The sequence below is a fragment of the Calliphora vicina genome, chromosome 5 (assembly GCF_958450345.1).
Source record: "Calliphora vicina chromosome 5, idCalVici1.1, whole genome shotgun sequence".
Taxonomy (NCBI): Eukaryota; Metazoa; Arthropoda; class Insecta; order Diptera; family Calliphoridae; genus Calliphora; species Calliphora vicina.
The window spans coordinates 69,045,199-69,189,377 of NC_088784.1; the positions used below are offsets into that span (position 1 = coordinate 69,045,199).

General features: G+C 30.8%; 5 protein-coding genes across 7 annotated transcripts; 4 read left to right on the forward strand and 1 right to left on the reverse strand.

The window, feature by feature from the left end:
* Nucleotides 1-337: 337 nt before the first annotated feature.
* Nucleotides 338-57,013, reverse strand: metro (membrane palmitoylated protein 7-like protein metro). 3 transcript variants are annotated; one of them, XM_065513828.1, is made up of 12 exons: nt 56,878-57,013; nt 50,698-50,866; nt 17,229-17,355; nt 16,974-17,155; nt 16,782-16,877; nt 16,572-16,703; nt 8,393-8,560; nt 8,150-8,332; nt 7,939-8,077; nt 5,513-5,689; nt 5,106-5,449; nt 338-1,752 (listed from the first exon to the last, which is right to left on the reverse strand). In XM_065513828.1, exons 3-12 carry the CDS (start codon nt 17,272-17,274, stop codon nt 1,576-1,578), a joined length of 1,644 nt encoding a protein of 547 aa, XP_065369900.1. In that variant the 5' UTR covers nt 17,275-17,355; nt 50,698-50,866; nt 56,878-57,013; the 3' UTR covers nt 338-1,575. The 3 variants fall into 3 exon arrangements, with proteins under 3 accessions (XP_065369900.1, XP_065369898.1, XP_065369899.1); XM_065513826.1 differs by having other exon boundaries at nt 5,513-5,806; XM_065513827.1 differs by lacking the exon at nt 50,698-50,866 and having other exon boundaries at nt 5,513-5,806; nt 56,878-57,009.
* A 9,801-nt stretch (nt 57,014-66,814) lies between these two features.
* LOC135961345 (uncharacterized) lies at nt 66,815-69,525 on the forward strand. The gene is made up of 2 exons (XM_065512842.1): nt 66,815-67,138; nt 68,524-69,525. Exons 1-2 carry the CDS (start codon nt 66,815-66,817, stop codon nt 69,523-69,525), a joined length of 1,326 nt encoding a protein of 441 aa, XP_065368914.1.
* A 4,545-nt stretch (nt 69,526-74,070) lies between these two features.
* Nucleotides 74,071-75,467, forward strand: LOC135961346 (uncharacterized). Its single transcript, XM_065512843.1, has 2 exons — nt 74,071-74,409; nt 74,472-75,467. Exons 1-2 carry the CDS (start codon nt 74,071-74,073, stop codon nt 75,465-75,467), a joined length of 1,335 nt encoding a protein of 444 aa, XP_065368915.1.
* Nucleotides 75,468-127,001: 51,534 nt separating this feature from the next.
* LOC135961347 (uncharacterized) lies at nt 127,002-130,788 on the forward strand. Its single transcript, XM_065512844.1, has 3 exons — nt 127,002-127,421; nt 127,503-128,354; nt 130,774-130,788. Exons 1-3 carry the CDS (start codon nt 127,002-127,004, stop codon nt 130,786-130,788), a joined length of 1,287 nt encoding a protein of 428 aa, XP_065368916.1.
* Nucleotides 130,789-132,503: 1,715 nt separating this feature from the next.
* On the forward strand, nt 132,504-133,095 carry LOC135962261 (shematrin-like protein 2). Its single transcript, XM_065514102.1, has one exon. It carries the CDS (start codon nt 132,539-132,541, stop codon nt 133,040-133,042), a length of 504 nt encoding a protein of 167 aa, XP_065370174.1. The 5' UTR covers nt 132,504-132,538; the 3' UTR covers nt 133,043-133,095.
* Nucleotides 133,096-144,179: the final 11,084 nt, after the last annotated feature.

Sequence of the window (144,179 nt, forward strand, 5' to 3'; positions counted from 1 at the left end):
TAAACAATTTTATTCACCTAATTTTAAAGATAATATATTTGGCTTTAAAATGGAGTCAAAAATTATGCTGGTCTTTGAGTAGTTTCAAAGTTATGGGCAATTATGTGTATATAATTTTAGACAATTTTTCAATTTTCAAATCGTCACTGATATGAGGTAAATTTCATTAAAATCGGAGATGGTAAATCCGTCTGCTGTCCGCTTTCACATGGATCCTCCCCAATGTTGTTCGATATAAAAAATGTCTGACATTATATAATTCGTTACACAGAGCTTTGCCGTATGTCGATTCTGCCCAACTGTGCACTTTAAATCCTTAAAATAAAACCTTGTGGAATTTGTTTTTCATAATAATTTTATTTTATTTGAAATTTATACATTTCTTATTATTTGTTTTGTTGTTGGTTTAATTAATTTTTTTTTGTTCATGATAAATAACAATTACACACAATATTTTTTCTTTGGTTTCTTATTTTCAACATTAAACATTTTTAATAAATTCTTTAATTATGGATTTGTTTTGTTTTTTTGCTTTGGATTTCAATTTTATCATTTTATTTATTTATTGTTTCTTTAAGATACATGTACATAAATAAATAGTCATCATAATGTAAAGTTAAATTTTCATTTCAATAATGGACATTTTTCATTAAATTTTCTTAATTTTGTCAATAAGTAGTAAAATAGATCAATATTATTTTCTCTCCATTCATTTTAACAATTTATGTATTAATTACAGGTTTTGTTTTTTATTATTGTATTGTTTTCATTGTTTATCTGTATTTTAAATTTGTTTATTTATACAATTTCATTTTGTTGCTTATTGTTGGTTTTATTTTTATTATTATTATTTTTTTAATTTAATTAAACATTTAGCAAGGTACATTCAAAAATTTGTTTAAAATTATTGAATTTAAAAAAAAATATGTCACTTTAATAGTAATTGTCTGTATATTAAAAAAAAGAGTTGGCAACGGTTATTTTCTATTTTGGTTTTGAAATTTTAACAGTTGTTGTTAAATTGAGTCAATTAATCTTTTAATTAATACTTATTTTGAAAATGTTTATATGCATGTTTAAATGTATTTATTTATAATTATGTGTGTGTGTTTGTTTGTTTGAATGTAATTTATTTTCAATAAAGAGCAGGAATTCAATAACAATTTTCATTAAATAACGAGTGAATTTTTTTGTTTTGTTTTATTCATAATTCTTAAGTATTGAACTGAATATATTTTGTATGCATCTTATGAGTCTGGTTTTCTACTTAAAAATAGATAATTGTTTAATGTTTCATTTGGTTTCTTCTAAATAAGTGAATTTGGTGTTTTTCTGGTATGATTTTCTTTTTTAGTTTTTGGTTTTGAAATTTGTTTTCATTTTCATAATTTTAGTTTTAATATTTTTGTTTATTTGGCATTTTTTTGTAGCAGTGTTTTGTCTTTTGTGTATTTTTGTTGTTGTTGTCAGTTTTCCATTATATATTCCTTCATTTCATTTCTACCAAGCTACCCACAGATTTTAGCTGCCTTTTCTATTTTGCCATTTCAAAAAAAAAAAAAAAGAAAAACTGATTTATTGGACCCACGATGATGGAGCCCATAATGGCTCATTCTCAAGTCTTTGTACAGTGTTGACGAGTTTTTCAAATGCTGCTACTAAATCAGCATTGAGTATTTCATCATCGAAAAAGTGGCCATAAAGGAAGTCAATACGTTCCGCAGATTTAAGCATGTCATTGAATTCATCATCCTAAAAAATAAAAGAAAATAACAAATGTTTTAATAGTATGTAATAGTAAAAATTAAGATGGCAACATTTGTAAAAGCTTTTATAGCTTTTCAAAAGCTTTTAAAACAGTGGTGTGCAATATTAAATAAGATAAGTGCCACAATATTTAAACAGAAACTAACTATTAGGGTTAGCATTTATTCGACTTTTATTTAATTCGAATAAAAGTTCTTAATTTTTTTATTCAAGTAATCGTATAATTTTTAAGTTTTCTCTATTATACAAGTAAAAATATAATTCGAATAGTTTAATAAAATATATTTAAAACCAGAGATTTTCAAATAATTTGTTAACAATAAAATTGAATTGTATATGCCCTTCACCAAATTATACTTCAAAATACAAATTTTAAATATTTTTAGGCAAACAAAATTTATTTTTTTAATTTTTTGGAAAAAGTGTTATTTAATTTTTTTTTAAATTTATTTTTTTTTAAATATTTAATTTTTTTAAATTTAAAAAAAAAGTTAAAAAGTTTTTTTTTGTTTTTAAAATTTTTTTTTGGTGAAAAAAAAAATTGAGATAAAAAATATTTTTTCCGATTTTGACCCATTGTAGGTCCAACTTACTATGGACTTATATACGTTGTTGACAGAGGATAGAATTAGGACTCTTTTGTCTCTTAGCAGGAATTCGATTAGGCTTGTTACAGGTATAATTACTGGACACTGTATGATTGGACATATGTCGGAACGTATGGGCTACCCACGTTATAGATATTGTAGAAGTTGTTTAGATGAAGAGGAGGAGGAATCGGTACAGCACCTTCTATGTGAATGCCCAGCCTTACAAGAGCATACACGCAGAGACAAAATAAAATTGGGCATGGTTACTGTAACCATTTAAATAGTGTTACAAGATTTTTAACAATATTATAGTCACAGTAACCATTTACATGATTGTGGTAACTACAATATGGTTAATTTACGATTCACATGATTATATCAACCATATATATGGTTACAGTAAACAAATATATGTTTGTGGCAACCATATTTATGATGAATAATTTTATCATAATATGTTGTTCTCAGATTATGATAAGCCGAGAGCAACATAATATGATAAGTCCTTCATCATATGAATGGTTGTCACAAACATATATTTCTTTACTGTAACCATATATATGGTTGATACAATCATGTGAATCGTAAATTAACCATATTATGGTTACCACAATCATGTAAATGGTTACTGTGACTATAATATAGTTAAAAAACTTGTAACAATATTGAAATGGTTACAGTAACAATGCCCAACTATATTTTTTCTCTGCGTGTAGACTACTACATCATGGTAGAGCTCTTTTCCATGATCTGGACTGTCTCAGAGATGTGTCACTAGTAAATATGATCAGATTTATTAGAAGTACCGGTTGGTTCCCACGGGGACCACAGGAATCACATGGTCAACGAAATTAGGGAGGGAAACTATTCTCACTTTATGTACGAAATTTCAGCATAAGGGTATAGTATTTCTAAGGGTACCACAATGGGCCACAGGGCCTCCGAGTGAACTCGCTAAATTGCGAGCAACCCACGTAACCTAACCTATATACGTTGTTGCAAATGTCAAAAATCTAGGTTGCCCTGGTTTTTTCCTCATTTCTCAGCCATTTGTGGACCGATTTTGCTGATTTTAAATAGGAAACTTCTCGAAAGCATGTCTGACAGAATTATTGAAGATTTGGATTCCGAAGATATTTGGGTTCTTCAGAAAATTGATTTCAACAGACAGACGGATATGGCTTAATCTACTCCGCTATCTATAAGGATCGTGAAGGTCAAAGGTAAAATTTTTCAATATTTGGAATTTCTAATGGAAAGATAGCGAAATGTTATATATTTTTGGACTGATTTTGATGAAACTTAAGAAAAATATAACATGAAGTCTAGTATTTACAATAACAGTACAACAATGGAAATTAACCCTTAATAGCACTTGGGGTCCAAATGACCCTGAACTTTTAAAATCACGAAAAACACAGTCATTTTGACCCCAAGTGCTCTTAATCGTTAATTTCCATTTTTGTGCTTCATTTTATATTTTTCTTAAGTTTCATCAAAATCGGCCCAAAAATATATAACATTTATCTTTCCATTAGAAATTCCAAATATTGAAAAAATTTACCTTTGTCCTTCACGATTTAAGGGTTAACGTTTTCCGATTTAAGAAAATTTTCAGACTATATTTAAAATTACCTGACCTATAATATTCTGAACAGTTTTTAATTAAAATTAATAACAGTAAGGGAATTGGGCTCATTCGCCAAAATATGGCCAAAAAATAAGTTTTTCTCGAAATATGGCCAAAATATGGCCAAAAAATAAGTTTTTCTCGAAAATCTAAAAATTTATATCGCAGGTACGGAAAACTATAGGAGGTATTGACATACTTTTTTACATTTATATTTCCTATTATGTTGTAAATAAATCCTCATGTGATGACCAAAAAATTCTGAAATTTGTTTAACAAAATTTTTTAAAATTTGAAATTGCAGTTTTGAAACTGCCGTTAAAAGATATATTTTTTTGGTTATACCTGCGTATACGTTAACTGTATCCTATGAAGATAAAAACTCATTTACATAAAAGTAAATATGGATATATTTTAAGTAAGAATAAACTTTTGTTTTAATATTTCTCAAAATATGTTAATTTCGTTCCTACATTTCTTGTTCTAGTGGCCTGAGACACGTTAATGGCCTGGCGATTTTTAAATAACTTTAACATTTTTTAACCAATTTTTGTCTTTTATATCTTATTAGAACGACAATTACGTACATATTTCGATTCTTTTTAATTAAATTACAAAAGTAATTATTTAGTGGCAAAAATTTAAAAAAAACTGAAAAAAATTAATTTTTTCCCCTTGTAAATGTACCTCACGGGTTGCCATTCTTAGAACAAGCTAAACATTTTTTTGGTGGTATTTTAGGTCATTACGAAAGTTTTTAGCGGGTATGGTTTCAACATTTCAAAAAATTTAATTCTAAGGGACACTCTAATGTTAGATCTTTGATAGGAAAGTTTCCGCTCTATGTGTATTTCTCTATGATTAATAAAATATAAATGTAAATATTTAATTTTTGTCGAACATTATTATGAAATATTAATATTAAGAGGGTGGGTCAAAATGTCACACAGGTATTTGAATAAAAAAATAGTTTATTTTGAGCTCTATGCACTTTGTCCAACGTTTCTCCAATTTTTTTTATCCCTTCCAAAAAATAATATTTGTCGAGATCATCAAAATAGGTATTTTTTGTGAGATGAAAAATATTATCTACAATATATGGGATTCCTTAAACTTACCGTAAAACCTCGGGCATTTGATTCATCAAATGTCGATTTAGCTCTTGAATCAGTACGAGTCTTTTTAAGTTCATCAAATTCCGGTGGTTTAATATGAATGAGAAACGGTTTCAGTTGAACAGTTCTCAAAGCTTTAATCGCCTGATAGTGAGGACTCAATAGGCAAACACAACCAGCATTAACAATCGATTTGACACTCTCCGCTGAAGTGCCATACAAATGGCCTTTGTATTCACCATGCTCAATAAATTTGCCAGCCTCAATATCGGCATCCATTTTCTCACGGCTAACAAAGATATATTCACGGCCCGCAACCTCACCGGTGCGCATGGGGCGAGTGGTGTCTAAAGAATTGTTTGCAAATTAATGAATATAATATTTTAAGTTTAAAGTGCATTAGAACTTACATGGCACAGGACTGCGATATTTCTCTGGATCCCTGGCTATTAAACGTCTTCTCAGCTCATTGCGTCCGACACCGGGGGCTCCAATAAGAACCACTGGTCTATAAATGCCAGGACGTGGATACAATTTGGCAACTTCTTCATAGGTGGCAATCATTTCACGATCGAAATCGTCATTCTCTGTTAAATCGTACATGATTTTTTTAGTTTTTGGTTGACGACATGATGATGTACTACTACTAGAGCGTAGCATTGGCGAACCGGGCGGGGTGTTACATATTGAGGTACATGATCCTTCTGATTTTAGTTTGTTAATGATTTTTTTTTTTTGGTTTTATGTTTTGATTTATAAAAGCCAATTTGTTGTTAAAGATGGTTGGTTATGTTTTTGGTTTTAGTTAAATGCGGGGGAAGTAAAGACGGGAACGTTAAATAGGCGATTAAAAGAAAATGTTTATGAGTTTAGTGATTAGTGAGTTAAAGGTTAATGATTATTTAAATAGTTAAGAATTAGATTTAAAAAATTTTTGGTTAAATATTTTGTGAAAGATCACGTCGAAGTGGGAAATATGAAATAGGTTTTAATGTAGAAAAATAATAGCAATGGAATATAGAAGAAGAAGAAGTTAAGTTAAAAAGCAAATATCACCTATTCGGAATAGAGCAGTGATGGACCTGTTTCACTATGAGTATTATCGAAGTTCAAAGTTAAAATTTTATATAAATTCAATTTCAATTGTAAGTAACTTTTAAATTTGAAACAAAAAATTGTTGTTGAAATAAAGGATATCTCGAAATGGCCATGGAACGAAATGTATACGAAATATTATTGAAATTATTTTTTGTTTGTAAGTATGGCAACACTGAATGATTAACATCGAAAGCTCTGGTATTCGAATATTCTAGTTTTAAGATCATTGTAGAACTAGAGCTTTCTAGGTGATAATGTAGTGTATATAAATTGGCTGTGAGAACACCATACAGTCTAATTTGAAGTATCGCACAGTGGGGCAGAATCGATATTTTTTGGAAATAAATCTGGCATTTCTAAACGGCTGGTCCGAACAAAGTATAAAAAAAAACTTGTCAAAAGTTCAAAGGAAATCCCGCAATTCCTAAAGATTGGAGCGAAAATCCCAAAAATGGTATTTTTTACATTTTTGCCCATATAATACACATTTCCTTCGGGGCTGGGAAAATGGTTTGGGGAGAAATAGGGAACATATCAAGTTTTCCAAAGTTGCTTTCCTTTTTTGATCTCAGCTTTGGGATTTTAGAACATGTGGCCCAATATTAAAATTTTGATAAAAAATTGGTCGATTTCCAAAGGGCGTAAGGCCGACATATTCAAAAAATACATATTTTTATACCAAAATGTTCTTCGTAAAGATACCTTACAGAAAAACATAAAATTGTTATATGTTCTTAAAGAAAGTTTTTTTTTAATAAAATAAGAGTTAAATCACCTTTTCGTCCAAAAAAACAGCAAAAATTTACTATTTTTGGAATTTTTAAATTGAAATCGTTTATTTTTGGATTCATAATTGATATTTTTCTGAAATCTTTTGTATATTATTAGTAATTTCACTGTCTAACTAACATAAAAATTGTAAAAAAGAGGACAGAGGCATTTTAAAATTTAAATTTTGAAATGCCTATATAATGGAGATTATAAGAGATAAATAGCACCTAGCAGAACGCTTTCCAAAAATAAAAAAATATTTGAAATCGGATGGAAAACAAAAAAATGGCACGTGTTTAAACAATTTACATGTCGAAGGTATCGTAATTTGAGCACCCATAGCGCCGCCCCTGGAGCATTTGTAGGTCCTATTTTAATAACTTAAACTTGAATTCTCCTTGGCTACGACCACATTACATTTTATTCCGATCGCACCAGCCGTTTAGAAATGCTAGATTTATTTTCAAAAAATATCGATTCTAAAGACATCAACTGCATTACCAGTGTATACTTGTATATTATAAAGTGTGTGTATTTCTGCGAATTTATAAACATGTAGAAAAACACTGTGTGTCAATTTAAACTGTTATTGTTGTACATTTTAAATAAGTAAAGAGTTGTTACAAAAGTATCCGGTTTATTTAAAGGAAATAAACCACTGTTTTTAAAAGGTAAAAACGTAACAATATTATATTCTGGATCTTTATATATAGGGAAATCGATTTGTTTGAATGTCTGTCATTGTTTTGGTTGACTACTGATTCACGAGTCGGTCCAATATATAAAATTTATTCATGATAATTTTTGGTATTGAAAATCAGCAAAATCCGATATTTTCAAAAATGAGTTATATATGTACATTGACAATGTATATATCAAATGAAATGCCTTTGAAGTTTCCATCGACAATGGGAAATATTCCGGAAAAATATAATACTAAACATTATTATCTCTCTGTTAATCTTACTTTTAGACTCTCCATCACTAACATCACGTTGCGTTCTCTCGTGTAGAATACGTCTTTCTTGCAAGGCACGACTTGGTATAAGACCCGCACGAGCAGTACGCTCTGATTCTTTGCGAGCTTGCCACCAATAAGCATCATCCTTAAAAATAAAATTAAAATTGAAACATTAAAAATATAATTAAAATGCTAAATAATTAATTTCCAAACTAACCTGTGATACAATATGTAAAATATCACCACGTTGAAATGCTAAGCCCGCTTCTTTACAAGGAATATAAGGATCCACTTCCGGATTGTAATTGAAATGAGCACGTACCCGTACTTTAGACTCACGTTGAGCACCCTTGCCATCGGATGGCACCAATTTAAATGTTATGGTACCCTCTGAATTTTGCTATAATTACCAATACAATTGCATCAATTCTTAATCTAATTTTAGGGCTTAATTACTTACCAATATACTTAAAACATCACCAGGTGTTTTACCCTCAACATTAATACCATTGACTTCAATCACCTCATCGCCCACATGTATAAGTCCCGAACGATCGGCTGCTCCACCATGCATAATACGGGCTATGATTATTTTACCCGTCTCCTCGTCCGTTTTTATGGTGGCTCCCTAAAAGCATTAAAACTTGGATTTACTAACAAAAAATTGTAATACTTAGTCTCTAGAAACATAAATGAAGATATGTATTTACATAAAACATAAAATCTAATAATTTTGACTTAATTTTCTACAAAGACAAAGTACGACACAAATGTTTTAAGTGTATGTTTTTGACTATATAAAAGCAGCAACAAAATAAACTTACTGAAATTCGCAGCTTAGTTACAGAAAGGTTTTGGGTTTGGAAATACGAGCATGTTAGAATGATTTGTAATGTAATGTGACTACGATATCAATTCAAGCGTTTCTTCAAATCCTCTAAATCGACTTATGATGAATGTGTTTTATCGGTTTCAATGTGCGAGAGATGGTTTGTTCGGTTCAGAAGTGGTGATATTGACACGGAAGACAAAGATCGCCCAGGCCAGCCAAAAATGTTTGAAGACCAAGAATTGGAGGCATTACTCCATGAAGATTGTTGTCAAACTCAACATTCAACAAATGTTTGCAAGCAGCAGGATTCATCCAAAAGCAGGGAAATTGGGTACCATACGAATTGAAGCTGAGAGACCTTGAAAGACGATTTTGTATATCTGAAATGCTGCTTGAACGCTATAGAAGAAAATTATTTTTGCACCGAATCATTGCTTGCAATGAAAAATGGATCCATTACGATAAGCCGAAGCGTAATAGATCGTACGTGAAGCCCGGCCAACCAGCCGAATCCACACCAAAGCCAAATATCCATGACGCTAATTGGTGTTAGCAAAAGGTTCCTATCTATTATGAGCTGCTGAAATCTGACCAGACCATCACAGGGAACCTGTACCGAACACAACTGCTTCGTTTGAAGCGAGCAGAAAAAACCCAGAATATGCGGTCAGATCCTTAATATTCCATCATGGCAACGCTCGGCCACATGTTGCAATAGCAGTTAAAAAGAATTTAGAATGAAGTTTTGCTTCACCCGCTTTATAGTCCAGACCGTGAACCGTCCGATTACTATTTGTTTCGTTCGATGCAGAAAACTGTCTTTGGGATACGCTTCACTTTGGAATAGAGTAACCGATATTGGCTGGATTTGTTCATGGCCTCAAAAGATGAGCCGTTCTTTTGGCTCGAAATCCATATGTTGCCAGAATGATGGGAAAAGGTCATAGCTAACAATGGCCAATACTTTGTATAAATTTATATTGTACAAATGTTTAAAAAAATAAATAAAATCTACATTAATATTACTTAAAAACTACAGAATTTCAGTAAGTTTATTTAAAATTATTGCCATAGTTTCTCCAAGTGTAATTATTTACAAATTTTGTGTGTTACAGTGTATGTTTGATTATAAATAGAAATTTTCTTAATGTGATTTGATTTTCTCTTTTACAAGAAATTGTGAAGGACATTTACTTACAACAATTGGTTCCGCACTTTGTGCTCCTGTCTGTGATATTTTTTTATATATATTTTCGTATATTTTTTTTTTTTTAAATATTTTAATAAACAAATTAAATAAAATATACAAACAAATGAAATAAAAAAAAGAAACACGTATCGATTTGTTTAGATGAATACATTGAAATTATGTTTTGCAATAATAGTTTTTTTTTTCGATTTTAGTTTTCAAATAAAAGTTTGCAAATTATTTTAAGAAAAATGTATCACAAGTGATGAGCATGAAGATGAAAATTAATCAATATAAGTATGTACATGAATGAATGAATGTTAATGAAGAATTTTGGAAAAATGATGTTGGGTTAAATGTTTCTATCTAAAACAATATTGAAAAGCCTAATCATGAGCTGGTAAAACACTAATCAGTTCATGTCAAAAGAAAAGAAATAACAAAAAGTGTCTAAGAATAAACGCGCCCTTTTTTATTGTATATATTAATTTATTCTTAAATGTTCTTTAACAGTTAAATAAAAATATGTTTAGATACATATTTCCTTATATTTTGAAAATATCAAACGAAATGAAAATGAAAGGAAAAATACAAAACTATAAAAGTGTCATAAAAAACCTCTATGAAAAATTGAAATAAAATGAAAATTAATTAATATTAGACAATAGAGAATACATGAATAGAAACGAGACATGAACGACACAGTGTCGCCATTGAAATATTTGTGAAAATTCTCATACATGTTTCCGTTTTTCGCACAGTGCGAAATACAACACACACTCTATATATAACAGTTCATACATATATGATTTTCAAATATTCATCTAAAGGAATTGAAACATTCAAATACAATTGCCATTTTCTCTCATAATTAAACGCTTTAAATACTGTGAATTTCGAGACAAACATAATAAAATCTGGATAATAAACAAATTATGTTATATATTCCATTAATTCTTACTGTATCTCAATTTTAATAAAATTGTTTTAATATGTTATGATCCCGGTTTAAAGTATATACATATAAATACTTAACATTTTACACAATATTTAGAAAATCTAAATTTTTAAACCGGACTTTTAATTGATGAAATTATTAATTCTCCATTTTTCGTTTTAAAAAATCATAATATTAAGTTCCATAGTTCACCATGTTTTATCAATATTGGGAATGTCCGTCCGATTCGAAATATTTACTATATTTTATTGAAATACAGCAAAATGTAATATAAATACCGTTGCCACTAAGCTATTGTTATATCTAATACCTTTACCCAAATAATACCGTAAACGTTCTATAAATAATTTAAAATTTAAAAAGAGAGCTATATTCGGCTGTACCGAATCTTATATACCCTTCACCAAATTATACTTCAAAATAAAAGTCTTAAATATTTTTAGGTAAACAAAATTTATATATTTTTTTTCTAAAGTTGTTTTTTTAATTTTTTTGAAAAAAATGTCGAATTGTTTTTTTTTAAATTTTAAAAAAAAAGTTTTTTTGTTTTTAAATTTTTTTTAATATTTAGCGAACAAAAAAGCTTTTGGTTAAAAAAAAATCATGTTAAAAAATATTTTTTCCGATTTAGACTGAAAGTTTTCCTAAACTCGGAAAACGTTAACCCTTAAATCGTGAAGGTCAAAGGTCAAATTTTTCAATATTTGGAATTTCTAATGGAAAGATAGCGAAATGTTATATATTTTTGTGCCGATTTTGATGAAACCTAAGAAAAATATAACATGAAGTCTAGTATTTACAATAACAGCACAAAAATGGAAATTAACCCTTAATAGCTCTTGGGGTCCAAATGAACCTGATCTTTTAAAATCACGAAAAACACATTCAATATCAATGGTGCTAAATTTAATGTTTTTCAGAATTAAATAAACTGAATCATTTAAGTTATTTTTTAAATTTAATAAACCGAAAGTGCAATAAAGGCTTAAAATCAATTTTATAATTCAAAAAACCTCAATAAAATATTAATTACGTTATTAACGCAAAAATCAGGTATAAATACAATATTCTGCCGTTTGATAAATGTATGGTCAAAATTGAACAAAATTGGGAACATTTTTCAGAATGGATTAGTAATACTATTTTCTAATACACAATACAATATTTTAAAATTTTGTTTCCTATAAAAACCAAATTTTGATCAGCACTATTGAAATTAACAATTATTTTATGGTTTTAGAAGTTTGGGGTCATTTCAACCCCAAGTGGTATTAAGGGTTAATTTTAATTTTTGTGCTGTTATTATAAATACTAGACATCATGTTATATTTTTCTTAAGTTTCATTAAAATCGGCCCAAAAATATATAACATTCACTATCTTTCCAAGAGATATCCAAATATTGAAAAATTTGACCTTTGACCTTCACGATTTAAGGGTTAACGTTTTCCGATTTTTGGAAATCTTTCAGACTATATTTAAAATTACCTGGACTATTATATTCTGAACAGATTTTACTTAAAATTAATAACAGTAAGGAAATTGGGCTCATTCGCCAAAAATTAGTTTTTCTCGAAAATCGCAAAATTTATATCGCAGGTACGGAAAAACTATAGGAGGTATTGACATACTTTTTTCACATTTTTATTTACAATTATGTTGCCAATAAATCCACATGTGATGATCAAAAAATTCTAAAATTTGTTTAACAAAATTTTTAAAAATTTGAAAATGGAGTTTTGAAACTGCCGTTACAAAAATTATTTTTTTTTGGTCATATCTGCGAATAGGTTAACGATATCCTACTAAGACAAAATGTCATATACAAGTGAATATGGATATATTTTAAGTAAAAATTAGCTTTTATTTATTTTTTTTATTATATCGCAAAATATGTTAATTTTGTTCGTACATTTCTTGTTCTAGTGGTCTGAGACACGTTAATGGCCTGGCGATTATTTAATAACTTGAACATTTTTTAACCAATTTTTGTCTTTTATATCTTATTATAACAACAATTACGTACACATTTTAATTCTTTAAAATTAAATTGTAAAAGTCATTATTTAATGGCAAATTTTTTAGAAAAACTGAAAAAAATTGCTGTTTTTCCCCTTGTAAATGCACATCAAAACTTCAGCGTCGTTGCGCCACCAGTTAACGTTATCCTATCATCCTAATATTTTACACATGTTTCTACAATACATAGAACAATTCTAGATGGGGGACGGTCAAAATTCGCGATTTTTTTTTGGAGCACTCTAATGTATACCCTTCTAACGAAGGGTTTTTTTGATTTTTTTATGTTTTGAGTTACCAAACATTTATTTTGATAGATATCCAACTCGCACACCACTAAGCGACCAAAAATGTCAAACCTTTTTAATTTTTTTTATCGAAATATTGATGACATAGCTATCTATACTATTTGGGACTCATTTTTCTAAGAACAATAGGTAATAAGTTACATGGATTAGAGAAAACACCTCTCTAACTCAGAGAGTTCTTGACCGATTTTGTTGAAAAATTGTGTCTGAATTATTATCCTTGGTGCATCCCAATCGGAAGACATCGATTTCAAACTATATATCAACCTTTTTGGAGGTTGTCTCACATTTCTATCAAAAAATATGGATCCACTTGACCCATTTTGCCCATTTTCAAGACCCACAAGTAAGAAAGTATAATTTTTATTTTAAAATTTCAATAATTTTTTTTCATGTGAGTAAAATTTAATAGGATTTCAACATTTTGATGAGATTTAACCTCATTAAAGTGATTATCGAAGTGCACCTTATATATGAGCTATGACCAATTATGGATCGCCATGAAGTTAGGTCGTGTGATTTATGTCTATATGAAACTTATTTGTGTTAAATTTTATGTAGATACCACAATATTTTTAAGATATTTGTGCTCGTTAAAGTAATTTGTCGGAAGTGGGCTTTTATGGGAGATATAACCAACTATGGATTATTCTGAAAATAAATTTTAAATTAAATTTTATAAAATACTTATTTGTGGAGAAATTTATGTGGATACCTTCGGGAGCACATTTGTATGGGGTCTAGGTGAAAAAATGTACTGATTTCAATCAGTTTCAAATAAGCTTCATCCGGGACCAAATTTTATCGATATATCTTCAAAATTGCGACCTGTGCTTTACATTGAAAGCCGGCCATCCAGAAAGTAATGCTGAGTCGATCGGTTTATTTTAAGGTGCACTGAGGGAAAAACGACGTTGCAAAATCGACAACGGTTGGTGTCACTTTTTTTGACACCGTACGTTTACAATTTGTAAACAAACGGGTACGAATCGACAACGCAGTGTTTTAAATTATTCGCTAACGCATCTCAACATGAGTTGCTCTGCTTTGTTTTTATAAGTGAGTTTTAATTTTTTTTACATTAAAAAATTTTAATAGATTTAATGGATAAAAGTGAAGTAAATAAATGGTTTAAAAACCAAAATATAAAAAAAGCGTAGTTGTGTTTAATATCGAATTTGAGTTGATTCCGATGAAGATCCAGGCAGTGAGAAGATCGCCAAATCCAGTGACGACATACAACTTTAAAAATTCCTGGAAACAATAAATATGCCTTCAGTTTTTGTACATTTAAATTTTAAAAGGTAAGTAGAGCTATATGTGTATATAATTAACAGCGATGTAGAATATAATAAGTATTTATTTTATTTTTTAGAAAGAAGACATAAGGGAAGCAGTGCCACCATTAGGGATGCTATTTGAAATTTCACTCCGACAATTGACACCAATGTTTTGCCATATTTAAACATGGAATATTTTATATGTACATATTTTATATTTAAGTATTTATTCTTATTGTATTTAAAAATAAATATAAAAAATAAAAAAATTATTATTTATTTTAATTACTAAATCGTACACGAACGGTATCAAATCGACAACGTATGGTGTCAAATTGACAACGGTGCGGCATCAAATTGACAACGGTCTGGTGTCAAATCGTACACGAACGGTGAAAATTGTCAACGGTCTGTTATAAAATCGTACACGAACGGTTTCAAATCGAAAACGGATGGTGTCAATTCAGCAACGGAATGGTGTAATTTTTTCGTTGTCAAATTGACACCGTTCGTGTACAATTTGTACACATACGGTGTTGATACACTATTGTCACCGAATGGTGTCAAATCGTACACGGATGTGTTAATTTTTTCGCTGGGTGTGGGTGTTGGACTAATATATATTTCTGGTTGGTGACTATAACTTCGAAGTAGTAAACAACTGTATCTTACGCAAGCAGAGGATCAGTGCTTTGCCTTTTTATAATTTTTTACTCAAACCTAATTTTTTTTTAAATTAGCCAAATTTCGATTGGTCTGGGGGGTGTTGTGTCCGCTTAAGTGAGCCAAAGGACTATTTATATTTTAATCGCCCGAGACCCGAGGTGAGCAACTTTAAGGGCCCTATTAGCGCTAGGCAGCTGAACATACGTAAATCAAAAATACCTCAGCTCTAACCATGTGAAATTTCGTAACAATATCTCCAATAGTTTCCGAATTACCGAATTACAAAAAAAAAAAAACGTTTCTAAATCACTGTGAGCTGGTTAGCGCATGTCATATGTATGGATGAGAATTCGATCCCGAAGGAAGGCGTAGAAGGTGGAATGATCAAGCTGAGGAAGATCTCGCAATACTTGGTGCTAGAAACTGTAGGCGAAGCGCATTATATCGACGCTCATGGAAAACAGACTGTTTAGTAATCTTAGTAAGTATCACCAAAAAGTATTTGGACAAATTCATCGCTCTGCGTCCTTGAAGCCCTATCCTGTCTTCAAAAGACAGACGGAGACACAAAGGATTTATTTCGTGTTAATGTTTTATAAGGATCCAGAATATATGTATATACTTTTTGGTTCTATGGCTAATACTTCATTTAAGAAGAATGACTCATACATAATGCATTTTTTATATCCGCAATTTTTCGCATTTCAACTCGATCCTTTAAAGGTCTGTATGCCGACATAAGATAAACGTTAAGCACAATTCTAAAGCTCACAGGACACAATGTGTGTTTGCCAGAAAAGCTTTTTTATTATATATTTATATTAATATACATATGTGTGTATATGTAGTTACATGGATGTTTTTGTATGGATAACATGGATATAACATTTATGAACTTAAAATAGAATTGAAAAATGATTTGACGACTAAATAAATACGTGTAACATGAAAGGACAATGTACATGTGGCTGTAGGTGTAGGTGTAAGTAGAATGTTGGAATGTTGCAGGATTAGATGCTGGTGACATAGACAATGTAATAATGCAACAATGGCATCGATATTGAAAATAAAATCAGTATCAGTACAATGAAATTAATTTGCTGCATATGTATGTATATTCCGACAAGGATGTTCAGACGGACAGAGAGACAGACATAGGGACAATGAAAATATGTGTGTATATGTTATGAAATGAAATGGTGATAATGATGAATGTGATCAATTTCTCAGATACAATAAGATAAGATTATATAGATGTATTTTTTTTGGTTTTGTTGTTTGACAGACATACAACCTGATTTGATTAAACACAGTAAGTCTGTGTGTGTGTTATTCTGTTGTTAATTAGACCAACTAGTTTGGTATAGTGTGTGATGGTAAGTACTTACCAAGGGCTCGTTGCTTTTAACTAGTTGCACAATTTTTATAGTTTCCTCATCCTCATCCATTTCGATTGGCAATTCTGGTAGATGTGGATAGAAATCTTTTTGTGCAATACAATCGTGAGCATAAAGAAGACTCTGGAGGACAAACATGTAATAAAGGAAAAGCAATAAATCCACTGTTAGAAATGAAAGAAACTTTAACAAGAGACCTACTTGTAAATGCGGTTTCTGCAGCAAATGAAATGCCTCACGGCATTCATCACTCAAGTGGCAACGTTGTGACAACTCTTCCAATACCTCATACAAAATCTAACAATGAAAGAAAAAAAAATCAATCATGTACATGACGAAAGTCGAAATATAAAATGAAATAATAAATTAAATTTTCAAGTGTCTGACACTTACCATTGCTGATGTCGATAGTATGGGTGCCAGACGATCATCTCTCCCCACTTTAGCCACTTTACTATGAACATTGACCAGGGCATTCAGTTCTTTGGATTCAAGCAGTGCTTTTAGAAAATCAATTTCTTGATCATTTGAAAGACTTTCAGTGTCCTTGAGAGATGTTATAAGTTTTGAGAGTGCTTAAAGTTAAATAAATAAATAAGTTAATTATTTTATTCATAATTTGTAGTCTATTTTTTTAGAATAAATTACCCGGATCAAAAGTTGTGTCATTTGACGCCATTACTTCAGCTGTCATAATTCATATAATTAAGGGCAGGATAACTGTGATATTTTGTTATTTTGAATATCTGTTTGTATAAATGGTCCTTAAAAAAGTCTGAAAAGATTAAGAAAGTTATAAGATTATAGATACATTTGTTTTGGTTATATTCATAAGGCAATGAAGTTAAAAAATATCCAATAAAACAATACAATACTTTAGACATCTTATAGAATTTCATTCACAGTTATATTATGACATTCGTATTTTTCACAGGTAGATAGATAATACATATAGAAACTCTCCTGTCAAAGACCTAACTCAGTTGTCAAAACCCTAAGTCCTATTTCAAGGTCTCTCGGCTTCAATTTGGCTGAATCCAGCTGCTCGCAAACGTTTTGGAATTGCTGCTTGAGTAGCTCCTAATGATTTTGCAAGCTCTTGTTGAGTTTCATAACAATCTTCATGGAGTAATACCTCCAAATCTTGGTGTTCAAGAATCTCTCGCACGTTGAAACCGATGGAACACATTCACCATAAGTTGGTGAGCTTCGGCGGCACTTTGTTTCAAATTAAAGAAGTAAAGCTAAACTTCCCTTATGTGACGCTTTGTTGGTACAAAATTCGACATTTTCGAAGCCAAAAAAAGCATGTTTGTTGAACAAATGTCAGATAAGTTATTAAAAAACAGCGTTAAAAAAATACACCAAATGTAAATCCCCTTTTTATACCCTTCACCTTCGTGAGATGGGTATATATAAGATTGTCATTCCGTTTGTAATTTCCACAATATAATTTTCCGACCCTATAAAGTATATATATTCTGGATCCTTATAGATAGCGGAGTCGATTAAGCCATGTCCGTCTGTTTGTTGAAATCAATTTTTTCTGAAGACCCCAGATATCCTCGGGATTCAAATCTTCAATAATTATGTTAGACATGCTTTCGATAAATTTCCTATTTAAAATCAGCAAAATCGATCCACAAATGGCTGAGATATGAGGAAAAAACCATGACAACCTCAATTTTTTACCTATATCTGGATTACTAAGTCAATAATATAGACAATATGGATATCTAATGATAGATATTTGAAAGACCTTTGCAATGCCGTATATAAAACCATAGTAAGTAGGGTTCTATAAGTCGATTGTTCGAACAATCGACTTTTTGCTGAAAAAAGTCGAAAAGTCGAAATCGACTTTTTGGTTGGAAAAAAAGTCGAACAATCGATTATGTTTTTGCTGAAAAAAGTCGAAAAGTCGAAATCGACTTTTTGGTTGGAAAAAAAGTCGAACAATCGATTATGTTATCTCAAAAGTCGAATAGTCGATAAAAGTCGAAAATAGTCGATAAAAGTCGAAAAAAGTCGAATAGTCGATAAAAGTCGAAAATAGTCGATAAAAGTCGACTTTTTAGATTGTTAAAAAAAAAATTAATTGCAACATTATACTAAAACTATTGCAATTTTTTACACTTGCATTTTTTGTAGTATATGCTAATATAAATAATAAATAAATGTTTATAAATTAAAGCTTTTTTCTACACAACATTCTTCTAACTATTATCGCCTTGATAAATTTCATTTTTATTGCTAAACATTACAAAAGGCGCATCAGTAAATGTAGAAACTATGTATTTTTTACAAGAAATGGTAAAAAGTTGAAAAAAGTCGAAAATAGTCGGAAAGTCGAAAATAGTCTAAAAAAGTCGAAAAAAGTCGATTTAACTTAAAAGTCGAAAGTTCGAAAAGTCGTCTTTTATAAATTAGCAAAAGTCGAAAAGTCGACTTTTTAAAAAACGGAAAAAGTCGAAAGGTCGAAAAGTCGACTTTTTCTTTCAGCTATAGAACCCTATTAGTAAGTTGGACCTACAATGGGTCAAAATCGTAAAAAATATATTTTAACCCGAATTTTTTTTTCACCAAAAAAAAATTTAAAAAACAAAAAAAATTTTTTAAATTAAAAAAAAAACAATTCGAAACATTTTTTTTCAAAAAATTAGAAAAACAACTTTGGAAAAAGAAAAGTAAATTTTGTTTACCTAAAAATATTTAAAATTTGTATTTTGAAGTATAAGTTGTTGAAGGCACAGTCGAATATAGCTCTCTTACTTGTTTTAAGTCATACATCCAATAGTTTTGGCACTATTGAAAAATGTCCAAGTTTTATACATCACTTTGGCACTAATTATAAATATTAAAATGCCATCACTGATATATATAGGGAGTGTTTTATAGAGGCAGATAACTTTAAATTGAAATAAAACGGAGAAAATCGTTTTTAATATCCAACCTATTGGCTTTATTAATTAGATAGTTTTATGGCATAAATGTTTAAATATGATTTCGGCCATGTGGCCGCAGCGGCTAGCAGGGTGAAACATTTCTGGTTTATTTGCATAGACCTGGGACTTTGTATATTCCCAGAGAAAATAATCTAAGGACGCCAAATCACAGGAACGAGGTGTGCTGTTAACTGGTCCATTTCTTAAAATTATTCGTTAGCCAAATGTTACTTTCAGTAAATTGATTCAATCGCGCGCTGTGAGACATGTGACATCAACCTGCTGAAACCACATGACTGCTATACCGCTCACCGTTGACTAGTAACGTTCTGACAATCGTTATTTGTGAAGACATGTGGACCAATGTTTCCACCGGCCTATAAAGCGTACCAAATAGTGAGTTTTTTTGGATGTAATGGCTTGAGGATTAGCACAGCTCCAAATGCTGCAATTCTATTTATTGATATAGTCCTTCAACACCGAAGAAAATTGTCAAATGAAGTGTTTTGGAAAATTGGAACTCGACGTTACGAAAGTCTCTCAAAAAAAACTGATTTTTACAATATTTTCAAATTAATATATTTATCTAACCAGAGCACCCTGACAGCAAAGTTTTGCAAAAAATTATAAACGATGACTTCAAAAAATATAATTGTTTAGAAAAATGACAATAGAGTCCAATAAACTATGTTTTAAAGACTATAGAAAATGTGGTTAGTAAACTAACCACGAAACCGCAAAGAGTTAAACATTATCAATAGAAACTAGTCGCAATGTATCAAATTGATATCAATAAAAAAACGGCGCGTTTGAAAATAATTTCTTCACTTTCTAAATTCAAAGTATTTAAAAGGCTAATTAAAATAAAATTGCAGTAAAAATATATTTTTTATCAAAAAATAGCTTAAAATTTTGGATGTTTAAAAAAAATAACAATAAAAAATTGTTTGTTTGTATCAACCAGATCAGTTGCGACTAACGGAGGGCCATACAATTATCTAATAAATAAAGCCAATTGGATGGATGTAAAAACGTTTTTCTCTGCATTATTTTAATTTAAAGTTCTCCGACTCTATAAAAAACACCAAATATACCGGACTTTTATATGAGATGTGTTCATCTTTGATTTTTTGTTTATATAAAAGCGACGTTAAAAAAGGACAACGCGATTTTTTATTTAACTTGCTCCCACACTTTCATACACTCAAGTTTTGAACAAAACCAAACACGCTTGAGCATGCAACGATGTGTTTCTACACCGAAATAAAGCTTTAATTACTAATGGGAGTATGATTTTTTGTTTGTTTAAATTTGTAATATCGACACCTGTTTTCAAAGAAACGTATAATTATATTTTACATATTTTACTGTTGTAGCCCTTTAATTCACGTGTACCGTTTATTTCACTTGTTGTTAATTTCAACTAAATATAAATGTAAATTAAATTTGCCTTGCATACGATTGTGAAATGTTTGCGCTAATTTCTCTATCAACAAGTAAGAAAGCAAAAAATAAGGAATCTTAAACAATATAAAGAAAACAAAAAAATCGGTTAGCATAATGCAGTTTTTCTTTTTTTTCTGCATTTTATAATTCATTTGCCATTTCGAGTACAAATACATACTTAATTCTAAATTTATAGAAAAGTCGTGGGCCATAAATATTTGGTATGTCACAGTTTTTGATTGGCGTCTTATGTTCTGGTTGATTATAGTTTTTGGCAACCAAATGTCGCCTGTTGATAGAAATGAAAAGAAGCTGAAAAAGAAAAAAAACCCTACAGGGGAAATAATAATACCGCACAATAGAATTGAAATAGAAACACTAGTCATAGTGTAGCATTTGTCTATGCCGAATCTTATATACCCATTAGCTTAGTAGAACAAAAACCGGAAATTTCGTTACTGTCATACCAAATTTCCAAAAGAAAAATATAAGCTCATGAATATATTTGATATATAAATACCACATGTTTTTCCTTAGTTAATCTGAGAGTTTCGGATAAACTGACCGATATCGCTTAATAGACTACGCTATCTGTAAGGATCCATAATATGAGATATAGTATGTCTAGGTCCATAATATATTTAGAGGGTCGTAAATGAAAATTATAAACGGAATGACAAACTTGTATACGCCCCCTATCATCTATACATGGTGCAGGGTATAAGAAACATTGGTTCAGAAAATATGTCATCATACTCTCGTAACACGGTCCTCACTCAGTCTGTAACAAACAAAAAATTTTGTAGGAATTGGCAAGAAGGAAAAGAGTAGGGAAGATGTCACTGATAAATGCATTTCTGCAATTACACATAAATTATACACAGTAAGTGTTTGTAATTGGGTTGTAGTGATTGCATACTTATAGCCTGAGTAGGCGAGAAAATTGTAATGTATTTGAATTACACTCAAATGAAAATGTTAATAATAAAATAAATATACCATATCCAAGCACAAAAAGAACTTACACATAATAGGAAACGCATCTGACAACTATTAAGTAGTTGAAAGTCAATAAATTAATACGATAGCAATAATATTTTTAAAATCATAAATCTCATGTTTTACAAACAATATATTTATAATCACTTTTTGGAAGTTATTATACACAACTTCTCAAGAAGTTACTTGGCCACATGAAAAACTGACATCATCCAGCCGTTCTGGGTGACTGTCTCGGTTAACCATCTTAAAAAAACAGTTTTGTCAAAAAACCGAAAAGTTAAACAAAACCGAAACCGGTCGGTTTTACAAAGATGAAAAAACCGGTTAACGGTTTTCAGTTTCGGTTTTGGATACTCTAAATAAAATGTTCTTAGTAGCTGACTCGTTATCAGGGAACTCAGTTATTAGTTAGAAAGATACAGTCCAATAACCGATTTTTATACCCTTCACCTTCGTGAGAAGGGTATATATAAGTTTGTCATTCCGTTTGTAATTTCTACATATGTATTTCATTTCCGACCCTATAAAATAAAGTCGATTAAGCTATGTCTGTCTGTTGAAATCAACTTTCTGAAGCCCCCAAATAACATACATACACAGTTTTTACATTTTTTTTCCAAAATATTAAAAAACAACTTTGGAAAAATAAATAAATTTTATTTACCTAAAAATATTTAAAATATTTATTTTGAAGTAAAATTTTATGAAGGGTATATAAGATACGGCACAGCCGAATATAGCTCTCTTACTTGTTTGTAAACCTCCTTCAAGTTGGTGAACTGAAAAAAGGGGAAATAAATCGATAACTTCTTAACGGATAGACCAATTTTTATTTTCCATGTCTAGAGGAGGTGTAGTTAATTTTTGAATTTGGATTTTAAACATCAAAATAGGGTAAATAGGATATATTCAAAGCTATTTAAAACTTTTGTTCTCGATCCGATTTGATCGAATTTTTATATATATGGAATCTACTAGAAGTGAAATTCTTAAACATTTTATAGATAGAAAAATGGGTGGTCGTTATTCAGAACATTATTTTATTTAATAGGTTAGGTACTAATTTTTTTCTGTTTATTTTTTATATACAAATTCATGAGGTAATGAATGTAAATACATAGTGTTTCAGACAAATAATAAGTAGTTATGACTTAGCTCCAATATTACTTGCTGGCTTACTAGGTAAGTAGATTTTTTGCTGGGTAATTGCCTCAAAATACATAACTCACAGTAGTAACTTGGTAATGCCGTAGTCGGTAATGCAGTGACCAAAAACATATTACAAAACGGCAAGATTCAGTCGTAGAACATGTCTGAGTTGAAGAACAACTCGCACATCATATTCATTAAATCTTAAAGACGGTCAGGCTGATTTTTGTTGTTTGGCTTTCCAGAGATCTGACTCTCATCACACATTGTACAGTGAGGCAGAATGAAAATTTTTTTGGAAATAAATCTGGCATTTCTAAACGGCCCATCCGATCGGGATAAAATTTCAGATTTCAGAGCTATATCAATTATGGATTCAAAAATAAACGATTTTCAATTTAAATATTCCAAAAATAGTTGATTTTTTCTGTTTTTTGGGCGAAAAGGTGACTTTTTTTATTAAAAATAAACTTTCTTTAAGAACTTATAACAATTTTATATTTTTCTGTAAGGTATCTTTACGGATACCATTTTGGTATAAAAAACATGTCCCATTTTTCGAGTATGTCGCCCCTACGCCCTTCGGAATGTGACCTATTTTTTTATCAAAATTTAAATTTTGGGTCACATGTTCTAAAATCCCAAATCTGGGATAAAAAAACGAGAGAAACCTTGATGTGTTCCTTATTTATCCGCGAAGTATTTTCTTAGCCCAGAAGGAAATGTGGACCCCATGGGCAAAATTGTAAAAATACCATTTTTGGGATTTTTGCACCAATTTTTAGGAATTGCGGGATTCCCTTTGACATTTTGACAACGTTTTTTACATTTTGTTATTTAGAATGACAAATTTAAAAAACATTGAAAATTTCATTGAGGTTTGTTAATAAATAAAGATTTTATTACATATTTATTGAGTTTCTAAAACTAAATTTTTTTCAAAATTTTAATAGGATTGCAAATATTAGGAACAATTATTTATTATTAAGTATATAATAATGTTTATTATTGTATAATAATGTTCTACACACCTTATATTTCGTGCAAAATAAATTTTAATAATTCAGAAAATAATTCACTATTTTAGTTACCTGTCCACGTGACTATGCAATATTAATTATAGTTTTGTATGGTATTTACAATGCGAATGCAAAAAATAGTCGTTATTTTTTCTATTTGTTTAGAAAAGTTTACAAAACTTTTATTGACTAAACTTTAATGGATTCGAATGTTAAAATTGTTTTGTATCACGCTAATTGAATTTTCTATTCACATTTAAAAACGAATTGTTTACTTTAACGTTATTTTTAATGACAATACAGTTAAGCCTCCATTTACGAGGTACTTTATTTACGCGAATTCGATATAACGCGAACTGAAATTAGCAACCATTTTTTCAAATACGCGACTTTTTACACTATTTTATATAACAAACAACAAGAAACGAAAAAACAAAAGCGAATAACAGATTTCTTTTTTGAAAACTTCGTTAATTTTTATGAATTTTTTGTTATGTTTTGATCTCTTTTATGTATTAGAATATTTTGTTTTTTTAATTGACATTTTTTCCTTAATTTTTGATAAGAAATAATTTTTTTAGTTGAGTTTTTTTACTCGATTTTTAGGTCCCAATTTCTTTTTTGTTATGTGACTGATGTATTGTTTTACGCGAAATAAAAAATTATTGGCCCCACAAAAGCATTTCGTTCTAAATTAGAACCTCGTTTTACGCGAATTTGATTTACACGCTGGTCCCAACAAACCGCGTAAATGGGGGCCTACCTGTATATGTGTTTGCATAAATATGTGGAGCAATACATCATTGATAAAATTATTAGTTGCCTAGATAGTCAGGATATTTTATTATTTGTCATCAATAATTAAATCGAGTACTTTGTCACGTTTCAAGTTTTATTGATGATTATATAAGGTGATTCATATAGAAGTTTTATTTGTTTATGGAAACGTCTCCATATTATTCAGCTGTATTAACAAAATCAGTGTTCTGTTAGAAATTTGTATCCCTAATTTCGAGCAACATATCATTTACCGTTTCTTTCCGAGCCAGTCAGTGTCAACATAGTGTGATAACGCACATCTGGATTTTTTGGATTATCTCGCGCAATTCGCGAGATATTGGTATTCGTATATTTTGAAATCAAGAACATTTGAATGATGCAATAGGAATGAATTACACAGGTCAACAGCAAAAAAAAGCCTACACTAACCACTATATAGATATGATGCATCATGGTTACCTAAGTACAAAAATGGTAAAATTTTAAAATTCTCTGGATAGATTTTTTTTTTAATTTTTTTTTCTAAAATTGTGAATATTTTTAAAGGTTTCTCCACAGAATTTATGATAACTCAAAAAGGATTAGTCCGATATTATTGAAATAACCTTAAATAAGTTCAAATTTATATAATCTTTAATCTGTTTGTGTTTTGTTATAGTAACAAAAATTTTAAGAAAAACAAAACACATGTAAAATGTACACTCGAAGTACACGCTTGTACGCAGACACAATTTTCTGAAATAAATTCGAAAATAATCCATCGATTTTTATGATCGGTATCTTATTTTGTTCCAATTACATGTGGCTTTGCGATATAGTAATAGATCTAAACAATTTCTGCAGTTTTAGATTTTTAATGATTTTTTTAAAACAAAAAAATTGGATATTTTTACATAAAAAATATATTTTTTGCTTCAATTTGTTATTATAACTCCGGAACTACTGAGCCGATTAAAACGCAATATGTATGTAAAAATTTGTATATAGCATTGGGAAAATGTTTTCAATATTCAATCAATCGAAAGAAGAACATTAACTACTCAATTTTATGTATATCAAACAAAAAATGTGAAAATGAGCGAATTCACTTAATTGTGAATAAATTCGAAAATAATCCATCGATTTTTATGATCGATATTTAATTTTATTCCTATTTCATGTGGCTTTGCGGAAAAGTAATAAACCTAAACAAGTTCTTCCGTTTTCGATTTTTATGAGTTTTTTAAAACACAAAAATTTGCTATTTTCACGTAGAAAATATATTTTTTGCTTCAATTTGTTATTATAACTCCGAAACTGCTGAGCCGATTAAAACGCAATATATAAACAGATTAAAGATTATGTAAATTTTAACTTATTTAAGTTTACTTCAATAATATCGGACAAATCCTTTTTAAGTTATAATAAATTATGTGGAGAAACATTTAAAAAAATTCACAATTTTAGAAAAAAAAAATTAAAATTTAGAATTTAAAAATTTTAGCATTTTTGTACTACTGGAACCACAATACATAAAAATTGTGTAGTGGTTTAAAAAGCCTCCAAAATTTTTTCGATTTTGTTGCCCTGTGTTATCAAAGGAATGAATTCAATACATTTGAGGTACAGCAATGCTTAAGATATACAATTTATTTTGATTTCGAAAATGGAATTAAAAATTAATTCGTAAGTAAATTTATCAATAGCGGTATTCACAATCTTGTGGAAATGGTCTAGCATCATTGCAAATGCAAAATTTTACCGTAATCCAATAACAAAATACATACATAAATCTATACAATTTTGCATTTGCAATGAAGCAAGACCATTTTCACAAGATTGTGAATACGGCTAATATTTTATAAAATAAACTCTTTCTAAATTTGGTTTATTAATATGTACCTGTATTGCTAAATATATGTTTTCTTATATTTAATACTCAATTGCCTAAAAATATTTTAAATAAAATTTAACTTTATAAATATTTTTATTTATAGAAATTTTTAGAGAATATTTAGTCTCTTGAAATAGGAAACATGTAGAAAAAGAATATACATATATGCGACAATAATAATTTTGAGTTCAACAACCCAGTACAGAAATTTATATAAATAGAAGTTGTGCACTGTAATAAAATGTTATTTTTATTTCAGCAAAATATAAATAGCAAATATAAAAATGTAATTGCAGAACATGATGTTCAAAGTCTTTTTTTTGGCCAAAAACTGGCGATAAAAACTGTGACAGTAAAACTATTTTAGTGTTTTGAAGGGATGGATGGGTAAATAATAAAAAAAACACATTAGTCAAGCCATATTCAAGGAAGGCGAATATCGAAAAACAGGAAATCCATTACATTATATGTACATTAGGGGTATAACTAAAATTTGGGCTAAATTTCAAAGTGCAATAGTGTAAAAAATACATGGTCATGACAGTCTAGGTTTGACACTACTACTAAAGGGTAGTAAAACCATATACTCAGTTTGGCGATTTTGGTGACAAATTTATTTTAAGATTCTGAAAATCTGTAAGTTATTTGGGGGCTACGGAAAGTTGATTTCAACATACAGACGGATATGGCTATATCGACTTCACTATCCATAACGATCCAGAATATATATACTTTGTGGGGTCCCAAATGAAAAATGTAGAAATTACAAACGGAATGATCAACTTATATATACCAATGTCACTCATGGTGAAGAGTATAAAATTATTGTTTTTACTATTTATTGATGCGAAAACAAAGATTTTTTGTTAAAAAAGTATGATCAAGTGTTTTGCTGTATTACACTGTGTGTAATTTCTTATGTCATGGAAATATAACCATATACGGACACCAGTACGTGATAAAAGACCAAAAAAAAAAAGACCCGTGTTTCCCAGTTTTGTCCAATGTCATGCACTTTTTTTATGGGCCCCCAAAGATTTGGGGTCTCGGTGTTATTTTTGCAAAAAAGTGTTAATTTTCTCAAGCTCATATCTAGCAAACAGTTTGGAATTTCGATTTACTCTCTGAGGCAATGTTGTAGCCCTTGTCATAAAGTTTTAAAGTTTTTTGCGATTTTGATCTTGAAGATGATTTTTTTTTATATGTTCAATTTTTGTTCTTTATGACAAGAGCAACAATTTTGCCTCAGAGAGTAAATCAAAATTCCGAACTGTAGATATGAGCTCGAGATATGTATATGAGCGTGTTGCACTGTATTATTTACTCGGCTGAGGTGTTTTCGTGTTGATTTACAGTTGTTCAACTTGGTAGGCGAAATCGGGATCGAATTGAAATTTTAAGTTCTGAAAATTTACAGAATATTATAATAATAATAGTGGTTTAAATTTGTTTATATACAATCTGATTTGAAAAATTTCTCTTTTTCAGATTTAAGTTAGTGGGAATTCTTAAGTTTTTTATTATTGAATTCTTATTCCCGGTATATGCTGTCTCTTTTTTATTTATCTACCAGAACATTCTGTAAATATCCGAATTAGTCAAATAAATTACTAAAATTAAAGTTTTCCCAGTCGTTCAGTGATAATATGCCCACATATCTAGGTCTCAATCTATTCTGCATGCCAACCCGGATATGATTTAGAATATGGGATAATATAACGTTAACAAACATTGTGCATGTAGGGAAAAAATCTATTATTTTTGTTTATACAGACAAAACAACAGAAAATGGACTTCATTTGGGATGTCAATAAAGGACAACTCGGACAAGCTCATCAGGTCCCAAGACCAACACTTTGAATTTTGGTCAGAACATTATTCGGAAATGTATCTATATTGTTACGTTTTAACCTTTTCAAAACGTTTGTTTATTACCTTTAAATAAACCGGATACTTTTGATTGCAAATAAAAGCCGTTTAGTAGTTTAAAAATTGTAACAACTCTTTATTTATTTAAAATGTACAACAAAAACATAATTGAATAGTCACTCAATGTTTTTTATACACGTTTATAAATTCGCAGAAATACAGACACACTTTACAATGTACACGAATTCACTTGAAAAACACAGCACTCAGTTGATGTTTGTTCGAAAAGCGTCTCTGATCAACTTACTCACGACTGCAACCTCTGCTTCTATTTATAACACTGCCATCTGCACTCTAGATTGCTCTTTAACTGTCTAGAGCTTTCTAATACATACGCCATCTGTGGTGTACTTTCTACAATGTTCTTTAACTGAATATTCGAATTCGAATATACGGTCGCAGCAAACAGCGTTGCCATACTTACGAATGGTCAACTGAAAGCTTTTATTCAATGTTAATAATGCCCACAGATATGTTAAAGTTTGGGCACTGCTATTTGAAAGCAATTTCGTAACAATATATTATTACTTCAGCAATGTTTGAGCATATATTAGTCATAAAATCGATCCAGAACTACAAAATTCCAGGTCGCGACAATTTATCCTATAATAGAAGACATCTGGTTATCAGAAAGCTTAACAAATTCTAACAACTTGAATGAAATCACACTAATAAAAAATCTGAACAAAGTCTTAGCCCATGTTATAAAAAAGAGAATATCGGGCGCATTATCAGATTGGTAATGACGTTCATCAGGGAATACTCCTTCTCTTCCCCAATCATAGTGTCATGACCGACATGTTAAAGCGACTTAATCAATATAAATAAGACAAATGTGATGCAATAAATTCGTTACTAGAAAAACTTTCTAGTAAACAATTTATCATTAGAAGAAGTTGAAACAAACGAGTCCAGACATTGTTAGCCGAATATAAGAGGCCACACAATACTTTGTCCAGCTCACAGCTGGAAATCATCTTAAATATTATTATTTTCAATTCCAGTGTAAAATCAACATTGTTATACTTTTGTCTCCCGAGGCATAAAATCTTTGAAATTCTTCGTAAATAAATTTCTTCCAAGAATTTAATAACAAAATGTTTGTGAAAACAAATAGAAAATTTGGCTCAAATTTTCAGCATTGACCTAATAACCTTTTGTGATGATTCATAGAAAATGGACATCTATGTTGGCTGACAAGCAGAATCCTGGCCACACGAATAATCAAATTTAAAGTTAAACCCTTATTGTGTTTGCAAAAAGCTTTTTTTTTTATTTATCCACTTAAATTCGTTAATGAATACAAAAATGAACCATCTAAAAATACTTTTAACCTTCCAAGGACTTAAATCACTGTTGAAAAGTTCTGGTTGTTATATAATATAAATCTAAATTTAAACAAGTCCTTGTAATTTTTTAAGGATTTTCGTACAACCGAATGCAATGGAATATATATCAAATTGTTTTCAGTGTATTTAAATGATGTTTTTGCATTGTGTTATTTTGAATTTTTTGTTTGTGGCCATGTAAAAGAGGAGCCAAAAAAATAATGCTGGAGCCAGACACATTTATGTACATGCGACAATGGAAGTTTATTTATGTATAGAAAACTATGTTTTTCCTATTTTTGGACACAATACAAGCATTTTGAAAGAATAACATCATCAAAGATTGATTTTCAGGAAACTTGTGTAAATGACTGGGCAGATATTGTTCTTTTATGCCCATATTACATCCAAGATTTTTAAAGCAAATTAAAAGGTCTGTAACTAATTAGTCGTCAATTTCCACCATTTGCTTTCCTAAGAGACAACAAAAGATTACCAAGCTGCTGCTTTTAAATAATTCATTCAATCGTTGTTTTTCATTAAAAGTCGTACATGCCAGCTTTTGGTTTCTCATTACTTAAATCTGGAAACTTTATTGAAAGAAAGGCAGAACATGGACCATTTTTATCTGATACTGTCATGTTCATCCGAAAAAACTTTCACCATCACTGTGTCCGATAAATCTGATAGATGTTGAATCATAGGAGATGTTATGTTATCTGACTATAGTAGTGGCCTTTTAACAGGCGGTAAAACTGGATATGTATTGGGTGTATTACGGGATTTTTCAAGTTTATAGCTTTTATTTTGAAACATTTGTACAATATAAATTTATTCAAAATATTGGTTATTGTTTGCTATGTCTGCTTTTACACACAGCAAGTTTACTTGAAGCAAGTCTCTTCGATTCCCTTTTAAACTTGCTCGACTGTTTACACACAGCAAGTCTGTGTTCAATTTTGTATGTCAAAACCTAATACGCCATAGTAAAAGTGAGAAAACAAAAGAGAATTGAAGAGACTTGCCAGTACAAGCAAGTGTGTACCCCTCTTCTTTCTTCTTGCCTCTATCTCCTATAAACTCTAGGCAGACTTTGCCCTTTTTCCATCTTTCTACATATGGATTCCGAATCAAAAGAACTGCTCATCATTTGAGCATTCTATATCGATTGAAACAAATAGTAGTCGAACGGTTCAAGGTCTGGACTATAAGACGGGTGAGGGGAAACTTCCCAACCACTTTATTCTAAATAGTTTTTTACAGGTATTTCATGTGGCCGAGTATTATCATTTTGGAATATTACGGTTCAGATGTTCAGCCAGATTTCAGCATCTCAAAATAGATAGTGGCGGTATGACCAGGTTCGATCCCTGACAGAGGACGAAAAATGTCCATCATGAATTTCGAGTTATTAAAAATTAATCCCCCTCTAAACAATCCATCCAAAAGGAATGGGAAAAAGGGTAGGAATCAAAGATTAGCAAGGTTCCTCATCACTCCACCAAATACACAGAGGGCCTTCTTTCTAGGCAAAGACAGATGGCAGCCACATTATCGTAGACCAGCTACAGCAGACCAATCATCTACTTAGCTGGAACAACAACCGATTAACGAAACTGATACAAAATAACAAGAGAATGGATCTAATGGCAACATCGTACATGGAGACGCACAATACTCTAATAACTAGGACAGTGCAATCTTACATGGGAAATACGACAAAACAAATCGTATAAGATGGAGATGCTTTGTGGAAGCCAAATGCTCCCAACCTATTTATATTTGGCTTTGGTGTCGATTCGCCTGGTAGGCTGGGCTTCACATACGATCTCTTCCGCTTCGGGTTATTGTAATGAATCAATTTTTAATCGCATGTAATGATTTGTTGCAAAACTGACTTTCTTTTATAGCGTTCAAACATTATTTCGGACATGTCTTCAAGGTCTCTCGGCTTCAATTCGTATGGTACCCAATTGCTCTGATTTCGGATGAATCCTGATGCTTGCAAACGTTTTGAAATTGCTGCTTTAGCAATTCCCAATGATTTTACAAGCTCTGGTTGAGTTTTACAACAATCTTTATGGAGAAATGCTTTCAATTCATGGTCTTTTTTGCCTGGCCTGGGAGATTTAGGTCTTTCGTTTAGAAATCACCACTTCTGAACCAAACAATCCATCTCTCGATCGTTGAAATCGATGGAACACATTCACCATAAGCTTTGGTGAGCAACCGGTGTGTTTCAGCAGCACTTTGTTGCAAATTAAAGAAGTCAAGCTAAACTTCCCGCATATGACGCTTTGTTGGCACAAAATTCTACATTTTCAAAGAAAAAAAACTGTTGTTTGCACTATAATGTTCAATAACTAAGTGAGAATAAATGACATATCGAACATTCAAAATAACATAAAAGTTATTAAAAGAAACCATGGTCAAAGGATACACCACACAGTGGTATAGAAAAAAAGGGAAATAAATCTTTAACTTCTTAATGGTTCGTCCGATGTGAATGAAATTTGAAGTTTTGAATTTGGATTTCATGGGCCCACCAAGAGCAGGGCCAGGTGTCCCCAAATTAGGAGACCTCGGGTATGTTCAATTTTAAAAACGATCCTATTTCTTCGTTTGTGTTCCGATTTCAAAAACAAAATCTTCTTGTCGAGTACTACATAAAATATGAATTTCTTTCTATGTTAGGTAAATTCTCTGAGAGTTGTTAACTTTTCCCTAATTAATTTGCCACGTAAAATACATAAGGTAGACATGTTATATATCAATGGATAGGGGATTTTGTCTATTTTTCAAAAATAATTTGAAAAATATGACAAAAAATCCATACCAGAGGCGGGGTTATCGAAACCTTTTACAAGATAATTAAGAACAAATTGGGCCATCTAAAATGGCCCAATTATATCAAATCTAAATTTTGATATCGAGTATGCGATTTGAGAATTTTTGCCCTAAAGTAAAGTAGGCGTATTTTGAATGGACCTGGTCCCCTCGGTATTACAAATTTTAAAATTTTTTTCCATTTAAAATATTTGATGTAAAGTTAGCTTTTTAAAAAGTACAAATTCTCTATACATCCTTTTAAAAATTGTTTAGATAACTTATAAAGAATAAAACTACTTTTTTTCCAAACAAAATTTGTTCTTAGTCCTATAAAAGAAAAATGGAGAAAATCGGGAAATATTTGGAACCGCGGTCATCAAAAAACTGGAGTAGGGTGGGTAAAAATGTCAAAAATTTAATATTCAAATGTGAATATCTCCTAAGCTATAAGAGATAATTGTTAGCTACGAAGGAATAGGATCGTTTTTAAAATTGAACATACCCGAGGTCTCCTACTTTGGGGACACCTGGCCCCACCCTTGGTGGACCCATGAGGTCCAAATTCAAAACATAAACATATTCTGGTGTGTTGAAACTTGTGTACTCACCATCAATATGTGACAATGAAATACTAGGGTTTATTATGGATCGATCTTCACAAAAGTTTATAGAAAGATTTAAAACTTGTATATGTCCAATTTCAATACTTAGTAACCTTAAAGTAAAGGATAATATGATGTCTCATATGTAGGTTAGAGCCTATTTGGAACAAGTTTTCTGAATTGTCGAATAATCTGAATTTTTATCTAAATTCCAACATAATTTTTATCATTGATTCTATTTGTCTAGATGCATGTTATTTCATTAAACTGATAACTAAATCAAACACAAAAAATTTCTATTTTAAATTCAACTTGGAATGTCAAAAAGGGTATGATGGGTCTATGTAAATATTTTGAATAGGGTAAGTATGTGTGTGTGCATATTTCTATGAGAATTCTCAACAAAAGGACATCCGAAAGTGTTGAAGAAGATAGTGTTCGTTTATGAGTAGTGTGAGGTTTTTGTTCTACTCGTTTTGGATAAAAGCCAAAGTTTTTAAAAGAAACCAACAACAAATGCATAAATGTAACTAGTGCTTGCTCATATTTGTTATTTATTTATGGATATTTTTTATTATTTTGGCAGGCACTTTTGTTTATTAATGGAATTATAAATGTAGTTTGAAAAACATTTATTTCTTGTTTTGTTATTAAAGATGGAAAATTTGTTACGAGTGGAAGCAGTAGTTAGTTGCACAATTTTCATTAAAAGTAATATTTAATACGTAAAACATGGTAAAAACTAAACTTTGCTTGCCATTTATCTTTTTTTGTATGCATTTCTGCTTTTCAACAGAAATGACAGAAAGCGGAAAAAAGTTTTTATTTATTTTTTTGATTCATTTTGCTAAATGCAGAACAGTCGTTGTACCCATTTAAAATGCAGCGAGTGAAGGATACCTACCAACGTGTACAATGTTCCACAAACTCATTATAGAAAAAGGTCACTAACTTTTAAAAGCCTTTTAGACTTTACAACAACAGCAACTACACAAAAACATACATATATACATTGTATGTATGTATATAAGTAGTAAATGAAAATCAGCAAACAAAATATAAATGGCTAAAGGATATCCTCAGTTTATATTATACTAACTATCCCAGCAGTTCTAGGAGACAGTCTAGAATTAGTGATTTTACCTATCATTTAGGGTGGGAACAGTTACTTCAATGCCTACGTGACTAGTTATTTTAATACGTGCATATCCAAAGCAGTGGCGTCGATTGATCCTTTTTGATTACAATGTCAGTATAGACAGTAAATGTCATTAATATCTGATCACTTGGCTGACTCCAGTTTATATATTTTGAGTCATTTGACACGTATGTGCTCTTTGTAGTGCAGAGAGAAGTCAAATGGTTACGTCTCATATCGAGCCCTTAGCACCAAATTATCGTAAGCGACATTTTCAAAAAAAAAATTTTATTGCAGAAATTAAAATTTTATGGAACGACTGATGTTTTAGCATTCTCAGAATATCAAAATTGTTAATAACTTCAAAAATATAAGGTAAAATTTTATCGTAAGTCAATGTTTTCATTTTAGATACTCGAGTATCTGAATTTTATCGTAAGCGACACACAGTGGTATAGAAAATCTGTATGTTCTAAATGGTTAGATTAGTTTGAATGAAATTTCACATGCGCAAAGAAAAAGTGTTATCGAGTTTAAGTTTTGAACGTGGGCCTCATGGGCCCACCAGGGGCACGACCAAGGATCCTTAAATTAGGATGTAGTAGTATGTTACATTTTTAAAACGATCCTATTTCTTCGTTTGTGTTCCGATTTCAAACAAAATATACATATAGAGTACTCTCATAGTGCACTATAAAAAACTCAATTATCTCTTATATATTAGGAGATATTCGCATTTGAAAATTATATTTTTTTTCGCATAATTGCTTTTTTTCAAAGTTAACGAAAATGGCTAAAGTTGAGATTTGTGAAAACTTAAAAAATAAAATAATTAACGATTTTAAAGCTGGTTTAAAACAAAAAAGTGTCTGTGACAAATATTCAATAAATAAATCAGCAGTTTGAAAAATTATAAAGAAATTTCGTGAGACCGGTTCTGTAAAAACTCAACATTTAGGTGGAAGACCTCGTAAGACTACTCCTAGACAAAATAATTTAATAGCGAGAGTTCAAGAAATTCCCAAAAATAACTCCTCGAGAGGTTGTTAATAGCCTAAAATTAGAAATAAGTAGCCGAACAGTTAGTCGCAGGGCAAATGAGGCTGGTCTTGGTTGCTATCGTCCTGTGAAAAAACCACTCATTTCTAAAAAGAACCGTTCTGCTCGTCTACAATTTGCCAGGGATCATTTAAACTGGTCGATACAGAAATGGAATACTGTCCTCTTTTCCGACGAATCCAAATACAAGAGGCAGTGATGGGAGAACATTTGTAAGACGTCCAAAGGGAAAAAGATTAGATCCAAAGTACACAAATAAGACTGTAAAGTTTGGCGGTGGCAATATTATGGTATGGGGATGTTTTCCAGGGCAAGGTATGGGCCCAATTCATATTATTAAAGAAACAGGTATAGTATACAGAACCATATTAAACGATGTTATGTATCCAAACGCTGAGGAAAATATGCCCCTAGTTTGGAGATTCCAACACGACCCGAAACACACCTCTAGGGTTGTAACCGAGTGGTTGCAATACAACGAGGTACGTGTTTTGAATCGCCAAATAAGGATCGTAAAATAAGGATCGTAAAAATTACACCAGGAAGGAAGATTTATCGGAGGCGGTTATAGGGGAATGGCAAAATATTTCAAAGGAGACCATTGACTCTTTAATTGGATCAATGCATCGTCTATGTGTAGCAGTAATAAAAATAAGGGATACCCAACAAATTATTGAGTTATTGCAAAGTTTAGACCATATTTGTTAAAATAATACCTAAGTTTCCATTGTTTTGTCAATGCCGTAATAAAGAAATCTTTTAATTTTGTTTTCTCATTTTTAGAATTTAATTAATTATGTCCTTTGTTTTTTGTTAAATTAAGTTAATAAAAGTATACAAATAAAATACTACAAAAATGTTAAAATTTTTTAAAAAATTATTTCAAATTTTAGGCCACTAATGAAATATTTGGAAAAGTTTCCATTGTTTTGTCAACCACTGTATGTATGTGTCAAAAAGTTACATGCATTTGAATTTAAAAAATTTGAATGGAAAAAAATAACTTTTTTTCTTTTTAAGTTATCGCAAAAAATTTCTAAGAGGATGTATTAGGAATTTATACTTTCTGAAAGCTAAGTTTTCATAAAATATTTTAAATGAAAAAAAAAAATAAAAATTCTTGTTACCGAAAAAAACCTATTTTTTATGTAAAATTAAACTTTAGGGCAAAAATTCTCAAATCGTATATTCGATATCAAAATATAGTAACCGATTTGAGGTGGCCCAATATGTTTCTAATTTGTTTGTAAAGGGTTCCGATAACTCCGTCCCTGGTAAGGATATTATAGGCAAAAGCCAAAAATTTCCATTTTTGGAATTTTTCGATACTTTTTTTTTGGGAATTGCTGATAATAAATTTAAAAATTCGTTTTTATTTTTCCATTTTAAATAGAAAAATCTCCAAAACTGTTAAATTTCATTAAAAACTATTCATAAATAAAAATTAATTTCAATTTGAAAATTTGTTTCTATGCAAAAATTCAATAAAAAACATTTTTTGTCATATTTTTCAATAAAGTATTCCATGAATTTTTAATTGTCAAAAGTTATAAATATTTTTAAAAAATAGACAAATATCTTGATCGAAATTATATTATATAGCATCATAACATTTTTAATTTTATGTATAAATTTCAAAATAATCAAAAAACCTTCTACTGTAAAATTTGTGTTTTGTCGATAATTTGGCGCTAAGGGCTCGATATTATCTAACGTGAAGACAGTTGTCGCTTAAGTAACTCTAAGTTATCTAGAGTGTAGTCACTTTAAACGTTTATTTTTTACAGAACTAAGTAAATGGACATACCATATAACCTAGCTTCAAGTCAATCGTTTAGAAAGTAAGTATTTTACCCAAATGAAGTAATCTAATGCAGAGTTGCCGGAGGAAGGTTTGCTTACAAGTAATCGGTTTTTGAACTGTCTATTAGATGTATTTGGTAATTGGTAGTTTCAAGTTAACAAATTGACTTTTGATAATTTGGTTTGTTTCGATCTTTGTCACGTAACTAAATAGTTGTCACTCTAAGTGATAGGTAAAATCACTAGTACATGACAGTTACCAAGAACTACTGGATAATTATGTACAATGTAAATTCATACGGACATTGTATATGTAACCAAGTGTTCATAAAAACCATTTAGACAACTAGGAACAAATGAATGAATGTATTGTTCAAAGGAATTTTTTGCATAGTCAGTGTTGCCAAATTGAAAATTTTGTAAAATAATCCTAGAGATTAAAGTTATCAGTACTTTTATTTGTTTTGCCATGAGGAATTTAAATTATCTTCAAAAATTCACAAATATTGCATTTACTTAGACAACAAGTAAGAGTGTTATTTTCGACTACCAGTGAACTGAAAAATAGTGGAAATAAATCGGTAACTTCTAAACGGATAGCCCGACTATAGAAGAGGTGTTGATAAATTTAAGTCTTGAATTTGAGCCTAAAATACCAAAATACGATTCGATTTGACAGATTTTTATATACATATAGAATCTACTAGAAGATACATATATACAACAATAATTACTATATCGATACTTTATCTCTTATAGTTTACGAGTTATTCGCATTTGAAAATTAAAATTTACCTTAGTTTGCTTATTTGCTAATAACGGATCCAAATCGTTTCCGATTGTTTTGAAATGTCTTTTCTTGAATTAAGAACAAATTAATTAATATTCTTTAGAAATAATTGTTAAAAAACCTCTACTGAGTCAAAAGTTATTTGCATATAAATTAATAAAAATTAAAAAAAAATATTTTTTTTCGCGATTTTCGAAAAATGTTTAGTTATACAGAATATAAAAATAAAGTAAATAATGTGTTAAAATTTTGGGAAGTCCTACAGAAGAAAAATAATTTTAAAAATTTTTATTACTGCGTGATCCAGAGCCTTCCGATGTAGACCTATTTTTTATATAAATTTCAACTTTATGTCAATTTTTCTATAATCGCATAGCTGCTTTCAAATAATTGAAACCTCTTTTGTATGACCCAATATGTTCCTAAATATTTTGTAAAGGAAATTTATAGTTTCGGGCTATAAATTGTTTTTCTAATAGTAATAAATTTGTTGTTAATTAAAAAATATATATTTGAAAAAAATCGGGTGAGATTTGGAGCGATAAAATATTGTTTTTGCTTTTTTAGCTCTCTTCTTGTAGATTCTATAAAATAAAATCCAGAACAAACATTTGACATAATTTTTAATTTTTCATATAACCGAGATACCCCACTTTAGAGCTTTGAGGCTCCAAAATTTTCGGAAGTTGTCCCTATATGGGACCTATCAGGGACATAACTGTTATAACCAATATTGGAAAAAATCCTGAAATAATTGTTTATCAAGAATTTTTTAAAAATGGTCTCTGAATAACAGTTAAAAATAAACAATATTATTTTGGTCTTTGATAACCATTATAAACGATTTTTATTTTATTTGGTCTTCAATAACCATTATGAAAGATTTTTATTTTTTTAGGTCTTTAATAACCATTATAAAATATTTTTATTTTTTTAGGTCTTTGATAACTATTATAAAAGATTTTTATTTTTTTGGTCTTCCGTAAACATTATGAGTACCAACAAAGCTTTTTGGTCGCATGGACCTGGTTTTCTTGTATTTTAAAATAGACAGAGAAAGATAAATCGGTTCAGAATTTAATAAGAATCAAGAATATTTATGATTATAAACAGTTTTCTTTTAAAATGTGCAATATATGCGAGCTATGACTAATTATGGACCAATCGGCATAAAATTAAGTGACATGTCTTCTGTATATATGAAACATATTTGTGCTAAATTTTATTTGAATACCAACTTTTTTAAGAAACCTATACTCGTTAAAAAGGTTTTCGGAAGTGGGCCTTGTATGGGAGCTATGACTAATTATGGACCAATCATCACAAAATTTAGTAGTGAGAGTTCGACTTACATAAAAGTTATTTGTGCTGAGTTTGGATTGAATATCTATATAACTAAGATATTTATGAGGGATTATCTATTTTCAGATAGGACAATCGTATGGGGGCTAGGAGAAATAATAGACCGATTCTAACCAAAATCAATAGACTTCGTCCTTGGGGCACTATACGCTATATCACTATGGTGGTGTAGTGTAAAAATATTTGTAATGGCTGTAGTCTATCGAAGACCAAAAAAATAAATTTTTTTTATAATGGTTATCAAAGACCAAAAAAATTAAATTCATTCATAATGGTTATTGAAGACCAAAAAAAATAAAAATCTTTCATAATGGTTATCAGAGACCGAAATAAATAAAAATCTTTCATAATGGTTATCAAAGACCTAAAAAAATTTAAATTTTTCATAATGGTTATTATAGACTAAAATTTTTTGGAGTAATTTATAATTGTTATTACGAGACCTATTTTTTTGCAGTTATTTTTTCTATAACCAATTGTTTATTAAAAAAAAAAATAACAGTTATTTCGGGTCCCTGGGACCTATATCTTGAGTCGCTTATTATAAAATTAGATGCGGCTATGTACATGAGAATTATTGATGTCGAATATTTTACATACATACATACTTATTAATAATCTGTATAAAAGTTTTGTTCGAAATCGATATTTTTAAGATATTTACGTAGGTTATTCAGATGTTCTCCTTATTTGGGAATATTTATGTCGAATTTTGATGTGATAACGTTATTTATACTCCCATACTTAAATACTCATAAATGTATTTAAGTATGGGAATATTTCAGCTTGATAACGATATTTGTAAGAGATTTATGCGCATTTAAGTGTTCTTAGGATGTGGACTTTATATGAGTGCTATGGTTAAATATGGATGGGTCCAAACAATTTTTCGTTTTATGAATTTTTGACAAAATATATCAACTTTTTTGGAGGTTGTCTCACATTTTGGTCCATAACTCTGGTTATACTTGAACGATTATGTCCATTTGCAATACCAAGCATACGAGGCTCTATCGTGCCAACAACAGTTAGACGGACAGACTGACGGAGATTGTCGTATTATTTCTGTTTTCAATTGCTGGTGTATATGATATATGTATGTATGTATAAATACATATGTATATTGTAAGAATAGGGTGCACTATATTCGCTTTGACCAGCTAAACTAAATTAATTTATTTATTATTCAAACGAAATGTGAAACCGCATTTGTTTTTCCCAAAAATAATAAAATTCCATTCAATTGTTTATATTATGCTAAAGAAGAACAAAAAAATAATTATAAACAAAGAATTTTATGAGTTTCTCAGCAATTGAGTGAAACTTATTTCACTCATTTTCGAAAACTACTCATCATTACAGAAATGTTTACACGCTCAGGGCATCAAGGCAACATAATGAGAGTAAGCAAAAAGCGGATTCTCTTCAAGTCTCATGTTATATGATATTTACCGGGTCCAGTGGGTGTTTGTACCGGAAATGCACTTAAAGGGTTGTACATTTGTATGAGAGTATAAACTCTAAATATGGTAAACTAAAGTAATTTTCAGTGGAGGAGTGTATGTGTGTACGTACGTACGTATATGTATACGTAAATAGTAGTTACATTGACAGGAAGTAACCTTGAACTACTTTAGAGTATGTTGAAATATGTTGTTTTTATATTTTTCCTCATCTTTCTTATGCGAACTATGAATGTATGCATGTGGATTTCTTTGTACGTCTATGTATAATTCTACGTCAATTTTGACATTTGTTGTATATATATATTTTTTTTTTGGACAAAAATTAAAACAAGGTTTTTTATTTTGTGTTGCATTTGTGCACACCTACAGTATATTTCGTATGTCTCTACGTGGATAATGTAAAAGGTTCTTTACAATGTGTCAATAAATAAAAAAAAAATTTTGACGTACTTTAAAAGATTTTTCATGTTTTTACCAAAGAAGAGTTTAACATTTGCAGTTTTCCGGAAGCGAAGAATTTTTAAATAGGATACAATTTCAATTTAAAAATTATGGGTTGCAATATTTTGGAATTACCCGTATCTAAATAAAACTCATCCCACCTCGACCATTCTTTTGATATCCGATTTTAACGAAATGGATTTTGATAAAAATTTACTGTCCATGTGGAGTTGACAGTCTTCCATCGGACGAGTCCCAGGTGGCGGATAGGGGGAGCTATCATCTAGACTTCTGATACATTTTATACAAATGGTTACTCAATGATACATATTCTGCCAAATGTTCTAAAAGTCTTGGTATACCTAGGTTTATAAATGAAGATGGGTAAGCCGATGGACATTCCCTTGCGATATACCTGAAACTAGTGGTTTTATGGGGTTTTTATTGGTGCTAGGATTATTGTTACTACAAATGGTACACTTTTTGACAAATGGTCATATGGTATTAACATAATCCTCTCTCGTCATCTCAAATGTTATAACCCACCGACCAAAACTGTTCTTTTCGCTTTCCCAATCTACTTCTACCCCAACTCCTTTCTTTACACCTCTACTCTCACCAACTTGAAAGGTTAATGTGGTTGGTAGAAGTGCTGAGATCCTGAATGGCTGGTTAGTGGTTAAAGAAGACTAGTAGCGAACAGCTCCAATCCGACGCCAGGGCACGGATCTGTAGTATTATAGATTTTATTTAGTCCATGTACGCCATCACTTCATGTATGGTCCATCCTCTTACGCGTCTACTCGTGAGAATAAAAACGTAACACAATTTAATTTGAAACAGGGGAAACCCATGTTGGCTGATTGCAAAAAACCAAAAACCCGGTTCCAAAGCTATGTATATTAAATTGCTAGCATGTACAATAGAGCGCTTAGCCTTTCTACTTAAACTGGCGATAGTGTTCCTAGGGGAAGTGTGGCCTGGCTCGAGGTTGGATGTGATAAAAACCCGGTCAGCGAAATTCTAGGCATGCAGAGATCAACTGCAATCATTCAGGCCCATAACTAGAAGGTTTCCGCTCCTGAAGGTGCGTACAGAAAGGTGGTCGTAGTCCTTAATTTAACGCCGTTACGAGAGAGGCAAAGCAAGATCTACGGATTCGCACATAAATCGTGGTGACGACAAGCTCGACCCTGGAAACTTCCGATGTCAAACCGGAAGCTCTGCAGGATAGGGTCTCATTTAGCTCTGAGATCAAAATGGAGACCCAATCTCACTTCAGTATGGTTGGAGACCCGATGTAGATACTGTAGCTGTAGCTTGGGAATCAGATGCAGGTAAAATGTGGCTGCTCTCAAGCTATATGGCGCACGAACAGGTCGAACCTCCACCAAACGATTTGGTATAAAACTTGATGCGTGCTGCAAATGATAACTTTAGTTATCATCGGAGTTGACGGAAGATTTCAGTTCATAGGTACCTGACATTTTCCATAGAATTAGAACCTGAAAAATAAACACATTTTCTAAACATGAGGAAAACCAAATGTGATGATAATAAGCGGATTCTATATGGATTATATCTCTCACCGCTTTTGATAGGAAACACTCGAAATATTGAAAGGTCTGTGGAAAAGCTCTCACTCTCTCGCGAATGTGCACTCCCTCTATACGCAGAGGAAAGTTAAAGGCCCAACTATAATATGCATAAGCTAGCTTAAGTTAATGTCAAAACCGAACGAAAAGTCTGTCAAATGCTTAAGAAAATCCGAAGAAACTTTTAGGTGGCCATAATGTACTTACGTGCATTCAAAACAATTTAGCCCCATTTGCACATTTATGTGCAACACGTAATTAAAAAAATACGTATTTCTTATTATTTTATGAAAATAAATTAATTTTCTTCATCCTTTTCTGCTGTTTGTTTGTATAAAACAAACAAACAGCTGATTCCGTACGGAATGTGCGACCAGCTTCGCTCTTTGCTTAAGCAAATAAAAGTTGACGAAACTTGACGAAACTCTCTTAAGTACATTATAGTTTGTCACATACGTTTTATATGTATTTGAACAGTTGCTTAAGCTGACTTAAGCTAGTGTATGCATATTATAGTTGGGCCTTAAGTCTTTAGATATAGCAAACCCTAGGCGTAGTTGTCGTAAACTTTTCATTTCCTCCGATTTCTCCGAGACCAGCCATCTGCGCTAGATCATGGTGCGAACACCAACTATTCAAGGTTATATTCAGAAATAGGATGGTAGGTGGACCACTGATGGACTTGAGATACTAGAAGTGGTCATGGTCACTCATTTTGCGGGGAACCTGCAATTAGATCGCTGGTGGATCCCAACCGGACAACTCCGTCAGTTATAATTGACGAGGATATAGTAAAATGGGCTATACGGAGCTTAAACTCTTATAAGTCTTCGGGCTCGGATGGCATAATAACTGCTGATCTACAAAATAATATAGATCTAGTAAATCCTTGACTGATATCATGTCTGTCACACATGGTCGTACATACAATATCGAAACGAAAAGGAACCGCACACACCAAAGCAAAAGATTTCAGACCAATAAGTCCGTCATCATTCTTGCTGAAAAACCTTAAGAGATTTATCGACATCCACATACGAGTTTCTTTGCACCTATGATCAATATCTTCTTCTCAACACGCTTACATGAAATCTGTTGAGACAGCACTTCACTCCTTAGTGGGTTATGGGAACCTCCATGGAGAGTCCTAATATTTCTCAATTGGCTGGTGCGTAATATTCTCCACTCCTCACTTTGTCTGAACTCCTTCCTCTTCACTTCTTCTACATCTTTATATCAACTGACTGTCCCCTTCTCTTTTCAATTCTAACTGTCCCTCTTTTGTATCTTTATTTTCAGGTAACACAAATGTACATATTGGTTGGATCGAAGTGAGGTGCTCTCTTTCAGTTTCAAAATTTGGCAGTAAAAATTTATATTTAATTTAAACGTTTTTCACATCTAGAAAAAAATTTATATAAAAAGCCAACAAATAATTTTGTTCAGCTAGATTTGAATTTGGAACCACAGTGAAGTGTATAGAAAACTGCTACTATTTTCTAATTATTTTAAAGCACTTTTCATTCAGACCTCGTAGTAAATATGTACAAAATGTTTTTATGTGTGTGCAATTATGTTCTTGCTTCCCAGCGGGAAAAATATGCAGCAAAGAGGCCTTCGCAAATGCCTTATTTTGCAAAATCGTGTAAATTGTTCAAGTCGTGTCATTGGGAGTCAATGCTGATATAAGGACTACTTAAGAAGGGATCTTGCGTTGAAGGTCTGTCCTTCTTCTGGTTTTATTTTACGGTTTATAATAAAGAAAGCAAATTATATTGTAGGGAGACTACAGATGAGAGTAATTGCTAAAGCGATCATGTTTGATCATGTAAATAAAGGTTTGTTAGAACTTATTTGGAATGGGTATGAAATTTTTTAGAAGGAGAATGAAAGTCCTTCTAGAATGTCTTCTGCGATAACACAGAGTGCAATTAGTATCGTTTCTTATAGAATGTGTAACTAGGTCTTTTGGAAGGCCTACAATGTGAAACCCTAGCTTTTTTCCAGCTGCATTGTTTTGACATGTTTAAGTCTGATTGTATTTGTTGGAATTGCATAAGCGTTTAAATGCAATAGTGTCAATATCATTAAACAAATTGATTTCATTTTGTATTTTATACTCCAGTGAATCAAACGTAAATGTATGACATTGCCATGCAGAAAATGTTCTTGAAATTTTTGAGAAATCAAATCGCCTTTGCAATTATTTTTGTAATTTAATTCGGTCAATGTTTTGTGTGAGCTTAACTCATTCTCGCTAAATAACAATAAAAATGTAATAATGTAAAAAGAAAACTTAAGCTGATTGGGGTTTTGCCACAAAATAATCAATTCCCATTGCGGCTGTGCTTTGACTTATACATAAATATGTATTTACTTAACGCTAGACCAAGTGTAAGATAAAAATTTATTATTTTTGAAGTGGATACTTAAAATAATTCAAAATTTGTGTAAATCATTAAGTTTTTTTTTACTATTCTTTATTTTCATAGAAAATTAATAAACTAAATTTCCCTATTTTTTTGAAAGGTCAATATAATTTGAATTTTATTTATATTTTATTTTAAGGGGGATAACTAAAACAAAATATGTATTTATTAGTTCATATTAGATATTTACAATAGCAAAAAGAGGTTAAAAACTATAGATTTTATTTTTAGTATTTTTTACATTTGAATATTAGGAAATAAAAATTTTTAAAAATTTAAAAAAATTTTCGAATATTTTTTCTTTTTTAAATTATAGTAGTAACTTGTCCAATTCATAATCTAAAAGAAAATTTAAAAAATAATTCTTAAAATTCATGATATGAATTTTTAAAATTTTAGAAAACAAAATTGGCGGGGAAGTTAAGTGAAATTATCTCTTTATACTCTTTTTTGGAAGCTCATAAACAAATGTTTGTTAAAGATAGCGTAATAATTTTTGACATTTGAACGGATTATTATGTTTTTAATGTACAATAAAAAAATAATTTTGAAAGAATAAGTTTTAGATAATTTTTATGCAATTGAATAAAAATTATACTGAACATTTTTACATAAAATTTTTAAACTATTTTTCAACATTTTCATATGGATTTAGAAATTTCTTATTATTCATTTTTGAAGCCAGTTTTTATCAAATATGTAAAACTATTACATTTTTTTTTTTAAATCTTAGAGAAACATTAATATCAATTTTTCTCCGTGTGTAACATTGAGAAATATTCATGGAGGATATTTAAGATTCAGCACAGCCGAACTTGTACATAATCATTACAAAATTTTGACTTTGATTATTTTTCGCGACAAAGCGAATTGAGATATTCTAAAAATACTGTTTGCGTATAAGTTTAGAGTTTATTAGAAATAAGAAGAAATTTTTAGAAAAGTTTTTGGATATTTTAAAGTTTTTTTTTTTTTAAATGTTTAAAAAAAATATATATATTTTTTTTAATTTATTAGTGAAAGAAATTTTATGGAAAAAAAATATTTTTTTAATTTTAAAAATTATGTTTAAATTTATTACTGAAAAAATTGCTTTTGATAAAATTTGTTCATAATATTCCTCTTACAGACACAAAATTCTTCGGACTTGTGATTTCGCTATTTAAATATAAAATAATGTTAACAAACCATTGCTTAAACCAAGCTTAAAATTGCTTAATCCATAATAAATTTTAGAATTTTAAATTTTTTCGACGAAATGGATCATGAAATAATTTTTTCTGAAAATATTCTTTTCCATTATTGTGGAATCTGATTATAAATCGAATAATTTTTTGCTTTATTAGAATTAAGTCGCATGTATGGATTACGGATTGTTATTTAAGTAATATACTCCCCGCAAGAAATGAACTCATGGAGATCTCAAGATAAACTAAGTATTTTGTTGAAATCCTGGTTTTGGGTCCACAACTCCACCAGCATGTTGTTGTTGACTTAAAAACTAAACATCAATCAGACTAATTTTTATCTATGCCCTACTTATCTCGTGCGTAGAAATGGATATACATCTCACCTTCCAGTACAAGTTACAGAGACCTGCTTGTTCTATGACAAACCAACATGGCGGTAGGTCTTTGATGGTGTGGCTGTGCTGTGGGCTGTATGTCAGCTGCATGACTTGGGAATCTTGTATTCATTGTAATTACAATGAACAGCCGAGACTACTTAAACATTTTAAAGGACAATCTGAAAGTAAGTGCTGAAAATTAGGTCCTGTAACACCATGGGTCGTTCAGAAAGTCAATGGCCCAAAGCACACCGCAATAATTGTTAAGGAGTGACTATTACATAACGTGCCTAAGCAGACATATTCACCTCCGCAATCTCCAGGCCTTAACCCAATAGAGCTCCTCTGGGAAATTTTAGACCGGAATATTGGAAAACGAAGCATTTCATCTAAGAACGAACTCCGAACCCTCTTTAACGGAAGAGACGGGGGAAATTACTAAAGATATAAATGAATATCTTGGAAACTATGAAAAGACAACTAAAGGCCGTAATTAAGCTCAACAAAATATAAACTTTTTATTTTCGGCTTTTGGTAATATAAAATAGAGCGCTACTCATCAACTGTATACTAAATTTTGACTGTTGTTTTTAGGTACTTTTTTCTTTTTCTCATAAATTTTCCGAGAAATCAATTTTAATTTTCAAAGTTGTTTAAAATAATAAATTCTAAATTTAATTTTAAGTTTAATCAAACTTATATTTTTCTTTCTACAATTAAAATATTTAGCTTCATAGATGAAAATGCCTGCTGTATACTAAATTTGTACTCAAACTGTACTCCATAGTCCTCGAACTATGACTATGTGGAAATCGGCGGAATTAAGGTTTGTTCTTATTGAATATGGAACAGATTCATATTCGATAAATCTTTTGAGATTACCATACCAAACAAAGATTTCATCCATTCAATATTTGGACTTATTGGACAATATACTTATTAAAACATTGATATTCCAAGATTGCATTCAAGTAAAAGAAAAGTCGATAGCGTAATCGAAAAGAAAATGTTTGAATCTGGGGGCAAATCACGGCATTCGATATCGAATACACGTTCGTGTAGAAAAAAATTTCGATGGCCGCAATGTTTTGGATCACGGTAGTCGATCGTAATTTTTATTACCTACTACTATTTTTTACATTGCTGAAGCATATGACAATAAGAAAAACAAAACAAAATAAATAAATTTGTGATAAATTGTTAAATTGTGGGAAAAAGTGCAGAAAACATTTAATAAAAATGGATTCAAATGTTTTTATTGTATTCCTCATCATCGGCCAGTGACAAATTTCGGAATGTTTTATACTTTGATTAGCACAAAGTACCATGTGTAATGTTGTGAAAAACGTAAACAAAATACAAAACAAATTGTGGCCCAAAATTTTACAATTTTAAAATAAAATATGTATGTATATTTTTTACACTTATTTTGAGAAAATATCAGAAAAATACTTATATTTTCATTTATTTATTATTTTACTTCATTGTTTTGGTTGATTTGTTTATTTTTACCACTAAACGGCAGTGTTTGTTTCTTTTCGATAAGAGATTACCAATCGAGTACAACTTCGAGTAAATACGTTTCGATAACGAATGCCGTGATCCACTTTAACTACATTTCGATGACAAAGTACTCGATTTCGAATGCGGTGATTTGGCCCCTGAACGAGTTCAGATTCGACTTTGGTCAAACTGTCAATAGTGATCATGAAGTGGCCGACAAAGTGGTGTACGATTACTACTTGCAGGATATCCACATCCTCACTTATGAGTAATAGGAAAATGGCATTTGGTAATAAAACGATAGCAATTCTAATAGATATACCCACGGAGCACTATAAGGTAGGTCGTATGTGGGATCATATGGCTATTCCATATAATGGATAGAAGGTGTTTGGAAGTGGAAAAGTAAGTACAATATTTTGTGCAACTGCACAAAATGTATCTACTCAACAACTTTACAAGGAAAGCGATAGTTGCTATGGCTCTCTAAGTGAACTTCTGACCCACCTAACCCAACCCAACATTTGGTATGAAACTATTTCATTTTGTACGCAAACAATAACACTATACAACAAAATCAATTTTTTTTTTTCTAAAATTTCAAGGTCCGAGCAAAAATTTTGATAGAGGAGATAAAAAAAGACACGTGTATCGGCGTTTTGATTGATTTTTAGTTAAATTTGAACTATTTTTTTTCATGCTAAATTTTTGGGGTACTTTAAAATAATATTCTTATTAAATGCGAAATTAACCCTAGGCTCTCTTTTGTTATGTCTTATTTCTGACTTTCTGGTTGAATTTTCCGTTTTGGTGTATTCAAGGACTTATAGTAAAATTTCACGGATAATATTTTTGCGGAACATTTTAACCCTTTAAATCCCTGTTTTAATAGTTTTTTTTGATCTTTTTTAAAAGAAGGACAAAAAAGACCCATGCCTTGAGGATTTAGAGGGTTATTATATTCTATAAAAATGTTCTCCGTAATATTTTACATAAATTTGCTGAACACATTTTATACCTAAAATGTAAGGATCGGCGATTAACAATAAGAATGTGCCAGAGTTGGGAAACTTTAATACACCCCCGCCCCCCTCAAATGAAATTTAGATGTAAACTTTCAAAACGCCGATACTTGTGTCTCCTCTATCAAAATTTATTGGTCGGACCTTGTAATTTGTTTTTGTGCTGTACAGTGTAATGTTACAGATATTGGAAACAATATTCATTTATTATTATGAATTTTATTCACCTGAGACAAATCTCTTCTACTTTTTGTATGCTGCTAAGAAGAAAACTACAATTAAATTATTTTGATGTAAGATATAATAACACCCCTAAACTTTAGCAACACATTAAATAGTTGTTAAAAACTTATAATGATTCTCTTCCTTAAAACATAAAACAACAAAACTGTGTAAAGAATAAAAACAAAGTAAATTCACAATTTCCGTTACATTGGGGTTGATTATCCTGACAATTGTTACTTCACATTCATATATGAATTACAAATATTATTTTTCTTTCTTTTTCCATTGTTGTAAAATATCAAAGCAAAACAAAACAAAAAAAAATCCAATGACAGGCAGACAGACACCCTATTAAGTATAAAACTGGCATGTAACAAGGACAACAATTCTTGAGTTTCTTCTTCTAATTACAACTACTTAAAGGACTCTCTTTTCCTGACTTTCTATCTCTTTATCTCTGTCCGACACTCTACTAAAAGGAGTGAATTTATTTTAAGAACAAGAGCAGAATGAGTGAGAGAGTGAAAAGTGGGGGTGTTTAAGGGAGTAAATAAAAAGGCTACTTGAGTGTGTTCTTTGCTAAAGGACAAGAGCACACAAACAAAAAATGAAGCTAAAATAAATAATGAAAAATGCGAAAAATAAACTAAAAAAAATTCACATTTCAAGGGAATACTTTAGTAAAACGTACAAACAAAATTCCATACGTAAGTATTTACGTTAATACTCCAACATTACGTGCGTACGCAAATTGTTGAGAAAGTTATTTTAAGATTTTATTCAACTTTTTTTGAGATTTCACTTATTCAACTTACCTAAAGTGATTTTATTTTAGTTGAATTTGTTGTAATTCCACTTTTAAATATTGTAAATAATTAAATTGTAGCTCTTGTAGTTGTTGTTGTTGAGTAAAACACAAAAATTACATGACGTTTTTATATTGGTTGTCAGTATTGATAAATTTGTTTTGTTTTTAGCTAAAAACTACATACATATTTCGAAAAGAACAAACGAAATACAAAAAAAAGAAAGACACTTTTAAAAAATTATGAAATTTTGCACTAAAATATTTTATAATATGTTTGTATTAATGTCTGTATTTATTTGTTGTTATTGTTATTGTTGTTGTTGTTTTTATTTTCGATTTTTTATTATTTTTATTGGAGCAGACACAACGAACACTCTACAACCCGCAAACATACACAATAGCAGACGGTCGTCAATGGTAAAGAACTTTTAAATTGAAATTGAGCAGGCTGGCCATATAGATTTATTCGCAATCCCTAAACGGATTTAAAAATATTCCCAAATATTGTTTTTCTTAAACAAACTGAAATGGTTCTACAAAAATTATGGTATCAAAATAATATTTTAGATAAAATTGAAGGGAAAAATAAAATAAATCAAAATATTGAAAAAACAAGTAAGAGAGCTTATTCGGCTTTTCCGAATATAGCTCTTATATACCCTTCACCAGATTATAATTAAAAATATTTTTATTTAAACAAAATTAAATTTTTTTTTTTAAATAGTTTTTAAATTTTTTTAAAAAAAAATTCCAAATTGTTTTTTGAAAAGATTTTTCCAAATTTGTTTTTTTAATTTTTTTAAAATTATGTTTTTAATTTTTTGAATTTTTTGAATACTAAAAAATGTTTTAGAAATTAATAAAAATATTTTTGGAGGGCCCGGATTTATATGTAAGTTCTTGTCTTTCTCGAACATCTAAATACCACAGACTAATTATCTACCTGAATCACACATCATTCATATCTGTTAAATGGCATTGATTTGTTAGGTCTAATTTTTGCATATTTTATTGATGCATGCATATTTTGTTATATTTTACTTCAAAATGCATATTTATATGCATTATATTTAGGGTAAAAACGGGTAAACTTGGTAGCATTATATATTCAAAACTAGTAAAGATAGAAAAAACTTAAAATTGCACCTGTACTTTTTAAGATAGAAAAAACTTAAAAAGTACAGGTGTTTGGTACTTTTTCGAACTTCGAACCTTTTAGAGGAGAAAACAGGTAAAAACTGTTTCTATGTTTATTGGTTTAAAAGATACATAGGGTGCCAACTATATATCTTTTAAACCAATAAACATAGAGACAAATTTTAAACTGCATTCTTTATTTATCAAAAAATAACAAATACGAATTTGGTACTTTTTGGGAATTCAAACCCTTAATGGATAAAATTTGTGTTTTGGTATTTTTTTAATAAAATATGTTTTTCTATAAATTGATATAGACATATGAATATTTTATTATGAGCTCTCACCATGATACAGAAATTTATTTGAATAAAACTTTACCACTGCAATGGGTATAAAAAAGGTACAAAAAAGGGGGTAAAAACGGGAAAATATATTTTATTGGAAATTATTAAGCCAATTTTGATATTTTTTTTAACATTGCTTCCTGGATTCATATAAAAATTAACTAACAGGGTGTTATTTGGAACTCGAGTGCCAAGGTGTAAATACGGGAAAACAGTTTGGTACTTTTTTTAAAACATATTTTTTCTTGATCATATTAATACAGATTTTAATCATTTGAGACATGTCTGTAGCACAAACATTTTTGGAAAAATTGAGTATTTTTAAAATTTCAAACTTGAGGGATGTTCAAGAAGGAAAAGGTAAATTGGTACTTTACTCCTAATGGTACTTTGTTTAATATTTTAAATTATTTAACATATCGATATTAAAGTTAGCTGATATGTATCTGAGTGATGTTAGAGTTAGGAATATGGGATAATATTTAGATATCGAAAAGTGATAACTGAACTATAGGTACTTTTTTGTCATTCTAATGGTACTTTTTGAATTTTCTTTAGTAATGGACATAGATATATGAAATTAAGCATGAAAGTTAGTCCCAACAATTAATTTGTTTGGGGGATTTGTTATAGTAAAAGCATCCAAAAGAACCGTATTAATGGTCTGAATATTAAGTCATCTTCATTTCTATATCAGCAATTGAAAATTATTGTTTCAAAAACGTTTTGAGATTTTTCCTTTAAAGAACCATCAAAATTTCTTCGTTGTAATAAATATAGTTTGTTACTTAACGATTTTTTAGCTGTATTCTATTTTGGTTGTATTCTACTTTACAGCACGATCACTATATTGATGATTTTAAAATATATGTCAGATGATTGGGGTTCTAAATATGATGCATATCAATCACAAGATCTTGGATTTACTATATCGTTTTGTTAGGAGAATATTTAACGGATTTCGTTCGCATTCTAAGCGAAGGAAAGCCGATTTTGAAAACTAATCGCTGGGAACCTTATTTAATTCTTTTATGAGTAAAAGTATGACAATCCAAAAGTGGACAGAAGAACAAATATAGTTAGGAATCATATAGATTACATACTGATTAACAAGCGATACTCTTCGTTTATAACAAAAATCTCAACATATCCAGGAGCGGATGTCCCATCGGACCACAATTTATTGATGACGAAGTTACGAACGAAGCTAAGGAAAAAATTGAAGAGAAACTCAAAATTGGAAAAATAGATGAAACAAGTCAAGAATTTAATAAAATTGAAGTAGAAGATAGTGAAAGAGTGTAGAACTCTGTAAAAAGCGAACTAAAATCGATCGTAGACAATAACCTGGAAAGCATAAACAGATCTCAATAGTAGTAATGGATGAGAAAATAAATATTACAATTAATGGAAATATTAGAACAAAATACGAGTTATACTACAAGTTAAACAAGAAAATTCAAACGGCAAATTCACATCGCAAAAAATTACCACGTTAATAAACTATATCAGTGGGTCGATTCACTATGCTTTTTAAACCACAATTGTTTCGTTTAAAAATGTTAACCACAAAATTAACCACTTTTGCTATTCACTAACGTTTGAACGATACCTGCTGGCGTTTAAAGTGTTTTACTTACTTTGCCCATAACTATTTAACATTTTGAAATAAAAGTTATTTGTTTTGTTTTTTTTTATTCTTATTTGTTCTTATTTTATATTTTGACATTTCGCTTGGCAAAGTTGCCACGTAAAAAATTTGAGATATATAAAACTGTTTACCATGTTTAAAAATAAATTATTGAATCACAAAGTGGTTAGTGCAAACATCAGAATGTGTGGTTAAAGTTAACACCTGCTAAAGTGTTAAAAGTTAGTGAATCGACCTACAGGAGATTGAAAGATCCACAAGATCAGTAAGGAAACTTCCTGAATAAAGCACAAATCTTTCTCGGAGGTACTATATAATAACAACAACGAAGCCATTTGTGATACTTCGGAGAAGAAAACTATATGGATAGATTATATACTATTATTCTACTGTTCTCCGATAACAGCTGATCAAACTATGAGATATTGATGCATCGATCACAAACAGAAACCTCAATCAGTAAGAGAGAAATTGAAATAAAGTCTCTAAAAGTTAGAAAAACTTGTGATCCTGACGAGATTCCTTCGGATGTACTCAAACTATTAGACGGTGACAATATCAATCTTCTACAAAAATTATTTAATTTCATATATGAGACAGGTGAATATCCACAAGACTGGATCAAACATTGCAATGACTATAGACTCAATATAGTTCCACATGATTAATTAATAGAAATTTTTACTTCTATTGAAGTTGATAAAAAGGAAAGTCCGGTGTATGTTGGGGATATAAATATTTTAAAGCCAAATTAGAAACTATTAAAGTAGTACCGATTTTATTTATATGAAAGGGATTGTCATTTTAATATTTTAAAGGAAATGGAATTAGCACATCAACTGGTAAATCAGGTGTAGTACCGATTGTATTGAAAAGGAAACACTCTTTTTAATATGGCGGTTTCATAGGGAGTGGAAATTCGGATATTTTTTTAAAACTCCATTTTAATTTGTAAAAAGCTAGTTACTAAACTGAATTAAACCGAATTCATAAATAAATTGTGAGCATTTTGAAAGATTTGTGCAAGTTATTTAATATGTGTTCTCTTCGTGAGACACGGGAATATCTCGTTTCAACCAATTGTCAATTGAAATAAGTATGAGTGTTTCGAATCTTTTACATTTTGTCTAAAAACATTTATTATACCCTTCACCATGAGTGCCAAGGGTATATATAAGTTTGTCATTCCGTTTGTAATTTCTACATTTATCATTTGCGACCCCATATTCTGGATCGTTATAGACAGCGGAGTCGATATAGCCATGTCCGTCTGTCCGTCAGTGTGTTTCAATTAACTTTCCGAAGCCCCCAAATAACTTACTTACACTATTCATACATCAATATCTCCGAAATTCTGCCGGATCCGGTTGATATTTAAAATCGAGATAATCTGTCCACAAATGGCTGAGATATAAGGAAAAAACCTGGACAACCTCGATTTTTGACCTATATCTGGATTACTAAGTCATTAATATGGACACTATGTATATCTAATGCTAAATATTTCAAAGAACTTTGCAACGACGTATATAAGACCATAGTAAGTTGGACCTACAATGGGTCAAAATCAGAAAAATATTTTTTAACCCGAATTTTTTTTTCACCAAATAATTTTTTTCACTAAATTTAAAAAAAAAATGTTTAAAAATTTAAAATAAAAAATTTTAAAAATAAAATTTCGAAAAAAACAACTGAAAAAAAAATTAAAATTTTGCTTACCTAAAAAAAATTTTTATTTTAAAGTATAATTTGGTGAAGGGTATTAAGATTCGGCAATAGCTCTCTAACTTGTTTTTTCAAAATTTTGCTAATTTTCAATACCAAATTAAATGGATACCTCTATTCTATAAACTTTTTGTGTATCATAGAGCCATATTCCGGGAAGATTTTTGTGTAGGTGGTAGGAAAAATCATGGACCGATACTTAGCATTCCAAAACAAATTGTTCTTTTATAATAAGAATAGAGTGTGTAAAATTTCAATGTATTATCCGTAATATATTTAAAGAAAATTGCAAAAAGTTTGGTCCATAACTCTAGTTCAACTTGACCGATTTTGGCCATTGTCAATACCAACAAAGATCAACAAAGAATATTTGAGGAAAATTTCATACCCCTAAGTTTTTCCCTATAGGCCCTATCGTGCCTTCAACAGACGTAAGGACATAGCTAGATCGTCTTAGAATTTCATAAGGACCCAGAATATATTTTTATACTTTTGTGGGTCTGCTATGAATATATCGATGTGTTACAAACGGAGTGACAAAATCAATATCCCCCATCTTTTTGGTGTTTGGTATAAAAACTACAATTGTAGCAACATTTGCATGTCTGATAGAACGTATATGCGGTTATTTTTAAAAATATTAAAACAATTTCTGTTTTATTTTTTGTTGTTGTTATTTTATGTTTCTTTTTATTCACTACACACTCGGTTTTTTTTATATTTGGGGTTTGGGGGTAAAATGAGCAAATATTAAGAACACTGTTTTCGCCTGATGTCTGGCTGCTAGTCAGCCAGCCAGCCAAACATTCATTCATTCATTTAGACCATTTCTCAGCCAGTCAGCCAAACCAACAAACAACCAAACCATTGGCCAAGAAGCATAATTTTTGTATTATTTTTTTATGTTCGTATATTTCGTGTTGGTTGTTTTTATTTTTAGAATGATTTTTATGGTTAAAAAAGGTAAAATTTTTCTTTTTCATTTTCTTCTTTATCTCTGTTTTGGATTCTTTTACTTTTTCTTCATCATAATCATCGTCATCAGTGTCTATCTTTAGGCTGTTATTGGCCAATAAATAAAACGATAATTTGTTGTATTAATTCCATCCATATGTGTTAACAATTTTCACTTTTGATTTTCACTAACAAGCGTAATTTTAAGAAATATTTTCTTGGACCGTCTGCTCCCTGATTTTTTCAATTTAAATCTGTTGGTTTTTTTTATTAATCTTTATGTTTAATTTATTTATTTTTATGTGTTATTTGAGTTGGTTTTTTATCTAAATTATTTTACTTATACACATCATCATCATCATAATCTTCATACATTTGTATTTTAGTTGGGTGTACTGTTCAGCCAGTTGTTCAAAATAGCACCACCACCACTTTTTTCGTTTTTGTAATTCTTTTGAATTCGCTTTAGTTCTTTAGATCCCGTCCGTTCTCGTCTCAATGAGTTTGACAACTAAATTCCAATTCGAATTATTTTCTCATTGTTGGTTGCAGTTTGCCCAAAATTCTATTTCACTTTTGAGTGAAAATGTCGACGTGCCAAGCAAAGAGAATGAATGACAAGGGATTTCGAATAGAAGAGGTATGACAGTGTTATTTGAGTTGGCAACATTGTGTTGTTGAGAGTGGCGGTAAATTTTGCGCATGTCAGCAAATTTGAATCCCAACGAGACGACTGACGTCCATTGACAGTATTTTGTTTATTTATATAAAATTTAATGTTGAGAACACAGGGTGTGAAATATGATAATTGTAAAGCAGCAGAAGCAGCCGTTAAAATTAAACGAAAAAAAAAACGATTTAAATACATCAATCGAAAAATGTTAAGGAATAAATTTTAAAACTTTCTGGTCACACAAGCCAAATACTTGAAGGTATATTTCTGTTCTTTTATGTATTTCAAAAACTTTTATTTGGTACAAATATTTTTTTTTATATGCATTTCCATTTGATCCTCTAGCTACTTTGTAAGAGCAATTGTTAAAATAAAACATAATAAATAAAAGAGTTCCATAATATAATACCAGTAACAAAGTATAGTAGGGTCAAGTCCGACTATATAATACTACACACTAAGTAAATGAGAACAATTAGGTTTCTTTTAAAATCTCAATAATTTGTTTCACGTTTGTGATTTTCGGAAGTAGGGAGATTAGAGTGTCCCTTAGAATTAAATTTTTTGAAATGTTGAAACGGTACCCGCTGTAAACTTTCGTAATGACCTAAAATACCACCAAACTAATTTTTAGCTTGATCTAAGAAGGGCAACCCGTGCCGACTTTCAATTTAGTTTTGAGGTGCATTTACAAGTGGAAAAAATTTATTTTTTCAATTTGTTTTTTTTTTAAATTTTTGCCATTAAATAATTACTTTTGCAATTTAATTTAAAATAATCGAAATGTGTACGTAATTATCGTTCTAATAAAATATAAAAGACAAAAATTGGTTAAAAAATGTTAAAGTTATTAAAAATTCGCCAGGCCATTAACATGTCTCAGGCCACTAGAACAAGAAATGTAGGAACAAAATTAACATATTTTAAGAAATATTAAAATAAAACCTCATTTTTACTTAAAAAATATATACATATTTACTTGTATATGAGTTTTTGTCTTAGTAGGAAACCGTTAACCTATTCGCGGGTATGACCAAAAAAAATATTTTTTTTAACGGCAGTTTCAAAACTCCAATTTCAAATTTTTAAAAATTTTGTTAAACAAATTTCAGAATTTTTTGATCATCACATGGGGATTTATGATGAAGTCTAGTATTAACAATAACAGCACAAAAATGGAAATTAACCCTTAATAGCACTTGGGGTCCAAGTGACCCTGAACTTTTAAAATCACGAAACCACAGTCATTTTAACCCCAAATACTCTTAAGGGTTAATTTCCATTTTTGTGTGTTATTGTAAATACTAGACTTCATTTTATATTTTTCTTAAGTTTCATCAAAATCGGCACAAAAATATATAACATTTCGCTATATTTCCATTAGAAATTCCAAATATTGAAAAATTTAACATTTGACCTTCACGAATTAAGAGTTAACGTTTTCCGATTTTAGGAAAACTTTCAGACTATATTTACAATTACCTGGACTATAATATTCTGAACAGATTTTACTTAAAATTAATAACAGCAAGGAAATTGGGCTCATTCGCCAAAATATGGCACAAAAAATTAGTTTTTCTCGAAAATCGCAAAATTTATATCGCAGGTACGGAAAAACTATAGGTATTGACTTACTTTCACATTTTTATTCCCTATTATGTTGTAAATAAATCCCCATGTTATGATCAACAAATTCTGAAATTTGTTTAACAAAATTTTTAAAAATTTGAAATTGGAGTTTTGAAACTGCCGTTAAAAATTTTATTTTTAACGAATAGGTTAACTGTATCCTATGAAGATCATATACAAGTAAATATGGATATATTTTAAGTAGGAATAAACTTTTGTTTTAATATTTCTCAAAATATGTTAATTTTGTTCCTACATTTCTTGTTCTAGTGGTCTGAGACACGTTAATGGCATGGCGATTTTTTAATAACTTTAAAATTTTTTAACCAATTTTTGTCTTTTATATCTTATTAGAACGAAAATAACGTACTCATTTTGATTCGTTTAAATTAAATTGCAAAAGTAATTATTTAATGGAAAAAATTTAAAAAAAGACTGAAAAAATGCATTTTTCCCCTTGTAAATGCACCTCAAAACTAAATCGAAAGTCGGCAAGGGTTGTCCTTCTTAGAACAAGCTAAACATTTTTTTGGTGGTAGTTTAGGTCATTGCGAAAGTTTTCAGCCGGTTCAAAGTTACGGCAGTCAGCCAGCTATACGAACGGACATCGTTAAGTCGACCCAGAAAGTGATTCTGAGATGTAGGGTATCCAAATACAGTATACGAATAGTGCGTCAATAAGTCCGCGACATGATGAATTTCCCGGCTCTTAACTTTAAGGGCAACACAAATTTCAATACAAATAAGTTTCATATATATACATATTTACAAGATATGCCACCTAAAGAAAATTGTTCTTCTCGGTGTAGGGTATAATATGGTCTTGCTTGACCGACTATACTTTCTTACCTGTTTAGTTTGTGTTTGTGATAAATTGGAAAAAAAAATAATTTTTGTCTGCTCATTAATCATTATTTTTTTGCCAAATAAAAGCTAAATCTTAATAAATACTATTGAAACTCTGCACCATAAATTTCAATGGTAAAAACTAATTTATTGAATTTCGTTCTGGCCGTACAAGCACTGAAGATGCCGAACGTTCTGGGCGACCAGTTGAGGTATCTCGGAGATTGAAAGTGCTAGAGATTGTGGAAGCCATTGGTATCTCATATGGCTCAGTGGTTTCATTTTTGAATGATGACTTGGGTATGAGAAAGCTTTCCGGAAGATGGCTGATGTGTCAAAAAAATTCCATGAATTAAATGCTACCCATTATTCTCGGAAATGCTCCCTATTATTCTTGTTTCCAATCCTGAAGAAATGTTTTGGAGAAAAGAGACGATCAAATCATCTCACAAAAAATACCTTTTTTGATGACCTTGGAATGCAAAATACTTTTCTGAGCGAAGTCAGTTTTTGATACACCCCAGAGGAGAAAACCTTAGCGAACATCCTAAGGCAATACAAAACAAATTTTCTGAGCGAAGACAGTTATTGATAATTATAGGTTCTGCTTTTGTAAAGTATACATCCCTTAGAATTAAATGTTGAAACGGGACCCCCTGAATACTTTCGCAATGACCTAAAATACTACCAAAATTTAGTTTAGCCTGTTCTAAGAAGGGCAATCAGTGCCGTTCGTCGCTCAAAGTTTTTTTTTTTAGTTTTGTAAAATGTTGCTATTAAGTAATTACTTTTGCAATTTAATTTAAAATAATCGAAATGTGTACGCAATTGTCGTTCTGAAATGTTAAAGTTATTAAAAATTCGAAAGGCCATTAATGTGTGAGAAATATTAAAATAAAAGCTCATTTTTACTTAAAATATATCCATATTCACTTGTATATGAGTTTTTGTCGTAGTAGGATATCGTTAATCTATTCGCAGGTATGAGCAAAAAAAAAATAATTTTTTTAACGGCAATTTCAAAACTCCATTTTCAAATTTTTAAAAATTTTGTTAAACAAATTTTAGAATTTTTTGATCATTACATGGGGATTTATTGACAACATAATAGGGAATAAAAATATGAAAATAGTATGTAAATACATCCTATAGTTTTTCCGTACCTGCGATATAAATTTTGCGATTTTCGATAAAAACTAATTTTTTGGCCATATTTTGGCGAATGAGCCCAATTTCCTTACTGTTATTAATTTTAAGTAAAATCTGTTCAGAATATTATAGTCCAGGTAATTTTAAATATAGTCTGAAAGTTTTCCTAAAATCGGAAAACGTTAACCCTTAAATCGTGAAGGTCAAAGGTCAAATTTTCGAATATTTGGAATTTCTAATGGAAAGATAGCGAAATGTTATATATTTTTGGGCCGATTTTGATGAAACTTAAGAAAAATGTAACATAAAGTCTAGTATTTACAATAAAAGTACAAAATTGGAAATTAACCCTTAATAGCACTTGGGGTCAGGGTTGTCAGATTTTTTTACCGCCATCGCCAAAAGCTAAACGAAAAATCGCCAAATATCGCCAAAATAATTTTTTTTAGATTTTTATTGTAAAATACATACCGTCCGACAAATAGAGAAAAAATTCGTTAGACACGAACCGGATGATATGCGTCTGAAACTATAAATTTAATGGAGAAAAACTATGTTTTCAGTTTTTCATTTAGTGATCCTGTGTCCTTTTTTAAGGACTTCAAAGTTTCAAAGAAGTACATTTTTCAAAAAATATTTAAAAATACTCCTCCTATTCCGACAATGACAAATTGTATGTCAAAAGAACAAGAAGAGTTGTAAAATATTTGGTATTATCTTTATTTTATCCTGTAAGGATCAAAAGATGTCAAAAATGTCCTTTAAAATGTTTATCCTTTAATATCCTTTAAGATTGCCAATAAATTCCTTTTAAAAACATAGTGCGTTAAAGACCCAAATATTCTATACTAAATGTCAAAATTTCATCCTTTATATATATAAAGGTCAAATTAAAATATAAAACTAAATTTATTAGTATACAAAAAAGTTTTATTAAGAAAAGTACATGTTTATAAACTACACCACCATAGTGGGGGAGGTATAATGGGTTAGGGCTGTAGTTTGCAACATGCATAAATATTGTCCCAACACCCACCTTAAAGTATACCAATCTGCTCAGGATCACTTCCTGAGTCGACTAAGCGATGTCCGTCCGTCTGTCCGTCCATCCATGTAAACCTTGTAATCAAACTACAGGTCGCAGGTTTAAGATAATTCGACAAAATTTGGCAAAAACCTTTATATTGCCCCAAGGACAAAGGCTGTTGAATTTGGTTAGAATCAGCCCATTATTTATCCTAGCCCCCATACAATTGGCCTATTTGAAAATAGTTAAGTTCTCATAAATATCTTAATTATAAACATATTCAAACCAAATTCAGAACAATTAAGTTTTATGTATGTCGAACTCTCACGACCAAATTTCGTGACGATCGGTCGACAATATTCCATAGCTCCCATATAAGCAACATTCTCGAAAATGTCATTAATATACATAAATCTCTGAAATATGTCAGTATCCAAACAAAATTCAACACAAATATGTTTCATATATTCGCAATTCATCACGATTGGTCCATAATTAGTCATAGCTCTCATATAAGGCCCACTACCGAAAATGTGTGTATTCAAATAGGATTCATACACAAATAAGTTTCATATCAAAAGAAAACTCTTTATAATCATATCCGGTGTAGGGTATCATAAAGTCGGTAGGGTATCAAAATAAAACTCTTTATAATCATATATCCGGTGTAGGGTATCATAAGGTCGGGCTTGCCCGACTATACCATTTTACTTGTTTATTAAAAAGTCTTCTTCGTTGCTTTTCACAACGGATTTTGTTATATTTTTTTCGAATGAAATATTAAAATAAAATATAAAAAATCAAATAATTCAAATTAAAAATATTTTTTTACACTTAAGTAGTTAAGATAGAAGGATGAAATGTTGGCATGTGGTATTCAATATTTGGATCTTTAACTCAATATTTTTTTAAAAAAAATTATTGGAAATCTAAAAGGATATTCAAGGATAAAAATTTTAAAAAACATTTTTGACATCTTTTAATCCTTACAGGATAAAATAAAAATAATACGAAATATTTTACAACTCTTCTTGATCATTTGACACCAACTCTGACATAGTAGGATGATCAGAAGTATTTTAAAACATTTTTTGAAAAATGTACTCCTCTGAAAATTTTAAGTCCTTTTTAACTGGATCACGAAATGAAAAACTGTAAACAGTTTTTCTCCATTTAATTTATTGTTTCGTACGTATATCATCCGGTTCGTGTCTAATATTGAGTGTTGTACGGTGTTAAAAAGTCAATTTATTTCGGTTTAAATCTAGTGCATTAGTTATTTATAACATTCATATAACTTACTACATATTCTTATCAATGAATCTAAAAGTTCATATTGAAATTCCCTTTATACCAGCGAAATGCAAACTCACACCACTACAGTTTTTAGATGTTGTAGTTGTATGAGTTGAGAATTATTCTCTGGCAAAAACAAAAACAACTAGCTGAAATAATGAAATAAACAAGCATAAAAGCGTAACACAACCAAGGTTGCCAACTCTTCAGCTCAGAAAATGGCTAGATTTTGAATTAAAAATGGCTAGAAATGGCTAAAACTCAAAAATAACTGAATACAAATTCATAAATATTACATTTCTTGCCCCCATTACCACGGAGTCTGGTTATGTGTTAACTAATAGTTATACTGGCAGTTTTGAAAAATAATTTTTACCGACTTCGTATTAATGGGGTTTAGCTGATTAAGATTTCTCAATCTCAGGTTATCGTTTTTCGTAATGATATACTTCCAATTAATAGAATTTTTGTATGAGAACTGTCAGTATATCGTCACGATGAAAATAACCAGAGATTGAGAAAATGCGGATAAATATTGTAATATCAATATTTTTTTTTTTCCATTTTGATAAATTGACATATTTCTGGGCACTTATATTCAAAATCGGATCCATTGAAGAAATGCAAAATTGATTTTTGAATATGCCTCATGTGTTTGCTTTGGAAACAATTTCGAAGCCTGTTTTCATAAAACCAATAATACTCTCATCATATCATCAACAGACGAATTTGTTTAAAAAGACTGTTTCTTTGTCATTTGATAAAAAATAATGTTTTATTTTTAAAAAATTCCAAAAATGCTCAAGATAAGTATAAAATAAAAAAGGCTAAGACAAAATAAAATGGCTAGATGTTCCGGCTAGATTAATTCTAGCTATTTTTTTATGGCTAAATGAAAATAAAATCGCTAGATCTAGCCGAAAAATGGCTAAATTGGCAACCTTGAACACAACCTGCTTCTATCAATGCTCATGCGAGACTGACTGTTTTTATACAATGTGTGTGCTTGCGTACATGTGAAAATAAAAACAAGAGAGCTCATTTGAGAGCTCATTGCATTTCGCTGCTTTATACACAAGCGTTGCTGGTTGGCCAATGCTAAGTCTTTAAAGAGAAATGTCCATTCTGCATCTCAATAATTGTAAACTTGTGGCCAAACATCTAACAAATTTTGTTATAATTTCACCTTTAAAGATCTGAGTCCAATTGATATATGCTAATTTTGACCATTGCAATTTATATTCCCCTGCAGATACTTTTGGATTGAAAAACAAGTAAGAGTGCTATATTCGGCTGTGCCGAATCTTACCAATCTTCACCAAATTATACTTCAAAATTTTAAATATTTTTAGGTAAACAAAATTTAATTTTTTTTCCAGTTGTTTTTGTAATTTTTTGGAAAAAAAATTTTTCGATTCTTATTTTAAATTTTAAATTTTTTTTTTTTTTAAATTTTAAAATTTTTTTTTTTGTTTTTTCTATTTTTTTTTTTTTTTAAAAAATTAGGGTTAAAAATTTTTTCCCGATTTTGACCCATTGTAGGTCCAACTTACTATGGTCTTATATACGTCGTTGCAAATGTCGTTGAAATAACTATCATTAGATATCCATATTGTCTATATTAATGTCTTAGTAATCCAGATATAGGTAAAAAAATAGGTCAAAAATCGAGGTTGTCTTGGTTTTTTCCTCATATCTCAGCCATTTGTGGACCGATTTTGCTGATTTTAAATAGCAAAATTCTCGAAAGCATGTCTGACAGAATTATTGAAGATTTGGATCCCGAAGATATCTGGGGTCTTCAGAAAACTGATTTCAACAGACAGACAGACGGACATGGCTTAATCGACTCCGCTATCTATAAGGATCCAGAATATATATACTTTATAGGGTCGGAAATGAAAAATGTAGACATTACAAACGGAATGACAAACTTATATGTATATACCCTTCTCACGAAGGTGAAGGGTATAATAAAGTTAATGAATTTTGAACCACCGAAAATTTCTATTTCATTTCAATATTGAAAATACATTATATACTTTAAAAGAGTTATATTTTCTGGTAACCGTTTAAGCATTTCTTTTGAAAGCTGTTTTAAGTACAAAAAACAATTTTCTTTTAAAATTTGTGCATCATATTCCTCCATTTTTATATTTTGTAATTCCATTTCAAATTCTGTGCCAAAATCGATAGATTCCTGATTCCAAAGAATCCGTCTAACCAATAGCCAATTTTAATGAGCATATTAAGTTATCAATATTTCCATTATTATTTAAAAATGACGGCTTAAACATTTTACAATAAAAAATTAATATTGTTGAAACTATTTGATCATGTATGCTACCTGCATCCATATGATCAGATTATAAATGATTAATTTTATTAACTATTGGCTTAATAAAATTAATCATTTAATAAAAAAAAATATTTCAAGAAAATAAATAATTTGTTAACAAATCGCCAAATAAATTGCCAACTAGTCTGTAAATCGCCAAAAAATCGCCATGTCGCCAAAGGCAATCAAAAATCGCCACGTTTGGCGAGAAATCGCCACATCTGACAGCCCTACTTGGGGTCCAAATGACCCTGAACTTTTAAAATCACGAAAAACACAGTCTTTTTAACCCCAAGTGCTCTTATGGGTTAATTTCCATTTTTGTGCTACTATTGTAAATACTAGACATCATGTTATATTTTTCTTAAGTTTCATCAAAATTGGCCCAAAAATATATAACATTTCGCTATCTTTCCATTAGAAATTCCACTGAAATTAAAATTTGACTAAAATATAGTAGGTACCTGAGAAAAAATATGTACATAATTTAAATACCTTATCTAAACTGCATACAAACTTTATATTGATACATTTTGGAAGTCAGCCTATATTGTTATTTACTTAATAGTTATTAATTATATTTAATATAAACTAATTAATAATCTACAGCCTATCGCTTTGGCACATCAGCCTATACATTGTAAATATATAATTTTATTAAAATTCTTGGCCATTGAAAAGACTCAGTTTAGTTTTGTAAAGCTAGCAATAAACAATGCTAAAATCTAAAAGCATTTATTTGTACTTCTGCAGCATTTTATTTTTATTGGTTCCAATTTTTGCTGCCAGTCACATTTTAGATGATGGCTTGCATGAAAGAAAGAATTTTAAAGAATTTTTAGATGTGGCCAAGTTAATGACGAAGCGTTACATCAGCCCTAAAACCAATACTTTGCTAATTAGGGGAAAATGTGAATTTCTGTGTAAAGAACACGATAATTATCTCTCAGCTCTTTCTCGCTACCTTATCAACGAATTAAATGATACACTTAGCATTCAGTTGTTTTTTGCAGAATCTGATGATCGTCCTTGGGATTACAATTTATTAGTGGTGGACTCGTATTCGACATTTGAGTTGAGCTATACTGGATTTTAATTATATTTCTAATAATAATATTGCTGTTTATAACAATTTTAGATTATTGCAATTCGAAATACCCCATAGTATTTATGAACGGGATTTCTATTTTTACATATTATTAATCTGGAGTTCTGATATCCAGTTGGAGCATAATCTCTTACATATTTTTGATTTGTGTCTAAGATTGAAAGTGAAAAATGTCGTTGTTATGTACCAATCCCGACTAGAACATTTCATTGGCTTCTATTCGTACCAATTGTACAGTTTGAATATGTGCGGAGAAGATATAATGGTGCGAGAAGTCAATCGTTATGAAAATGGACGTCTTGAGTATGATTTCTTGTTTCCGACAATTGTAAGCAATTTCTTTGGTTGTCCCCTAACGGTTTCCGCTGATCTTTTGCAACCCTTTATAACATTTGATGGAGATGTGGAAAATTCAACTCATTTAATGGACATGAAACGTTTGGCCGGCATAGAGGGGGAAATTCTTAAGCTGGTGGCAGAAGCACTGAATTTCAAAATTCACATGCGATTTAGTGGTGAATTTAGTGAGATTGGTTCACGTTTAAATTCGACTGGTTGTTTTAGAGATGTAAGTATTAGGAGCACATCAAAAATAGAGTGATAAAATTTAAAGATTCCTAATGATAATACATTTGGAAATTTCTTTTATTTTTGTTTGAAAGTGAAAATGTAAATTTTGTATAAAATAGCAGTACGAATTTTCTGCTCTATGAACTTGATTTTTTGAGAAGTAGAAGTTACTTTCTGGGATTGCTATATATTTTACTCTACTGTGTTTTTTTTCTAGTTTCCGTTATATGTACTCTATGGTTATGACCATAGCCCAGCGGGAAAAAATGATAGGACTTCAGTTTGTAGGCCTTCTAAAAGGCATACTTACACATTCTAAAAGATCCGATACTCATTCCACACTGCCTGCTCTTAGAAGGTGTTCATGAAGGCCTATGAATTCCCTTCTAATAACAAGTGGTTAAATAAAAATAGTCTACATCAAAAAATAAAATACTCTGCATCTCTTTGATTAACTCTCTTTACAAAATTTACAACAATAAATTGCTTGATGTGGCTTCTTATTTATTTTTGTTGCTTTTAAGTATGTAATCAGAAATTATCATGTTTCAAAAAATTAAACAAACAACTTCATATTAATTCTTATTTTTATTTTAGATCTTCTAATAAGACTTTATAAATATGTAGGTCTTCCATTGTAGACGTTCTATAAAACTTTAAAATGCACAACTTTTCATAGGCCGTCCTTTGATGCCTTATTCTAATGCTGTTTTTCTCTTTTAGGCACTTTATTAGGCCTCTCATGTAGCCCTTCCATAAGACTTTGCAGTAGTCCTACCTTTCTAGGCATTCCATATGACATTCCTCTACAGGCCTTTCATTATATCAGTAATAACAGGTTTTTGTACAGGCATAAGACCATATAGCAGCCCTTCGAATAGCCCTTCCAAAGTAGACCTACTAATAGCCCTTCCAAAGTAGACCTTCTAATAGCTCTTCCAAATTAGGCCTTCTAGAATCCCTTGCAAAGTAGGCCTTCTAGTAGCCCTTCCTAAGCAGGCCTTCTCTCAGCCCTCTAACAGCAGCGAGTGTGCAAGGCCTTGGCTCGCAATGACACGCCGTGTAAAATTGAAATGATTTTGCAATGCGGCTAGAAGTCCTTGTGTCTGCAAAAGAAGGCCTTTAGGAAGGCCTTTTTACAGCATCTTTTTCCCGCTGGGAGAGAACATAGTGCGGAAACTCCAAAAAAACTCAAACAAAAAAATTACTCAAAAAAGTTACAAGTGTACAAGTTTTTTTACTAATAACTTAGGTTTTTGACAACTCTGTTAGGTCTATGACAGGAGAGTTTCCGCTCTAGGTGTTTTCACTATGGTTATGACTGAAATTATTATTATTCAAAATTTTTGGAAACATTTACATGCACATCTTTCTCAATTTCAGATGGAGCTAAGACGTGCTCAAATTTGTATTGGTGGCTTGAGTTCAACAATTAAGTATGATTACTTATTTACCAGATCAATTGCCTATCACACGACTCCCTATAAGTTTGTAGTTCGTGACAATATATTTTTTGGCCCCATTAAGCAATTGATAAATCCGCTGGATAAATCAACCTGGATTATTCTATTAACTTTCTTCGCTATATCCATTTTGTTAATTCAAATAATTAATCGTTTGGAAATACCACAGATACGTGATTTTATATTTGGAGTCAAAAATCCTAGTCCCACTTTCTATTTGATTATAACATTTCTGGGTTATTCGATGCCAACTCAAATATTGCCTACACGAAATTTTGCTCGATTCCTTCTTATGTCATGGCTGTTATTGTCACTGGAAGTACGCAGTGGTTATCTGGGCAAAATGTTTGATAGTCTGAGACTAGCAAAACGAGTGCCAGTACCTAAAACTATAGCGGAACTCATTGCTATGGATTACACTCTTCTGGACTCCATGTACAACAGTTTCTATCCAATGAATAAAACTTTAATTTGGCAAGATCGCTTTTCGCTATTGCAGCAAGTGCAATCAAGTGAGAAACGCTTGACGGGGGCTGTGATTTTGGACTACTGGAACCATTATCATTTCAAGAATCGCAGTATTCATTCTTTGATTCCTGTCGCAGAGACCATTCACTCATACCAGTGTGTCATGTATTTTAATAAACATTCCTTTTTGCCAGATAGTTTCAATCGAAAATTGAAATTATTTACCGACTCGGGAATAACGTCGCACATTGCTCAGAAATATATTCATTCAAATTCGAAGTCCATGACTACTCAGTCGCAGGATGTAAGTCGTATAACATTTGACAATTTGCGTGGATTGTTTTACATATGTGGTATGTTGTTTCAAACATCAATTTTTCTATTTGTATTGGAAATGTTGACAAAGAAATCGCAAAGATTGAAGACTTTTATGGATTGGTTGCATAAAACATAATATTGATTATACAATTGGGGGATTCAAACTGTCTCCTATTAAGTCATATTGTCATAAAGTCCTAATATATTATTTTAGTTTAAAAAAATGGAAACACAACAAAAATTTGTTTAAACTAAAATAATATATTAGGACATTATGACAATATGACATAATAGCAGACTTTTTGAATACCCCAAATGTATCGAGATCTATTAAAGCATGCTCAAAAATATTTTAAAATTCTAACTTATATGCTTCAATTAAATTAAATAAAATGAACTTTGTGTTGTATAACAAGCAGTTGATTGAGTTGTTTTCTTAAAAATTCAAAGGAATGTTAATATTGATGGAATATTTGTAAAATGTTATTAACCAAATAAATATCTTGCTGCACTACATACTCAAGTTAAATGAAATGTAATCTCTTTCACTACCACTGAGAAAGAATAACAATTTGGAATAATTAAAGTTTAAAGTTGAAAATATATAAAATCAGTTTAAACAAGTAAGAGAGCTATATTCGTCAGTGCCGAATCTTATATACCCTTCACCAAATTATACTTCAAAATAAAATTTTTTAGAAAAACTAAATTTATTTTTTTTCATTTTTTGGAAAACAAATTTTCGAATGTTTTTTTTTTATTTTTTTAAATTTATAATTTTTTTTTAATATTTAGCGACAAAAAACTTTTGGTGAAAAAAAAAATTCGGGTTAAAAATTTTTTTCCGACTTTGACCCATTGCAGGTCCAACTTACTATGGTCTTATATACGTCGTGGCAAAGGTCTCTGAAATATCTATTATTAGATATCCATATTGTCTATATTAATGACTTAGTAATCCAGATATAGGTAAAAAATCGAGGTTGTCCTGCTTTTTTCCTTATATCTCAGCCATTTGTGGACCGATTTTCTCGATTTTAATTAGAATTCCAGAGATAGTGATATATGAATGGCGTATGTAAGTTATTTGGGGGCTTCGGAAAGTTGATTTCAACAGACACACAGACAGACGGACATGGCTTAATCGACTCCGCATCTATAAAGATCAAGAATATATACTTTATAGGGTAGGAAAATTATATTGTGGAAAAACACTTCTCATGAAGGTGAAGGATATAAAACTGATCCCAGCAGGGTATTTATAATACGACCGTAGTCTCCGAGTTGAAACAACCAGATTCTCTGATGAAGGAGTGGATTCGTCTTAAATTCATCCTTGATAGCTCATCTAAAGACGATTGTAATGGGATTCCGAGTATACGTTCCCTCATGTTTGTTAGAGACGGGCATAGGCAGAACAGATGAGACACAGTCTCCTCCTCTACTTCACTATGACAGCTTCTACAGTAGTCGTTGTACCGTAGTCCCAGTCTTCAAGCATGTGTCCCAAGTGTCCTTAATAAAGGAAACAGTTAGCCTTATTTGCTCACGACGGAATTTGTGCAGTCTCATATAGTCTCTGCTGTACAACCATATTGCTTTTAACAAGGGAAATACTAGAAAAGGGATCGATCGCCTTCTCGTCCATCATCACACCCCTTTTGGCCAATTAATCTGCTATAAAATTACCCTGATTTTCATGGTTTCCAGGCGTTATCATATAATGTTTCGATATCTTATTTGGAGATACCCGGTATTAGGAGCTCCAGATTTAGCTTTCCCTCGAAAAAAACAATATAAGTTTCTGACTTTTACCTCCTGCATTACTTTATTATTAGTAAGTAGTATAGAAAACTGAGCTGGAACATGATGAACTGTTTACCCACCTTCTAATCTTCTAATATTGCACATGGAAGAGCTTCTGTTGAATTAAGTATTATTTCTTTACATTTAGCAGGCATTTCATCAATTTTGGGAGCTTTAAATTTTATTACAACAGTTATTAATATACGATCAACAGGAATTACTTTCGGTCGAATACCATTATTTGTTTGATCAGTAGTACCGATACCTGCACGGTTTTCCAGGCAGAGATCTATGCCATCATAAAGCCGCGAGAAGAATCCGGGAACTGAATCTCGAAAATTCGACTATACATATACCTACTTGAACAGCCTTGCATAAATCAATGCTCTTAACTCCAACGTTATTAGATCCAAATGTCTTCTCAATCGTATCCACAACTGACACAACATCATGTCGAGTTGATATGGCTTCCAGAACATGAGGGCATCCAGGGGAAATGAAGTATCTAATGAATGCGCAACAATGTGGTTACAGTAAACAAATATATGTTTGTGACAACCATTTGTGTGATGAAGATCTTACCATATTATGTTGCTCTCGGCTTATCGATATCATAATCTGAGAACAACATATTATGATAGAATTATTCATCATAAATATGGTTGTCACAAACATGTAATTGTTTACTGTAACCATATATATGGTTGATACAATCATGTGAATCGTAAATTACCTAATTTTATCATATTATGGTTACCACATATAAATAGTTACTGTGACTATAATATTGCTAAAAACCTTGTAACAATATTGAAATGGTTACAGTAAACATGCTCAACTATATTTTTTCTCTGCGTGTGGGCACTGTACATTGGACACATGTCGGAACATATGGGTTACCCACGTTATAGCTATTGTAGAAGTTGTTTGGATGAAGAGGAGGAGGAATCGGTACAATCCACAGGACATAGAACGAAACATAGCCAACGAAATTAGGGAGCGAAACTATTCTCCCTTTATGTATGAATTTTCAGCATAGGGGAAAAGTATTTCTAAGGGTACCACAATGGGTCACAAGCCATCCGAGTGTACTCGCTAACTTGCAAGCTACTCTTCTGTCTAAGACCTAACTCAGTTGTCAGAAATCTCAGTCTCAGAAACCTGGTGAGAATGTTTTGGTAGTAAAACTATGTCAAAACAAAAACAACACTCGTGTGTGTGATTATTTTGAGTAATTTTTTAGTTTTTTTCTAGTTTCCGCTCTATGCTTTTCTATGATCGAAAGCTCTAGAATTCGAATATTCTAGTTGAAGATCGTAAAAGATCTAGATGGTAATGCAGTGTATATAAATTGGCAGTGAGAACACAAAACAGACAGTCTAATTTGAAGCACCGTTAGTAAAGACATCAAATGCATTACCATCGTCTACTTGGACATTATAAAGAGTGTGTATTTTTTGCGAATTTATAAACGTGTACAAAAACATTGAGTGACTATTTAAACTTTTGTTGTTGTACATTTGAATAAATAAAGAGTTGTTACAATTTTAAACTTCTAAACTGCTTTTATTTGGAATCAAAATTATCAGGTTTATTTAAAGGGAATATAACACAATTTTTAAAAGGTAAAAAGGTAACAATATTGAATTAATGTTGTATATTTTTGGTACATTTTCAATTTGAAATATCCAAAAATAAATTTCCTCATGGAGCTTTCGAAAGTATCAGAAAATCAAGATTATAAAAAGTGCAATTTTTTTAGATTTTATGAAATTGTATTCCTATCAAAAGGTAATTTTCTCCTCTAATCAAAAATTTGTATACATATATATCGTCATGCATATTGAACTGATTTATAAGGGAAAGATATAAACAATCAAACAAGAGTATAGATGATAATTTTTTAAATTTAACATAAGTAGAAAACAAATAGTTAAAAAGTTCACAGCATATCTCTGTTTACTAGATATTACATTGTATTTGGTAGCATTTCATTAAAGCTATAGCTGAAACCTGCCACTTATGTCGGTTATATTATGAACCGTTTTTAACAATATCCATTTGTCGATTTAACGTTTATTGATATTAAAATTGTGGTAATTAACATTTATTACAAACAAATTAATAAACGTTGCACTATTATGTGAATTTGATAAAACATTAAAATATTTTTTACTGAAATTCTTGCAAATGTTAAAACATATTGACCAGAGTTAACTAAACATTCAGTTGTGAAAGTCTTCATTAAAAAAAAGTTAAACCACAATGAAATATATTTATTTAATCGTGTGTATAATTGTACTTGTGCCCTTTATTGAAAACCTACGAATTTTGAAAAATAATAAAGACTTCAAGATGACTGGATTTATAAAAGTGGCCATGGACATGACGAAACGATATATAAGTCCGAAAACCAATACCTTGATTATTATGGAAAAGTGTGCATTCGTTTGCAAGCAGCATAAGGTCTATCATACAACACTTTTGCATTATTTCCTGAGTAATCTAAATGATACATTGGGCATACAATTATTATTTGCACAATCGGAATATCGTCCCTGGGATTATAATTTATTTATTGTGGACTCCTGGTTGGCATTTGAGTTGAGTTCATTCTGTTCATCTGCTACATCGAACTTTCAGAGACATTAATTTTTTATTTTTCCTTTATAATAGATCGCTGCGCATTATAATTCCCGCTACAAAACATGAACGTGATTTCTATTTTTTTATTTTATTTACCTGGAACTCTGATTTCCTATTAATTCGCAATCTCATTCAAATTTTCCAATTGTGTCTGCATTTCAATGTGAATAATGTGGTTGTTATGGCCAAAGCCAGGCTGGGTGACTTTATCGGTTTCTACACATATAAAATGTTTAATTCGGATCATTGTAATTCGGAAATAACGGTACAAGAGATTAATCGTTTTCAGAATGGGCAACTTAAAAATGATTTTCTATTTCCCAAACTATTGACAAACTTCTTTGGTTGTCCGCTTACGGTATCGGCACAGATTTATGAGCCTCTGCTAACATTTGAGGGAGATATAAAAAATGAAACTCATTTAGTGGACATGCAACGCTTGGGCGGAATAGAAGGTGAAATCCTAAAGCTGGTAGCAGAGGCATTAAATTTTAAAATTCACATGCGTTTCAGCGAAGAGTTAAGTGAGATTAATTTACGGTCAAATTCAACGGGTTGCTTCAAAGATGTAAGCTTGTCTTAAAATCGACTTCAACAATTGTAAAGTTTTTTCTTCTTGATTCATTTCAGTTAGAGCAAGAGATTGCTCTAATAGCTATTGGAGGTTTAAGTTCAAATCTAGTAAACAACAGCAAATTTACCAAATCATTTGTGTACCACACCACACCCTATAAGTTTGCGGTTCGCAGCAATATATTTTTTGGACCAATTAAACAGTTAATAAATCCCCTAAACAAAACAACATGGATCATTTTGTTAATATTCCTGGCCATCTTGATTACTTTAATACAAGTCATTGTGCATTTGAAAACTTCGAAAATACGAAGTTTTATATTTGGCGTTGGGAACAAACACCCTGCTTTCAATTTGATTACAACATTTTTGGGTTATTCGCTGACAAATCGAGCTTTACCCCAACGAAATTTTGCTCGTTTTCTGCTAGTGTCCTGGTTGTTTATGGTATTGGCAATTCGTAATGGCTATCAGGGGAAAATGTTTGACAGTCTCCGACTAGCAAAACGTATGCCTGTGCCTAAAACTATTACGGAACTCATTGCTAAGGACTATACTCTATTGAACCCTGTCTATACAAGTTTCTATCCAAGGAATAAAACATCGATTTACTGCAATTCCACGTCACTACTGCAACAAATACAATCAAGTGAACAGCTCTTAGCGGCAGCTACCATTTTGGAATCCTTGGCTCACTACAATTTCCAGAATAGTAATAGCAGTTCTTTGAGTCCTGTCGACGAAACTATTTACTCATATCAGTGTGTCATGTACTTTAATAAATATTCAGTTTTGCGTGAAAGTTTCGAACGCAATTTGAAATTATTCACCAATTCTGGCATAACCTCACACATTGCAAAGAAACATTCTCGCGTTTATTACCAGGACAAGAGTACCAGCTCCCAGGATATAGGAGTTATTACATCCAGGAACTTAAGAGGATTATACTATATATATAGTATAATGTGTCAAATATCCATATTAATATTTATATTGGAACTATTGACCAAGAAATCGGAGAATTTGAAAAGGTTAATGGATTGGTTAAATTAAAAATAGAATTACTTTTTACTTGGTACATATAAAAGGTAAAATTGCCTTTTAAAAATGGATTGTAATATTATGCACTTATAATTATTACTCTCAATGTTTTTCTGCACTCAGATTATGAAAATTTTTTAAAAATAAATAAATTTTGCTTTAAAATGCTTTTCTTTAAAAAGTCGAACTTTTCAAATGATCAAACTTTATAAGATTTTAAATCTAGGAGCTGAAAAAATCGTTTCTGAACAGAGCATAATATAACAAAGTAATAGAGCAAAAGTGGTGTAAGTTACCTCTAAATAAATAGTGTGGGGTTACATCACTATATAATATCTATCTAACTATATATTTAGAAAAAGTATTCACGAATTTATTCAAAATTAAGTGAATTCGCTTATTTTCAGAAAATTGTAGATGCGTACAAGCGTGTACTTTGAGTGTTTTTATACCCTACACCACCATAGTGGGGAGGGTATTATGCGTTTGTGCAGATGTGTGTAATGCCCAAAAATATTGGTCTAACACCCTTAAAGTATACCGATCGACTTAGAATCACTTTCTGAGTCGATGTCCGTCCGTCTGGCTGGTTGTCCATGTAAACCTTGTGCGCAGAGAACAGGTCGCAATTTTAAAGATATTTCTATAAAATTTGGTACATATAATTTTTTCGGCCCAAGGACGAAGTCTATTGAAACTGGCTGAAATCGGTCCATTATTTCACCTAGCCCCCATACAAATGTCCTCCCGAAATTGGACTTTATCGGTCATAAATGTTTAATTTATGTTAGTATCTACACAAATTTCGCTCCAAATAAGTTTCATATATACAAAATTCATGTCACCAAATTTTGTTACGATCGGTCCATAATTAGTCATAGTTCCCATATAGACCCGCTTCCGAAAATCACTTTAACACGATTAAATCACATAAAAATGTTGGTATTACACAAAATTCAACATAAATAACTTTCATATAGACATAAATCACACGACCTAATTGTATGGTGATCGGTCCATAATTGGTCATAGCACCCATATAAGGCCCACTTCCGAAAATCACTCATGAATATAAATTATTGATATTTTAAAAGAAAAATATTTTTACTCATTTACTTGGTGTAGGGTATTATATGGTCGGGCTTGACCGACCATACTTTCTTACTTGTTTTTAATACATTTCATGTGTGATATGAAACAAAACAATTTGTGTCTTGCAACGTAAGTGTACCTTACATTTTGATTTTGGACGACCTGTGTGGGATAATCTACACCTTCCTTTTGCTCACAATTCAACCCAATGACCGGCTTGATAAAGACGCGAGGATTTTGGAGGTTCTGATACGTATAAAAAGTTTGAAATGTTAGATGGTGCTGGAGACGATGGTGACGGTGAATCTGATAGCATGCTTGAAGGGATTGCCGATGGGCGACCTCTTTTGCGTTGGTTTATTGGCGTAATATCAGATGCGTGTAGTAGCTCGTTTGCTATCTTCAATTGAAAATTCAACAATGACATATGTTTCGTTTTTCTGTCTTGATCGATGTTTATTCATATACTTCTTTTGTTTACGACATCTGCGTTTGCATTCTGAAACTGGATTTTCAGATAGCACTGATCAACTATTGATTCAATTACTCTCTCCAAATTATAATTTTTCTTCTTCTTCACCTTCTGTATCATCAGAATTTTCCAATCGAAAAAAAGGGTTAATTTTAATTTTTATGCTGTTATTATAAATACTAGACTTCATGTTATATTTTTCTTAAGTTTCATCAAAATCGGCCCAAAAATATATAACAGTTTGCTATTTTTCCATGAGAAATTCCATATATTGAAAAATTTGACTTTTCACCTTCACGATTTAAGGGTTGACGTTTTCCATCTTTAGTAAAACTTTCAGACTATATTTAAAATTACATGGACTATAATATTCTGAATAGCTTTTACTTAAAAATCATAACAGTAAGGAAATTGGGCTCATTCGCCAAAATATGGCCAACAAATTAGTTTTTCTCGAAAATCGCAAAATTTATATCGCAGGAATGGAAAAACTGTAGGATGTATTGACATAATTTTTTCACATTTTTATTTCCTATTATGTTGTAAATAAATTCCCATGTGATGATCAAAAAATTCTGAAATTTGTTTAACAAAATTTTTAAAAATTTTAAATTGGAGTTTTGAAACTGCCGTTAAAAAAAATATTTTATTTGATTATACCTACGAATACGTTAACTGTATCTTATGAAGATAAAAACTCATATACATGTAAATATGTATATATTTTAAGTAAAAATAAGCTCTTATTTTAATATTTCTCAAAATATGATAATTTTGTTCCTACATTTCTTGTTCTAGTGGCCTGAGACACGTTAATGGCCTGGCGATTTTTTAATAACTTTAATATTTTTTAACCAATTTTTGTGTTTTATGTCTTATTAGAACGACAATTACGTACACTAATCGATTCTTTTAAATTAAATTGGAAAAGTAATTATTTAATGGCAATTTTTTTATAAAAACTGAAAAAATTTAATTTTTTTCCTCTTGTAAATGCACCACAAAACTAAATCGCAAGTCGGCACGGGTTGCAATCATGATAGAAAGACAAAATTTCATATTTAACTATAGTTTTATATATATAAAAAAATTAGAGGGTATGCGTTCCGAAATTCCAAAAAAAAAAATTTTTGGGACACTCTTTTAGCCATATTCCAGAAAAAGATTTCATACTAATTAGAATTTAATGTCACTTTTTCTTCAGATCTATTCTAAGTTGACCAAAATATTTCTATTCTATTTTTGTTGTTCTCTCTGTCGCTCCGGGTCCCATGTAACGTTGCCATGTGTTCACGAAATATTGTAATTAAATACTAATAATGACAAATAACCAGCATTGTTTAATTATAATCAGATGAAAATTTAATTACATTAACGCTGTATTGTTATTTACTTAATGCGTATTAATTACATTTAATATTGAAGAACATAATTAATAATAAACAGTATATCGCTTTGGCTCATCAAATATTACATTACATACATATATTTGTAATATAGCGATTTAAAACAATCAATAACCAATCCACTATAGGTTTAATGACTACTGTTTCTGTGCAAAATTAAAAAGACTACAAAATCATGGTATTCAAACCAAAACCTTAAAGAATTTCGAAAGTAAGAATAATTCTATTAAAAAATGGAATTTAACCCACTAACGACCAAATATTAACCCATTTACAATTATTAATGCAAACTTAATACATTAATTTATTTTAATTATACTAAAACTTTTAGTAATTGCTTAAATCAAATTCATTTTGTAAATTGAAATCAAAAAGGTCCTCTTCGATTTCATTAATTTCATTGTCTTCGTGGCTAAAGTGAAATTCTTCCATGGGTTCACTGCAACATAACAGTTGAATTACTTCTGGTAGAAGTGTGAAACGTTTCCGGTTTTGTAAGCGCCTATCTAAAAAAGATGTGGAAATTAATGGATCTGAGGTACAGCTTAATATTAATATTAATTCGGAGCTTAAAAATATGTCTTCTCCGCTGCCATTACAGCGTCTTTTTGCATCCCAACAATTTTTCAGCAATATGAAGTAAAATAGATTGCGAAGAAACTTTGGCAGGAGTCTCATTTGCTTTTAAAATTTCAATAATTTATATTCGTGAGTGATTTTCGGAAGTGGGTTATATGGGAGCAATGACCAATTATGGACCGATCGTCATGAAATTAGGTCGTGTGATTATTTTCTTTATGAGAGTTAAATTTTCTGTTGAATTTTATGTGTATATCAAAATGTTTAAGAGATTTATGCACGTTAAAGTTATTTTCGGAAGCGGGTATTATATGGGAGCTATGACTAATGAAGGACCGATCATCATAAAATTAGCTGACATGAATTCCGTATATATAAAATTTATTTGGAGCAAAATTTGTATAGATACCTATATAAATTAAACATTTATGACCGATAAAGTCCAATTACGGAAGGAAATTTGTATGGGGGCTAGGTGGTATAATGGACCGATTTTACCCAATTTATATAGGCTTCGTCCTTGGGCCGAACAAATTATATGTACCATATTAAGGTGGGTGTTAGACCAATATTCTTGGACATTACAAACATCTGCACAAACGCATTATGCCCTCCCCACTATGGTGTTGTAGGGTATAACAAATTTATTGCTTTCGTTATATGCTTCTCCACTTCATCTGAAAATATGTTTACTTCAATTTTGTCCACTACATGTTTGAAAACGGCATACAATTTTTCCGTTAAGCCAAATTTCAAACAATAACCTAAAAAAGATAGTATTATTCGAAAACGGCTAAAAATGGCTATTATATGTAAATGAAAATTGGTTTATAACATTTCAATATATTAATTTCTGATTTCATTTAATCTGCAGAACTTTGCCGAAATTTTAAAAGCTTCCACGAAGTTACATTTTGAAAACAAATGCAGCACTTTTAAGGTTATGTTAAAAAAGTGGATTTATTTCATGCAAGTTAAACAATTTATCACACTTTTCAACAAAAAACATTACTTACGTACTTAGTTTATTGTTCTCCATTTTTACTTTCTTGTTTATAACTCGTGAAATTATTTAAACATGCAATTGAAAATTTGAAATCAATACAGGCTTTTCAACAAAATTTATTAAGTAATTACGATGCAATGTCTTTAACTACGTGTTGTCAAATGGAATTTAATATTTACCAAAAACGAAAAGCCGACTTAGTTAATTTAGAGTATTGGTTACAAAATGGCATTAAAAAAAGTGCAATATTTGCTTTTGAAAAATTGGACTTTAGCACAGTTTTGGTAGCCGTTTAACCTATAGTGCAATGGTACAATGTAATAGGGAGGAAATAAAAATATTTGACAAGGCATATAATATAAGACATGTATTTATGTAGATATATGTATGTGTTTTTCGAAAGTGGTCCTTCTATGAGAGCTATAACCAATTATGGGCCTATATAACCAATACTTAATAAAGATATTTGTAAGAAATTTATGCGTATTTAAGAGATTTTCGAAAGTGGTCTTTGTGTAGGGCCTATGGTCAAATATGGAAATTTTGTTGCTCAAATTTGTATGGATACTTATATTCTATGGATATTTATGAACCATAGAGCGATATTCCTGGTTGACATTTGTATGCAGTTTGGGAGAAATCATGGACCGACTTTTACCATTTTTAAAAGAACTTATAATTTTATCACAGGAACATTGTTAGTAAAATATCTTGGTATTATCTGCAATATATTTACACAAAATAACAAAAATATCAAAAGAAAAATATTTTTTGGAGGTTGTCTCACATTTTGACTGATTTTGCCAATTTTCGATACTAGACTTTTCTGAATAACAAAGACTATTTGAGATAGATTTCACCCCCTTCTTAGAATTCTATAAGGACCTATATTACATATACTTTTTATTATTTTTCGTTGTGGATATAAAAATAACAATATAACGTTCTTATTGGTAGTGATGAACATATGAAAGTCCTGTTAATATAACCCCAAGGTATTTAACATCATTGGTGAACTTATTATTTGAGCCACTCAGAACCTGGTAAATGATACAATAATATTCTATTGTGGATTGACAGTCCCCTTTCCCTCTTCAAATAAGAGTTTAAATCCACAAAAAATTGCAGGCTTTCCGATATAGTCTTCCCAACCAGTCACAGATACATATGTTCAGAGTCCATAAGAGAGTCGATAATATACCAACTGGTAGACAGCATTTTTAAAAGGGCTATCAAAACATCCGGTATGAAAGCATTCCAGTTAGCTCAGTACTCGGACTATTTGGTACCAAAAGTTAAAGCCAATGCAGGTTTAAAAACATACAAGACAGGAACTCTGCTAAAAATGTAGAGCTCGAAATTGAAGGTCAAATGTTATAAAAAATATACCTGCTGCATTACGGATGACGAAACGCAACTTCCGGGTAAATATTTTTATGTTGCTGATGCTCGACGAAATGTTGTGAAAAAGTTTAGGACCCAAAAACAGAAAATATTCTTGATATGGTAAGCAATATCCAGTTGTGGCAAAATAAGCCAAATATTTGTTACAAAGGGTATCAACTTCCATTCATAAGACTTCTTAATGTGTCCACTTATTTTTGGCCTGATTTGGTAAGCAAGGTCTTGGGACGTACAAGAACAATAATGTAGTATTTGTACGAAGAGAGAAAAATCCTCCAAACTGCCTAAGGCCAGTGGAGAGCTATTGGGCTCTTGTTAAAAGATAATTGAAGAAAACAAAAATGTGTCCAAAAGTGTGGGAGATTTTAAACGAAGATGGACTACCTGTTCGAACAAAGTGACAGATAGCACTAAAAGAACCTTAATGGTTTCCGGAAAAGATCCATAAATTCTATAAAAACTATATTTTTTTGTAAGTTGTAGTAATAATTACAATCAAATAAAAAAACTGTAGGTTTAGTGGTTTCTTGTTTATTAATATTTGTGTATGTTAAGATTTTTTCGATCTCACTCCTTATTTTCATCATTATTTTGAGGAATCACGAGCTGAGACTGACTGTCTCGTAAGACTTTTTTTAAGTTGTTCAGACTTGCCATCAGCCTTTGAAATAAAGACCACGTTAACGACATGAAAATTCGACTTGAAAATTCCCAAGAGTAGGGTGACAATACTGTCACACCCTTAGTGCAGAAAGCAGGGATAAATACCATCCGGTCCAAGCGATTGAAATGGGCTAAATTTAGATATCGGCCATTTCACCCACTTCCTGCCTTTCAATCTCCAATTACTGTTGGTCAATAAAGGCAATCGATTTGGTGTTCTATTCAAAGAAATTGAACTCGGAAAGTGAGTATCTCGGAAAAGTTTGCATATCTCCCCAAGAGATCAATGCTAAAGTTCTAAGATTATTTTCTATGAAACATCCATTTTAGTTATTGAGTAGCGATAGTCGTTATTTACATTTCCAAAACTCTTGTGTATGATGCCGACAATGCATGCTCAACCATGATAAACTAAAACATTATTAATCAGATAAGATTTTGTTGTTAAAACTAATTGTTTGCATATAATTAATTAAATGAGCATTAATAAATATAAGCACTCAACTCTTACGCCAAATCTAGAGCAGTACATTTAATTAAAGTTTTAATTTCAAAGTGAACGGTTACTAAGGAGCGAAAAATAAAAAAAAATGAAAATCAAATACTATTTAATAGTTGTGCTGGCTTTAAAGTTGCTATCAACTGCCAAAACTAAAATTCCAATTGATAAATTCAATTCAAATGAAAATTTTGTTGAGTACGGCAAATTAGCTGTGTACATGACCAACCGATTCATAAGTCCGAAAACAAATACGCTCGTCATCACTGAGATGTGTCAAGTTATTTGCAGTAGGCAGCAAAACTATCAGACTGTACTATTAAATTATATTCTTGAAGGTTTAAGGTATCATTTTGCAGTACAATTGTTTTTGGGTCATTACAATGATCGACTGTGGGATTATCATATATTTATAGTAGATTCTCATGTGTCGTATGAGTAAGTGCCAATCTTTTAAATGTATCGTAGGACATTATATCTCAGTTAATAGAATTTCTCTTCACGTTTCTGTCCACTCAATAGAACACTACGCTACACTTTACCCAGCACCCAAAAGGAACGTTTTTTCAACTTTTTCATTTTGCTGACCTGGAGCAATAGCAATGAACTGGAACGCCAGGAGACCCTGTATCAAATATTTAAAATATCTTTGGATTATAACGTTAGGAACGTGGTTGTAATGAGCAAAGCCTTCAATGGAAATCACATCAGTTTCTACACTTATGAACAGTTCCATAAAGTTTATTGCTGGGATAACATAATAGTACGCGAAATTAATCGTTATGAGAATGGAACTCTAAAACATCAATTTCTATTTCCCGATAATATTAATGATTATAACGGTTGTTTGTTAAATGTATCGGCTCATAAAATGCAGCCACTTTTAGCTTTTGATGGCGATGTAAACAATGAAACGCATTTGATGGATAGCAGTCGTCTGAGTGGTATTGAGGGCGACATTTTGAAAGTAGCTGCCAAAGCTTTAAATTTTAAAATTCGTTTACGTTTTTCCAAGGAAAGGAATGAAATTAAAACTTATAGAAATTCAATGGGATGTTTCGGTGATGTAAGTATGAGTCAACAAATAATTGAGGGAAAGGAACTGCACTAGTCCCATATTTTACTAATGCGGAATAGGAATCGGTTCTAGTTCGAACACTTTATATGTTACTGAATTCTGACTTTAACATGTGGAGGAAATTCATACATTCTAGACATTCTGCTATAGGTCGCCGAATTAATATTGGTATGCAATATTTTATTGTAACTAGATGAAAACTGATTTAAATTTTTTCCAATTTTTTAAAACATACTAATAAACTCTTAATATTTTAACACATTTAGACAAGTTTAATGTAAACCTATTAATTCAAATTTACTTGCATATTTTCCATAAATTTTTCTTTTAGCTGGATCATAAACGAGCCCAACTAGCCATTGGTGCTTTCAGCTCTAGTCTATCGAATAACGAAAAATACAGCATGTCATACGTTTATCACACTACTCCATTGGTGTTTGTGGTTCGTAGTGGTTTATCTTTCGGTCCTATCAAGCAACTAATCAATCCTTTATGTCCCTCTACCTGGATATTTTTACTAATTTTCTTCCTAGTCTCATTTATTTTTACTAAAATCGTGGAGACAAAACCCAAAGTGCGCGATTTCATATTCGGATCTATGAATAAAAAACCGATATGTTCAATGTTTGTCATTTTCTTGGGTAACTCATTACCAATCCAACTAATACCGAAACGAAATTTCGCTCGTTTTCTTATGGCCGCCTGGCTGTTGCTCTCATTCGAAGTACGTAATGGTTATCAGGGGAAAATGTTTGATAGTCTACGGTTTTCGAAACGCATTCCGGTACCGCAAACAATTTCACAACTTATAGAGCAGGACTACAATTTATTGATTGCTTCGTATACAGATTTCTATCCGCTTGATAAAACTGAGATCATGCGCAACACCACTAAACGCCTGGATAAATTGCAAATGAGTAGATTTCGTCTTACAACCATGGTTCTTTTGGATACTTTGACCCATTACAATTACATGAATTGGAACACCAGCACATTAACTTACGTAGAGGAGAGCATACATTCGTTTCCATGTGTTATGTACTTTCGGAAACATTCCATATTGCGTTCGAGTATCGATCGTAAATTAAAAATTTTATCCGGCGCTGGTATTAATTCGCACATTGCAAAGAAGCATATTCACTCCTATTTTCAGAACGTGAATACAGGTTCCCAATTCGTGAGCAGTCTTGCAAATGATAATCTCAAAGGATTGTATTTTATAAATGCTGTCATGTTATTGATTTCAATTGTTGTGTTTATATTGGAGTTGCTTACGCGAAAGTCGAGGAGACTGCGAAGATTAATGGATGGTTTGAATTCGGTTTAGGCAGTATAATGTATTATATTTATGATATACACATCTCGTATTAAATACGAGATAAATATATGGCGTAAATTCTCAATAAATGTACCATTCTTATCCATATTATATATGTAGTTTTAAAAGCTTAATCTATTTCATTTAATATTTGCAAAATAAATAAAACTTTTCTTAATATTATAAACATTTTCTTTTAATTTGAAATTGTTTAGTGGTAGATGTGGAACACTCGATTTCATACATACGATTAGTGTTTATAAAAAACCGACTTTTTAAAAAATCGGTTTGTCGGTTAACCGAAAATTGGCCTTTTTTAGAAAACCGGGTTTTCGGTTAACCGACATCGAAAAAACCAGTTAACCGTCATATATGTGTAGAAAATATAAAATGTCAAATAAAGTATCTATATGGGCATTTCCATTATGGCGTGAAGTTATATTTGTACGACAAAATTTAAAAAAATTAATCATAAAGTCAAATTTGTAAAAAGTCTTTTTTACATTTGCGAAGTAATTAAGTACCTCTATATTCAGTAAAAATATTAAAACGATTGACCCTAAGGATTTGAAGATATTAGTAAAAATATGCGATGGCGTTACGTTACCAAAAACAGAAGTGCGGTTTGAGTTGCATTACAAAATTGCATAACTCTGCGAATTACTTAAATTTTCATTTGATATAGTTTTTGGTTAATAAATAAGAAAAAGATATAAATATAAGAAAATAATAAAAATATATTTATTATAATATATATAATAGTTTTATGTTTTATTTTAGTAAAATTATATTTGGATTTCCACATTTTTAATATATAGATGTTAAACTGATATTAGGAAGTGAGCCTTATATGGGAGCTATGACCAAATATAGACCAATCGTCACGAAATTAGGTCGAGTGATTTATGTTTACATTAAACTTATTTATGTTCAATTCTATATGGATAACTAATTTTTTAAGAGATTTATGTTCGTTAAAGTGATTTTTGGACTTTAGGCTTTATATGGGGCTATGACTAATTATGGACCTATCATCATGAAATTATGTGACATGACTTCACTATATATAAAACTTATTTGGAGCAAAATTTGTTAAGATACATATATAAATTAAATATTTATTACCAATAAAGTCATATTTCGAGAGGACATTTGTATGGGGGCTAGGCTTCGTCCTTAAATTCCTAAGTTTTGTTTGCATCTGTATTGCTGATTGCCTTACAGACTGCCTTTATTATTCTTTTTCAAACTAAATTTTTCTTGCCTTTTACGGTTTTTTACATATAATCTGGCGTGCCCATATACAGCTTTAAAATTTGTAGCTTTTAGTAGTCAGGAATGGTTAATATTATATAACTATGAATATACAAAAGTGCTAAGTCCTATTTTATTTTGTAAAAATTTCAAAATTATTGTCTCAGTCAAATGGAATTGAGTATAAATATGTTACTAACTATATAATACTTACAGTGAGTGTCACTCAAAATCGTACAACATATTTTTTTTTTAAATATTATGAAATTATACAGGCAATAATAGGTGATTATATAAAAAATTAAAAGTCATTTTATTAATTGGAACAAAAAATATGTATTTCAACAAAAAAGTTAACAAAACCTCAATTCGTTAAAAAAATAATGATGAAAATTAAAGAACATCACCAAATTCATATTTCACTTAAATTCGTACAATTATATTAAATTATAATTAAAACTATAAAAATTAAAAAAAAATGTTAATATTAAATAATCCTAATACTTTGTAGGGTATCATTTGTTATTTTTTAGTGAATTTACGATTTTAAATGAAGCGTTGATATTGTGGGCACTGACAGTCTTACCCAATTTTATTTATTTGTGGATAAGGGGAATTAAAATTATACCCAATTTTCTGATAGGTAATAGCACACACAATATAAAAATAGCATTTTAAAATATTTCCAAAACATCAACTTTCTAAAACTAATGATTAAATTGTGACTACGATGGGGTACGATTTTAAGTGACATTCACGGTATTTTAATTATTGGTTTATCTATTAAATTTCAACCAAAATATGTAAATCAATTTTTTAATTAAATATTTGACAATTTTAAAATTTATTATCACCTTGACTTTCTGATTCCAAAAAAAGGACCTATAAGATGCAAACGCACTTCTTCTTAGCTGTGATTATTTGTTATTATAAATCATACCAAATAATTAATAAAACTCCATTATCAGATTTCAAAAAATATTTCAAATCATGGATTTTAAAAAGTTTTTTGTCTCTCCTGTAATACTTTTGAAAAGGACTTTGTACACTAAGCTAACGAAATGAGGATTTAATTCGTCACCCTAAATATTTGGAAAACAATAATTATGAAAGTCTTTAGTACGGATGTATTCCTTACCAGTGTACAAAAATGGTCGAGATCAGAATAGTGGGTGTGAGACCTCCTTTACAAAGAAAATTTAATTTTTTGGAGTTTTTAAGCTTTGTCTAAATCACTTTCTTATATTTTTACGATATTTGGCTAAAATTAAGTGGTATCGGTGTAGAGGGTGAGTGACACCTCTACTATGAAGAAAATAGCTATAATTGATTATATAGAGAATTATAATAGTTAAAGTAAAGCTAGCAATAAGTTATTTTGTTACCATGTATACATATTGGGTGTATGACTTCAAAATGCGGTATTTACAATAGATGAAAAAAAGTGAAGCTGAAGCACACCGATTGCTCACCAAAGCTTATGGTGAATGTGTTTCATCGGTTTAAATGTGCCAGATATGGTATGTGTAGTTCAGAAGTTATGATCAGGAGAATTGGAGGCATTACTCCATGAAGATTGTTGTAAAACTCAACAAGAGCTTGCAAAATCATTGCATAATCAGTAATTTCAAAACGTTTGCAAGTAGCAGGATCCAAAATCAGGGAAATTGGTTACCATATGAATTGAAGCTGACAGTCCTTGTAAGACGATTTTGAATGTCCGAAATGATGCTTGAATGCTATAAAAGAAAATCATTTTTGCACTGAATCATTAATTGCGATGCAAAATGGATCAATTACGATAACTCGAAGCATAAAAGATCGTAAGTGAAGCCAGACCAACCAGCCGAATCGACACTAATCGAATTCTCAGTATTTGGTGGAAACAAAAGTGTCCTATCTATTATGAGCTGCTGTAATCTGACCACACCATTACAGGAAACCTTTACCGAATGCTTCATTAGTTTGAAGCGAGCATTGGCCGAAAAACACTCTGAATAAGCGGCCAGACATGAAACCGTAATATTCCATCATGACAACTCTGTTGGAATAGCTGTTACCAGACCGTGTCCCGTGCGACTATTAATTATTTCGATCGATGCAGAACGCTCTCTCTCTGGGAACAGAGTATTCGATATTGGCTTGATTCGTTCTTGGCCTCAATAGATGAGCTGTTCTTTTGGCTCGGAATCCGTATGTTTTCAGAAAAATGGGAAAAGGTCATATCTAACAATGGCCAATACTTTGGATAAATTTGTATTGTACAAATGTTTCAAAATAACAGCTAAACATTTTTAAGTCATACAACCGATAAAAGATATAAAAATGGATGGGATCAAAACGGGCGAGTGGAATCTCCCATATTATTTTCGAATATCAATTGAACTTTAATTGTTAGTCTTTAAACTTTGTGCAAGTTATATTGATGCCAATATCACGTTATGCCAAAAATTAAGGAGATCGGAGAAAGGAACGTAATATTTAATTTAAATGAAGTACAGTAATTTTGAATCAACTTTGCACGATATTTTGTGCAGGTAAGTTAAGAATGCAGTTAACCTCAATGCACTTACCTGCTCATTTACAGTTTACTGCCCAAAAAAGCTGCTAACGGCAAATACTTTACACGAAGCTTTGTGATTTTTCCGTCTAAAAATAACGTCAAATTTATATTTTAGCTACTTTTAAAATTATTAAGAAGTGTACAACATATTTTTTCATTAAAAATCGTATTTTTCTTATTTGTTTTGATTTAATTTTGTATTATGCAGCTAAATTATTTTTTTTGTTCATGAAAACCAGTTATAGCTTCCAAAAGTATTATGCACTTATCTTAAATGTGCAGGTATGAACAATGCACTTAAATTAACGAATTTATATGGAGTTTGGTAAATAAATATACAAAACACAAGTTTTGTGTACTTATATGCAAAATGCTCTTAAGTGAAAGGCAGGTAAGTCAAAACTACTGTATTCCAAATTTGTACAGAAATTTTTGTTGTTGTTTTTAATTTAGATCATACAGTCAAAAAACTACGCAATACTAAGCTTTTTATGCATAATTTTTGATATCAGGTACTCCAAATCCATATAAAAATGCCACCAAATAATATTGTACAGCTAGATTTGAATTTTGTTTCAGAAAATAAAACAGCATTCGGCATATTTTTGATTATAAACAGAAATAAATGTCACTTTTTCTGCAGATGTGTTCAAAGTTGACCAAAAGTTTTCTATTGTATTTTATCCGGGTCTCATGTAACGTTGCCATGTGTTCAAGAAATATTGTAATTAAATAATAATAATGATAAATAAGCACCATTATATAGGTAAATATAATCAGATGAAAATTTAATTACATTAACGTTGTAATGTTATTTACTTAATGCGTATTAATTACATTTAATATGGTAGAACATAATTAATAATAAACGGTATATCGCTTTGGTTCATCAAATATTACATTACATACATATATTTGTAATTAATAGAGATGGTATTTACCCATACATTGGGTAAATACCGGTTAAATACCAAGTAAATACCTTTTTTGGGTATTTATAAAAAGCTTTTGAAATACTGTATCTGCCAATCTCTGGCTGTCAATCTTATTGTTTTCCACACCACGTGTGTACCAATTTGAATATAATGGCTGACCTAGCTAGAGCTAGGATTTGTGGTCTAAAAATTTTGTGTGGAGCTGCATAAAAAAAATATCTCCTTCGACATGGTGGAAAAATGCGTACGCGTCCACAGAATTAAGCAGAATAGCGGTTCGTATATGGACTGCTCAAAGTTTTATACACTCAAAAAAACTAAACAGATTAACAGCAGATATTGCCGGAAAAGTATGTTTTATAGCACATAATTGGAATCTCGTCAACAAAAACATACGACAAAAGGATACTTTCCTAAAAATTGTACCGTCTGATTATTAAATCATCAACTCTGCTAATTCATTTGAGGAAGCACCTTTCACTTTCATTGGTATCACCAATTCTACACCTCATTCATCTTTTAATTATTTTCGGAGTGAATCTGTCAATGGATCATACAGCGACAGTGATCCACTGCATAATGAATGTTGGAAAAATAAATATAAATTGTTATTTTTCACTGTAAGCATTTCAATTTCTATTTATTATAAAATTCATGAAACAGGAAAAATCTACTATTTCTTTAATTTTAAAATTGAAAATCTTTCTTTTTGGATCCGTAATTGATATTGCTCTGATATTATTGTAATTTAGTTGTCTAACTAACAAAAGAAATTCAAGTCCATTCGGTCCAAAAGTACGGCCTATATTTTTAAAAAGGGGGACCAAGGTATTGCAAAATTTTTAAATTTCAATTTTGAAATGCCTATAACTTGGAAATTTTAAGAGATAAATAGCACACACAATCAGACCTAGCCAAGCGCTTTCCAAAAATGTAAAAAATCTTTGAAATCGGATGGGAAACAAAAAAATGGCACGTGTTTAAAAATGTTATATGTCGAAGGTACCATACTTTGAGCCCCCATAGCGCCGCCGCTGTAGGATTTGTAAAGTCCATTTTAATAACTTAAACTCTAAGTCTACGCCCATGTCAAATTTCATCCTCATCGTATTAGCCATTTAGAAATGCCAGATTTATTTCCAAAAAATTTCGATTCTGCCCCACTATGTACTATAAAGTAAGTAAGTTTTCATGTAAAATTACACAATATGCGTAAATTTAAGCATAATATGTTTATAAAAATCAAATACATATTTTTCCACCAAAAATACAAAGAAAATGTTTTATTTTCAATTTTTATAATATAATAGGCATTTTATGTTTAAAATAACTATATTGTGCATAAATTAAAGTTTTACACATAAAGTGTGTAAACTAATTTAAGAGTTTAATATACAAATTGTCAACATTTTATTTCTAAAAAAACAAAAACCATTTGTTATAAAAACAAATATTTGAATTTACACACTACATGTATTTTTACCCTAATTACACAGTGCAATAGTGAAAAAGCACAAGATCATGACAGTATAGGTTCGACTCTACTACCAAAGTGTAGTAAGTTTGTCCATTTTGGTGACCAATTTTTTTTTATGAGCCCCAGTGGGGCCTCTAAAAAAGGTGTCATCAGTTTTTGGCTAACAGCTAATTCAGACTTTGTGATACGGCTTAACTTTATATGGCAATAATATAGCTAAGAGTCCACCAAATAAATTTTGTTAAAATTTTTTTCCACAAAATAGCTTTATCGTGCACTTTTGTTGAAAAAATATAGGAAGAACATTTTTTTTTTCCTTTTTTTAGAATTACTTCCAGGGTCTCCTAATTTTTCACTAACAGTGTTTAGCAAATTTGTAGCTACGATAAAGTTGAACAACTCTTGAGAACATATCAATGCATTCTGAACGTGTCTAGTCACTCTAAATAGCACATAAAGATAACTTTGTACCTTAACAATTTTCGTTTTTACTATTTTTTGAAAATAGTATGATCAAGTCCACACTTCTATGTTGTGCTGTATTATTTACTCGGCTGAGGTGTCCGGAATGGAAATCAGTGGGTGGACCCTCAATGTCACACATTTAAAAAAAAAATCGTCTAAAAGCCATTTATGCTCCGAATGAGCTGAAATTTAAAATATTGATAGTCCTTGAGAAGGTCTACAAAAAATATGCTTTTATCTGTAGGTTATCTCTTTTAGTTGAAGAGATATTTAGATTTAATTTTTTTTAAATTTTGCTCGATCTTTTTTTCTATATGATGGGCCTACGAAAGGTCCAAATTTATTTTTTTATATATGACGTATATTTGCGATACAATTCGAAAGAAAATAAAACAAACCAGATAACAATTATTTCGTCCCTATAAAAAGTTTCACGCATCCAAAGTTGAAGCATCTTTTTATATATTTCAACTTTGTATGCGTGTGTTTTTTAAAAAAGTCCCCTCCCCATATTTTTTGTTTTATAAATAACTAATTTTCTTCGGGACTATATAAATTTTTTTATGATTTGGAAAGAGAACTTAAGGCAAACACGTATAAAGTAAAATTTGACTAACTTAAGCGGATATTGTACCCCCGAGCCCTATCCAAACTTGTCCAATTTTGAAACAACATTTTAGGTTTGAGTAAAAAATTCTAAAAACGCAAAGCATAGATCCTCAAAAGCTCATCATATTTATATAGCTCTATACGTTTTTTATATACATTAGAGTTCGTTTGTGACCAGGTCACGTCATTTGATTTTCGGGTATCAAATAAAATATATGGCGTCCTTTTTTTTTGGAAAATGTTCACTCCTTGTGGTGATTCAACGCACCTAAAGACGCGCATTTTTCTGTAGAGCAAAAACGGTTGAATATATTGCAAATCTGATTTCACTAGTCGATTGCGCATCAAAAATTAATACAATTTATATTTTATGAATCCTTAAAAATAGTTCCAAAAACCCACAGCAGAGGGCGCATTGATATGTTTAGATTTACCGTATCTACAACTTTGCTAAATATTGTTAGAGAAAAATTAGGAGTCCCTGGAAGTTATTCCAAAAAAGTAAAAAAAAAAAATTTCTTCCTATATTTTTTCAACAAAAGTGCACGAAAAAGCTATTTTTTGGAAAACAATTTTAACAAAATTTATTTGGCGGACTTTTAGCTATATTATTGCCATATAAAGTTAAGCCGTATCACAAATTCTGAAATGGCTGTTAACCAAAAACTGATGACACCTTTTTTTGAGGCCAAACTGATTTTCAGAAACTTTAGAGGCCCATAAAAAAAATCGGTCACCAAAATGGACAAACTGAGTATACGGTTATACTACCCTTTGGTAGTAGAGTCGTACCTGTACTGTCATGATCTTGTGTTTTTCCAAAAGTTTTCATTTGTTGCATAGTGTTATAGAAGGAGAAAAGTTTCCTACATGAAAATTTATTAGAGTGTAGTTTATATCCACCTTTTGGATAAACAGCCGGTTTATTTACCTATTTTTACCCAATTTATCCATTTGACCGAGTGTTTACTAATTGTGTATTTACCCATTTCCCATCTCTAGTAATTAAATTGAAATTCTTGGTACTTGAAAGACCTTAATATAGCGATAAAAAATAACCAATGCTAAATTGTAATAGGGAGGAAATAAAAATAATTGACAAGGCATCTGACCTTAACCGTTCCAAATTTGTATTTATTAGATATTTATGCAAACCAATGTGTTTTTCGAATGTGATCCTGCTATGGGAACTATAATCAATTATAGGCCGATCTCCATAAAATTTGGTAAGACGAGTTTTCTATATCATTGTGTTATTTATATGGAATTTTAACATGATAACTTTATTTATAAGAGATTTATGATTGTCTCAACCATATATATGGTTACAGTAAACATATATATGTTTGTGACAACCATTTATATGATGAAGAACTTATCATATTATGGTGCTCTCGGCTTAAGGCTTATCATAATCTGAGAACAACATATTATGATAAAATTATTCATCATAAATATGGTTGCCACAAACATATATATGTTTACTGTAACCATATATATGGTTGAGACAATCATGTGAATCGTAAGTTAACCATATTATGGTTACCACAATCATGTAAATGGTTACTGTGACTATAATATAGTTAAAAAACTTGTAACACTATATAAATGGTTACAGTAACCATGCCCAATTATATTTTTTCTCTGCGTGTAGAGCGATATTCCTGGTGGACATTTGTATGCGGGCCGGTAGAAATCATGGACCGACTCTTACCATTTTCAAAAGAGCTTATCCTTATGTCTCACATTTTGGTCCATAACTCTGGTATGACTTGAACGATTTTGCCTATTTTCCATACTAGACTTTTCTATTCAACAAAGAATATTTGAGGAATATTTCAACCCCCTTCTTAGAATTTTATAAGGAACTGATACGATTATCTAATATGTTCTTCATTATTTTGAGGAAATACGAGCTGAGGCTGACTGTTGCGTAAGACTTTTTAAGTTGATCTGACTTGCCTTCAACCTTTGAAATAAAGTCCATGTTAACCACAGGCCAAGTCTCACTTTGAAAATTTCCAAGAGTAGGGTGACAATATTGTCACATCCCTATTGCAGAAAGCATGGATAAATACCATCCGGTCCAAGCGATTTTGAAATGGGCTAAATTTAGTTATTGCCCATTTTACCCAATTCCTGCCTTCCAATCTTCGATTGCTTTTGGTCAATAAAGGCAATCGATTTGGTGTTCTATTCAAAGAAACTGAACTCGGAAACTAAGTATCCAGGAGAAGTTTGCATATTTCCCCATGAGACTGAGAGTTCGCTCCGTCTAAACGTTTTAGCCTACAGAGACCAATTGTAAAGTTCTGAGATAATTTTCTATGAAACATCCATTTTAGTTTTTGAGTAGCGATAGACAGTCGTCCTTTCTAAGAATATCTAGCAGCTGATGGCTTTTATTAACATTTCCAAAGCGCTCGTTTATGATGCCGACAATGCATGCTCAATCATGATAAACTAAAACATTATTAACACTATAGATATCCTTCATCAGATAAGATTTTGTTGGTAAAACTAATTGTTTGCAGTTAATTAATTAAATCTGCTTTAATATATTTACGCACTAAACTCTTAAGCCTAGTAGCAGTACATTTAATAAAAGTTTTATTTTCAAAGTGAACGGTTACTAAGAAGCGGAACAAATGAAGCTAAAATACTATTTAATAGTTGTGGTGGCTTTAAAGATGCTATCAACTGCCAAAACAAAAATTCCAATTGATAAATTCAATTCAAATGAAAATTTTGTTGAGTACGGCAAATTAGCTGTGTACATGACCAACAGATTCATAAGTCCGAAAACAAATACGCTCGTCATCACTGAGATGTGCCAAGTTATTTGTAGTAGACAGCAAAACTATCAGACTGTGCTATTAAATTATATTCTTGAAGGTTTAAGGTATCAATTTGCAGTACAATTGTTTTTGGGTCATTACAATGATCGACTGTGGGATTACCATATATTTATAGTAGATTCTCATGAGTCGTTTGAGTAAGTGCCAATCTTTTAAATGTATCGTAAGACATTTATCTCAATTAATAAAATTGTTCATCATGTTTCTGTCCTATCAATAGAACTCTACGCTACAATTTACCCAGCACCCAACATGAACGTTTTTTCAACTTTTTCATTTTGCTAACCTGGAGCAATAGCAATGAACTCGAACGCCAGGAGACCCTGTATCAAATATTTAAAATATCTTTGGATTATAATGTTAGGAACGTGGTTGTAATGAGCAAAGCCTTCAATGGAAATCACATCAGTTTCTACACTTATGAACAGTTCCATAAAGTTTATTGCTGGGATAACATAATAGTACGCGAAATTAATCGTTATGAGAATGGAACTCTAAAACATCAATTTCTATTTCCCGATAATATTAATGATTATAACGGTTGTTTGTTAAATGTATCAGCTCATAAAATGCAGCCACTTTTAGCTTTTGATGGGGATGTGAACAATGAAACACATTTGATGGATAGCAGTCGTCTGAGTGGTATTGAGGGCGACATTTTGAAAGTAGTTGCCAAAGCTTTAAATTTTAAAATTCGTTTACGTTTTTCCAAGGAAAGGAATCTAATTAAAACCTATATAAATTCAATGGGATGTTTCGGTGATGTAAGTATGAGTTTACAAAAATTTAAGGGAATGATCTGAACTAGTCCCATATTTTATTAAGGCGGAATAGGAATCGGGTCTAGTTCGATCACTTTATATGACAGAGAACTGTCACTCTAACATTTAATTTTTTTTCCAAATTTTTAAAATTTACTGATAAGCTCTTAATATTGCATCTTTTCAAAAATTTTTTCCTTTAGCTGGATCATAAACGAGCCCAACTAGCCATTGGTGCTTTCAGCTCTAGTCTATCGAATAACGAAAAATACAGCATGTCATCCGTTTATCACACTACTCCATTGGTGTTTGTCGTTCGTAGTGGTTTATCTTTCGGTCCTATCAAGCAACTAATCAATCCTTTATGTCCCTCTACCTGGATATTTCTACTAATTTTCTTCCTAGTCTCATTTATTTTCACTAAAATCGTGGAGACAAAACCCAAAGTGCGCAATTTCATATTTGGACCCATGAATCAAAAACCAATATGTTCAATGTTTGTCATTTTCTTGGGCATCTCGTTACCAACACAACTAATACCGAAACGAAATTTCGCTCGTTTTCTTATGGCCGCCTGGCTGTTGCTCACATTCGAAGTACGTAATGGTTATCAGGGGAAAATGTTCGATAGTCTACGGTTTTCGAAACGCATTCCGGTACCGCAAACAATTTCACAACTTATAGAGCAGGACTACACTTTATTGGCAATATCTTCTAAAGAGTTCTATCCGGGTGATAAAACGGAGTTCATGGGCAACACCACTAAACGCCTACATATATTGCAAACTAATACATTTCGTCTTACATCCACGGCTCTTTTGGATACTTTGACCCATTACAATACCATCAACTGGAACACCAGCACATTAACTTACGTAGAGGAGAGCATACATTCGTTTCCATGTGTTATGTACTTTCGGAAACATTCCATACTGCGTTCGAGTATCGATCGAAAATTAAAAATTTTATCCGGTGCTGGTATTAATTCGCACATTGCAAAGAAGCATGTTAAATCCCATTTTCAGAACATAAATACAGATTCCCAATTCGTGAGCAGTCTTGCAAATGAAAATCTCAAAGGATTGTATTTTATAAATGCTATCATGTTATTGATTTCAATTGTTGTGTTTATATTGGAGTTGCTTACACGAAAGTCGAGGAGACTGCGAAGATTAATGGATGGTTTGAATTCTGTTTAGGCAGTATAAAGTATAATGTTATGATATACACATCTCGTAATAAATATATGGCGTAAATTCGCAATAAATGTACCTTTCTTATCCATATTACATACATATGTATTTTTAAAAGCTTAATGTATTTCATTTAATATTTGCAAAATAAATAAAACTTTTCCTAATCTATATATGGGGCATTTCATGTCAAGTGAACCAACTTTTGAAATCGATGTCTTCCGATCGGGATGAAATTTGAACCAAGGTTAGCTCTATTAGATAGTAACTCAGACACAATTTTTCAACAACATCGGTCGAGAACTCTCTGAGTTATAGGGGGTAAAATTTTGACAATTTGGTCAAACAGGGGTTTTTTCTTATCCATGTAACTTATTACCTATTGTTCTTAGCAAAATGTGTCCCAAATAGTATAGATAGCTATTTCTTCGATCTTTCGAAAAAAAATATTTAAAAAAAAAAATAAAAAATTTTTAATATTTTTTTTCCGAAATCAAAAACTTTTTTGACTTTTTTTTAAAATGGGTCCTTTTTTTTTTTTTTTTTTTTTTCTTAAAATAAAGTTTAGATATTTTCCTTGAACACCTACTTGGTCGCTTAGTGGGATGCGAGTAGGATATCTATCAAAATAAATATTTTGTAACTCAAAACATAAAATTTTTGACTTTTTTTGCAAAATCAAAAACTTTGTTGACTTTTTTTTTCAAAATGGACCCTTTTTTAATCTTTTTTTTTAGGTCAAACAAAAGCTTAGATATTATCCTTGAAGACCCTTTTGGTCGCTTAGTGGGATGCGAGTGGGATATCTATCAAAATAAATATTTTTTAACTCAAGACTTACAATTTTTGACTTTTTTTTTTGCAAATACGATTTTTTTTCCAAATGGGCCCTTTTTTTAAAATTTTTTTTGTAGTCAAAAGAAAGCTTAGGTCCATTCCTTTAAGATATTTTTAGTCCCTTAGTGGGATGCGAGTGGGATATCTATCAAAATAAATATTTTGTAACGCAAGACATACAATTTTTTAATTTTTTTTTTTGCTCAAAAGAAAGCCTAGGTCCATTCCTTTAAGATATTTTTAGTCCCTTAGTGGGATGCGAGTGGGATATCTATCAAAATAAATATTTTGTAACAATTTTTTAATTTTTTTTTGCAAAATCGAAATTTTTTTCCAATATGGGACTTTTTTTTAAAAATTTTTTTTTGCTCAAAAGAAAGCTTAGGTCTTTTCCTTTAAGACCTATTTTGTCACTTAGGAAGATGTGAGTAGGATATCTATTAAAATAAAAATGTTGTAACTCAAGACATTCAATTATTGACTTTTTTTTGGCAAATTCGAATTTTTTTTTCAAAATGGGCCCTTTTTAATCTTTTTTTTTAGGTCAAACAAAAGCTTAGATATTATCCTTGAAGACCCTTTTGGTCCCTTAGTGGGATACGAGTGGGATATCTATCAAAATAAATATTTTGTAACTCAAGATATACAATTTTTGATTTTTTGGCAAAATCAAAAACTTTTTTGACTTTTTTTTAAAATGGGCCCTTTTTGTAATTTTTTTTTTTGCTATAAAGAAAGCTTAGGCCTATTCCTTTAAGATGGTTTTGATCGCTTAGTGGGATGCGAGTGGGATATCTATCAAAATAAATGTTTTAACACAAAAATTGTATGTCTTGAGTTACAAAACATTTATTTTGATATATATCCCACTCGCATCCCACTAAGCGATCAAAACCATCTTAAAGGAATAGGCCTAAGCTACAAACAAAATTTTAAAAAAAGGGCCCATTTGGAAAAAAAATCGTATTTGCAAAAAAAAAAGTCAAAAATTGTAAGTCTTGAGTTAAAAAATATTTATTTTGATAGATATCCCACTCGCATCCCACTAAGCGACCAAAAGGGTCTTCAAGGATAATATCTAAGCTTTTGTTTGACCTAAAAAAAAAGATTAAAAAAGGGTCCATTTTGAAAAAAAAAAGTCAACAAAGTTTTTGATTTTGCAAAAAAAGTCAAAAATTTTATGTTTTGAGTTACAAAATATTTATTTTGATAGATATCCCACTCGCATCCCACTAAGCGACCAAGTATATCTAAACTTTATTTTAAGAAAAAAAAAAAAAAAAAAAAAAAAGAACCCATTTTAAAAAAAAGTCAAAAAAGTTTTTGATTTCGGAAAAAAAATATTAAAAATTTTTTATTTTTTTTTTTAAATATTTTTTTTCGAAAGATCGAAGAAATAGCTATCTATACTATTTGGGACACATTTTGCTAAGAACAATAGGTAATAAGTTACATGGATAAGAAAAAACCCCTGTTTGACCAAATTGTCAAAATTTTACCCCCTATAACTCAGAGAGTTCTCGACCGATGTTGTTGAAAAATTGTGTCTGAGTTACTATCCAATAGAGCTAACCTTGGTGCAAATTTCATCCCGATCGGAAGACATATATTTCAAAAGTTGGTACACTTGACATGAAATGCTCCATATATATAAAAATTAAATGGTCCATGTATGTAATGTCATCATGTGAGAACGGCTGGAGCGATTTGGCTGATTTTTTTTATTCGATTTGAAATTTTCAGGAGATGGTTTGTAAAAAAATTCCGGGTAAAACTCGGAAATTCTTTTTTTGTGAGTCCAGTCAACTGTAATAAAAAAAGCTCCCTAAAGTATGCAGTACAAATTTAGATATTTTATTTGCAAATAAATAAGAACAGGCTGGTGTGCGTGGGTTGGAGAAACTTGAAGAACTAACATTAGTAAATGCTACCGGGCGAAGCCGGGGTGATCAACTAGTATTTATATATGGGGCATGTCATGTCAAGTGAGCCAACTTTTGAAATCGATGTCTTCCGATCGGGATGAAATTTGCACGGTTAGTTCTATTGGATAGTGACTCAGACACAATTTTTCAACAAGATCGGTCGAGAACTCTCTGAGTAATATGGGGTCAAATTTTGACATTTTGGTCAAACAGGTGTTTTTTCTTATCCATGTAACTTATTACCTATCGTTCTTAGCAAAATGTGTCCCAAATAGTTTAGATAGCTCTTTCTTCAATCTTTCAAAAAAAATATTAAAAAAAACAAGTAAGAGTGCTATATTCGGCTATGCCGAATCTTATATACCCTTCACCTTTGTTGTGGATGCATTATTATTTTTTATAATTAGTATATATGTATGTATGTACATTGCCCACTTTCAGCGTACAGCATCCTAAATTTATCAAGAACACAAAAAACAACAACAACGCCAAACGAAACAAAACACCAAAAGAAAAAACAAAATACGCAAGCCAATGAAACCAACACACATCCAAACATACGTTTAATTGTATAAAAAACAACAACGCCAAAAGAAACAAAACACAAAAGAAAAACAAAATACGCAAAGCATATGCTTCCATCCAAACATATGATTTGTTGCTTTTTTGTCAAAAAAACCAACACACAACCAAACAAACGTTTAGTTGTATAAAAAACAACAACAACGCCAAAAGAAACAAAACACAAAAAAAAACAAAATACGCAAAGCATGTACATCCAAAAACATACGTTTTGTTGCTTTTTTGTCAAAGCATGTAATACATTGTGTTTTTTGATGAAATTTTCAGAGGTTGTCTCGGATTTTTGCTCATATCTCCGTTATTTATGGACGGATTTTGCTGATTTTAAATAGCAAAATTCTCGAAAGTATGTCTGACAGAATTGTTGAAGATTTGGATCCCGGAGATATCTGGGGCCTTCAGAAAATTGATTTCAACAGACAGACAGACAGACGGACAGACAGACAGACAGACAGACAGACAGACAGACAGACAGACAGACAGACAGACAGACAGACAGACAGACAGACAGACAGACAGACAGACAGACAGACAGACAGACAGACAGACAGACAGACAGACAGACAGACAGACAGACAGACAGACAGACAGACAGACAGACAGACAGACAGACAGACAGACAGACAGACAGACAGACAGACAGACAGACAGACAGACAGACAGACAGACAGACAGACAGACAGACAGACAGACAGACAGACAGACAGACAGACAGACAGACAGACAGACAGACAGACAGACAGACAGACAGACAGACAGACAGACAGACAGACAGACAGACAGACAGACAGACAGACAGACAGACAGACAGACAGACAGACAGACAGACAGACAGACAGACAGACAGACAGACAGACAGACAGACAGACAGACAGACAGACAGACAGACAGACAGACAGACAGACAGACAGACAGACAGACAGACAGACAGACAGACAGACAGACAGACAGACAGACAGACAGACAGACAGACAGACAGACAGACAGACAGACAGACAGACAGACAGACATGGCTTAATCGACTCCGCTATCTATAAGGATCCAGAATATATGTACTTTATAGGGTCGGAAATGAAAAATGTAGAAATTACAAACGGAATGACAAACTTATATATACCCTTCTCACGAAGCTGAAGGGTATAAAAATAAAAAATTTTTAATATTTTTTTTTTCGAAATCAAAAACTTTTTTGACTTTTTTTTAAAATGGGCCCTTTTGTTTCTTAAAATAAAGCTTAGATATTTTCCTTGAACACCTATTGGGTCGCTTAGTGGGATGCGAGTGGGATATCTATCAAAATAAATATTTTGTAACTCAAAACATAAAATTTTTGACTTTTTTTGCAAAATCAAAAACTTTGTTGACTTTTTTTTCAAAATGGACCCTTTTTTAATTTTTTTTTTTTAGCTCAAACAAAAGCTTAGATATTATCCTTGAAGACCCTTTTGGTCGCTTAGTGGGATGCGAGTGGGATATCCCACTCACATCTTACTAAGTCACAAAATAGGTCTTAAAGGAAAAGACCTAAGCTTTCTTTTGAGCAAAAACAAATTTTTAACAAAAGGTCCCATATTGGAAAAAAATTTAGATTTTGCTAAAAAAATTAAAAAATTGTATGTGTTGCGTTACAAAATATTTATTTTGATAGATATCCCACTCGCATCCCACTAAGCGACCAAAAATATCTTAAAGTGTTCAGGAAAATATCTAAACTTTATTTTAAGAAAAAAAGGGCCCATTTTAAAAAAAGTCAAAAAAAGAGCTATCTAAACTATTTGAGACACATTTTGCTAAGAACAATAGGTAATAAGTTACATGGATAAGAAAAAACACCTGTTTGACCAAAATGTCAAAATTTGACCCCCTATAACTCAGAGAGTTCTCGATCGATCTTGTTGAAAAATTGTGTCTGAGTTACTATCCAATAGAACTAAACAAATTTCATCCCGATCGGAAGACATCGATTTCAAAAGTTGGTTATCTTGACATGAGATGCCCCATATATATAAATGAAATGGTCCATGTATGTAATGGCATCACGTGAGAAGGGCTGGAGCGATTTGGCTGATTTTTTTTTATTCGATTCGAAATTTTCAGGTGATGGTTTGTAGAGAAAAAAAATTCAAAAATTCGGAAATTTAAATTTTTAATAGTTTGCCTTCTTTTCACTTCTCACTTTTCTTAATAATAGACATTCAGCCTTATCATGTAAGGCGTAGGCGTTTTACGACAACGACAGTTTAGTACTAGATTAATGAAACGTGTTGAATAATTTCTTTAATCTAGTACGAAACTGTCGTTGTCGTAAATTTTTGGCAGTATTACGTTTTGAGTGGCACACTCTACTTTTCGAAAAAAAAAATAGTTTTTTTTAATTAATTTCGGAAATGGATGCATATTAAAAATTTTCAAGGTTTATTTTCTTATCTTAACAATAACGAAGCTTTGACCGATACCAGTTTGAATTCATATTTTTGTTAAAGTTTGTTTTTATTTACTAATTTATTTTAAGACAATTTGAGTGGAAATTATTTAAAATGGAAAAATTTTTATAAATAAACAAAATAATGTAGAAATGATTAAGAATATTTCAAATTTTATTTCGTATATCTATTGGCCCATAATCATAGTCAAACACTAAAAAAGGTAAACAATAGAAGTAACCGCGGAATCTAAAGAAAACAAGTAAGAGCTATATTCGGCTGTGCCGAATCTTATATACTCTTCACCAAATTATACTTCAAAATACAAATGTTAAATATTTTTTGGTAAACAAAATTTATTTTATTAATTTTTTTTCGAATTGTCATTTTATATTAAAAATTACTTTTTTTAAATTTAAAAAATGTTTTTGGTGAAAAAAAAAATCGGGTTAAAAAATATTTTTCCCGATTTTTACCCATTGTATGTCCAACCTACTATAGCCTTATATACATCGTTGCAATGGACTTTGAAATATTATCTATCATTAGATATCCATATTGTCTATATTAATGACTTAGTAATCCAGATATAGATCAAAAATCTATGGTGTCCCGGTTTTTCCCTTATATTTCAGACATTTGTCGATTTTAAATAGCAACCGAGCCGGAAGAATTTCCGATGTATTGATGTATGAATCATGTACGTAAGTTATTTGGGGGCTACGGAACGATGATTTCAACATACAGACGGGCAGATGGCCATTGCTATATCGACTTCGCTATGTTTAACGATACAGAATGTATATACTTTGTGGGGTCGCAAATGAATGACAAACTTATATATACCCTTGCCACTCATGGCGAAGGGTATACAAATTACATAAAATTTGTGGTTCTGTTATCGCGACTCTTGATGATGATTGATTAAAATTTTCAACATTTTCTTTTACCTTAATTTTTATACCCTACACCTCCATAGTTGGGTGGCACAAATATGTTGCCCCAAGGTATAAGCCTATTGAATTTGTTTAGAATCGGTCCATTATTTCTCCTAGCCCCCATACAACTTGCCTATCTGAAAATAGTTAAGCTATCATAAATGTCTTAATTATAAACAGGGTTTCGATATTCAGCTCTAGCAACATATTTCTTACATTTGACTATGCAATAAATATGAAATTATCTCATTTCATCACAATCAGCTAATATAAATATTCATACTGTTCGTTCGTATTACTATTAAAATTGCAATGCTAGTCTGCAATTTTTAGTAGCAAACACAATCCATTGCATATCCACCAAAATATATGTTCGTTCTTTAGTACCACACACAGTTTTTCTGTCGTGCTAATATTGCACTCCATTCGTTTTATTTTGTTGTGCTGGCAAACTTTTCTAGCAAAAATACACACTTCTGTAGTTGTGCTATAGCACAATTGACATTTCTGCAATTGATGCTATCAGTTGCTGTTCTTGATAAGTGCATAACAACATATCAGTAAACACACCCAATGTACAGTTGGGCAGAATCAAAATTTTTTTGAAATATATCTGGCATTTCTAAACGGCTGATCTGATCAGGATAAAATTTGACGCGAGCATAGCCAAGGAGTATTCGAGTTTAAATTATTGAAATGGGACCTACAAATGCCTCAGGGGCGGCGCTATGGGGGCTCAGAATAGGGTACCTTCGTCATGCAAAATTTTTAAACACGTGCCATTTTTTTGTTTCCCATTCGATTTCAAAGAGTTTTATATGTTTAGAAAGCGCTCGCCTATGTCTTGAAAAAATATACTTGTGTGTGCTATTTATCTCTTATACTTTTCGAGTTATAGGCATTTCAAAATTGAAATTTTAAAATTTTGCCATACCTTGGTCCGCTTTTTTAAAAATATAGGTCGTACTTTTGTACCGAACGGGCTCGATTTTTTTTTGTTAGTTAGACAACTAAATTATCAGTAATATACAAAATATTTCAGAGTAATATCGATTATAGATCCAAAAATAAACGATTTTCAATTTAAGAATTCAAAAAATAGTAGATTTTTGCTGTTTTTTGGATGAAAAGGTGACTTAAATCTTTTTTATTAAAAAAAAACTTTCTTTAAGAACATATAACAATTTTATGTTTTTCTGTAAGGTAGCTTTACAGAGAACATTTTGATATAAAAAACATGTCCTATTTTTTGAACATGTTGCCCTTTCGTCCTTCGGAATTTGACCTATTTTTTGATAAAAATTTCAACTTTGGGCCACATGTTCTAAAATCCCAAAGTTGGGATCAAAAAACGGAAAGCAGCTTTAGAAACCTTGATTTGTTCCCTATTTATCCCCAAAGTATTTTCCCAGCCCCGAAGGAAATGTAGACCATATGGTTAAAATTGTAAAAAATACCATTTTCGGGATTTTCGCTTAAATTTTTAGGAATTGTGGGATTCCTTTTAACCTTTTGAAAAGTTTTTTTACACTTTGTAATTTGGAATGACAAATTTAAAAAACGTTGAAAATTTCATTGAGTTTTGCTAATAAATAAAGATTTTATTACAGATTACATATTTATTGAGTTTCTAAAACTAAAATTTTTATCAAAATTTTAATAGGATTGCAAATACATATTAGGAACAATTTGATCCACATTTATTCCGAACATTTTTTTTTCTTGTTTAGATATTTTAATTTTTGGTCTTACAAAAAAAATGCAAGTCAATATCTCAGTTAGATTCAAAAATATTTACACTAATGAATAATCGTTATTTCGTATTACATACTTGACAATAAAATAACTAGCAGCATCCAAATAGCCAAAAAACAAGAAATATCAATGCAACCATAGCAAAGCAACCAAAGAAATGTAAATTGCTGCCAGAGAAAATTGATAGCACAACAAAACAAAAACGAATGCTGACGCGCAATATTAGTTCGGCAAAAAAGTGTGTATGCTGCTATAGCACGAACATATATTTTGGTTGTTGTGCTACAATAACGAGTTGACAACTGGTTGTATCTGCTACTAGAAATTGCAAACTAACATTGCAATTTGTATAGTAATATATGAATAGTAACAGCAATTTATATTAGCAGAGTTATACAAAATTATAATAGTAACTATATTTTTAGTATGCAGATTGATAAAAATGTATATTTACTGCAATTGACGGCTAATATAGTAGCAATTGTAAACCCTGATTATAAACATATCTAAACTAAATTCAGCACAAACAAGTTTTATATAAGCTTAACTTGTACTACCAAAATTAGTATGTTCCATAGCTCCAATATCATCACCATTCTCGAAAATTTGATGAATGTACATAAATCTCTGAAATATAAGTATCCAAATAAAATTCAACACAAATAAGTTTCGTGTATACACAATCATCTCACGATCGGTCCATAATTAGTCATAGCTCCCATATAAGGCCCACTTCCGAATATCACTTTATCGAGCATTAATAACTCGGTATTCAAATAAGATTCAATAAAAAAGGAAAACTGTTTATAATCATATACTCGGTGTAAGGTATCATATGGTCGTGCTTTCCCGACTATATTTTCTTACTTGTTTTAATTCTTTTTGTATACATAATTAATTTTTAAAATGTTCTGCTGGAGTTCTGCTCGAATTACTTCGTTAGCCAAAGTTGAATGATTTCTTGCGGGCTTTAATTTTCTGACATTAGGGCGTTAGGGACAGAGATCTGGTGGATAAATACTAGAACCGGATACTTAAGGTCAATGGCCTTAGAACAAAACATTCTCGAGACAAAAAAATTGATATATCATACTTTAAGATCGGACTTTAAATGCCAATGATATAAGGAAAAATTTAAAAAGTGACCCCTACATTCGGCCAAAAAAACTAAAAATATTTTTTTTTGAAATTGCCTTACAAAAATACTTTATATTAGAGGGTGTACGGGCATTTTTATTTTTGAGGCACGGTATAAAACACACACTTATTTTGAAAAAAATAATTTTATTTCAACAAGTAAAAAAGTATGGTCGGTCAAGCCCGATCATATAATACCCTACACAAAGTCAATGAGCAAAAACATTTTTCTTTTAAATTTCAATAATTTATTTTCGTGAATGATTTTCGGAAGTGGGCCTTATATGGGAACTATTACTAATTATGGACCGATCATCATATAATTAGGTGACATGAATTCCGTATATATAAAACTTATTTTCGACTTTGTGTATTAGTCCACCGTGCCAGACTTTATCGAAGGCTTGATATATGCCAATAAATAATGCAGAGCAATACTGCTTGCTCTCGAAGGTTTTCCGAATAAGAGTAGTAGTCCGATGTACCTGCTCGATAGTATTATGCTTCATTCTGAAACCAAATTGATGGTCAGGAATAGTGCAATTTTCGTCAAGATGTACTGAAAGGCTCTCAAGTACCAAGTTTTCAAAAAGTTTTGATGGGACGGTATGATGTCACTCGAGTGACATCTTTTCCAGTTTTTGGTATCATAACTATCTCAGATATTTTCCATCAGAATGCGAAATATCCAAGTGAGTTGGACAGATTACTAATCATAATGGTGGTAATTTTATCTATACCAGGTGATTTTCCAGCCTTTAGTCCTCTGATTGTCATCTGCAGTAAAAGAGCCACACTAATGTTAAACCATTAAAAACTAAAACATTATTAGCACAAAAGATATTCTTACATCAGATAAGATTTTGTTGGTAAAACTAATTGTTTGCAGTTAATTAATTAGATGAACATTAATAAATTTCTTCACAAAACATTAGCCAAATCTATAAAAAATATATTCGATTAAAGTATTAATATCAAAGTGCACGGTTATTAAGAAGCGGATAAAATGAAAATAAAATACTACTTAACAGTTGTGGTGGCTTTAAAGTTGCTATCAACTGCAATATCTGAAATTCCAATCGATAAATTCAATTCAAAAGAACATTTTGTTGAATACACTAATTTGGCTGTGGAAATGGCTAAACGTTTCATAAGTCCAAAAACGAATACGGTCGTCATCACTGAGAATTGTCAAGTTATTTGCAGTGAGCATGGGAACTACCAGACTGTACTATTAAATTATATTCTAGTCGGTTTAAAGGAAGAATTTACAGTACAATTGTTTTTGGGTAATTACAATGATCGACTATGGGATTATCATATATTTATAGTGGATTCTCATGAGTCGTTTAAGTAAGTTGCTATCAATTCGTATTTTTTTTAATATATGTATAATACACCTTAATGTCTCCTCAATAGAACTCTACGCTACACTTTACCCAGCACCCAACAGGAACGTTCCTTCAACTTTTTCATTTTGCTAACATGGAGCAAGAGTAATGAACTTGAACGCCAAGAGACACTGTTTGAAATATTTAAAATATCTTTGGGCTATAACGTTAGGAATGTGGTTGTAATGAGTAAATCCTTTAATGAAAATTACATTACTTTCTATACTTACGAACAGTTTAGCAAAATTTATTGCTGGGATAATATAATTGTGCGCGAAATTAATCGTTATGAGAATGGATCTCTAAAACATCATTTTCTATTTCCGGATAATATAAATGATTATAACGGTTGTTGGTTAAATGTAACGGCTCATAAAATGAATCCACTTTTAACTTTTGATGGCGATGTGAACAATGAAACACATTTAATGGATAGCAGTCGTCTGGGTGGTATTGAGGGTGACATTTTGAAAGTAGCTGCCAAAGCTTTAAATTTAAAAATTCGTTTACGTTTTTCAATGGAAAGGAATATAATTAAAACTAATACACATTCAATGGGATGTTTCGGTGACGTAAGTATTAGCTAGCATATAATAGAAGGAAGACAACTGCTATATACTTAGTCTCGTATTTGGTTCCTCGGGCATAGGGATCAAATCTAGTTCTTACACTTTATGTGACAGAGAACTTAACATGATGTTGTTGCAAGAGATAGAAATTTACACTGTTTAGACGTTGTTTGACAGGTCACTGCACTAACCTAAGCGAACTAGTTCCGTTTGCTATATCAAGGGACTATATTGAATATCTTATAAATAAGCTTTCTTACTAATTGTTCAGATTCGTGATCAGCATTACAAATCTGACCAAATTCATATTAAACATTTTTCATCGCCCATTTTATGTTAATAAGAAGGATCTTTCATTAAGCACTTCCTATCTTTAAATTTCAATAAAACAAATGTTTTCTTCGATTGAAAAGTCTCCACGTGAGATTACCTCTTAAATCGCTCGTGCCGAATTTCCAATGTAGCATGAGCTGTGTGGTGCCGTCCTGTTGAAACCACATGTCATTGGTGTCCATATAATTCAATTCAGGCCAAAACAAATTGTTAATCAGCGACCTATGGAGCTCTCCATTGAGCGTGAAGGCCTGCCCAACGTCGCACAATGGTATAGAAAATTGAGGGAAATAAATACCTGGATCGAGGTTATCGGAACCCTTTACAAAATAATTAAGAACACATTTGGCCATCTAAAATGGATTACTATATTTTGATATCGACTATGTGATTTGAGAATTTTTGCCTTAAATTTTAATTTTATATACAAAATAGGAGTTTTTTGGATGGAATAGGTCCACTTGTTATGAACAATTTTAAATGTTTTTTTTTCATTTAAAATATTTTATGTTCTTTTTTTCCAAAAGACTATCGAAAAATTGCATATAACTTTGAAGTCGGTCAAGATTTTTAAACAGTTATTTTTCTTATTAACCTATACATTTGTTGTTAGTCCAATAAAATAAAAATGGAGAAAATCGGGAAATGTTTGGACCGGCTATTATCAAAAAACTGAAGTAGGGTGGTTAAAAATGTAGAAAATTTAATTTTAAAATGCGAATATCTCCTAAGCTATAAGAGATAATTGATAGTTACGACAAGGAGATTCTTTATATGCAATTTTTTTGAAATCGGAACCCAAACGAAATGTAGCACACCCGAGGGGTCTTACTGGTGGGCCCTTGGGGTCCAAATCCAAAACATAAACTCGACAACACTTGGACAACATTGGACTAAGCGTTAAGAATATCCATCTATTTTTATACCCTTCACCTTCGTAAGAAGGGTATATATAAGTTTGTCATTCCGTTTGTAATTTCCACAATATAATTTTCCGACCCTATAAAGTATATATTCTGGATCCTTATAGATAGCGGAGTCGATTAAGCCATGTCCGTCTGTCTTTTGAAATAAATTTTCTGAAGACCCCAGCTCGGGATCCAAATCTTTAATAATTCTGTCAGACATGCTTTGGACAATGGGTCCAAATCGGAAAAAATATTTTTTAACCCGAATTTTTTTTTCACCAAAAAATTTAAAAAAAAAGAATTTAAAAGAAAAATTTTAAAATAACAATTCGAAAAATTTATTTTTTACAAAAAATTAAAAACTCCACTTTGGAAAAAAAAATCTTGTTTACCTGAAAATATTTAAAATTTGAAGTATAATTTGGTGAAGGGTATATAAGATTCGGCACAGCCGAATATAGCTCTTTTACTTGTTTTTCTATACCACTGTGCGTCGTTCTAAAATAAATATGTGCATTTAACGAAGCCAAAATGTAACACCAATCAGTGATTTTTTCGGGATTCATTGGACCCATGAGTTTCTCGAATGAAACACCCATTTTTATAAAACACTTTTATCACGCTATATCCGACCACGGTGATTTGACAAAATAAACTTAGCAAATTCGACAGATGGCGGCGTTTCAAATGTCAAAGCTCGGAAGTCCATATTGAAGACCAATTTTAATAAAATTTCGAAAAAAAATTGGTCTATCGGTTTAGAAGTTACATATTTATTTCCACTTTTTTCATTTCCGCCACTGTGCGACGATGGGTCAATGAGTCCGCTTCTTTTCGAATTTCCCAGCTCTTAACCGAAAGGGCAACACTCACTGGCGTAGATAGGTGGGGGCTGGGGTGGACAAAACCACCCCAGACTCGCATCTGCCCACCCCAGATAAAAATTTGGAAAGTCGCAGAAAGATTTTTTTGGATTTGTAGATTGTTCCGTTAAGAGATTCCAGTGCCCTAGAACATTAATCATGGGGTTTTTGGAACCCAAAAAGTTAAAAAAATATTCCAAAGCCACACATGTACAACGGAGCACATGTAGTGTTTGGTTTTAAAAACGGTTTACAAGCTAACATAAAGGAGTCAAATCCGCAAACCATTTTGGTTCATTGTTTATCCGACAGGCTAAACTTAGTTATTGTGGATTCGTGTTCACACATATGTATCATCAGCGCAAACATTCTTAGCATAGTAATGATTTAAAAAGCCTAAGCCAAGCTCTTCAAATTAAACAGTATAATAATATAATATAATAAACAGCCTTTGCACAACTAGATGGAGTCGTAGATATAAAAATTGTAAGTCAGTAATTAAAAATTACGCTGTAATTAAAAGTGATCTTGAAGATTTCAACATTAGGTAACAGCTAAAATCTGGATTTGCCGGATTCTATTCCTTCAGTTGATTATTGGAAGTTAAATATATATAATCCAGTAATAGATAGTATAATTTTTAATATCGAATACCGATTCAAAAACATTCCATTACCTAAAGCTGTTAACAATTTATTTAAATTAGATTTGGATGGCGCCGATGAACTCATTATTAATTACATGTTTTGCATGATAATTGATATGATAAAATCCAAAATTGACAAGAATATCTCTCCTAGCATTTACATACTTTTACAAGTGGCAATAAGCCTTACTATTAGTTCTGCTAGTTGCGAAAGAAGTTTCTCAGCTATGCGTAGTATAAAACAATGCTTACGTAGTGCAATGCTTCAGGAACGATTTTCAAATTTAGCAGTTTTTTTTCAACTCAATTCTTTATCTATAATTATATTTGTACAAAGGCGTATATACATATATATATGTATACAATATTACATTTTTAAAGTTTAGATATAAATAAATCTCTTCAACTCAAAAATAGTATTTTGTCTAACTAATATAATAACGAACAAATAACAGTTTAGATCAAGAGGTAAACTAAAAAACCCCATTTAAATATAAAACAAATTATAAAAATATTTTATAAAATAAATTAGCAGTTTTAAATATTGAAAATGAAGTAGTTATTTTAGCAAACTCAATTTTTGTGATATTTTAGTCATAGAGAATAGACATAGAGCGAAAACTCTCCTGTCAAAGACCTAATTCAGTTGTCAGAAACATAAGTGGTGAGAATGTATTAGTAGAAAAAACTATGTGAAAACAAAAACAACACTCGTATGTGTGATTATTTTGAGTAATTTTTTTGTTTGAGTTTTTTTTCTAGTTTTCGCTCCATGTTTCTCTATGATTTTAGTTTTATTTTTACTATTTGGGAAGTGTACTTGCCCTCCCCAGAGTAATATTCTAGCTACGCTTATGGCAACACTGCTCCTGTCAACAGGCAACTGTTGAGGTCTCTACAACCGAAACAATTGTTAAAAAATCACGATATGGTCGGCAAATTGGAAATGTAAAGTGCGAGAGATTGTGGAAGCATCTCACATGGCTCAGTGGTTTCAATTTTGCTTTCAGCAAAATGGCTGCCGAGTTTTCTCACGATCGGTTGCACGAGAGGGTACACATGTGCACCGGATTTAGCCTGGAGATGTGTTGTATTCATTAACAAATGTACTTAAAACACGCTAAAATTTACGCATGTCACAAAATTAAATTCAATTTAAAATTTACTTCTTACAATGCAACACCCTCTCTCTACCTATTTGTTTTATTAATTCAAATTTAATAGTTTTGTAGTAAAAAATTCTATATCATTAATAAATTACAGAAGATATAATTTAATATTCCTTATAAATAAACAAATTTTACCGACTTTTTCGCTCACCTGAAAGCTTGTGTTTTCTAAGATACAGGATTTTGAATATAGTCCCTAGATATTTTAGTAAAATAAACTGTCAACATTTTATACCAGTTAAATAAAAGCCTACAATAATTTTAAAACCATTAGCTATTTCCTCTTTCTACTTATTTCTTATCCACACTTTTTCTTTTAGCTGGATCATAATCGTGCCCATTTAGCCATTGGAGGTTTCAGCTCGAGTGTACTGAACAACGAAAAATACAGCATGTCATACGTTTATCACACTACGCCATTAGTGTTTGTGGTTCGTAGTGGTCTATGTTTTGGTCCTATCAAACAACTACTCAATCCTTTATGTCCATCTACCTGGATGGCTCTAATAATTTTATTCTCTGTCTTATTTATTGTCACTAAAATTGTGGAGACAAAACCCGATGTGCGCGATTTCATATTCGGATCTATGAATAAAAATCCAATAGGTACAATGTTTGTCATTTTCTTGGGCAACTCGTTACCAATCCAACTAATACCGAAACGAAATTTCGCTCGTTTTCTTATGGCCGCCTGGCTGTTGCTCTCATTCGAAGTACGTAATGGTTATCAGGGGAAAATGTTCGATAGTCTACGTTTTTCGCAACGCCTCGAAGTGCCGCAAAAAATTTCACATCTTATTGAGCAGGACTACACTTTCTTGGCAGCTTATGCTAACGAGTTCTATCCAGGAAATAAAACGGAGATCATGCGCAACACTACTAAACGCCTGGATATGTTGCAAGTTAGTAGATTGCGTCTTACAACAGCGGTTCTTTTGGATTCATTGGCCCATTACAATTATATGAATTGGAACACAAGTTCATTAACGTACGTTGAGGAGACCATATATTCGTTTCCATGTGTTATGTACTTTCAGAAAAATTGCATATTGCGATCGGGTATCGATCGAAAAATAAAATTATTATGCAGTGCAGGTATAACGTCACACATTGCAAAGAAGCATGTTCACTCATATTTTCAGAACATGAATAAAGGTTCACAATTCGTGAGCAAACTTGCAAATCAAAATCTAACAGGATTGTATCTTATAAATGCTATCATGTTATTGATTTCAATATTTGTTTTTATATTGGAGTTGCTTACACGAAAGTCGAGGAGATTGCGAACCTTAATGGATGGATTGAATTGAGTTTATACACAACTAATGATTGTATTAACATTAACATTTCCGATTTAAGTGTTTGAATAAAACTTTACTTATGTCTAGGGTAGCCAGATATTGAATTGGCAAAAAAAGTACACCAAAGAAAAAAAAGCAGTACAATTAATAAAAAAAAAGTACATTCGTGTTTTTTATTGAAAACTTCCTTAAATTCATTAAATAACATAAAATAACATATTCTTCAGTAAATGAGATCGTAAATATTATTTACAACAAATTAATAACTTAAAATTAGTCAGGTTTTAATTTGTGATTAAAAACAAAGTTAATTTGTACAAATTTATATTAATATTTTTAATACTGATATCACTTGTTTTTTTGTACATTTCGGTTTGGTTGATTAAATAATTATATTTAATTTTTTTTAATAATTTATAAGTCTTACAAATATTTATCATTCTTTTTAATATGGTTAACAATTCCATTTTTGCCATTTTCAGTTTTTAAAAAATTAAAAAACTCGGCACATGTCAATTCAAAATTAGTCTTAATAGTCAGTTCACTCTCTAAATTTTCAATTAAAAGCTTATTTCTTTCTTTTCTCCAAAAGTTAAACATTAAACTGAATATTCTCTCAGTTGCCGCATTTGAATGTGGTATAGAAAAAATAAACATACAAATTTTTTCAAAATTTGGAAATGATCCACTATTTAAAAACTCTTTCCATTTTTCTTCAACAGTTTTTTCTTTTGTTACATTTCCAGCAAAAGTTTTTAAATTAACGAATTCATCAAACAGTTGATCCATGTCAATGTTTTTGATAGAAAATGATTTAATGACATCTGCAAATTCATGAAATGATATGTTCGAGTTAAGATTAAAAACAGAAAGTTTTTCGAAATTATTTTTTTTCAGTGGAAAACGTTCTTTAATATAATTATTTATATACAATAAAAACTCATATGCACGTTTTTTGAATAAAGAAATTTCCCGTTCATTATCAGAGTTGTTGCAGATAGATTCAGCCAAATATCCATAAAATTTTTCATTCTTTTGTTGTTCAAATTTATCATAGAGCTGTTTAATTATCTGGAATAAGTCAATGATTACTAGATTATGGTTTTCTTCTAATCTTTTTATGGACAGTAATATTGAATTTCCAATGTTGTGGACGAATCCCAAATAGGCTTCAGAAAGTTCATGTTCAAAAAATTGGCTTAAAACTGGTGAACAGCTATCTTGAGACAAAAAATAAGCTTTTATTGCTGGATAATTTTTTAACAATCTTTCTACTGCAGGTGTTAGAGTAAGCCAACGTGTTGGTACGTGACGCAGCATTTCAGACCATTCCAATTCACAAAACTCAAACATTTCTTTTAGAGTTGCAGTCTTTTTTGTTGAGGTCGAAAATTCGTTAAAAATCTTTATTATAATATTTTCTAAATCAAATTTCATCAGCTTCATAGCATTTTTAAACGAATTGTTTAAAACATGACACAAACACCCAACACCAATAATATTGGGGTTGTTTTTTTTAAGCTCCACAAATACCAAAACTTAGATTTCGGTATTCCAATTTTGATTTTAACGAATTTGCTATGTCTAACGACATTTCAGAATCAGAGTTGTAAAAACTCAAAAGTTTTGTGTTCACTCCTTTTTCTTTATTGAAATATCTCAAAACAATAGGAAACGTTTTAATATTACCTTTATTCGACGCGTCAGTCGAGATCGAAAATGGGTGAGAATTGCCTAAGTCTTTCAATAGGGATTCAACTGAATACTTAGCTAGAATGTTGGATATGATTTTAGCCATTTTAGTTTTACCACAAGTAAAGTTAGAAGCCACATTTGAATCTGGAAAAATCTGTTTGACTAGTTTGCTTGTGCAATCTGCTGATTGATAACTATGGCCATGCATTACAGTGTGGTAAGCAAAAGCTGCTTCTGCTGCTGCACTAGACTGTTTCGCTTCTGATTGTTTATCACTATTACGATTTAAAAAGACACTGACGGATTTTTGTTGGCTGCTTTCCAAGTTTCGCAAATGTTTTGTTGTTTTCATATGTCGCTTAATATCGGCTAATCCCCCATACGCAATAGAAAACACAAATCCACATGCCGTACACTTGGCCATAGTATTATCATTAGTTCTCGCAATCCAACTAAAATTATTTTTCCACATATCATTGAATTTGTTTTTTCGTCTTCTAACAACTTTTTTCTTCTTTTGCCCAGGTGATTTGTATGATACTTCCTCGACTTCAGAGTTTGAGCTACTTAAAAGCGATTCATATGAAATATTTGCATCTTTTTCCATTTCTAAAAATAAAGTTTTGCTGTTTATATTTACAATTGAAATATAAATGTTACTTACTGTGAACTTATCAACATTTTATTTAAAAATTTATAAATTATTCGATATTCTGCTTTACAAACTTTTTTATATTGAAAATTCTTTATTTTATTCGCTTTTCTAAAAAGACGTTTGCAACATATGAGCAATATTTACGTTTTGTTTTGATTAACAGATTGATCACAATTCTGGCGATTAACGACTGATTAATATAAAGAAGAAAAGTCGTCACGACTAGCGATTTTTTGCTTCTAATATAAAATACAATGAAAAATTTTTCGGTTTGTCGCCACAAATGTGTTCTGGTTGTAAAAACATTTTAACAGGGCGCTTCAAACTATGTGATTCTTTCTGCACTGAAAAAAAATGTTACTGAAAATGCTAAACAGAGAAAAAAGTACAAATAAAAGTACAAAAGGCAAAAAAAAGTACTTTAGCGTACTTTTTTAAGGGTTATGCAGACAGCAGTACATTGACTAAAAAAAAGTACGCGTACTGCTGAAAAAAGTACGTCTGGCTAGCCTACTTATGTCCGTAATTTAAACAACTACACGCGGAGAAAAAATATAATTAAGCATGGTTACTGTAACCATTTAAATAGTTTTACAAGATTTTTAACAATATTATAGTCACAGTAACTATTTACATGATTGTGGTAACCATAATATAGTTAATTTACGATTCACATGATTGTATCAACAATATATATGGTTACAGTAAACAAATATATGTTTGTGGCAACCATATCTATGATGAATAATTTTATCATAATATGTTGTTCTCAGATTATGATAAGCCTTAAGCCGAGAGCAACATAATATGATAAGCCCTTCATCATATGAATGGTTGTCACAAACATATATTTGTTTACTGTAACCATATATATGGTTGATACAATCATGTGAATCGTAAATTAACCATATTATGGTTACCACAATCATGTAAATGGTTACTGTGACTATAATATAGTTAAAAAACTTGTAACAATATTGAAATGGTTACAGTAACCATGCCCAACTATATTTTTTCTCTGCGTGTAGATATCTACGGTGTAAAGTTGCCGACAGATATATTTATCTATAGGTAAACTGAGGTTAGTTTCAAATCAATATGTACGGGTTAAAATTACTAAACTTTGTTAAACCATAGGTAACAACTAATAGGGTATCCAAATTATTCGATTTTTTTTTGTTCGAATAAAACGAAGAATTAGAATAAGATCTTTTAACTTATTCGAATAATTCGTCACATATTTTGGACAATGCTTGCTTCAAACGAATCAGTTACGTTCGTTACTGGTTTCCTGGTCTGGTCAGATTTCAGCAGTTCATAATATATAAGACCCTTTTGGTCACACCAACTACAGAGCATTACCTTAGCGACATGGATATTCGGCTTTGTTATAGATTCGTCGGGTTGGCTGGGCTTCATATAAGATCTCCTATGCTTCGAGTTATCGTAATGGATCCATGATTGATTGGCCTGGGCGATATTTGTATTCCGTGTCAAAATCACCACTTTTGAACCGCACAAACCATATCTCGCACGTTGAAACTGATGGAACATATTCATTAAAAGCTTTGGTGAACAATTTTCAAATTAAAGAAGTAAAGCAAAACTTCCCGCATATGACGCTTTGTTGGTACAAATTTCGTCACTTTCATGAAAAAATGAACAGTTGTGTACTAGAGTGTCCCAAAAATGTTTTTTTGGAATTTTTGAACGCATACCCTCTATTTTTTTTATATATACAATACTATAGTTAAATATGAAATTTTGGCTTTCTATCATGTTTGCAACCATTTGGGTAAAACACAAAAATTGGTTAAAAAATGTTAAAGTTATTAAAAAATCGCCAGGCCATTAATGTGTTTCAGGCCACTAGAACAAGAATTGTAGGAACAATATTAACATATTTTGAGATATATTAAGATAAAAGCTCATGTTTACTTAAAATATGTCCTATTCGCAGGTATGACCAAAAAAAACGGCCGTTTCAAAACTCCATTTTTAAATTTTTAAAAATTTTGTTAAACAAATTTAAGAATTTTGTGATCATCACATGTGGATTTATTGACAACATAATAGGGAATAAAAATGTGAAAAAAATATGACAATACCTCCTATAGTTTTTCCGTACCTGCGATTTATATTTTGCGATTTTCGAGAAAAACTAATTTTTTTTGGTTATACCTGCGAATACGTTAACGATATCCTATGAATACAAAAACTCATATTCAAGTAAATATGTAAATATTTTAAGCAAAAATAAGCTTTTATTTTAATATATCTCAAAATATGTCTGACGATTTTTTAATAACTTTAACATTTTTTAACCAATTTTTGTGTTCTATATCTTATTAGAATGACAATTAGGTACACATTTGATTCTATTAAATTAAGTTGCAAAAGTAATTATTTATTGGCAACATTTTTACAAAAACTAAAAAAAAATAATTTTTTTTTCCCTTTGTAAATGCACCTCAAAACTAAATCGCAAGTCGACACTGGTTGCAATCATGTTAGATAGACAAAATTGCATATATAACTATAGTTTTATATATATATAAAATAGAGGGTATGCGTTCCGAAATTCCAAAAAAAAATATTTTGGGACACCCTATTGTTTACCCTTTAAAATGATATATAAGTTACTTAAAGCAAAACCAGTGTTCAAAAGATACGCCTTACAGTGGGGGATCTGAGTAAAAAGTGGAAATAAATCTGTAACTTCTAAACGAATAAATAAAAATTCCCATGGCTATAGAGGTGGTGATGATAAGTTTAAGTTTTGAATTTGGGCTTATAACATCAAGGGGGCGCCACAATGCCCCAAAGTGGGGCACCAAATTTTTGTTTGTCGTATATTATCTCTTTTAGTTTACGAGTTATTCGCATTTGAAAAGTAAAATTTTATGTTTTTTACCTACCTTGGTTTCCTTTTTTGCTAATAACGGATCAAATTATTTCCTGATTTTCTCAAAGTACCTATTTTTGAATTAACAACAAATTTGTTAATAATCGTAAGAAAAAAGTGTTTAAAAACCTTTACTATGTCAAAAGTTATGTGTTAAAAAAAATAAAAAATTGTTTAGCCATTTTTTTTTTGAAAAAAAGTACTTACATTAATTTTAAATTATACAGAAAATAAGAAAAAGATAAATAATGTGTTTATATTTTTCTGAAAGATAACATCTCTTGAAATATTATAAAAGCAAAATAATATCAAAATTCGTATTACTGCGTGGTCCAGAGCCTTCCGAAGTAGACCTATTTTTTATGTAAATTTCAACTTTCGACAACATGTTCTCTAATCGCATAGCTGCTTTAAAAAAATTCAATATTTGCGCAAAGGGATTTCATAGCCCCGGACTTTGGTATTTTTGAAAAGTTTTTTGGGAATTGTGGGATTGTCATTAAAAACGATTCATAAACAAAACTTTTATCGCATTTTAAAAATTAAATTTTCAAAAAAAGTCAGCTACCATTTTTTCTTACAATATTTTTGAAAAAAAAGTCTTCTATAATTTTTTTAATTCTTAAAAATTTTGTACATTTTTTAAAAGAGGAGATAATTTCCTAAACGTTGATTTATAATATGTATGTATATCTTTTCCTTTTACGATTATTAATAAATTTGTTGTTAGTTCAAAAAATGGTACTTTGAGAAAACCGGGAAGAATTGGATGCGTTATTAGCAATAAAGGAAACCAAGGTAGGTAGAAAACATAAAATTTTACTTTTCAAATGCGAATAACTCGTATAAGAGATAATATATGGCTAAAGCAATGTTTCTATTAGATTCCATATATATAAAAATCTTTTAAATCGGATCGCAAACAAAAATTTGGCATCATTTTTAATTTTTGATATACACGAGGTGCCCCAATTTGGGGCATTGTGGCTCGGCGCACCCTTTGGTATACCCGAGGTGCCCCAATTTGGGGCATTGTGGTGTTATAAGCCAACATTCAAAACTTAAACTTATCAACACCTCCTCTATAGCCATGGGAATTTTTATTTATTCGTTTAGAAGTTACAGATTTATTTCCACTTTTTTCTCAGATCCCGTCTATTGTAAATCCCACATTTTTAAGTCAAACGTGTTATTTATCAAATTCGTTTTTTATTCGATTATTCTTCATTAAATTATTAGTTGTTCGAAAATTATATTTTTAAAATTCTTCGAAAATTTATTCGTAAGATATTGTTCTATTATTCGAAAGATCATTATTCAAATGGATACCCTAGTAACAACGCACTGACAGATATTTATTTGTTAGTGCGTTGTTACAAGCATTAAGCGAACATCCTAAACTTTAGAATCTAAAGTAACATTTCAATTCAATTTCAATTTCATCATAAAATAGTCCAGTTATCAAATAATTGAATTTTAAATATTTTAACAAAAAAAAACTTTTTATTTCGTTTATTATATCTTTAATCGTACTTGTGGAAAAGATTACAGATATTTAACAGTAATTAACACTTTAACTTAATTCTTAGAAAAATAAAATAACATTATTTAACCTAATATACCGGCACCGCCTCCACCAATAACACCACCTCCAAATCCAGCAAAACCTCCAGCACCTATACCACCAGAAGAATAATGAGCCTTATAGCGTCCACCACCGAAACCATGATGGCCAAAACCACCTAAACCACCACCAAAACCACGGCCTCTAATGGTGTAGGACTCACGATATCGTCCAAAGCCACCACCAAAACCAGCACCACCAATGGCACCGCCTCCTAAACCGAAACCTCCAACTCCACCACCATAACCATAGGCCGGCAGTTGTTGCTGCACAACAGGAACATGTTGAACTGTTTGATAGTTTTGAACTACGGGCACATGCTGTAGGGTCTGAACATTTTGTACTACCGGAACTGATTGAACTGCACCATACTGATATGGAATTTGTTGGAAAGGTGAAATGCCACTTACTGAAGAGGAGGCTGAAGCTGAAGCAGATGATGACGTGGCCACTCCTCCGCCAACAGCAGTAGCCGTTGCCACTGCATCACCACCACTAGCTGTTGCTGTTGCAAATGATTCCGCTGCTCCATTGCCAAGTATTGGCGTGGCCAGTATTGCAGGCGCTAGTAGAAGAATACTTAAAATACTTGTAACCAGCATAATGGTCTATTATTAACTAACTAATTTACTAACGAAGATCTATTAAATTATTTTGACTTAAAGCTTTAGGCTTTTATATAATGCAAACATATGTACAAGTACATTCATAGCTTAATGTTTATTTACAAAACTGTTTAACATAAATCAATAAAAAAAAACACAAGCTGGCACTTAAGGTTTTTGGGATTTTCTAAATTTTTGTTTTCTTAAGAAAGATAAAAAAAATCGAAAAACCTTAATCATTACTTTGGCTATTCTTCAGTTTATCAAATATTTGTCTCTGTAGATTTCTTAGCTCAAAACCTAATGTTTATAGTTTAAGAGAGTTTAACTATTTTTTTGATATGAATCATCACCAACTTTATTAGTTGTAGCGTGGCAATGACCTTCAAGTGTTCAGTTACTCGTAGTTGTACTTAAAGTGTTAATTTTTCCAATCAACCATATCGTCAGTGTTTTATGCGAGCATGAATGCGAGTGAGCAGCGTTGCCAGAATTGTGATAAAACTCTAATTTAAATTTTTTAAAAATTTTGGTAAACAAATTTCAGAATTTGTTTATCACCACATTGCACAGTGGGGCAGAATCGAAATTTTTTGGAAATAAATCTGTCATTTCTAAACGGCTGTTCCGATCTAAATAATACACAAAAGATCTCAGAGCAATATCAATTATGAAGACAAAAATAAACAATTTTCAATTTAAAAATTCAGGTATAAAAAACATGTCCTATTTTTTAAATATGTCGGCCTTACGACCTTCGGAAATTGACCTATTTTTTTTATCAAAATTTCAACATTGGGCCATATATTCTAAAATCCCAAAGCTAGGATCAAAAAACGAAAAGCAGATTTGGAAACCTTGATGTATTTCTTATTTATGCCCGTAGTATTTTCCCAGCCCCGAAGGAAATGTGGACCCTATGGGTAAATTTGTAAAAATACCATTTTTGGAATTTTTGCTCCAATTTTTAGGAATTACGGGATTCCCTTTGAGCTTTTGACAAGGTTTTTTACAATTTTTAGAGCAATAAATTTAAAAAACGTTGAAAATTTCATTGAGTTTTGTTAATAAATAAAGATTTTGTTACATATTACATATTTATTGAGTTTCTAAAACTAAAATTTGTATCAAAATTTTAATAGGATTCCAAATTTTAAAAACAATTTGAATTTTAAAAACTTTTTGTTTAGATAAGTTAATTTCAAGTCAGTATATCAATTCGATTCAAAACTATACCACTTTAAAACATAGTCCTTCAAAATTATTGGACTTTTTCATACTAGAAAATTTTTATAAATTTTCTTAATGTGACTGAGTCGGAACCAATAACTTGTGTTGAATAAAATATTAAGAAAATTTATACAAATGTTTTAGTATGAAAAAGTGAAATATTTTTGATGGACGGAGTTGCGTTTTTTTGAATCTAATTGAGATATTGACTTGAATTTTGTAAGACCAAAAATTAACTTATCTAAACAAAAATGTTTGTTCGGAATAAATGTGGATCAAATTGGACCTAATATTTGCAATCCTTTTAAAATTTGATACAAATACTCAATAAATAATAATAAAATGTCGAAAGGTCAAAGGGAATCCCGCAATTCCTAAAAATTGGAGCGAAAATCCCAAAAATGGTATTTTTTACAATTTTGCCCATAGCATTCACATTTCTTTTGGGACTGAGAAAATGCTTTGGGGATAAAAAGGGAACATATCAAGGTTTCCAAAGCTGCTTCCTGTTTTTTGATCCCAGCTTTGAGATTTTAGAACATGTGGCCCAAAGTTGAAATTTAATAAAAAAATAGGCCACATTCCGAAGGGCGTAGGGGCGACATACTCGAAAACTATTACATGTTTTTTTACCAAAATGTTCTTCGTAAAAATACCTTATAGTAAAATATAAAATTGTTATATGTTCTTAAAGAAAGTTTATTTTAATAAAAAAAGAGATAAGTCACCTTTTCGCCCCAAAAAACATCAACTATTTTTTGAATATTTTAATTGAAAATCGTTTATTTTTGGATCCATAATTGATATTGATCTGAAATCATTTGTATGTTATTCGTAATTTAGTTATCTAAGCAACAAAAATTCGAGTACATTCGGTATAAAAAATTTTAAAATTTAAATTTTGAAACGCCTATAACTCGGAAATTATAAGAGATAAATACCACACTGAAGCATTTTTTTTCAAGACCTCGCCGAGCGCTTTCCAAATATATAAAAAACTTTTAAATCAGATGGGAAAAAAAATTACACGTGTTTAAAAATTTTACATGTCGAAGGTACCCTACTTTGAGTTCCCATAGCGTCGCCCCTGGTTCATTTGTAGGGCCCATTTTAATAACTTAAACTCGAATACCTGTAAAGTATCAAGAGTAAGTACTATAAATTTCAGCTGCAATTATTTGCCATTCCAATACTGATTCTTTTTTATATTTTTTTGGTCAATTAAAAAAATTATGTATGTTTGAGAGTTATTTGCGTCTATGCTGATTTGGCCAAACCATTTTTTTTGTATGTCGAAATTTTTTCAATGGATCATTTATGTTATTTCTAATTATAAACCTAATTGAAGCCATTTACAAAAATTACATACTTTTTTTCGATACTTTTATAACGTCAGTGTTTATTTGGCCAACTCCTGTATGCAATTTATAATATTTTTTGCTATGGATCAAGTGTGTTTTTCTTTAATGTACACCAAATTTCAGGCATTTACATGAATAACCTAACTTTTCTGATAATTTCAAAACGTCCATGATTGTTTGGCCAAACCCTGTATATGTAATCCAAAATTTGAATGACCAATTTTTTTTTCGATCACATATTTTATTATTTATTTTAGGACTAAATTTCAGTCACTTACATACAATTTTTTGATACTTTTAGAACGTCCATGCTTTTTTGGTCAAACCCTGTATTTGAACATCGAAATATTTATAGATCGATCGGTTATGTTATTCTTAATACAAATACCAAATTACAAACATTTTTATGAAGAAATAAAGAAGCTATGGATTTTTAGCTGGAATTGACCACCGTGCACTGTGCAATGTTGATTAGAAGTGATTAATGCATATTTAACAGCTGTTCGGAAGTGGACCATATGTGGGCTATTTTCAAATATGGACCGATATAGAGCAATTTCCTGGAAAAAATGTCTATGGCTAAGAGAAATTATGAACAGATTCTTACCATTTTCAACAGAGCTTAGCGTTTCATCATAGGTATAACGTGTGCAAAATTATTGGTATTGTTACGTTTTATCCTTTTCAAAACGTTGGTTTATTTCCTTTAAATAAACCGGATACTTTTGATTGCAAATAAAAGCCGTTTAGTAGTTTAAAAATTGTAACAACTCTTTATTTATTTAAAACTAGTTGACTGCCTCGGCTTCTCCCGGTAGCAGTTACTAATGTTAGTTCGTCAAGTTTCTCCAACCCACATACACCTGTCTGTTCTTATTTATTTGCAAATAAAATATCTAAATCTGTACTGCATACCTTAGGGAGCTTTTTTATTACAGTTGACTGAACTCCAACAAAAAATGTCCGAGTTTTACTCGAAATTTTTGTCTTTACAAATCATCTCCTGAAAATTTCGAATCGAATAAAAAAAATCAGCCAAATTGCCATTTAACCATTTAATTTGTATATATATAGATAGATGTACAGCAAAAGAACTAAATAGTCACTCAGTGTTTTTTATACACGTTTATAAATTCGCAGAAATACAGACACACTTTATAATGTACACGAATCAAAGGCACTCAGTTGATGTTTATTCGAATAGCGTCTCTGATAAACTCACTAACGACTGCAACCTCTGCCACTATTTATAACACATCCATCTGCACTCTAGAATGTTCTTTAACTGTCTCTAGATTAACTTTCTATAATGTTCTTTAGCTGTTAAAGCTCGTATATTCTAATTCGAATATACTAGTCGCAGCAAACATTCAGCGTTGCCATACTTACGACCAATGATCAACTCAAAGCTTTTATTTAACGCTAATAATGCAAACAGATATGTTACAGTTTGAGAGGCACAGCTTTCAAATAACATTATGCAACTTTAAATCAGCCGTTAAAATCGTTATATTTGAATTCAAGTACAATTTCGTAACAGTATTATTTGCTATATATATTTAAAGAAAATTGCAATGCATTTTTGAAAAATATTTTGGAGGTCGTCTAGCATTTTGATCCATAACTCTGGTTCTACTTAATCAACAAATAATATGTGAAGAACATTTCATCCCCCTAATACCTTCCCTCATGACCCTATCGTGCCTTCAACAAACGGACGGACTTAGTATATATAGGTTTTGGTTTTACGACTAATATTTTGATATAAAATACAAAAGGATTTCGATATGAAAAACTGAAAATTCACTATAACTACAAATTTGACCCATTTTGAAATTAAAATTTTATTTTTCCTAAACTTGTGTGGTTGATATTTTTGATATTTTACGATTTTTTTCAAATGTCAACAACTACGTTCGGTTTTTAGAAAAAAAAAAATTGCCAAAAAAATATTTATAAAATTTAAAATATGACCTGGAACAAAAATTTTGAATTTTTGTTAGGCAAAATTAAGTTGAATGTTTTCAGAGCATTGGAAGCACCAATATATATCACCAAATATACCAAAGCTATAATTTTCTTATCCTTCATAATGGATTCGGGTCAAATTTGACCCATTTTGAAATAAAAATTGATTTTGTTCTAAAATTTAGTGGTTGATATTTTATGACTTTTATTTAATTTCAAATGTCAACAACTATGATATTTTTTTTTTTTTGAAAAAATCTGCAAAAAAAAATATATTTTCTGTTTGGGTAAAATTTTAGTAAATTTGAAGACCCTATGAAGGTTAAAATGTGTTGTGCGGTATAATAAATTCATAATTAAATTAAAGTTGCATTGTTATTCTCTTAATAGCTCATAATTACACTTAATATTAAGCAATTAATAATATACAGTCTTTCGCTTTGGCACATCAGACATTACATTGTAAATTTATATGTATTAAAATTTTACTAAAATTTCGTAACAATTGAAAAGTCGCAGTATAGTTTATTTAAACAAGCAATAAACAATGTTAAAATCTAACAATAACATTTATTTGTACTTGTGCAACATTTTCTTTTTATTGGTTCCAATTGTTGAAGCCCATTCCATTTTAGATAATAAATCACGTGAAGCAAGGCACTTTTCCGTTGAATTTTTAGATGTGGCCATGCTAATGACGAAGCGATTTATAGGACCCGAAACCAATACATTGGTTATTAGGGGAAAGTGTGAATATTTTTGTAAAGAATACAAGCAGTACCATACATCACTTTTGCACTACCTTTTCAACGATTTAAATGATACACTTAGTATTCAATTGTTTTTTGCAGAATCTGATGATCGTCCTTGGGATTACAATTTATTTGTGGTGGATTCCTATTCGACATTTGAGTTGAGCTGCATTATAAAGAGTACCTAAGAATATTTCTAATAATATTGTTAATTATTACAATTTCAGATCGTTGCAGTTCGAAATTCCCCATAGTTATTATGAACGTGATTTTTATTTTTTCATTTTATTAATCTGGAGTTCTGAGTGGTCGTTGGATAATAATCTCATAACAATTTTTAATATGTGTCTAAGACTCAGAGTGAAAAATGTCGTTGTTATGTATCAAGTAAAGGAGCATTACATTGGCTTCTATTCGTATCAGTTGTATAGTTTAAAAATGTGCAATACAGATATAATGGTGCGAGAAGTCAATCGTTATGAAAATGGGCGTCTTGAATATGATTTCTTGTTTCCAACAATTTTAAGCGATTTCTTTGGTTGCCCAATAACGGTTTCTGCTAATCTTTTGCAGCCTTTTATAACATTTGTTGGAGCTGTGGAAAATTCAACTCATTTAATGGACATGGAACGTTTGGGCGGAATAGAAGGGGAAATTCTTAAGCTGCTGGCAAAGACACTGAATTTTGAAATTCACATGCGATTTAGTGGAGAATTTAGTGAGATTGGTTTATATTATAATTCGACGGGTTCTTTTCACGATGTAAGTATTAAGAGCACATCAAAAAATGTGTCCATTCTATTGTCATTCACTAGTATATATAATTAAATATTTTCATTTCAGCTGGAGTTTAGGCATGCTCAAATTGCTATTGGTGGCTTGAGTTCCACAATGAAGTATGATTACTTATTCAGCAGATCATTTGCCTATCACACGACTCCCTATAAGTTTGTGGTTCGTGGCAATATATTTTTTGGGCCCATTAAGCAATTGATAAATCCCCTGGATAAACCAACCTGGATTATTCTATTAATTTTCTTCGCTGTATCCATTTTGTTAATTCAAGTAATTAATCGTTTGAAAATAACACAGATACGTGATTTTATATTTGGTGTCAATAATCAGAGTCCCACTTTCTATTTGATTATAACATTTCTGGGTTATTCGATGCCAACTCAAATATTGCCCAAACGAAATTTTGCTCGATTCCTTCTTATGTCATGGATGATATTGGCCCTGGAATTACGCAGTGGTTATCTGGGCAAAATGTTTGATAGTCTGAGACTAGCAAAACGCGTGCCAGTACCTAAAACTATAGCGGAACTTATTGCTCTGGATTACACTCTTCTTGACTCCACATACAACAGTTTCTATCCAAGGAATAAAACTATAATTTGGCAAGATCGCTCTTCACTGATGCAGCACGTACAATCAAGTGAGGCACGTTTAACGGGAGCTGTCATTTTGGACTACTGGGCCCATTATCATTTCAAGAATCGCAGTATTCATTCTTTGATTCCTGTCGCAGAGACCATACACTCCTATCAATGTGTCATGTATTTTAATAAGCATTCATTTTTGCAAGATAGTTTCAATCGAAAATTGAAATTATTTATCGACTCGGGCATAACATCGCACATTGCTCAGAAACACGTTCATTCAAATTTAAAGTCCACGAATACTCAGACGCAGGATGTAAGTCGTATAACATTTGACAATTTACGTGGATTGTTTTACATATGTGGTATGATGTGTCAAACTTCAATTTTTCTATTTGTATTGGAAATGTTGACAAAGAAATCGAAACGATTGAAGATATTTATGGATTGGTTGCATTAAGGATGCTTTTTTTGAAATTTTTATCGAGAATTAATACAAATATTACTTATATTGCTTCTGCACTAAAACATTTTAAAAGTTAAGCACCTGAATTAAATAAATTGAAATCAATATTGCAAAGCAAGGATTTGTGTCTCAAAATTTGAAGGAATATTGAATTATCTATCTAGCCTAATTTTTGTTGGCAACTTGTTCTGATCCTACCCATTTCTATATCTATTATGTTCAATAGTAACCAAATAACTCATTTCAAGCTTTACTTTAACTAATTCTCCAGATATTCAAGTATAACTATTTTCTTTATATGAGGGTGGTCATTCCCACAAAGCCGATTCAGCCCATTTTCAGCCAAACATCTTGAAAATATAAGAAAGTTATTAAAGATTCCCGAAATTGCAATTTTCTTTGTGTTGGAGGTCCTACACTCACTGTTCCGATATCGCCCATTTGTAGCATAACCTCGTACATTGCAAAGTATTGGTAAGTACCTAATACATCCGTAGACTTTCACAATTATTATTCTCCAAATATTCGAAAATAACTTATCCAATCCTGCAGATTTTTAGCCAGCTATATATCATGATAACGTAATAAATCCTTCAAAGTTTTATGGATTTCTCTAATACAGTTTGAAGGAGTTTTCTAATACAGTTCACCAGATATTTGATATCAATTTATTTTGTATGTTAGGTTTCATGTCGACTAATAATAACTCACCCATTTTCAGACAAATTACGTAAAATTTAAAAAAAAAATTGAAATACAATACATTTATAGTTCTCCAGATATTTGAAATTAACTATCTACTTTGTATAGAATGTGCCACGCCTTCTAATTCAATTTCAGCGAAACTATGTAAAATGATAAGAGAGCCATTCGAATAGAGTTTAAAGAATCTTGCGATTATAGTTCTCAAAATATATAGAAATAACTATTTACTTTGTATAGGAGGTTATTCATCCCCTGTTGCGATCCCTTTATTTTTTGGTTAAACTTCATACAGTGATAAGAAATTGATTCGTATAAAGTTTGAAAACTTTAACGAAGTGGTGTTACGTCCATATATCCAAACCCTCCTATTTTCAAGCAAACAGCGCACAATGATACATATTCAATGTTTAAAAACTGAAGGTACTAATTTTTCCCGTTTTTACCCTTTTTGTCCCTCTGAGGTCCAAGTTATGAAAAAAGATATAGCCTATTGATACATCCTAGTCAGGATCTATCTACGTTCCAAATTTCAATAAAATCGGTTTAGCCGTTTACAAAGCCATTTATATATTTATGTACAGTTGGTCAATAAATTGTTTTCAAAACTGAAAATATTCAACATATTTATAATTTAATTGATAAATAAAAAGAATATTTTTTTTATTTTTTGCAGATTTTTTCTTACAATCTTATTTTTATCTTCTTTATTTATTTTAAAGTAGTAAGACAAAGGAAACCTAAAATTCTAATTATAGTGAGGAAGAATGTAGGAAAAAAAATAAGACAGTATTCAAGAGTGTCAAATAATTGTTTTCAAAATAAAGTACTATGGAACAATACATCTATTTTTAGCGATTTGGTAAATTAATCTTCTAATATTCTGTGCGTACACCTCTACCATCAATCGCAGATGCAATATTTTTGTTTCATCACAATAAATAACGACATCACTCTATTGACAGAAAAATGTGATCAATAGCAAAGTGTTGTTTTTAATCTACATTTTGCCCGAAAGTTACGGCATCTTTATAGTTACTCGCGATGAACATTTGTTTTTATTTAGACATTTTTGAACTGTTTCATGCGAAACTGATAGTCCACATTCATTTTTAAGATCCTCTGCATGCCTGTTTGTGGATTTGTTTCAATAGTTATTATTTTCTTTCAGTTCGTTTTGTAAGAGCTTTTTCTCTGCAAGTTGATTTATTTAATTTCAATTATTCTTCCTTCCCAGTACGGTTTATAATGTTATACACAGTTCTTAGTTGCAAATAAAACATTTTCTAAAGTTTTTTAAGAGATTTTTCTTATAATTTGATAATAAACTGATTGAATAATTTTCAAAAAGGTTCGCTTCCTGGCATCTTTTTATTTTCTGTTTTTGTTACAAAACTTCGTTATATTAATTGCTGTAGTCCAAAGTTAATGTATGTCAACTGGCGTCATCAGTATTGTCCAAATAAGAAAAAAAAATTCTAATTAAAATTGTCAGTGTAAAAATTTGAAAACAATTGTTTGGCAACATATTATTGATGTTTTTTCCTATTTATACTTTTTCTTACAGCATACTTATACTTAAGATAAATAAATTAATAATCGTACTAAGATGAATAATAAAAAAACTTAATATTTGTTAGTGTTTGTCTTCATTAAAATTAAATGCTTTACAATATTTTTGTTTTGAAAACAATTAGTTGACAAACTGTGTATGGATTGATTCTAAATCGATTGAGCTATGTCTGTCTGTGTAAAACACTCTCACGTCCAAAATACACGACCAAAATTTGAAGACTTGCAAAAGAACACAGTAGAAGCAGAGTTATGAACCAAAATGTAAAATAACCTGAACTTTAAAGGCGAATAACTTTAAAACACGAGCTAACTTTTAAAAACCCTTTGGGGGTTTTGGTATACTAATTATCTACTTTCATTTCCCATTGGTCTCATTCGGGAAAGATTTTCTTGTTGCACAGTGTAATATGTAAAAATTATCAATTATTTTTTTTAAGGTTATTTTACATTTTGGTTCATAACTCTGCTTCTACTGTGTTCTTTTGGAAGTCTGCCAATTTAGTATCATGCAAACATTATTCAATATTATAGTGATTATAGTAACAAATACTTTATTAAGAGTTTAACTTTCGTAGATTTTAAATTGAAATAGGGGTTATAGTGAAAACTTAAAAAGGAAAATATCTCGAAAACTAATCGTACGATTTGAAAAGGAAGAAAGTCGGTCAATCCCGACCATATATTACCCTACACGGAGTATAATTTTATTTAAAAATATCAATATTATTTTTCCGAAAGTAATTTTTGGTAGTTGGTCATATATGGAGCTATGACCAATTATGGACAGATTGTCATGAAATTAGGTTGTGTGATCTATTTCTATATGAAACCTATTTATGTGGATACCAACATTTCAAAGAGATTTATGCTAATTAGTGTGATTTTCTGAAGTGGGATTGATCCGCAAAAAAATGTACATGTGATTTCCTTTTATATAAAACTTACCTATATAAATCAGACATTTATGACATATCGGGAAGACATTTGTATGGGGGCTAGGCGAAATAATGGACCGATTTCAAAAGGCTTCGTCATTGGACTGAATAATTGTACTTATCAATTTTTATTGAAATATCTGCAAATGTAACCTGTACTTTGTGTACAAGGTTTACATGGACTTTAAGGTGGGTGTTGGACTAATATTTTTGTGCGTTACAAACATAAGCACAAAATCAACATAACCTCGTCACTATGGTGGTATAGGAAATTAAGATGTTTTGTACGACGAACCCTTCTCAATATTTTATTGTGTATATTTTAGTAGTTTCTTTGAATACCTGGACTATTCCAGAAGTGTGATGGAAAAGGTAACTATTTTACATGTCTTGTAGTCTAAAAATGTGAAAATAAATATTCGTGATACCAACCATGAATATTTTTTCAATATGTTGAACTCAAAACAACTTAAGTCAGTATGGATGAATTATAATCATTATAAAGAAATATGTATTTGTAAACATCTACTTATTCTCATATTTGTGGGATTTTTTCGCACAACAAAAGAACACTTTGCTCTTTACTCATTCAGTCCACGCCATACCTCCCATCAATGCTGCAAAAGGTGTAAATTTTTAAAATAAATTTGGAATTGGAACAATGTGTGTCTGTGTCTGGCGAATTCGACTAGAAAATTCAAAATGTTTTTTAAAACACATAAATAGAAAATGTTGCTGAAACCAACAAATTTAATTGAGTATAATTTGGCCAAAGAAGTGGTAGTAGTAAAGTAATAACGAATAATAAATAAAACTTAAAATATGTTAACGTTGAAATTGTTTATTTTATTTGTGGCAATACACTGTGGATTATGTCAACCGATAGCTACAACAAATGTGGCTGAAACGGCCACTTTAGTGGAGGATTATCCTGCGGTGGCAACAGCACAAAACAATTTGGAAACTGCTTCAGTTGAAACTCTACAAAAAAGTGATTATAATGGTGAACGTTATTCAAGACATATTGGAGGTGGTGGTGTAATTGGTGGCGTAGGTGTTATAGGAGGTGGTGGTTTTGCAGCTCCTGTATACGCTCCTCCTCCAATATCGATAGTATCCAGTTATCCAGTTATAACACAAGTACCAGTTGTAACAACAATACCATCATATCCAGTCTATGGTGATTACGGAGGTGGTTATGGCGGTGGTTATGGTGGCGGTTATGGCGGTGGATTTGGAGGCTATGGAGGTGGTTTTGGTGCTGGTTTTGGAGTGGCTAAATTTAAAGTTAAAGGATTTGGCATAGGTGGTGGTTTCTTGGGTTAAACGAAGATTTCATAAATTGAGAATAATAAAGATTTTTACGTTGTTATGTTAAATGTGTGTTTGTAATTTTTGGATCCCCTTGCTAACCCTAGGAATTAAGATTTTACTAAAATCGGGATATGTTAGTCATATGAACAACCGGGTTAAATGTATAATTTTTTTAATATTTGGGGGTTTTTCATAAAAGAGTATAAAATTTGTTAACAGATTTTGATGGAACTTTTTACTCTTTTATATAAAAACGTAATTTTATGATTCCTTTATGTCAAAAAACGTGAAATAAATATCAACAATAATTACTAAAAAACAAAATCAATTTGAAGTGTAACAAGTGAAATCTGTTAGCAGTAGAAGCTGCCCGTCATTCGGCATAAGTGCTCCACACATCAACCTTGTGCTTCTGGTGTTCTTAGCCTCCTAAACAACATAAATTAAAGCGTTCGCGGACTGATCTGGATCCGGTGGATATATTTACAAGAGACTACGCCTAAATAGGTAAGAATTTGGAACCGAACTTGGTAAATCCGATCTACAGATAAGTTGTGTATTGTAACTGGCCAGTGCTCAGAGGTGTGTCTAGCTCGGCTTCAGCGGAGACTTAAGGATCACACTAAATGCGGTCATGGACATCACAGCCTATTGAGGATAGGATGAGTCAACTTTACTGAGGCCATATGAATGATCTTATATGAATTTTGTTTCACGGAGTCGCGGATATAAAGGTTTACAGGATTAAATCCATACTGGCACACTACGAAGTAACAAGGTTGCATTGGAGGATTTTGTAGATTTGACTATAGGAACTCAAGGGCCTCATGATTCAGACTGTTAGTGGTAGGTACCAGACTTTTACTAGACCTGGATTAAAGTATTATTTGGATAAACATAGGTATGATAAGGTGTCATTGCGCAGTTAAGGCTAGGATAAGCAGATGTGAAAACGACACCGCGGAATATTGAAGAATGTGCGGGGACAAAGAGGTGTTAGACACAGTGGAATTAATTGGCTAGGTCGAAAATTTCCCCAATAGGTTAAGTTGTTGTTGACAAAATAAATGGGACACAGTCTCCTCTTCTTCATCATGACAGTTTCGACAGTAAATCACTGGCCCAATATTCTAGCATGTGTTCCAACTACAGAGTGCCCTGTAATAGTTGAAACAATTAGCATTATCTTTTCGCGATAAAAACCAGTAAAATCACGTTGTCTAAATTTTAAATTTACATAATCAAGGGTCTAGTTCTGAAGGGTTTGGACCATGCAATAATAAGAATTTTGATATTATTTTGCTTTTATAATATTTCCCAAAATTTTATATTTCAGAAAAATATACATAAATATATTATTTATCTTTTTCGTATTTTCTATATAAAAAGTATATTAAAAATGGCAAAAAAACTACTTTTTTATTTTTTTTTAAGCATAAAATTTTTGACTCAGTAGATGTTTTTAAACAATTCTTTCTTACGATTATTAATAAATTTGTTGTTAATTCAAAAAAGAGATATCAAGGAAATCGGAAGAGAATTGGATCTGTTATTAGCAAAAAACTGACCAAGGTAGGTAAAAAAATAAAATTTTACTTTTAAAATGCGAATAACTCGTAAACTATAAGAGAGTAGATGTCGTCTAGTAGATTCCATATATAAAAAATCTTTCAAATCGGATCGCAAACAATTTGGGATTAATTGTTTAATTTTTGATATACCCGAGGTGCCCCAATTTGGGTGTTATAAGTCCGCCTTGGTGTTATAAGTCCAAATTTAAAACACCTCTTCCATAGCCAGATCGGGCTATTCGTTAAAATCGGGCTATTCGTTTAGAAGTTACAGATTTATTTCTAATCTTTTTTCAGTTCCCCCACTGTACATCGTTGAACATCTTTGTATAACATGGTAATAAACTTTTTGCGTATTTATATAAATGCGTCCATCATGCACTGTCTGACTTTAAATTAGCCACGTTCACTAACAATGATATCAAACTTTGACATATTTCAGTAACTCCCTAAGACCACTTGATTAAGCAAAAATTCGGCAACGTTGACAGAGCTTGAGCGTATAATACAATTTGTTATAAATAATTTAGAAAAAGTGAATAATTCATTTACTCATTCTAAAAACCGAATTAATGAACGACATAAAAAGGTTCTTAATACGTTTATAATAATTCGAATAATTCGAACAAGTTAAAATCTCTTATTAGAATTATTCGTTTCATTCGAACAAGAGAAAAATCGAATAAAAATTTAATTTTTCAAAAAATTATAAAGATAATTTTCAAATTACTTTAGCACATTTATATTATTTCACCGTACGACACTCAATATTAGACACGAACCGGATGACATACGTCTGAAACAATAAATTAAATGGAGAAAAGCTGCGTTTTCAGTTTTTCATTTCGTGATCCTCTTTCCTTTTAAAAGGACTTCAAATTTTCAGAGGAGTACATTTTTAAAAAAATGTTTTAAAATACTTTTGATCATCCTACTATGTCAAATTTGGTGTCAAATGATCAAGAAGAGTTGTAAAACATTTCGTATTATTTTTATTTTATCCTGTAAGGATCAAAAGATGTCAAAAATGTCCTTTTTTATCCTTGATATCCTTTTAGATTTCCAATATTTTTTTTTTTTTAAAAATAGTGAGTTAAAGATCCAAATATTGAATACCACATGCCAAAATTTCATCCATCTATCTTAACTACTTAAGTGTTAAAAAATATTTTTTGAAAAATGTACTTCTTTGAAACTTTGAAGTCCTTAAAAAAGGACACAGGATCACGACATGAAAAATTGAAAACACAGTTTTGCTCCATTAAATTTATAGTTTCAGACGTATATCATCCGGTTCGTGTCTAACGAATTTTTTCTCTATTTGAGGAACGGTGTTTTCAGTACCTTTTAGCATTTTTTTTTTCAAAAAAATCTATCACTTTTCCTTGATTAAGTTTTGGCAAAACTGATATACCGCCATTCATTTAAAACCCCCAAAAAATAGACAATATCTAGAATGAATTCATTTAGTTTATTTAATATTTAAGTAATGGATTTGGTTAAATCATAAAAAACAACTTATTTCTATACTTTTTTTTATCATACTGAAACAACAATAATCTAGGTGTCGTTTTATTTAAACAGATTTTGAATGCTTATTCATTTTAGATTCATTTGATGAATTTTAAAAAAACTGGATCTTTTTCATGAAGTGTAATAATGATGCTGCAAGTTTTTACATTATCAATCTTTTATTTTCATTCATTTAAGATAAATAATGCCGCAACAATTGCTAACAAAGACAATTCGAAATAATTAAGCCGGTGAATTTAAACTTGAGTGAAAAAAATAATAAAAAAAACAGTAGCTATTGATTTTTTGAGCTACACTGTTTTCAGTTTAATAAATATCTGGTAAATTATTATTTTTTCAGTTGTAAAATATAAAATAATACAAATAAGTATTCCGGTTCTACTAAATAACTACGATGAGACATACATATGAGAAAATTAAAAACAATCAATAAACATGATTGAATGAATTAGAAGTTGGGTTAATAAACATAATTTACAATAATTTATTCAAAATACATTTTTTGTTTACAAAATTTCAACCAAAAAATTATTAAGTAAGTAGCTTAAAAGCTCATTATTTATAAAGACAAATATTGTAAAAAAAATATTTAAATAAACAACTTGTTTAATCGCTTTTCGTATTCAAAAATATATGAAAATAATTTTACAAACTATATAACTTTTACAAGTTATATAGTTTGTAAAATTATCAAAAATATAACAAAAACAAATAAAAGGTGTGTTTTATAGAGGCGTAGAACTTTGAATTGAAATTAAATGGAGAAAAACGTTTTTAATATTGATCCAATCTGCATTTATGTTTGAATATGAATTCGGATATGTGGCCACCGCGCCTAGGTCATAGATGTTGTAACCCGGAGATCCAACTTTCACACACCTTTGCAGTAATATTCGCTTACTTGTGCTCGATCGCTTCTGGTTTATCTGCATAGACCAGGGACTGTCCATATTCCCAGAGAAAATAATCTAATGAACGAGGCACAGAGGGATGGCTTCATATATTTTTGTGCAAAAATTATAAGGAGTAGTCGTAGAGCACCGAGAACTATATAAACTAAATTAAGAAAAAAATTAAATTTTAACAAAATCGTACACGGCCCAAACAATCCAAATCGATTTTTTCGCATAACATTTTTTCTATCCAAGCAATAGTCTAGAAATTTGGCACATACATTTCTTGAAACAATAAGAGAACGTATGCCGAATTTCAATAAAATCGGTCATGCCCACCGCCCACGAAACCCATACATAGATAAGAATATTTTTGATATTTCGTTTATTATTCGTCAAAAAATGTTAAGTTTTCATCCTGTTCCGAAAACTTTCGAGAACTAATTTTTTTTAATCGAAACAAGACAGTACCACCTTTCATTTTATTAAAACAACAGCTTGGGGGAAAATGGGGCTAGATTTTTTTTCCATGGAAAATCAAAAATAAAATAATTTTTAGAGACTTATAGATTTGGGCATATCTTCTTAACGGTTTATGATATCCCCCCATATTTATACCCTACACCACCATAGTGGGGAGGGTATTATGCGTTTGTGCAGATGTTTGTAACGCCCAAAAATATTAGTCTAACGCCCACCTTAAAGTATACCAATCGACTTAGAATCACTTTCTGAGTCGATTAAATGATGTCCGTCCGTCCGTCTGGCTGGCTGTCCGTGTAAACCTTGTGCGCAGAGTACAGGTCGCAATTTTGAAGATATTTCGATCAAATTTGGAACATATTATTTTTTCGGCCCAAGGACCAAGCCTATTGAAACTGGCTGAAATCGGTCCATTATTTCACCTAGCCCCCATACAAATGTCCTCCCGAAATTGGACTTTATCGGTCATAAATGTTTAATTTATAAATGTATCTCCACAAATTGCGCTCCAAATAAGTTTTATATATACAAAATTCATGTCACCAAATTTTGTTACGATCGGTCCATAATTAGTCATAGCTCCCATATAGACCCGCTTCCGAAAATCACTTTAACTTGCATAAATCGCTTAAAAATTTTGGTATACTCACAAAATTCAACATAGTAAAATTTCATATAGACACAAATCACACGACCTAATTTCATGGTGATCGGTCCATAATTGGTCATAGCCCCCATATAAGGCCCACTTCAGAAAATCACTCAAAAATATAAATTATTGAAATTTTAAAAGAAAAATGTTTTTGCTCTTTTACTTAGTGTAGGGTATTATATGGTCGGGCTTGACCGACCATACTTTCTTACTTGTTTTTTTTGTATTTATGGATAAATCCTTTATTTTTCAAATATGTTAAAGGAAAATTATACATATATAAACCACAGACTTGCGTGAAAATATAAGTAAATTTTTGGTTAACACCCTTACTTAAATTTTTTTAAAATAAAACAGAATTTTTCTTAAAACTAAAAATGCACATTTCATCTTCAAACATTTCTCTATAAAACTGCATAATTTGATTTTTGAAATTGAGTGGTCGAAAAATAGCGTTTTTGACACAAAAATCCCTCTGTACGAGGTGGCGATTTCCTGAAATTATTTGTTCGACTTCTGCATAAGTTTTCAAAACGAGGAGGAGGATGAGACCATTTTTCATCTTCTTTGTCACTATCCGGCATTAGAAGATCTACGCTTGTGTTCCCTAAATAGTCTTTCTGAGCTCTCGAATCTGAGGCTAGAGGCCATTAATGCCTTTTTAATTAACCGCCAACTCATTGGTACGCAATTAAAAATCTCCCCTCTCTTTCTTCGGACATCTTCCTCTTTTTCTGTCTTTCTACTTTCAGGTAACATTCTTCCTTCTTCACTTCGCGGCTGCCTGGAAAACTAACCTAAATGCCTTTCAATTGAGGCATGAAGTAAGCATGTCTCTATACCGCTCACCATTGACTGTAACGTTCATTATTTGTGGAGACATGTGGACCAATGATTCCACCGGCCCATAAAGAGCCATGGTAATAGTGTTTCGACAATAGCTTGAGGACTATCATTAAAGCCATTTAACCAAAAATGTGCTTCATCACTGAACAAAATTTTCAAATGAAGAGTGTGTGAAAATTGGACCTCAAGGTTACGCCAGAAATCATATTTAAACATTAATGCCATAAAATTATTTAATTAATGAAGTCATCCAATTTGATGTATGTATATTAAAAACTTTTTTCTCTGTTTTTTTTTCAATTTAAAGTTTCCCACCTCTATACAAAAACACCCTTTACACACTTAAACTATTTTATTTTGTTAATAATTAAGCTACTGAGTAGAACTTCCGTAATTTATTGTTCATTATGTTGGTTTCATTAAAAACATACATTAAACGGCTAGACATTGAAAATGTTAACGAACTTTTATTAAAAAAAAAATACCTGAATTCAAAGAAAGGCAAACAAATCAGCGAATTTTTATAAATAAATGTTCAAAATACCAAATCGATTTAGTTTGCGTTTCTATTCTTGGCTATTAAAATGTTGCTAGAAGTTCATAAAGTTACGCTGGTTACAGCGGTGTTTTTGCTTTTCATATCCTGTCTGGGACATGTTAGGGCTGGGGGACATTACGAAAATGTTTCCCTAAATAGTGGTGAAAAAAATGTGCCGGAAACATTAGCAGTGGAAGTACAAGGACATGAAAACACATCCGGACGTAAAGTGCGACAATTTGGTTTTTATCCGCCACCACCACCACCATTTGGATTTGGTGGCTATCGTCCACAGCCTGGTTTCTATGGTCCGGCAGTAGGTGGTGGTGGCTTTGCCGGAGGCGGCTTCCAGCGTTCACGTGTTGTTACACGTACTCAGACTCGTGTTGTCGATCGTTATCGTGGTGGTGGTTTCCGTGGAGGATTTTATGGTTAATTTTGTGTTAAAGTGTTTTGTTTTTATGTTTATATATTTGTACGAATTTAAGCTGTGTAAATAAAAAATTGTTTAATAATAAATATTAATAAATAACATGCATTTTTTGTTTCAACATCTAAAGCAGTGGAATCTAATTTAAACCAAATTTACTCCATCTTACTTAAAGGAAATTGTACAATATACAAACAAATTTTATTTAAGCAGTTTCAATTACTACTTAGTTTTGAATATTGAATTTTAATAATTGAAAATACAATTTTCGTTACTGGTTAAAATATGCATAGAGCGGAAACACTCCTGTCAAAGACCTAACTCAGTTGTTAAAAACCTAAGTGATGATACAACAATCGTATTTGTGATTATTTTGAGTATTTTTTGTTTGTTTTTCCACTGCGATTTAGATTATAACGGAATCCAATTCTCCACATCTACTATTTATATATTATTTGTTGTCGTAGTCAGTTATTGTATAATATATTGTTCAATATTTGTTTATATTCCGCCGGGAATATGTTGGCACTTAGTAGATTCCACAATACGTATGGTTCGACCAAAAAAAGCATTTTCCCTATAATGTGTCGTGCGGTCGATACTCAAATTTATAGCAAATGGGTGCGATTGCCGTGTGCTCTGAATGAAAGTGAAGTATGGTATTACTTATGTCTGCTGAACAATACTCGTGATAATATCTGTCCACATAAAAGATTCATCACCTGAAAGATCAACCGCCCTGGTCCAGCAGCTCTAGACTTGACATTGGTGTTTCTTTTCATCCATCTAACTTATTACCTATTGTTCTTAGCAAATTGATTATTGTGATTATTGAGTTGTCGACATTTTTTACTATTGGAGCTACTCAAGCAGCAACTTTAAAATGTTCGCGAGCTGCAGGATTCATAAGAAGCTGTCAGAGAGACTTTGAAATACGATTTTGCATGTCCGAAATGAAGCATGGACGCACCGAATAAACACTTGCGATGAAAAATGGATCCATTACGATAACCCGAAGCGTAAGGCATCAAAGCTAAATGTCATTGGCGCTAAGGTAATGCTCTATATATGGTGGGACCAAAAGGTTCCTATGACCTGCTGAAATCTTGTCAGACCATCACAGGGAACCTGTACCGAAAACAACTGATACGTTTGAAGCGAGCATTGGCCGAAAAATGCTCTGAATATATGACCAGACTTGAAACCGTAATATGTATTCCATCATGATAAAACTCGGGCACATGTTGCAATACCTGTTGAAAACTATTTAGAATTAAGTAGTTGGGAAGTTTTGCCTCACCCACTTTATAATCCAGACCTTGCCCCGTCCGACTTACTATTGGTTTCGATCAAAGCAGAACGCTCTCACTTGAATACGCTTCACTTTGGGAGAGAGTATCCGATATTAGCTTGATTCGTTCTTAGATTAACAGTTCATTTAGCTCGGAGTCCATATGTTGGCAGAAAGATGAGAGAAGTTCATAGTAAATAATGGCCAATACTTTGAATAAATTTATACTGTACAAATGTTTCAAAAAAAATAAATATTTTAAAAAATTTTGCATTTATAAGTCTTACATCCAACATAAAAAACTCAAATACTCTTACTTTAGGAAAGTCTTGTGTTCAAAAGAAAATAATTTGTATGAAAATATATTGAGACCATTAATATTAGTATGAGACCAATATTGTAATAATTGGATAAGCGGTTAAAAAGTTATATAGACTTGAAACCGCACAATTTTTATAATTTAAACTTTGACCCTTGATAGAATCCAAACTATAGCAAATTAGTTTTAAGGAACTCAAAGTTTCGTATTACCACATACAACTTGTGTTCCAAAATTTAACAAATTTGGAAGTGATATATATAAATTTGGTATGATACCTTGTGAAAAAAATTGTTTCCTCCCAGCTACCATATAAATCCCTATCCAACAATTAAATATGGGCATTTCTTGGGGTCACGAACGTACGTTCGTACGCTTTTGATGGCCAAAGAATATGGAAAAAAAAATTTTGCAATTTTTTTTGCGATTCGATAGCATTTTGGTAGCTCTATGTTTAGTGCAAAATATGGATTCCATCGACTTTACGTTTTCATAATGATAGTTATAAACATGTGGCCACGCAAAATAGAAGTCAACTTTAGCTGACAGTAGTAGATTAATTTATTTTAAAAGTGTACTAATGTAGGTCTCTATCCGGTATTTACACAATAAAATATCTTTATTGGTTTTTGTTTAATTGGCTTAAGTACGTTTTGTTTTGTTATTATTATCACCATACATTTTCTCACAAATATCTTCAAGTTTCCTTAACAAACAAGTAAGAAAGTATGGTCGGTCAAGCCCGACAATATAATACCCCACACTAAGTAACATTTTTCTTTTAAAAATTCAATAATTTATATTCGTAAGTAATTTCCGTAGTGGGCCTTATATGGGAGCTATGACCAATTATTGACCGATCACCATGAAAGTGTTTATGTTCATTAAAATCGGCCCAAAAATATATAACATTTCGCTATCTTTTCATTAGAAATTCCAAATATTGAAAAATTTGACCTTTGACCTTCACGATTCAAAGGTTATCGTTTTCCGATTTTAGTAAAACTTTCAGAACATATTTAAAATTATAAGGACTATAATATTATGAATAGGTTTTACTTAAAATTTATAGCAGTAAGGAAATTGGGCTCATTCGCCTAAATATGGACAAAAAATTTGTTTTTCTTGAAAATCGCAAAATTTAAATCGATGGTACGGAAAAACTGTAAGAGGTATTGACATAATTTTTTTCATATTTTTATTCCCTATTTTGATCTCAATAAACCCCAATGTGATGATCGGAAAATTCTGAAATATGTTTAACAAAATTTTTAAAAATTTGAAAATGGAGTTTTAAAACTGCCGTTAAAAAATGTTGAACTTTTTGGTCATATTTGCGAATAGGTTAACGGTATCCTACGAAGACAAAAACTCATATACAAGTAAATATGGACATATTTTAAGTAAAAATGAGCTTTTATTTTAATTTTTCTCAAAATATCTTAATTTGTTTCCTATTTTTTTTGTTCAATTGGCCTGAAACATGTTAATGCTCTGGCGAATTTGTAATAGCTTTAACATTTTTTAACCAAATTTTGTCATTTATATCTCATTACAACGATAATTACGTACATATTTCGATTCTTTTGCATTCAATTGCAAAAGTATTTATTTAGTAACAAAATTTTTTAAAAAACTGAAAAATTTTTATTTTTCTCCAATTTTGGCGATAATACAGTTTTTGGGTAATTTTGAACCAAAGGAGATACAGGGTTAATTTCAAATTTTTTTTTTAATGTAATATTCATTAATATAAATAATATTCATTAATATAAATAAATCAAATTAAAAATTTATCATCGATAAAGTCCAATTTCGTACCGACATTTGTATGGAGACTATGTGAAATAATGGATCGATTTCAGCCAGTTTCAATAGGCTTCGTTCTTGGGTTGGAAAAATTATATGTACCAAATTTTATAGTGACATCGAACTTAATTAAAATGTGTTCTGTTTGGCTCCAGTTGACGTTTAATGCAAAGGAATTACAATAAAATCATGTTTCGGTCGCGAACGTACGATTAAAACATAGATAAGAAACAAAGTAAAAATGAACCGTTAATCGAACTTTTTTGTTCTCCTTACACTTTTCTCTTTTTAATTGACTGTAACAGAGTGATTTTGACATGTATATTTTGTACATGTAAAATAATTAAATATAAAAATTTCTTTAGAACTAGCTTAAAAAGAAAATATAAAATTTTCAAGTTTCCAGCCCAAATTTCTCAATTAAAACAGCTGAGATATGCTATGAAACCATTCTATTATAAAAACATAGACTGTTTTTATAATTATAAAAAATAAAACACGATGATTATCAACATTTTATTTTTCGATCCTGGTAGACCATTCAAAATGGCCATATGCTTTTCAATCTCTTAAATATTTTGTCCAGATTTTCCAAACAAAAAAAAATAATTTTTCGTTGTCTCTGTTATCACAGTATTTACTTGCTCGATTAAATACATATCATTTAATAAACCGAAACATTTAGGAACGTAAGAATTTTCTGTTAAAAAAGTTGACACTTTCCATATGTATTTGATATTCAACCTAAAAACTAGCTGTTACATTTCACAGGATTATTTAGAAC

Coding starts and splice junctions, on each gene's coding strand:
- metro (XM_065513826.1), bottom strand. CDS start 17,274: ATGACAGCTGAAGTAATGGCGTCAAATGACACAACTTTTGATCCGG. Junction 17,156..17,228: donor TGACACAACTTTTGATCCGG/GTAATTTATTCT, acceptor TTTAACTTTAAG/CACTCTCAAAACTTATAACA. Junction 16,704..16,781: donor TGCAGAAACCGCATTTACAA/GTAGGTCTCTTG, acceptor TTTGTCCTCCAG/AGTCTTCTTTATGCTCACGA.
- LOC135961345 (XM_065512842.1), top strand. CDS start 66,815: ATGTGCGGAGAAGATATAATGGTGCGAGAAGTCAATCGTTATGAAAAT. Junction 67,139..68,523: donor CGACTGGTTGTTTTAGAGAT/GTAAGTATTAGG, acceptor TCTCAATTTCAG/ATGGAGCTAAGACGTGCTCA.
- LOC135961346 (XM_065512843.1), top strand. CDS start 74,071: ATGTTTAATTCGGATCATTGTAATTCGGAAATAACGGTACAAGAGATT. Junction 74,410..74,471: donor CAACGGGTTGCTTCAAAGAT/GTAAGCTTGTCT, acceptor GATTCATTTCAG/TTAGAGCAAGAGATTGCTCT.
- LOC135961347 (XM_065512844.1), top strand. CDS start 127,002: ATGTGTCTAAGACTCAGAGTGAAAAATGTCGTTGTTATGTATCAAGTA. Junction 127,422..127,502: donor CGACGGGTTCTTTTCACGAT/GTAAGTATTAAG, acceptor TTTTCATTTCAG/CTGGAGTTTAGGCATGCTCA.
- LOC135962261 (XM_065514102.1), top strand. CDS start 132,539: ATGTTAACGTTGAAATTGTTTATTTTATTTGTGGCAATACACTGTGGA.